The 126,377-nt window shown below is 54.8% G+C and overlaps 9 protein-coding genes across 17 annotated transcripts in view; 5 read left to right on the top strand and 4 right to left on the bottom strand.

Moving 5' to 3' along the window:
• The window catches only part of RBPJL (recombination signal binding protein for immunoglobulin kappa J region like), an 11,726-nt gene extending 10,814 nt beyond the window's left edge, over nucleotides 1-912 (top strand). The window contains 3 exon segments of the mRNA XM_050314020.1: nucleotides 1-96; nucleotides 309-412; nucleotides 556-912. The exon segment at nucleotides 1-96 is cut by the window's left edge and continues 60 nt beyond it. Of these exon segments, the coding sequence (XP_050169977.1) occupies nucleotides 1-96; nucleotides 309-412; nucleotides 556-829 (474 nt within the window). The 3' untranslated portion in view covers nucleotides 830-912.
• A 7,340-nt stretch (nucleotides 913-8,252) lies between these two features.
• On the bottom strand, nucleotides 8,253-34,877 carry SDC4 (syndecan 4). Of its 2 annotated transcripts, none has more exons than XM_050313596.1 (5): nucleotides 34,755-34,877; nucleotides 13,413-13,554; nucleotides 12,483-12,535; nucleotides 12,057-12,240; nucleotides 8,253-10,850 (listed from the first exon to the last, which is right to left on the bottom strand). In XM_050313596.1, exons 2-5 carry the CDS (start codon nucleotides 13,534-13,536, stop codon nucleotides 10,699-10,701), a joined length of 513 nt encoding a protein of 170 aa, XP_050169553.1. In that variant the 5' UTR covers nucleotides 13,537-13,554; nucleotides 34,755-34,877; the 3' UTR covers nucleotides 8,253-10,698. The 2 variants fall into 2 exon arrangements, with proteins under 2 accessions (XP_050169553.1, XP_050169552.1); XM_050313595.1 differs by lacking the exon at nucleotides 34,755-34,877 and adding an exon at nucleotides 27,207-27,355.
• Nucleotides 33,829-36,375, top strand: SYS1 (SYS1 golgi trafficking protein). The gene is made up of 3 exons (XM_050313598.1): nucleotides 33,829-34,027; nucleotides 34,690-34,757; nucleotides 35,341-36,375. Exons 1-3 carry the CDS (start codon nucleotides 33,866-33,868, stop codon nucleotides 35,579-35,581), a joined length of 471 nt encoding a protein of 156 aa, XP_050169555.1. The 5' UTR covers nucleotides 33,829-33,865; the 3' UTR covers nucleotides 35,582-36,375.
• A 3,030-nt stretch (nucleotides 36,376-39,405) lies between these two features.
• Nucleotides 39,406-43,486, bottom strand: LOC126639093 (neuritin-like). Its single transcript, XM_050313599.1, is given in 4 exon segments — nucleotides 39,406-40,417; nucleotides 42,985-43,132; nucleotides 43,445-43,468; nucleotides 43,471-43,486. Coding segments are annotated over 4 exon segments (414 nt in total). The 3' UTR covers nucleotides 39,406-40,191.
• Nucleotides 43,487-47,819: 4,333 nt separating this feature from the next.
• DBNDD2 (dysbindin domain containing 2) lies at nucleotides 47,820-54,555 on the top strand. Its single transcript, XM_050313594.1, has 4 exons — nucleotides 47,820-47,996; nucleotides 52,428-52,583; nucleotides 53,045-53,188; nucleotides 53,945-54,555. The coding sequence occupies exons 1-4, from the start codon at nucleotides 47,840-47,842 to the stop codon at nucleotides 54,151-54,153; spliced, it is 666 nt and encodes a 221-aa protein (XP_050169551.1). The 5' UTR covers nucleotides 47,820-47,839; the 3' UTR covers nucleotides 54,154-54,555.
• A 1,710-nt stretch (nucleotides 54,556-56,265) lies between these two features.
• Nucleotides 56,266-61,217, top strand: PIGT (phosphatidylinositol glycan anchor biosynthesis class T). The gene is made up of 12 exons (XM_050313587.1): nucleotides 56,266-56,455; nucleotides 56,856-57,033; nucleotides 57,524-57,651; nucleotides 58,088-58,188; nucleotides 58,319-58,405; nucleotides 58,635-58,722; nucleotides 58,809-58,906; nucleotides 59,199-59,364; nucleotides 59,466-59,666; nucleotides 60,188-60,353; nucleotides 60,471-60,554; nucleotides 60,686-61,217. The coding sequence occupies exons 1-12, from the start codon at nucleotides 56,266-56,268 to the stop codon at nucleotides 60,936-60,938; spliced, it is 1,740 nt and encodes a 579-aa protein (XP_050169544.1). The 3' UTR covers nucleotides 60,939-61,217.
• Nucleotides 61,218-63,630: 2,413 nt separating this feature from the next.
• BLCAP (BLCAP apoptosis inducing factor) lies at nucleotides 63,631-71,597 on the top strand. 4 transcript variants are annotated; one of them, XM_050313601.1, is made up of 2 exons: nucleotides 63,631-63,778; nucleotides 70,001-71,597. In XM_050313601.1, the coding sequence occupies exon 2, from the start codon at nucleotides 70,081-70,083 to the stop codon at nucleotides 70,342-70,344; it is 264 nt and encodes an 87-aa protein (XP_050169558.1). In that variant the 5' UTR covers nucleotides 63,631-63,778; nucleotides 70,001-70,080; the 3' UTR covers nucleotides 70,345-71,597. The 4 variants fall into 4 exon arrangements, with proteins under 4 accessions (XP_050169558.1, XP_050169560.1, XP_050169557.1 ...); XM_050313603.1 differs by having other exon boundaries at nucleotides 63,659-63,778; nucleotides 70,005-71,597; XM_050313600.1 differs by having other exon boundaries at nucleotides 63,731-63,778; nucleotides 67,709-71,597.
• A 6,735-nt stretch (nucleotides 71,598-78,332) lies between these two features.
• SRC (SRC proto-oncogene, non-receptor tyrosine kinase) lies at nucleotides 78,333-90,915 on the bottom strand. 3 transcript variants are annotated; one of them, XM_050313589.1, is made up of 13 exons: nucleotides 90,839-90,915; nucleotides 87,339-87,588; nucleotides 87,002-87,101; nucleotides 86,522-86,539; nucleotides 83,061-83,159; nucleotides 82,129-82,232; nucleotides 80,659-80,808; nucleotides 80,253-80,408; nucleotides 79,911-80,090; nucleotides 79,754-79,830; nucleotides 79,221-79,374; nucleotides 78,977-79,108; nucleotides 78,333-78,541 (listed from the first exon to the last, which is right to left on the bottom strand). In XM_050313589.1, exons 2-13 carry the CDS (start codon nucleotides 87,577-87,579, stop codon nucleotides 78,333-78,335), a joined length of 1,620 nt encoding a protein of 539 aa, XP_050169546.1. In that variant the 5' UTR covers nucleotides 87,580-87,588; nucleotides 90,839-90,915. The 3 variants fall into 3 exon arrangements, with proteins under 3 accessions (XP_050169546.1, XP_050169548.1, XP_050169547.1); XM_050313591.1 differs by lacking the exon at nucleotides 86,522-86,539; XM_050313590.1 differs by lacking the exon at nucleotides 90,839-90,915 and having other exon boundaries at nucleotides 87,339-89,266.
• Nucleotides 90,916-110,517: 19,602 nt separating this feature from the next.
• MANBAL (mannosidase beta like) lies at nucleotides 110,518-118,105 on the bottom strand. 3 transcript variants are annotated; one of them, XM_050313604.1, is made up of 4 exons: nucleotides 118,063-118,105; nucleotides 117,359-117,407; nucleotides 115,449-115,643; nucleotides 110,518-112,909 (listed from the first exon to the last, which is right to left on the bottom strand). In XM_050313604.1, the coding sequence occupies exons 3-4, from the start codon at nucleotides 115,596-115,598 to the stop codon at nucleotides 112,802-112,804; spliced, it is 258 nt and encodes an 85-aa protein (XP_050169561.1). In that variant the 5' UTR covers nucleotides 115,599-115,643; nucleotides 117,359-117,407; nucleotides 118,063-118,105; the 3' UTR covers nucleotides 110,518-112,801. The 3 variants fall into 3 exon arrangements, with proteins under 3 accessions (XP_050169561.1, XP_050169562.1, XP_050169563.1); XM_050313605.1 differs by lacking the exon at nucleotides 118,063-118,105 and adding an exon at nucleotides 117,733-117,864; XM_050313606.1 differs by lacking the exon at nucleotides 117,359-117,407 and having other exon boundaries at nucleotides 118,063-118,085.
• Between the last annotated feature and the right edge of the window lie 8,272 nt (nucleotides 118,106-126,377).

Raw genomic sequence — 126,377 nt, 5'->3', positions numbered from 1 at the left:
ATCATCAGCACGGAGACGGTGGAATACACCTTCAGCGAGAGCCTGGGCTGCGTCCGCCAGCCCGTCAGCCCCGTGCCCCTCATCGCTGCCCTGCAGGTGGGCACAGCTGCCCCCTCCTCTCTGTGCCACACCTGGCTCCTGCTCCTGAGCCCTTGCACCCCTGCTTGGCATCTCCTGGTTTTGGGATGCTGTGGGACTACCCAGGAACGCCGCAGCGGGGTTGGGACGCGCAGGCAGAGCATCCTGTGGGAGAAGGAGTCGGGCTCATTCCATGCACAACACACTGACACACGCTCTGCCCACCACAGCTCACGGGCGGTGGGGACGTGGCCATGCTGGAGGTGCAGGGGGAGTATTTCCATGCACACCTCAAGGTCTGGTTCGGAGATGTGGAAGCAGAGACGATGTACAGGTAACATGGCTCAGGGGCCAGGGAGCAGGCAGGGAACAGGCTCCACACTGAGCTCCAGGGTGGAGGAGAAGTGCTGGTTCGCTGCTCCTGCATGTGGACCCTCCTTGGTTAATGCACATTTTCCTCTCCTGCACTGTTCCCAGGAGCCCCAAGTCCCTCGTGTGTGTCGTCCCTGACGTCTCTGCCTTCGGCAGTGACTGGAGGTGGCTGCGATATCCCCTCACTGTCCCCCTCCTGCTGATCAGGGATGACGGCCTCATCTACTCCAGCTCCTTCACATTCACCTACACCCCGGAGCAGAGCTGCGTCCCAGGGCAGCAGGTCCTCTCAGACGTCCCCCAAGACTCAGACAAATTACTTGACAGCATCCATCAGGAGTTCACCAGGACCAACTTCCACCTCTTCATGCAGAGCTAGCAGGCTGGGCAGGCAGAGGCTTGGCCTTGCTGCTGGCCCAGGGAGGGGGAACAGCCCTGAGCCCTCTTGGGGCACCCATCCAGGGGGCTGGGGAGAGGCCCTGAGCCCTGCCAGGGTGCCCCATCCTGGACTTGGGGTGGCCCTGTCAAAGGGTCCTCCCCACTCATCAAGCATCCACCATGTTCCTGTGATTTACTGACTTGTCTCTTTGCCACAGCAGTGCCTCACCCTGCTGAGATCTCACATGGGAGCATCAATAAATCAGGCTTGAAGGACTCTTTACTGATGCAATTGCTTCTTTACTAACCTGCATGATTTACCTCCATGCTGGCACAGAGCATCACAGCTCCCTCAGTGTCCTCAGTCCATATTCAAAGGCCAGGAGGGACAGGGATAATGCACAAACACGACCTTAAGCGTTACTGATCCATACCAGGAATCCCTGCATCGCTGCTGTGCTTTCCATAATGAGGAGCTGCTTCCCAGCAGCCGAATACCCAGTACCAGATGTTTTGGGTTTTTTTATTGGAGGCCCAAATGGGGTTATTTAAGAAGGAAAAGGGAAAAAGAGAAAAAAAAAACCTGTGAAACCCAGCTCCTCCCTAGCTGGCGTGGCTCTACCGAGCTCTGTTGTTTTACACAGTTAGACACACACAGAAATGCAGTGCTGGCATCAGCAGGAAACTGCTGATCTAGATGCCATAAAAAGCAGCCAGGTTTCTTGGAGCCAGACCCAAATGTTATGCAGAGTGGGTCTTACAGCTTTATTTTAGCCTTTAGATCCCTGTGGCATCCAGAGGCCTGGAAACCCGCTGGTCTGGCAGTCCTGAGCTGAGGTTTGAAACAGCCCAACTGCCAGACCCACAGTGGTGTTCAACCCACTGACCTCAGGGCAGGGGAGGGGGGGAAGCAGAGCACCCCATGACCCACAGCACCCCAGGAGGCTCCCATGGATCATCCCTGGATGAATCACCCGGCTTACCTGCGTGTTCTGTGCGATCCAGCAGGTTTCAGATGCAGCACTGCCACGACTGCAGTCCATCCTCAGCCTCCCCGTGTGCACCCCCTGCCACCCTGTGCCTCCAGATGCTGAATTTGGGACTGCAGGGACGGGTGGCCTCACATCACCCAGCAGGGAGGTGTTCAGTGACGCCTGGAGTCTTGACCTCCTCTGTCTGCAGCCTGTGCCTGGCCCTGGCTCCCCTGGGAACACAAGAGCTTGGGTTTCCAGCGTCCTAAACCAGGGCTTCCCAAGGGACAGCAGTTCCCTAAACTCCACCAGGACATGGGGTTTCTCCTTCCCCAAAACAGGAACCTCACAGAGGGCAGACAAGGTGTTGGCAGACTGATCTCTGTGCATCTGGAGCTGCTGTGAAAAAACTCTGGGAGAACATCACAGCACATGCCAACAGCCAAGGGCTGGTGGAGGAAAGGGCTGGAGGACAGAGGAAGGGTAACCATGTGAGGATACACAGGAGTTTAAAAAAAAGAAAGTCCATGACATCCTGGCAAATGCTTGAGTATCTTATACAGGTGTGGGGGCAGCAGGGGCTTCCCCAGTGTGGCTGCTGCTTGGGCCACCTCACTCTTACTGACCCCTGCACTCACCTCCCCTGCAAATCCACCCCAGCCCTAAGGTAACTGAGGGTGAGATGCAAGAAAATACTTCAATCAACCCAAACAGAGGATCCCCCATATCTCCCCTGAAAGCATTTCCTCCCCCATTTACTGGAAGAGCTGGAGGGCTGTGAAAGGATAGGGCCAAACCTTGTGATTGCTGCCTGCATCCCACACAGGAGTGTCTGGAGCCCACGGGCTCCTGAGCCTGCTCCCCTCTCTCAGAGGCCAGGGCATAATTCACATTTTATGAATGGAAAGCACCCTCAGCTATATTTAGCAGCAGCCTGGACCCGAAGGGCAGGAGGAGCACTGCCTGTTGACTTCAAGGGCTTGGAACAAGCCTGCCTTGTTATGTTTACAGCACAGTGCTTTGCTAGAGAGGCCAAGAAAGCACCGAGCGCCTCATTCTCGAAGCCTGATGGATTAAGCAAACGGCCACGGTAATTCAAGCCACATGGGGAAAGGGGAGAGGCGGCGGCAGGAGGGGACTCGAGGGGCTCCTGCCTTCCCCCACCAGCCAAGGGCTGCCTTTAATCTGCTTTTCACAGCAGGTCCCAGGGTGGAAACGAGGAGCTTTGCAGCTCCTGCAGGAGACACTTGCCTGCCACGAGGAACATATGCTCCACGTCGCGTGGCAGAGCTGGTAGCGAGGCCGAGCTGTTTATTTGCATAATCGCTGATTAACACAAATGGCTCGGACAGGCGCCAGCCCGTTCCGTGTTCTCGCTCGCGAGTCGGCAGCGCCTGCCCCTGATGGATCCTACAACAGTCCAGCATGTGTTCAGGAAACAGGGACCATCCCCTGGCTCTGGAGAGCTGGGCTGCCTGCAGAGCCCGTCTGGCAGCTCTTGCCTGTGCTCCTGAATTGTCCATGGAGCTTTCCCCTGTCCCCAAGGCAGCCAGAAACATGGGTATACAATCAAGCATGAAAAAACCTTTGCATCCCTCCGAGGGCTGGGGATTTGGGAAAAGCATCAGATGCTTCAGGGATGCTCGGGATAACTTCCAATATGTGCAGGTGTGGTGTTGCACAAGCATCCCCAGGTGATGGTGAGGCTCGAAGGCAAAGGGGATCCCTGCTCTCAGTACCCAGGGTGTAGCTGGGGCTTCCCAGAGCCCCATCACACCAGGAGCCACTTCAGGTCCTGGCAGTGAGCGTTACCTTCAAAAACATCCAGAAGAAAATAAAAGCCTGGCTTTGCCTCCGGGACACAACATCCCAGAGGAACACTAAGCCCGTCCTGGCTCTGTTTCCCTCCCTGCCTGGGTGTCTGACACTGAGCTGCCCGTTTGGAAGAAGCTGCTGCCATCTAGTGAGCCCGGCCCGGCCCCAGCCCCAGCACACACAGCATACACAGCACAGCCTCCAATTTACAGCCCCCAGCACCAGCCCCCAGCCTGCTGAGCACTGCCACATCCATCACACCACCTGCACCCATCCTGCCCCAGTCCACGCTGCTCTGGGTAAGTGTCTGTATTCCCCAGCCCTCCAGAATGGGGGATGTGGGGATGCTGCTCTGCCCAGCAGAGGGAAAAACCTTTGTCTTGGAAAGGTTGTCCAGGACTGAAGCCCAAGGCTGGTTCCTTGCACGAACAGGGCTTGGCCAACAGGACTGAACCAAAGGGCCAATTTACTGCATCACGAGCCATGAAATGCCCCCCCTACCGAGCCCTGCCCGCAGACCCCAGTGGGGTCCCATTACCCTGAGCATCCCTCCAAGGGCACCAGCACACAGGGCTGCAGGTTTGGGCAGTGCCAGAAACGCTGTGCTGACTTGATCCTCTTTCTGACAGAGCTATAAATTACCCAGCTGGGCGTCAGGATGCAAAACTATGCTGGGGCCAAAATAAGCCAAGCTGGGTTGCTGAGGAATTACAATTACCTGCTCCAGAGGCTTCCAGTGCATCGGGAACTGCTCAGGCGTGAGGCCCCATCGGCCAGTCCTTAAAAGAAACCCAAACAGCACTAAGGACAGAGGGAGCTGGAGACACCCATGGGTGCCCCTGTCACCAGCAGTGCCAGGAGCAGGTATTATTAGCCCCTGTCCTGAGATGGGCTGTTCAGGGGCAGAGACTGCCACGCTTCTGTGCCCACAGCCCTGGGCACTCAGCCCTGCCCACACAGCCAAAAAGCCTGTGGAAAGTTAGGTTTCCTTTCTTCAGTGGGTTTTTTTCCTAAAAACAAGTCGAAAACAAGCTCATTCCTGGCAAGCTCTGGACTCCCTGCAGCTTAGGGAAGGACCAAGCCCAGGGGCCAGCAGGATCCCCTCAGGCTGCACCACTGGACCACTGCCCCAAGGCTGAACCTGGGGCTTGGTGACCAGATTAGGGCTGCAGAGTCACTACTGGACATGGCTCCCTCTGGCCAGCCCTGCACTGCAGCTCTGCTGAGGGGTCTGAGGAGGGGGGGTAGGATGGAGGGAGCTGGCAATCTGCTTTCATCCTGCTCTCAAAAAAAACACATGGATAGTTTTCTCAGAATTCACTAGGGAGGGAAAGTAGCTTTTTAAACAGCTTAAATAAACAACTGACCTTAAAAAAACCACACAGGTCTGATTTCCATGCACTGCTGCAGTAATTAGGGTGCAAACCAGGCAGGCAGCAGGCAGTGCCATGCAGTGCCATGCATGGAGTGTGCCAGCACCCTGGCTGCAAGCAACCCCTGCCCCACACCCTGTTCAATCCAGCCTGGGCTGGGACAGCTTAGGGGTGAAGCCTGAACTCTCCCACTGGTGCCCCTCACCTCTGCATCAGGCCTGGCCAGAGGCAGAAGAAAAGGCACTTCATCAAACCCTCTCCAGCATCTGGTTAAATAAACAGCAAGGCAGGATTGGTGCTGAGAGATGGGGGGAGATCTGCTCTTTGGTTTCTGCCTTGGGGGGCACACCAAGAGTGACTCTGGGAAACGAGTCTCCAGTCCAACCACGGCTCCCAGGAAAGCTAGAGGTGCACTCAGGGTTTGTCCCCACGCCCCTGCCCAGTGTCACCAGCCCCTCTGAGCTGCCTCTGTTGGGTGTGCATGGCCCCTGTCCCCTCACACCCCACCGAGAGCCCACACGAGTGTGTGCCCAGAGCCCCCGGGCCGTGCTGGGGGAGCGGGTGGGTTTGAAGGGCTCTTTGTTCCCCTGTGTAATTATACCTGAGCAGGGGAATAGAAACGTGCTGAAAACCCCTCGCTGGACCCTTCTGACAGGACCGGGGCGTTCGGCCGCACAGTGGCCCCATTGTTCCCTTCCGTGCGCTGGGAGCAGCGGAGCACCTCCTGCACCCCCTGCTTCCCCAAAATAACCACCCTGCCTTTAAAAGCCGTGTCTCTGCCCTCCAACACTGGGCAAAACACCAAGCCTCGCCCCTGCCCAGGGCTGGCAGGGCAGTGCCCGCAGGTGAGCCGGTGCCTTTGGCACTGGGAGCATCCCCGGCACCCCAAACCCTCCCACCACCACCGGGCAGAGCCATGGGGATAACCCCACCCTTGTCCATCCCTGCCCTTGCCAAACTCCACGGGGGAAAAGGGGCGAGGGGTAGAGCAGGGAAGAAGTAGAGGGAATAAAAAATGGGGGGGGGGGGAGAGGGAAAAGGAAAAGAAATGAAAAAAAAGGGGGGAAAAAATTAAAAAAAAGAAAAAAAAAAGAAGGGGGAGGGAAATGGAGGGGAAGGGGGAGAGAAAGAAAGGAAAGAAACTTCGCATCCAGCAGGATTTTCCACCGTTACTGCGATCACAATCCTGTAACCAGCAGGGACATCCCTGAACATCCCTCCCCGGTGGGAGCCGGGCAGAGCCCGGGGGTCCCCGCGCCGTGCCGGGTGTGCCCAGGAGGGGGAGGCAGACACGGGGAACGGGCCGGGAGGGAGCCGGGAAAGGGGAATGTCCGGGGGATGTCGCGTGTTCAGCTGCCCCATCCCGGGAAGTGTCCAAGGCCAGCTTGGACGGGCTCGGAGCAACCTGGGCTGGTGAAAGGTGTCCCTGCCCGTGGCAGGGAGGGTGGGAGATGACCTTTAGGGTCCCTTCCAGCTCAAAGCATCAAGTAGCCGCTTTGGTACAGGTGACAGGCTTGCCCCCCCCACACACAAAAAAAAAAAAAAAAAAACCCAAAAAAAAAAAAACCCAAAAAACCACAACCACCAGAATTTTGGACATCACGACCTGCAGCACAGCCAGCACCAAGATGGGACAGAGAATAGTGAAGTAGGAGCTGAAAGGTTGCACCCCATTTTCCAGCTACCCGATGCTCCTCCAGCCAGGGAGCATTTGGGAAGGGCAGACCTGCCCCTGGGCACTCAATCACATCAGTACCTGGGAGGGTTCCAGCTATTTTCAAGCCTGGTGATGCAGATCCTCAAGGTTTTGGTTTTAAAACCAGAGCAGCACTAAAAAGAAAAACAACTGAGCGTCACCTCTTAGGTCAGGGATGAAGACTGGGAATGCCCAAGGCATTAGTGCTTCTCAGGATACACCAGGTACAGGCAGGATGGCCAGGGAGGGCAGAGAGGCACACAGAGGGAATGGTGACAAACCCATCCCAGGAAGTGGGGCCTTGCAAGGACAGGCAGGCAGCCAGCCCTGCGCTCCAGGGATTTGCAGGCTCCCCGTCCAGATTGCTTTGCAAAAACAAGGCACTTTTACACTGGGGGCGGTTTTGGAAAGTACACGGGATTCTTGCAGCGCAGAGACGAAGCCCAGGAGAGAAAGAAAGGGGAGGAGGAAAACAAAAAAAGACGACCACAGGTTGTTCCAAGCAGCACATCCAAGAAGCTGTCACAGCCACACGAGGAACAAGAACTGGAAGATCGCAGAGTACGTCAGCGTTGCGCTGACAAACACGACTCCCACGGAGCACAGGAGGGCCCTGGGAGCACATGGCTCTGCTTTTCCTGGTACTGGATCTCAGAGGACCTTCAAGAGCACGCTGGTGACAGGGCAGGCAACAAGCACGTGCTGCTCCCTCACCCCTGAGAGAGCCTGGGTGACCCAGTCCCTATTTGTTCCCTTCATCCCCGCTAAGCCAAACCACCTGGAGCAGGAATTCCCACCAGGGAGAAGGGAATTAGATTTTCTCAATGATAATAATCCATTTAAACACAGCACTTCTGAGGAGCCTCAGCTCTGTTCCCAGTGAGCAGCCCTGCCCTCTGCACAGCCCCCCCTCTCCCACCTGCCTGGGGAGAGAGGGGTCCTGGCCCTTGAGAACACCAAGCTGGCAGAGCAGAGGGGCTGGGACCAACAGCAGTTTCCTCCACATCCTGCTTAAAAGAGCAGCTGTTTTAGTCCAAAACAGGATGAAGTCACCTGTGGACTTGCTCCCAGAGCAGCTGATCCCAGGCAAGCAGAACAGCTCTGCCCCCACCAATGAACACCTACACTGGTTAAACAGGGTTGGCTTGAAACTTGGTGGAGAAAGACCCCCAGCACATTGTCCTCCTGTCTGAGGGCACAGACACGTGCTGCTGCCACCAGAGGACAGGCACAGGCCTCTCTACCTCCCTCTGTCCCTTCTGGCTGCAAGGGGACAGCCCTCTCACAGTGCCATCACAAAACCGATCCCCAGAGCCAGGACAGACTCACCTCAGGGTTCTGGGCTGCCTCTGCTTCACTTGCTTGGAGAAGCCCGGGGACAGTGGGAGTCACTCGTGGGTCAGACGCTGGAGGCAGCTCTGGAGCTGCTGACAAAGCCCCTTTGAGCTGCAGCCACCGAGCCAGGGCCCAGAGTGCCTCCCTTCTTGGTAAACCAAGCAGTTACACAAACACGAGCTCCCGGTTATCCAGCTCCCAGAAGAAATGTCAGATCAGAAACAGTCCAAAAAGGCAGTTTTAGAAAGTACCATTTATTTGAGGGGAAAAAAAATAAAAATAAAAATCAGTAACAGTGGAAAAACCCCAAGAGCAATTACACAAGAGAATCGAAGTATCCCGAGAAGGGGACACGGCTCCTGCCTTCCTGGTAGTGCTGTCCACAGGCAGCGCAGTCCTCCCTCTCCTGCCCAACCTCCAGTGACCTCTGTGCAGCTTTGAGAGCCTCCCAGAGCCTGCAGTTTCCCCGAACACACTTGTACTGGGCCCAAGTGAGTGAGTCACCCAGAGGAGCTCTCCTCTCCCACCCATGTCCCAACACACACTTCCCTGTGTTCCCACCTCGCCCCAAGAAGGGGCTGAACTTTTTCCTGTGGCCTCTCCGGTTTTGGCCTCAAGCCTACTCTGCAAAGTCTCACTAAAGAGGTTTCAGGAGCCACGAGATTTCTGAACAGCCTTTGCAAGTGCCTGGTTTCGTGCTGCCTACCCAGGCACTCAGTTTGGGGACCCACGCTCTGATTTTTGTTTCAAACCACACCAGACTCGGAGCTGCAGGAGGACATGACTCACCCACAGCTCTGTAAGACCTTCCTGACACAGAGGCACCGGGGACACACATCACCCTGTGCTCTGGGAGCACTGGGGGGATCGGTCCAGTCCAACTCTCAGTGGATGCAGGAGCCATCCACGTACAGGGTATGCTAAGACAGACCCACGGCAGGGGCTTCAGAGCTTGCACCTCTGAAAGCTCAGTGCTCCTGGGGGGGAGATGCTGCCCAGGCAGAGCTCAGCTACCAGATCCAGCCTTCCACAAGAGGCAGGACTCGGCACAGCACCACAGGGGCCTCTGCCACGCAGCCAACCCCCAAACATTGGGTTAGGGCCTCCATACTGCAAGCTCCCCATGCCTGTTCAGAGAGCCAGCCCAGGTGGGGATCTCTGCTCTGATTCTCGAGGACCAAACCCAGCACCTCAGCAACCCCAGCCCTCTTCCAGGCACAGCCAGGACATGGTGCTGGAGCCCCAGGGCCGTGGCTGCTCCCAGCTCCCTTCCCCAGCCTCTCGTGCTTTACACACGACAGTGGACAAACAGCAGCACAAACAAGATCAAAAGCCTCTTACACACAGTAAGGCTGCTGAAGAACTAACTCCAGCCTTTTCACTGTTAACTGTATATTTCTCAGTAAAATATATAATATATAGCTCTATAGGACTGATTGTAATATATTACAGCCTAGAAATACTCTTGTCTTTTCCCTACTTCAATCATATTATGCATCCAACTTTGCATACAGAAGTTATTGCCTTGAATTTATAGTTGAAATTCACAGAATAAAGCTTAAATAGTTTTCACAGAGACTCATCATATTAGTGTTTTACATAACAAGCATAAGAGTTACCAAATGAGAAAGCAGCCATTTCAGAAACTATAAATAATTCTATTTTAAAAAAATCCTAAAAAAAAGTTATGAGAAAACCATAAATATCTTTACCCTCTACAGTAGCTGCTATAGAACTAGAAGAAACCTGTAACACACTGTAGCTAACTCTGCTTCAGTTCAGAATATGAATCATATAAAACAGCATCTCTAGACAAATGCCCGGCCAAAGGAAACACAAAGGGATTGAAAAAATAAATCTGAGGAAATTAAAAAAGTAGATTTTTTTTTTATTATTTCAAAACAATTTCTACAAACTTTATATAAACATTAGGCTATTTTCTTTAAAATTTTGTTATAAAAAAATCCTACAAGCGATCCTTTAAAAAAAAGGTAAGAGACTGAAGGCAAGGAAAGGGTGTCACCATAGCCAAACACAACTGGCTGTCCCAATTTCAAGGACTAATGACCCTTGCCTGGGGCCAACAGGAAGAGACAGAAGTCTCCTGGGGAAGACATTCCCATAGGCCCTTTATGGCATTCAGGGATTTTGAGCTCCTGTGGGGCCTTTTACTCCCTGATAAGGCAACATTATCTGTAGTGTAAGAGATTCATAAATAGTTCTCCACAAAAATGCTTCACATCAACAGCCTGCTGCAAGACATCTAGTAGCAAGATTTATAAAAAAAAAAAAAAAAAGCCATCTTCTGTAGAAGCAGCCAATCCCAGCACGGCACACTGGATGCAAACACATGGTGTTTGCTTCCATACAGTCTGGTTTGTGTTTATATACCCTCTGTAAAACCAAGCACAAAATTTGGCATCTTTATTCTTTTTACACTAGCTTGGGAAAAAAAAAAAATACACTGAGGTTTGGTTGTGTTTTTTTCAGACTCTTTGTATTTCATTGGGCCCTTGTTAGCTGAGCGGGATGGGAAGGGTCACGAAGGAAGTTTGTTGGTTTGTTTTTTTTTTCTCTCAAAGTCACTTTGAAATTCAATCCAAAAAGAGCATTTGTTCAGCACATCTCATCCGAGGGCACAGTGTTTCCATACAGTTTGTTTGTCCATTGTGATTGAGCTTTAAGCATAGAACTCGTTTGAGGGGGCTTTCTTGTAGATGGGTTTCTTCCCCAGGTCGTAACTGCCCTCGTCCTTTTTCTTCATGCGGTAGACCAAGAGGAGGATCAGGAAGATGGCAAACAGGAGGCCCACTGCTCCTCCTGCAATGAGGGCTGGGGAGGAAAAAGAGCATGGAGTAAGTCAGCTACATCTCAAAATCTGCTTCAAGAGTACCAGCCCCCAGAGTCAGTGTCCATGTGCCTGTCACCATATGTGCTGGCACTTCCAGCAGCAGCAGATGTTACTGGGAAAGGCCAGAGACTGCTTCCAATCCAACCACAGAATATTCACATGTTCCACATTAACCAGTTTGTGCTAATCTTCCAGTTTAGTCCTAGGAAGAAATGCTGACAAGAAGATATCCTCCCTGCATGGAGACAAAACTAAAAAAATCCACCAGAAAGAGCCCCACCACGACCCACAGGAAAATGGTGGAGCTCCAATCTGAATGTTTTGTTAACCCCCTGTGTGAGCACACCCTGGGGATTCTGTACTCCATTTCATCAGCAACATCCCACTACCAACACCACTCCCCTCCAAAAAAACCCCAAAACCACTGCCCCAAAAACCAATGCCACAAACCCGCTAAAAGCCACCAAGATTTCCTCTCTCCTCACACCAAGGGTGGCCACAACACTTGACTGGTTTATCCTTTGCTGTGACACCTACTCCTTGCACTAAGTCAGCTTCTTGGCTAGATGGCTTTGCAAGCCACTCTTCCAGCCTCTTCTCCCACTGGAAGGATGGCTGTGGATTGACACAATGCTTGTGTCAAAGGTTTGTATCTGGACCACCAGGCCAAGTGCCTGAAGCAGCAGTGTGCTGGAGACAGCCCTTTTCTCCTTGCTGAGGGGGAACCAGTCTCTTGGTTTTGCTCTAGACATCAGCACTGAGATTCCTACAGCTGGCCAGGTGTTCAAATCCCTTAGAGGGGTTGCTTGGCTCCTGAAGAGGCAGGACTAGGGCAGAGGTTAGAAGGAATATGCCTGTGTTTGATATGAAAGTCCATGATGTCATTGGTTTACAGCCAGAAACACCTCTTGTTGAGGCAGTATCTGGGTGCAGAGCAGCTGCCACATGACTTAAGCCAACAGTCAGCTGGCAGGCTCAAAAACAAGCTGTTTACCCCAGCAAGGCAAGCAGCAGGCTCTGCTGCTGTTTAAGGACTAGAAAGCAGAAGTCACCCTGCTACAGGTAGTCACAGAGGCAATGAAACTCGTTCCCCTTGTCAGCAGGGAGCTGCTCCCCAGAGAAACAGGGAACAGCAGGCATTTTGGTTTTCAGTATTAATGATTTATCAGGAGAAGGTGGAATATTACCTGTAAGGACTTCTGTTCTTTCAAAGATGCTGCTGTTGGCTGTGCTTGCCATGGAGATCTTGTTGGACAGGTTCTCTTCGACAGGTACAGCTTTGTCTGGAATGATTTCATTGTCCACCATTGTGTTTTTCTTCTCACCTTCTATCTTTCTCCCAGTATCTCCAGGGATATAGTTGTCAGATATCTACAGAACACAGACAAACCACACCCTTCAGTAAGCAGCACCCAGCCTACCTGCAGCTGAAACCAGGAGGGTGTGCAGGGCACACAAAGTTTGCTCAGTGCATTATGAGCACACTGTTCCTGCTCCTGCAGGTGGATTCGTGCTGAGGACACGTCTTGCAGGGGGGGAGGGTGTTCAGGAAGTTTTACAGACAGGCCAAAGGAGCCACATGTTGCCTAAAAACACACAGGGGCAATACCTACCAGAGGAGTATCCATGGTGGTCAGATATATGCCTTCTTCAGAGTCTGAGTAGTCTGCAGAGGGGGTAAAATAAAATAGAGAGGACTAAGTTTTGGTTTTATTACATGCCATTTTCCCAAAATTCACACTTCCTATAATACCAGCACCTGCAGACAAACTAGAACTCTCATCCTCTACAACTCCCTCTTATCTACTGGTCCTTTCATCATTAATGACTTCGATTGCACAAGACCATGAGATGTAACCTTGAACCCAACACCTCTTATGGGAGGGGTCTCCAGCTGGATCCACTGGCCCCTGCAGAGCAGATCTGCCATAGCTGACTAAGGTAATGCCAATGGAGGGCATTGCTCCCACAGCCCATCCCTGAAGGATCATTCACCAACCCTCCAGATCTGCCCAAACATGTCAGCCACCCACTTCAGCACTTGTTCTTTTACTTTTAGAGAACAAATGCTCACATAAAGGGACACAGAGCAACAGAAACTGGTTTGGGCAGGGAGCTTTGCATGTCACAGAGAGTTCACTTGAACACCAGTTAGTCCTTTACCTTGTTTGGCCTCAGCTGAGATATTAACTCTAAGCCTTTTAATACTGCCTCAACAATAGATTTTTTTTTTTTAGTTTCTCAGCAGTTCTTTGGAGTTCAACAGGAAAGAGATCCAGCCAGTGCAATGCCTTTTCACTTGCAGCAAGACAAGCTTGGCTACACTCCATCTGTCCTCCCCAGGTGATTCAACATCACAGCACAACCACTTTCACTGTTCTCATCTGAGTGACTACAATTCACGAGGCTCTCTCATCTCCACTTGACACTGTGGTTCCTCTGGAGCTCTGGCTGTGCACTTAGCCCATCACTCATGGGATGGTGCTGAAAGAAATTTCACAGCATCAGCTGAGGGAGATCCCTTTCCCCCCTTCCCTACTTACCTCCAGACCCAGATGACTCGTCTAAATCCAACCCATCAGCAGTTAAGTGAGGCCTGAATTCACCAATGTCTTCATCATCTGGCAAGTCCCCAGAGGCAGGGTAGTCAAGCCATCCAGCATCCATGGTCTCAGTTTCTCTGACCTGCAAAGGGGCATGGAAAAGTGTTAAATATCAGGCAACTCCTCAGAAAGACTTCACAGAAGGTTCCGAGCCTGTGCTGAGCACATCGCTTCCAACAGAAAAGCATTAAATGCTGAACTTCCTCTCCACCAAAAGCATTATCTTTATCAGCCTGAAAACAGCTGAATTCCCCTAGAATTTCTCAGAACAGAAGTGAGAGCCAGCCTGGGAGGGGAATTTCCTGAGCACTACAGATTCAAGAAGTTCACCTAAACACACAGGGTGAAAACAACACAACAGGATCTTGGTCAGGAGTTTGTAGCAAAAGCATTTGGAAAAGCAATACCTTGGAAGGACCTGCTATTCCTGGGGAAAAAGCCCAGCACCTAAAGGTCATTTTTTTTTTGCATAACACCAAAGCCTCACAACCAAGGCAATTGCTCCCTTCTTGTATTGAGAACAAACCCATTTTATCACCCAAGGCTTAAAAGCTGGTCTGTCAGTTCAGCTGAGCTGCAGAGCAATACAGTGTGACGTTCAAGAGCACTCACTATCAGTAATGACTCGCCTGAAGGAAGAGCTTCCCCTGCCTCACCTCTTAAAAAGCATGTAAACAAACAAGCCTGTAAAATATGTCCGGGATCCAAAGGCCCAAGGAGTGCAGCTACAGCACAAAAGCTGGAGAGCCTCCCAGATATCAGCTGTTTGGCCACAATGGCAATTTGCACACCAAAGCTCATTTGCACTTGGGACTTTTCAAGGAGCCACAAGCACAAACCTCCTGCCCTCACCAAGGTTATGCAACTTCCCAGAACTATTTCTCCTCACCCCACAGCCCCGGGGCCAGCCCCGGTGAGGGTACCACAGGTATGAGGCTGGGATTGCTCAACACCAGCCCACAGATTCCAGGTGCTTCCACAGCCATGAAATCATCCCTGTGGAGGGGGACTCAACCCCTTCCCCTAAGGCAAGAGCACAATGCAGACCGGTGGGTCCCACAGCCAGGGGCTAAGCTGGCAACATTCTTTCATGATGTCCTCACAGAACGCCTGGGAAGACTGGGACGTCTTTACAAAGGTTTTATCTACCCAGAGAGCATTTTTAAAACATCTCTTTACTCCAGTCCAGCACATCTGGGGGGCTTTTCTCAGTGCACAGGCTTACCATGAGCTACAGCCTGAGAGGGGTGAGGAGGATCAGAGACTGGGGACAGGTAGAGCTGGGATCAGCCCTCCTGCTCCCCTGGCCAGGTGTGGCCCATCCCACAGCCCAGCAGTGACAAGACTGATGAATTACATCCGCTATCGATCTCACAAAGCCAAGGCCAACAATCAGCCACAAGCCACGTGTCAGCTTCCTCTGCCCACAGCCCAGCCCTGATTCCAGCCCCATTCCCCTACCCCTCAGCACATTTGCACACTGGGTTTGCCACAGACAAGGCTTTGTGGCCAGGCCAAGATGTTTCTCATTTTGCACCAGGAGCAGTGGCACTAGATGTGCTTTTCCTTTGCTCACGGAGGCATTTTGGGTCTCCCCAGCGACCCCGCTGCACGATAACCAGAGAAACAGCCCAGAGGGCATGAAATGCTGAGGCCAGTTCTCCTCCCAGAACCATCTCTGCTATGCCAAGCCTGGCACTAGGTGTGGGGAAGGGGGCCGGGAGGAAGGTCAGCCTGGAAGAAATCCTCTCCCAGCCTGGAACCAGGCATTCCTAACGTTACGGATCACTCGCTCCAAGGGAAATTCATTTCAAGATATGTGAAAACCAGCCAAAGCCAGCCCTGCAGTGGAAACTGCTGCCAGCATGCAGTAGCTGTTCCCAGGGCAGCTCCTGGCCACTTCTCCCTGGCAGGAAGAGCCCAGTTCCCAATCTAGGGCACGGGGAGCAGGTTTGCTGCAGATCTGCATAACCTGGCTGCTGCACTGGGCAGACTGATGTTGGCAAAAGTGCCGTGCTGAGCCACGCCCCGGTGCCAGCTCACCCTGTACTTCACCATGAGTCATGGCCCGCAGTGTCCGAGCAAGGGCAGCTCAAGAAAAGCCGGGTTTAGTCCCCAGGGCGGCTGGACAGCCCACTGGCTGTATCAGATGAGCCCAGCCAGCAGCAGGGCAGGGGCAGACAGCCACAGCCATCAGTGCCCGCTGTGGAATGCACCAGGCCTGGCTGTCAGAACACACTACTGAAATCAGGACAGGCAGTGTTTACCAGCACAGGACATAAGGAAATTACTGACTCACAAGCATAAATAAGATTATATGGGAGCGTTCCCTGAACTCACTCTTCATCATCCTCTTGAGCAAGCATGGGAAGTTCCTGGAAGCCACAAGAGCTTCTCAAATGGTACGGGAAACTTTTCCTGTGGGCAGTGAGCCTCACGTTCCAGATTCATCTGCCAGGGAAGTCAGAGGGCTGCTGGGCACCTCCATAATTATCCTCCAGGTTTCAAGGCATGTGTTTCTAGGAAGCAGGCCCTAACTGGGAGCTGGGGCACGGGCAGCCTGGGAAGAGTTAACACTGGCGTGTGGTGCTTGAAGGGCAGGTCTGGAGCAGGCACATTCCTCACATACACACCTGTGAAAGGGCACACAGGCACTCTCACAGACTTACAAGCAGGGGCTGCAGGCTTCCCAAGCTGCCACATAAAGAGCTCCCTGGAGTTCTTTGCTTAATAAAAGCACCCCCCTCTCCAAGAGCACACAGTCCTCCCTGCAGCTCTGCTACTTGAAGGGGCACTGCAGAAGGCGGCCACACTTCCTCTGGGCTTGCGGGCTGCAGCCAAGAGGAGAGAGCTCTGAGACTGCCACAGGATGATGGTCAGCCCTTGCCAAGTCATCTCTGGCCACATTCAGCTTAACACCCTCTGCAACTGCCAGCTGGAGAAGGACACCAGCGCTGCTCAGAGTCTGCTTCCCTCCACCTGTTGTCCCAGGACTGGAGCCAGGCCAGGGACTTGCTGGGGCTGCACAGCTCCACCTCACCCTGGCAGCTGAAGTCAAGTCCTACTATTAATATGCTCCTCTCTAGGAGGGGTCTGTACGGAAATCAACCTTTCCTGCAGGAGTCTAGTTCCATTTTTCTTCCTCATGTTAAGCAGCTTTATCCCCAGTAAGCACCACAGGAGATTAAACAGTGTGCTGGGGAGCAGGAGCTCTGCCTGCCTGCCAGTGGCAATAAATAAATAAATAAATAAATAAATACATAAATAAATTGATTTCGTGCCAGACAACCAGCACGTGAGGCACGTGAACTATGAGCATCATTCCTGGAAAAGCTGGGCACAGAAATCTCATGTTTGAGCCCAAGGCAGGCTGTACTACTGGATAAAGCCAGACACTGTTTGCTTGGTGGAGGCACAAGAATCACACCCCTGGCACCCCAGGCAGCCCTGCTGTGCTCCATTCCTAGCCCACCCCTCTCTATTTCATGCTCCTGGGGCCTTCCCTTACAGCCCCGGGATACCCTTCATCTCCTCTCAAAGCAAGAGCATCTATTTATCGAGGCAGCAAGCAAAGTTCGTGTGCAATGTGTGAATTTCCCCAGCCGCTGGCAAGTTCTGGGAAATAACAAAGGCAGGCAGCTCGCCTGCCCCAGCCCACATGTCCTCACCACAGCCTTTGCAAGCCCTTTCAAAAAAACCCAAATGATGTTTTGGGGCAGAGACAAAGTTTTCCAGACGTGGAACTGGCTTTTACAGCTGGCCCTTGTCTCTGATCAAACACAGAGTGCATTAAAAGCTCCTTTGAAGGGTCACAGCCAGCAAGTTGCAGAGGGAGTCAGACCTGCAGGGACTGGGGCATCCACAGCGCCTGGAGCTCTTTATCAAGTTTATTATTTTGGCATGGAGACCCAGTGCTTGCTCCTGGTCTCCCTCCCCAGCACTGTGTACACAAATCCAGGAGTAAACAGGAGCAAGGTGAAAGTCAACCTTTCCTAGACAAAAGCACATGGAGCTGGGCCAGCCTGGGAGGTGGCAGGAGAGGGGCAGAGGCACAGACCTGTTAACTCTTTGTAGCCTGCAGGGACAGGCAGGTGCAAGCTGCTCCCAGGGCTTTTCTCAGGTGCCCTGTACTCAGGGACAGTTCCACAGATCACCTCATTCCACTTCAGCAAGCAGGGCTATACAAAATATCTTTCCCAGACCTGTCATGGACAGATGTCACCTCACACCATCACAAGGCACACCCCCATCAGCTCAACCAGCAAGGGCTCCTGGACAACACCAGCAGCTGCCTGGATGGCCCAGCCTCAGAGCCTGGTTAGTAAGAGATCTTTTGCAGAGCCTCCCCTGGGCCTTCTGCTGTCCTGCATCACGGACCAAAGAGCACAGGATCCAACAGGGCCTTCCCAGTGCGAGGATGCAAAGCTCTGTAAACCACCCAGCCCAAGGGAGGGGATTTCCATCCAGTTCTCTTCCACTGAGCTCTTGCAGGAGCTCACAAACCAGGTGGGTTTTAAGGCTCACACCAAGCGTGCAGAGGAGCAGGGGTTGGGAGTGAGCTCAGCCCCCTCAGAGCCCACCAGCCCCCCAGAAGCAGCAAGGCAGAGGAGTCTCACAAGCACTGGAAACTGGGCAGCTCAAATCTGTGTGAAACAGCCAAATAAAGTTGATCTCCACTGAGGGAGGTGTGCAGTGAAACAGGCAAAGACAGCTCTATCTTCCCATCTGAATACACATTAAAAAACGTTATTAGAAGTGACAGGTGCTTCCAGCAACAGCTCCTGTTAAACTAGTAAGGAAAGGGTCTATACATTCCCCCAAAATACCCTTCACTCCCTCCGTGCTCCAGCTCTGTTTAGGGGAAAAAATAAATATACAAAAGTCACCTTAGCCCTGAGAGCAAAGCAAATATCAATATTTTGTTCTAGGTCACATCTAACTCCTTCAAACACATCCAGCCACAGTAAAAAAGGTAAAAAAAAAAAAAAAATCCACTTCTCCCAGCTTCTTATGCCCATGCCTGGAGGTACCATTTTACCACCCGTTTCTGGTCAGTCTGTCCCACATAACTCTCAGCACATATGGCCTGCACTGGCCTTTGTGCCAAAGGACAAAAGTTAAACATCTCCCATCCAGGCACATGTTTGTATTTGGTTGCATGACAGGATCACCTGAGGCTTCCAGACATGGTTAAATACCACCTTTGCTCAACTGCTTTCCAAGCAGTCCCAGAGCAGAGCCACAGCCAGCCTTGCCCATCTCCTCTCTGACAGCCACCATCCAGCACTCCCACCCCAGAGAGCCACAAAGGTAAATCCAAGACACCCCCGAGGACTAAGGGAGAAACCAGAGACTGAAGTACTGACCACAGCACTTACTGCACACTCTTTGTGCCTCTTAGCAAAGAGGGGGGAAAAATACATTATTTTTTGAATTATGCTCAGTAACACAGACAGGCAGGGAGCAGGGTTTTGCTTAATAAGACAGAGCAGGAGCAACATGCAGGCCGGGGAACTGTCTGGCTGGTAAAAGCATCACTCGTTCAAGGTGACTTAGGAGAAGCCTGCCCAGTCCCTGTCCAACCAGGTATCCATCTCCCTGCAGGCACAGCCCACGTGCAGAGGAGAGGGCAGGTCCAGCACTCCCCCAGCCCCAGCCGGGGCCGCTCCCCCCTCGCCCCCGTTCCCGGGTGATTCTTAAGCCGTGTGGGCACAAGCGGCTCTGCCGGGGGCTCATGCGGCAGCGCAGCCGTAATCCCCGTGACAATCACGCTGTAATCCCGGGCTCTGCAGAGCCACTCGCTGTCACGGCTGCCTCCCCTGCAGCAGGGATGAATCCTCCCGGGCCCTGCTTGCTCAAAATAGGCTTCCCTGCGCTCACCAAGCTCAAGCCTCAGTTACCTTTGAGCTGCTGTGCTCTTGCTCACACACACAGCCTGCTCCCTCCAGCCCACAGCAGCATGGAGAGATTACCAAGGAATGAACTCTTGTTTAACTGCTTGTCCCTGATTATCAGCCACAGGAAAAGCCATAAAGATTGAGTCTTTTGCCAGACAGGCACATGCTGGGATCTGTTTACTGCAATGGTGGCAAAATCGCTGCTCCAAACACTCCATGCCCCGTTCCAAAGCCAGAGTGGGAAGGAGATGACTGCTTCCCATCCAGCTAGAGGAGATAAAGCTCAGCAGGCAGTTGCAGATGGCTGTGTGTCCATCACTTGCCCTGAAGTAAATAGAGATAACCGTTCAGAGGAAAAGTACAGGAGGAAAAAGCAGGAGCTCTCATGTGACTTCAGAGGAAAACAACTGCGGCAGGATTTCACGCCCCTGAAGGCTTCTCCTGGTCACAGGCAGTGATACACACCTAGTTCATAAAGAGATTATATTTTTTATGGTATTTACAAACCTAATCATAGGCAATGCATACACCTCACTGCCCTGGGCTCAGCTCAGAAGCTGGAGAAATCCCTTCAAGGTAAAAAAAGGAATTCAGTTTTTCCAGCTCACGACTGATTCCGAGTTGCCCTACTCTATAATAGAGGCTTCTACAGCATCCTTGTCTGAGGAAGGAAAAAAAGGATATAAAGGCGCCAGCAAAGCAGCTTTTCCACCAGGGATGATTTTTCACGCTAATGCTTCAGGCTTGGGACATTTCATGTATCACACTTCCCCCTGACACCAGGAAGGGGCCTGCCCTCACTGCCCTTTCCTAGAATACACCTACACCCCAATACTTCCCCGAACACGTACACAAGCAGAATTTCCACTTGGCAAGAAACGCGTGACGTGCCTTTTTGGGATCTTTATGCTCCCTCATGCCAGCGTGTTAGCAAAATTAAGCCAGGCAGACACCCAACTTCAAAGGGTGCCTTTCCTATCTGGCTCACCATGCAGCTAATCTCAGCTTGTTTGTACAGTCAAGATTCCCAACGCTGCGCCCTACAAATGCTTCCCCTCCCACGATCCATTTTAATCTAATCAGAAGAAGTAGCCCAAAGATTTAGGCTTAGCCCAGGCAGCTGAGCTCTGCCAGCAGGGTTATGCTGCTCTGTTGGCAAAGGTGCCAGCAAAGAACTGCAGCAGAGGAAGTTATCGGCACAAAAGCACTCGAGACAGCGTAGCAGCAGCACTCCACTATCAGCCATACCCGTGTGAGCATTTATACAAACAAACATTTCAACAGTAGGGATTTTCCTAGCGCTGCAGCAGCAGTGGCTGGGTTTTCAGTGCCTGGAGTTTGGGGTTGGGTTTTTCTGTTTGTTTGTTTTTTAACAAAGACGTTCCCTACTTGTGCAGAAGGTGCCTTGGCTTGGGCCCAGAAAGCAGCAGACACAGCCTGTGCTATTGGGGATAATGCAGCTGTACTTCAGGAAACCTGTCACTCCCAGGGGCACTTTTCCTCTCTCAACAGGCTCTGAACTCCCAGTAAAGCTTCCCTGTCTCTTTGAGCAGGGGGTGAGCAGCTGGCAGCAGTTTTCCAGCCCTCCCCAACCATGTCTCTGTACCCACTTTGTCACAGCCGGGAGCACAGGGACCCGGCCATTGTTTGGGTCACTCCTTCCCTGGCGCTGCGAAGCCCACGCTCGGCTGGACTAGCAAGTCTGAGTAACCAACACGCAGGACCTGCTCCTCATACTCAGCCTCAGGAAATTTGGAATTAGCGCCAAGAACAGCCCGCACATAAACAGTCTCCTGCAAGATCCTGGCTCCAGACTCTGCTCCACTGCACACTGTGGATCTGCAATAAATATTTACCTCGCTGGGGAACAGAGTCTTCCAAGCAAAAGCTCCTGACATCAGTAAGGGCTGTATTTCCATTTGGAGGAGAGTAGAAGCTTCTCTGTTTTTAAAGGGGGACATTAAAGAGGCTTCTGCCACCCTCCTAACACCACACTGGCCAGGATCTGTCCCTCCACCTCCAGGCCCCACTCTTCTCCAGGCCAGCACAGCAGCACTCCACCACAGCAGCTGCCCTCCTTCCAGCCATACTCCCCTCAGTCACCTCACCTTCTGCACAGAGATTTCTGGCTACTGTGCTGTGCAAGCCACTTCAGTGCAAGTCCGAGGCACTTTCACAGTCATTTACGCACGTTCCATCGCTTTTTATTGCTGCAGTTGGACCATAACAGCAGCTGAAGGGCAGGAGGCAGGGTGAGCCTCACAGCAAGGTAAGCAGGCCAAGGGCACATCAAGTGTGACAGCAGCACAGCTTTAGAGGAACCATGGTGGAGACACCTTTTCCCAAGGCAGAGCAACATCAGAAGAGAGAAATCCTTCCCATGGCAGGCTGTGCCGCCCCTGACACAACACAATTTGTTTAAGCAAGAAGCAGCCGTGGTTTTGCTTGACATAACACCAGCTGCTTGGGTAACAGTGCTATGGGTCTCCCAGTCTCCTTCCTGCCCCAAGGAGTGTCTCTCTGAGATTTTAATTAACTGCTTTGATTTTTAAGTTATCCCAATAATTTGTCTAACAACAGCCTCTTGGCATCTTATAAGCAGATTCTCAGCCTCAAAGGATTTAAGGATAAAACTGACAAGGGCGCATATTTCCAGCAAAAATAAGAACTTTTACAAGAAGCATACTTTTCAAGTCGGTCAGCCTTCAGAAACTGAGAGGGACACAGCTACATCTTGCATGTTTTCCCCTCCTACGCTGACATTTTCTCCAGATTCAGGATTAAGTATTTAACCCCCTCTTTTGAGGCTTTCTGCTCCTTTAGCTTGCTTTGAACACTTTCACTCACTTTTCTAACACCACTGCTTCCCTCTCTCCCATGGAGCTCTTGTTTCTGCCTGGAAATGAAGGAACCATCGAACTGCCAGAGCAAGTTACGGCTGCTCAAGACAGGGACATTTTATGATCTGCCTTTGCCAACACCAGCTCAGCTACTGGCAGCAGTCACATGTCAGAGCCCGACAGCTTTTCTGCCCACCACAACCAGATTAAACAGGAGGCAGCAGAGAAGGCGCTGGGTGCCAAGGGCAGCACAGACCGTGTGCCAAGCAGAAGCCCTGGTTCTGCCTGTCACCCCTTTCCTAACCCCATAAGAAGAGATCCACCTCTGCACTGCAGAGCCACGGAAATCTGAGTCACTGCTTTGGGTAAGGGGCCAGGCTGTTACTCAGAGGGTGACAGCGGGTGTCTAAGGGAGCTGTGATGCCAGGCAAGTGCCAGAAACCTGAGTCAGAGCATGACTGCTGTAAGTCAGGGCCGATGGCGACACAGGGTAGAGCTGGTGCTCTGACCAGCAGCATTCACTGGACAAACATTCAGGCACAAGCTTAAAGACAAAAAAAAATAAAAGCCTGAACTAACCTAGAAGTGCAGCCCTAGCAGCTCATTAATGCAGGATCTTTTACAGTCCCTTAGAGCAGTGGCTTATTACAAGTTAAACTCTTTAACTAGGCTGCCCTGTCTATTCAGAGCCACCAAGCCCAGTCTCATCACAAGAGTCTCATTCTAGTGCAAATCATTTGAATCCTTAATCTCAAGCATTTGCATTCCAGCGAGTCTCAAACAAACAGCCACACATGCTCCCCAGCAGCAGCCCGGAGGTCAGGCGTGCGCAGGGTTTGTCCCCTCGGTTCCGTAGGGTTTCAACTGCTTCAGCTTCCAGTTTGAGGCTGCAAAAGCAGCACAACCCGGCTGTTGTTACAGGGCATAAAGGAACAGGCTGTACCGAGGGAATGGGGGGAATGCAGCTGCGAGATCTAAGAGCAGGCTCAAGAGGATAAATGTTACCTCAAGAGCTAGGAAGTGTTTTGAAGGATGGATGCTCCTTTTGTCTAGCCAAAGTGATAGCTGGGGAGTTCTGTGGGATCAGAGAGCCAAGATAACTTAATCAAGTAATCTTACAAGTCAACCCAAGCAATTTACATTGCAGACCATAGAACCACAGTTATGCCACTCTTACAGGCACAGTTAGTATCACTAATTAAAAAAAAAAAATTGTCTTTAAATCTGAGAACATCCATCTGTTCATTTGAGGGAGAACAACACACACAAAATGTAACACAACCTACTGCTAACTTATAGGGGATTCAAGCAGCCAGGATATGTCTAACAGAGCATTTGCCAGCACCAGGAGTCAGAGGGAAAGAGCAGAAGCTGTGCTGAAGTCCACACGCTGAGCAGCCAGCCAAGCCAGTGTCCCTCCTCTCCATCGTCACCTGGAAAGTCAAGTTGGCAGCTTCCAGCTTGCAGTGGAAGTGGGACAGTATGACACCACAGGAAAACCATGGCACGTTCACATTAAGCTCCATTTGAGAGCAGCAAATGGCCTCCCCACCCCAACCATTCAAGCAGCTCAAGGCAATAGTAATGCCATTAACAGAGGCTTGGAGGGGAAGGGAAAAGCAAAAACACATAAGAAAAACCTTTTCCCTGTTGCTGGACTGGATACAGGCCTTTGCAAGACCTCAAAGTGCCAAAGCCTTGGGAGACAGCAACAGGAGAGGCAGGAAAGAGAGCAATTGCGTTGGCTAACAACAGCCTTAACTCCCCAGAGCAAATGAACCTCTGGTATCTGAAAAGTACCAAGTTCAGCCCCGATGTGCCTCTTGCGTAAGCTGTTCGGAAAACTCTGAACCACAGGAAAGTGCTCTCCAGCATGGGAGCTGGCAGCACTTGGGGCAGATGAGAACTGGGCAGCAGCTCCCTTTCCCTAACTGTGCCCCAAGCACTGCAGGGGTGACTATTCCCACCCCTGGGAACCTCCACATCGAGTGTGGAGAGGGCTCTGAGCCACGGAGGGGCCACCCAGCCCTGAACTTCCACCCCATGAACTGTGCCTGCAGTTTGACAAGGTACAAGGTGCTGGAGAGGTTATTTCTTCCTACATGTTACAGGCATTTCAACCCAACAGACATCTCTAGGTTTGTCTACCAGAAGTCCTGGGCTCCTTGCCCTTCGGGGCTAAGGAACATTCCCTTAAACACCCTATATAAACATCCTGTTTCAAGAGGGCTGAAGCAAAGCAGGGTTTTGCTCTACATGTGAGCTTGCCAAGTCCAGGTAAAAAATAAAGTAAAACGTGCAGATAGCAATGTCTTGATTTGATTGGGAGGGACAGATGAGAAACTGGGCAAAGAGCAGAAAGAACAGGCCTCGGGGATCAATGGCAGCAGGACAAGCCAAACCGGTTTTAACATTAATAATGCTGCACTACTTTCCAAACACAGCTATCATCAACAAGACACCAGCTTTGCCAATCAGGAGGCCTCCGAGCATGATTGCTTTAAACCAGCAAACAGAGCCCACTAACAGCACAAAGCCTCCCCCTTCCCCCTAGAGCAATCCTCTGCCAGCAGTTTCTGGGTTGGATTTGTGCTCATCTGTACTGCTGGGGACCCACAAACATGATGTGGTGCTGCACAGAGACTTTTTCTGCGTAGTTCAAGGCACAGAGGTGAAACAAAAGGTGTGCAGCCCACTAGCACTGCTACAGCCCTGCTGAGCTCAGGGCACTCGGCCCTTTTGCAGCCCAAACTGAGCAGAGCCCAATCCTGCAGCAGAGGGAATACCCCTTGCTTTCCTCCCGTGCTGCCAGGGGCACTTTCAGATGCTGAAAGCACAGGGAGAGCTCAGCAATGCTACTCTGCTCAAGTAGGCAGACCTCAAGTCCTGTGTCAGCTCCACTGATCCCACGTCTTGGCTGCACTGGTGGCTTTCTGTCCATCACCCCTAAAGCATCTTCTGCAGGAACCCCATCCTTGCCCAGCAGAGGGGAGCCCTCTGCCCACACAACCTTTGCCTTCCAAGGCACTCAGCCAGAGAGGGCCGGGACCACCTGGGGACATGAGGCACCAGCTCCAGGCTCCCCCCCACCCCACAGGGAAGAGGGGGATGTTCTCACCCAAAGCTGCGGGGCTGTCGTAACACAACCCACCCACCCGCAGCCGGAGCACAGACGTCACACTCCAGCACTTCAGTAATATTCCCCACCCTCTTACACATCCCAGGATTGCTTCACACGGAGAAATCCCATTTACACCAGAAAGCCACGCAAGGGGAAAGGAGCCAAGGCATTTCTGTTTGTACAGGCTTGGGGAAATATTCAAGCACCGAATCACTCTCAAAATCCACACTCTTACATAAGCACAAGAAATACAATCCCGGTCTTGTTAAGAAACAGCTACCTGTCTTCACCCTTCCCGCACAGAAAAACCAAGAGCCACATGCTGTGCAGCCCTGCACGTTTTGGCGGTGCTATTAAAAAAAATAATATGGGAGGAGTGCCAGCAGAACTCTCCCAAACTGTGTGTCATCCTCGTCTCCTCCCCGGCAGCCTGTAACCCAAACAATTTGTTTGGATAAGGCTTTGTAGTAGGCCAGTGTTACTTCTCAAGCACACACTCCATCTTAGGTAGCCTAAAAGATACAGACAAAATACTCCGTACAAGTTCTATATAAGGATTTACAGAAGGCATCTGTGCAAAATTTGTTGTCTTTGCAGAAATCCGATGCTTGCAGACCAGTCCAGTCCCCAGGGACACCAAGTTGCATTTTCTACCAAACATGGTCAGTGCAACGTCCAGATGCTGTCTGCCCCAAAGGTTTGCCCTACTAGTTTGGGCCAGTTCCCAAACGACCGGTTCACGTGCTTAATAGCAGGGATAAAGACACCAGATTAGAGTAAAGTGGATTTGGGCTGGTTGGTTTTAGCAGAGTAGCTGGCAATTACTGTAGATGCTCTCTATAGCAGTTTCCTACTCTACAGTCAGCAACCCCTAACCCTGTGCCCCTATTACAAAGCAGCACAGTCTGCCCACCCAGTTCAGATCTGCCCACCCAGCCTTCAGTCCAAAGCAAACCAATGTGGATGATGAAATCAAGTTTTAAGGATCCGCGATCTCCTGCAGTTACCTTAATCTCAGCAGCTCTTTTCAGACCAGCAGAGGAATCTGCCCTGATTGCACTATCAGCAAGACGGACACACACAAAAACAAACAAACAGCGGGGAAGCCAGAATCGCAAAATCTCTGCTTCGCCACGAAGACCCCACACGTGCCGACCTGAAGCATCCAAAAGATTCTTAAACCCTCCATGGCAATGCATCATTTTTCATTCCCATGCGAAAGTCGAGGAAGGTTTGATACACACTGAAAAACCCCAGGCACCGGCACAACCAAACTCAGGTAAGGCTGGAACGCCTATCCAGGTGCTGCTGTAACACACCACACACCTCCAAGCCGCCACATAGTCACAGTAAAAGAGGGATTAAAGCACTGAAGTCCACGACCGGCAGTTGGAGATCAAAGCTGCAATGGAGCTCAGTTCGTTTCCACCAGGTATCCCAGTAACGCTCCCAACCCCACCAGCCCTGAGCACCGGGGAGCACACGGGGAGAACGGGATACGTGAGGAGCGGCACAGCCGCGGGGGCAGCGGGGCACCGGCCGGGACACAGGCGGGACACAGGCGGGCACCGGCCGGGACGCAGGCGGGCACCGGCCGGACGGCGCTGCTCTGGCATCGGACGGAAGAGGCAGCGTGCGAGCCAGGAGAACCGGGGGAGGAACGGGAACTTGCCCTGTGGCCGGCCACCCATCCCGCCTCCCCTCCCGCGGAGCAGGACGAGCGGCGGGACAGACCCCCGGGGGGACAGCGGTGACACCGCTCTCAGGCTGCTGGCGAGCGGGGCCTGAGACCCGCGGGTCCCCCACCCGCCGGCACCGGGAGCCCTCCCCGGCGGGGCAGCCCCCTCCCTTCCCTGCCGTCTCCCTCGGGACTCACCGACTCGGCGGCCGCGGCTCGCAGGAGGAGGCCGAGCAGCAGCAGCGCGGCGCGGAGCGGGACACGGGGCAGCGGCATGGCCGGGCAGGGCTGTACCGGGAGGGACCGAGGTCTGCAGCGACAGATCCGAGCGGAGCGGGCTCTGACCGCCTCCCGCCGCCGCCGCAGCCCTTATAGGGCCGGCACAGCCCCCGCGGGGGCGGAGCGGCGCTGCCCCCGCCCCGCCGGGAATGCCCGCGGCCCCCGCCCCGCACCGGCCCCGCACCCGCAGGGACACGGGGACCGCACCGGCACCGGGGCTGGCACCGGCACGGGGACACGGGGACACCGCCGGGCTGACGGCCGAAGCATCGCGGGGGGACACGGCGGAACCTGGCTCCGTCTGTGCGGGTGGGCATGGTTGGGACCGGCGGCGACAGTCACTGAGCTATGGGGAAAGGGGGGAAGGAGAAAGGGAGGGGGGGTGGAGAAAGGAAAAGGTTAGGAAGGGAAAGGGGGAAAATGAAAAGGAGAAGAGGGGGAAGAAGGGGAAAAGGGGGGAGAAAGGGGCCGGGAGAAAAGGAAAGAGGAAAAAGAATGGGGGAGTGAATGAAAAGGAGGGGGAAAGAGAAAGGGGTGGGGAAGTGAAAAGGGGTGAAAAGGGAAAGGGAAAGAGCGGGGTGGGGGGGAGGGAGTGGGCACGCAGCATCCGCTTTCGCAGCATTCCACAAGTGACAGTCCCACATTTACAGAAAGGCGAGAGCGAGTCCCCGCGCCTGGCAGCGCGTCACCGCTGCGGTTATCGCCGCTGTTACATCACTCGGGGCTCGTCGGAGGTGGAACATGAAACCGACCCATCTGCCTTCTCTGTAAGCAGGCAAGAGCAAAAAACCCACACTGATAAACGGGGGAGAGGGGGAAACCCAACAACACAGTTTAATTATTTATGTTTCTCTTCTCACATTAATAACTTTGCCTGACCATGAGAATTTGCTTGGAAGCATCTGTCACAGTCCCTTAACCCGAGGGGTACCTGAAATCTCCCACCAGCACGGCCTCCGTGTCAGTCCCTCACTCACACTGCAGTCACATCAGTTAGAACTTAGGCTTTAGTCTGCAGAGTATAAAGTCATTTTCTGGACAGGAAAGCAACTCATAGACTACAAAGTATATGTGTCATGATCCCACCTGCCAGGTATGGACACCACCTCCACTAGATCTGGTTCTCAGCCCACTCCAGCACTACAAAGTTATCCTGAAAGAACTTGTAGCCTTCCCCCGTCCCACCTTAAAGCAAAAAGATACCTAAAGTGAAGCAGCCTTCCCAACTGCCTGTTCCTTTGGGAATAAACAGGTACAGAGGGTGTGAGCTGAGGTCAAGATGTCCTCAGTGTTTGTTAGGACTGTGCCTGCACACACGAGCACTGACAGGAGGATCTGGCAGCGCTGTGCTGAGCTGGCTGGGGAGCTGGTTGGCATCATATAAAGTGACAAAGAGCTGCTCGGGGCTTAAAAAAATAAGATCTGAAGACAGCACAGGTGCAGGTAAGGGTAGGAAGCAGCACAGAGCAGACTGTGGGGGATTCTGCTGTAGCACATGACCCTCTGTGCTCAGGACAGCCGTGTATCACTAACCCCCTGTTAACCTCAGCACCCAAGGCCGGGAGGGAGGGATCTGCACTGTGGGCTGGGTTATTATCCTTCCTTATTACCCTCACTTCGTCACACAGAGGAGCTGATGAAAGTCACTCCTGGTGTGGTCAGGGAGCCCAGCTCCAGTGAACCTCCAGCTCTGGACACCCAGCTGAGGTGGGCAGCAGGAGTGGAGACGGAGAAGATCACACATGTTGAATGTGCAAAGACTGGTCCATACCATGACAACATCTGCCAGACAGGAGACAGCCTCGGCGGCACAAGGTGGCCAGAAGCACTCCATGGCCCCTAACCCTCTAAATGCCACCTCTATTTGTGTGCACATGGCCATGACCTCTGTACATGTCCTTCCAGGTAAAGCAGCCACCACAAAGATGCTTTCAAAGCCAGCTTTCTGTATTGTGGCCACAACCCCTGCTCACTCGCCTGTTAACTTCCTCTCCAAACAAGCACATTACCCTGAACTGCTCCTGGTTGTCATTCCCCTCAACACACACCCACTCCACCAAAAATTTCCCCTGCATGGCACAGTATTTTCCCTCCTGGGGAAGTCCTGCTTTGACAGAATGGAGAGGAGTCAGTCTGCCTGGCCCAGGGACCACACACATTGTCCATCCAAGTCACACCTGCATGCACAGTCCCTCAAGCAAACTGATCCTGGACTCCTGAAAACAGAAAAGAAAATTAAAACTTGACCCTAATGTACTTTCCAACCTTGAGAACAAATGTATGTAACTTTACCAATGGCAGTTTCAAAGTGCATTGTGTAGATCCGCCTCCCTTCCTCACGCACACGGAAACGTTCTGTGACTGTACCTCAAGAGACTCAGAGGAAATGCAGTCACTAAAATCATAATATGGTTCTGTAAACCCATGGCCATAGAACAGCTTCCTTCAGTTTGCCCTTCAAATGTTCAGTCTCAAAATGCCGACATTCTCCTGCCTGGAATAACACAGAAAATCCCTGGGTATATCCAATTCACGGAGAGCAACAGGACACATGGGCCCAGCAAGCAAAAAGGCACCACTAAAATGTCATTTCCTGAAATGACTAACTACTAAACTACAAGGGAGAGAAGCAGAAGAAAAATAAAATGCATGTTGAGAAACACATTTGTTCTGGGCAATGAATTTTAACGTTCAAGGTGTGTCAGTTCCCGTCTTCTTTTAAAAATTACGGTTGGCAGAGAAATAACACAGGCTGGCCACCATTGTTCCTAACCCCGTGCTCAATGTGAAGGGTTACCTAACTCTCATTTAGAAAATAAAAAATAAACAGCTGTCAGTCACCAACACAATGCAAACATGCTGGAAGTGGAAGGGAGTGTTGGAATATGCCACATTTGGAGGGTGAGGGGAATCACATTTCTACATGACACTTTAAGAAATGTCTAGATAGTCTTGAGAAGGCCACACATGGGGCCCTTTAGACAATTCTAGATGATAAATGCTACTGCAGTAGCCAGGAACAGAGATTCTCCAGCCAAGCTCAGCACAGCTCCTACAGGCAGATTTTAAACCACGCTCGGGGCAGGGCTCTTGAGCACAAAGAAACCTTAAGAAGAGTTTTGAAAAAAATCTCAACTCCCAAAGCCCGTTCTGTACTCTTTGGAAAAACACACCTGCACACCACATGGGTGGAGGAAGAGGAGTGACTGAACACTCTCATCCCGCACTTTGAGGCACTTAATGCCATCTTATTCTGGAAATGTGTGCTCTTAGCCTTACTGTCCCTTTGGCAAAGGTCACCTTAGCACAAGTCCTACCCGCCTGGCAAGAGGGAAACAACCCCAGCAGGGATCATTCAGACAGCACCACCCTTTGTACACCAGCTAGTAAAGTATGGATCACCTAAATAAACAGCTTCCTTTTTTAGGCAATGATTCCTGAGGAGGAAAAACAATACCCTCCTAGACAGCTATTTCTCACTGAAAGAATTCCTGGCTAAATAGGGCATTCTTTTTCCACACTCCTGATAAAGAAGTGACCACAATAGTTGCATGTGATCCGGGTACACCCTCTGGTCATCTGCTCTGTCCTGGGCACATTGCCACTTCTCCTTCCCCTGCTGCTCTTCACAACACGCAGGTGTCACGCACGAAACAGTCACTGCTTAAAAAAGGATGTTCTAACCAGGAGCCGAGCAAGCAGCACCCTAGAAATCATGATCTCAGTGCTTCCTTTTCCCCTTTAACACATGTTCTCTTCGCAGCTGTCTCCGACTTTTGTTTGAACTAAAGAGGAAGAAAAGGAAAACTGAGAATGCCCCAGTACAGTTTACTTCCCAGGTCCACTTTAAACCTTCTTCCACAGAGCAGGGCTGTGGGGCAAGGCTCCTCATGGGAAGAACACCCTCTTTTCCAGGAGAAGGACGTGGTTCCCTAAGCTGGAGCAGCCTGGAGAGGAGGGACAGCTGAATCAGGAGCACAGACAGACACGACCATGCCCTCGCAAGTGTCAACCAGGAAACAAATTCACAAACGGGGCTGCAGCCGAGTCTCGGCACAGATGTCTTTGTGCCACAGCACTTCACCACATCATAGGGGTACCCTCTGCCAGCCCAGGGCAGGAAGGAGCCTCAAATCTCACCTCAAGCTCAGCTGCTGCTGTGCCCATGCAATGCCTTCAGTTACAGGCCAGCAGCCAACCAGGGAGGAGCCTCAAATTCAGAAGGCATTCAAGTCAACCCCTCCTTAAAACACCAGCTCACATCTTGTGATCCCAGGGACCTCTGGATCAATCAGTTATTTGCCTGTGGAAAGACACACAGCAATTAATACCAACAGTCCTCCCTCACTCTAGGTTGGAGTTTTACTCAGCCGTGACTAAACAACCAAAATTTCTGCTGGCACGGGAAAGTCAGTCCTATAAGGGACTATAAAAGAAAGAGCTGAGTGAGAATTAATATCTAAGGGATGGCTTGCACATCTATGACAGCCAAGCCCAGCAGATTTCAGGAAAAGAAACCAATTTTTTACTTAGAATTAACAGAGGAAGTGTCAAGTGTCACAATTTATGCTCAGCAATGTGCTGTCAGCAGACAGCCCTGACAGGGCTGGGATTTTCCTGTGTTCATTTCTGCACAGGCTGAGCTGGAGCTCCTGCAAAGATAAATTCTCCGAAGGCCCGAGTCCACCACGCACTGCCTCTGCCTTGCACAATCCTTTCCAGGAGCAGGTCCGGGAACGAGGAACAAAATGTGTCAAACCTGCCTCGGCACAGTGAAATTCCCAGCGTGAGGAAAGGAAAACATGCAGCAAAGCTGCTTAGGGAACTTCCCATATGAGGCATGGAAAAAAAGTCATGAGAGACTGTCAGAGATCATAATCTGAGTTCCCATAGCCAGCATATTCCACACCCACGACTGATGTGGGCCTATCGCCTCCCATAGAAGCTGGAATCCCCTTTGGTCCTCCTCCTCTCTTTTCCAGGTGACAATGGCTCTTGTGGCAACTCCCCCATCCACCGAAACACCCCGGGGGTGCCTCCTCTCCTTTTTCCAGCAAAGATCTTCAAAATGTTCCACTATCCCAAGCAGCCTTGGGGACTTTGCTATTCCGACAGTGACAATTCTCATACCTGAAGCCAAGCAAGCAGGATGTCTCCCTGAGGCCGCCAAAATGAGCTCCAGCAGCCATGAGCTGACCACAGAAGGGGTATGGCAGAGCATGAGGGATTCTGGCACCTGGCTATTTCATGAGGCTAAAGAGAACAAACCACAGTGCACCAGAAGAAACCTCCCAAAAGAAGCCAAGCCCTGCACACAACCCAGCCCTGTAATGGAAAGGTGCTGCCAGGGCACACCAGGAATCAAAACAACATCCTGGTGCCCAGTGGCCTAAAGCTCAAAAATGAGCACAGCTGGGCAGCAGCTGCCAAACAGCCTCAGTGCCTACAGGAACTGCCCTCCAGATGAAAGGAAACATCCCTGGACAACAATTTCTTCTATGTTTGGTATTTGTGTCTTTTTAGCAAGGGCTGCTCTGCCAAGTTATGGAACGCACTGACACTAGCGCAGATGGGCAGGGAGCGGGGTCTGGGGAAACCTTATCTCCAAAATGCTCCACTGTCCCACACAGCCTTGGGGATTTTACTATTCAGACAGTGACAATTCTCATATCTAAAGCCAAGCAAGCAGGACAGCTCACTGAGGCTACCAAAACAAGGCCCAGCAGCCAAGGGCTGATCACAGAAGGGGTATGGCAGGGCATCAGGGACTGTTTAGCAAGGGCTGGCCAGCCAGGTTACTGAATACAGTGGCTCAGGGCAGAGGGCAGGGCTGGGGATGCCCAGGGCAGGCGGATGCCAGAGAGCCGGTGTTGGTCAGAGGGCACAGAGCACACAGGCACCACCCACGGCTGACAAACCTCTCCGTGTCACAAACCAAACAGTGCTGGGGCTCTCGGGGTCCCCTCCCTGCCACGGCCACCTGGGCAGTGCTCGAGGGGGCAGGGCGATGCCCCAGCCCCCACTGACCCCAGCGCTCACAAACACAGAAACACACAATATTCTGAACTGATCATCCAACAAGGATCATCCAAGTCCAGCTCCTGGCCCTGCACAGACACCCCAACAATCCCACCATGTGCCTGAGAGCGTTGTCCGAACACTCCTGGAGCTCTGGCAGCCCTGGGGCCGTGCCCACTGCCCTCCGGGGAGCCTGTTCGGTGCCCGAGCACCCTTCTGGGGGAAGAACCTTTTTCTGGTATCAAAACTTCCCTGGCACGACTCGGAGCAGCGATCAGCGATCAGCGCCTGCCCCTGCGCTGCCCCGCCTGAGGGTGTCGGAGACCACGGCCTGCTCTCCTCCAGGCCGAACAGGCCAAGCGCCCTCAGCCGCCGCTCGCGTGGCTCATTGTAACAACCCTTTAGGTACAAGCAGCCCTTCAGAAAACATCAAACCCCTCGGCGAAGGCGCAAAGGAGCCCCGCTTGCCCCGAGCTCGGGGGGCTGAGGGGCCGGCTCCGGGTCCTCCCCCGCGCCAGGGGGCGCTGCGGCGCGGCGCGGGGGCGCGCGGCGGGCCGGCCATGGCGGCTCAGTTCCGCAGCTACGTGTGGGACCCCGCGCTGATCGTGGCGCAGATGGTGCTGCTGCAGGCGGGCTACTACGGCTCGCTCGGGCTATGGCTCGCCCTCCTCGGCACCCTGGGCAGCACCGGGCCCTCCCTCCAGCAGGTCTTCAGCGACGAGGTGAGGGCGCGCCCCGGGAAGCCGCCGTGGGCACACAGGCCTCTGGGGCGGAGAGGGGGAGGCTGTGCCGGGGAGGTCGGAGCCCGCTCCCGGTGCGGGCATTCCCGGTGTTAGGGAGAGCCCCCCGCCCAGGGAGCACCCCGGTGTGAGGGCAGAGGTCCCCCAGCCCCGTGTAGCTGCCCCCCCAGCACACAGACCCGCTGTCTGTGTAGGTGCCCCCAGAGCAGAGCCCTCCCTTTGAACAGGGGGTGCGCCGAGGTGGAGGCGGCACCTCGATGTGCAGATGGTACCCTGGGTTAGAGACAGTACCCCCATAGAGACAGACACCCTGTATGGGTTGGTACCCCTGTGTAGAGACAGCACCTGGCTGTATAGGGGATACCCCCTTATAGAGACAAACAGCCTGTGTAGGTACCCCAGTGTAAAGACACCTGCCTTTATAGGTAACCCCAGTTTGAACACACCCCACCCACCCAAAGAGGTTCCTCTCAGCATAGAACCAGACCTTTCCCTTTCCCGTAGGTACCCCCAGACAGACAGAGCTGCCCAGGCTCCTGGTGTAGTTCCTGATCCGTGTGGGGCCGTGCTGATGTGGCTGGGCCACGGGAGCAGATTTTGGGCTGCGATTTGTGCCGCGGGTTCCTACTAATAGTCCCATGTAGATTTTAGGCTTCTCAACCCCGCCGGGGAGGCTCTCCATGATGGCTTTCATCCTCAATGCACTCACCTGGTAAGTCTGCAGCCAGCTGGAGCACCTGCGTCTTGTCCTTCCTTAACATTGAACCATAAGAGAATCCAGTGTGATGTCCCGCCTCTCTCAAAGCATCTCCCAAAATCCCTGTGCCTGGTTGAGCATGTCTGCTGAGGGCAGTTGGGAACTGCTGACTCCGGGCTTTCTAGAACCTGGAAAAGTCATTTCACTTCACTGCCTCGATTTCCCAGCTGGGAATGAGATTTGCTTCTGTGAGAGATTTTGCTGAAAGTTAGAATTAATGGGTCTCAGCAAACACCGATCTGTAAAGATTTATGAATTTTGCCACTGCACAGAGATTACTGGGGGAGGTAGTTTAAAAATTCCCGCCTGTTCTTTGCACTAAAATCTCCTTTCCCTGCCATCGTGTAATTAAAAAGCTGTAAGAATGTAAAAGTCCTGCTGCAGTGGCCAGGAGAGAGGTCAAAACCAACCTACCCTTATACCATTTGAAGAAGTTTTAAAACCGCTAAATAACCAGCCCCGCTGACAGCTCTTGCTGCACCCCCTTTTTCCACGGCCCAGCTCATCCCACCCCCCCCTCTTGCCTTCGCTCCTGCAGCGCCCTGGCCTTGCTGTACTTCATCCGCCGCGGGAAGCAGTGCCTGGATTTCACGGTCACCGTCCACTTCTTCCACCTGCTGGGCTGCTGGGCGTACAACTCGCGCGTGCCGTCGACGCTGACGTGGTGGCTGGTGCAGGCGGTGTGCACGGCGCTGATGGCGGCCATCGGGGAGTACCTGTGCATGCGGATAGAGCTGCGCGAGATCCCCCTCAGCTCCGCGCCCAAGGCCAGCGTGTAGGCTCGCCCCGGCGCTGCGTCACGCCGTTGTCTCCGGCACGGGTGCGTCGGATACGCCTCAGAATCATCCCCTGAAGAAGCACAGCGGGTCTGTTGAGACTTTTGTTACTCATTTTTTCGGACCTCGGTGACTGCATGAGCGCGAGCATCTCCTCCGGCATCGGCTGGCGGCGGGGGAGGAGCAGATGTTTATTTTGTTAACACGAAGCATTAACGTGACTGTATGGAGAGTGTGCCCTTGAACTCTTCGCTCAAGAGACTGTTAAACAAAGCCAGGTAGCAAAGCTTGGAGCGTGAGGAGCATTTGGAATTTAACGATGTGGGAGTGCCCCGTTTGGGGAACACAGCGGTCAGCTCTTCTTGCGGGAGCTGGCACGATGAGCCGTGGGACTGGGAGCCGCTGCTTGCAGTCTGTGACTGATTTGGGCCTTGGTTGGGGAAGGAGTCAAGGAAGTGAATGGATGGGGAAAAGGAAAATACTTGTACTTACCTGAATCACCAGCTGAGACACTAAATAACCTATAAGTTAGATGGGTTTGTTTGCTGTTTCCATGTTTGATACACAGAGGTGACAGACGGCAGTTTGCTGAAGAAACCTTTTGTAATAATAAAAACATTATGTTGCTGTGAGTGTGTTATGGCTCTCCTGGGAAGCTGAGCACTTCAAGGAGTACCATGAGTGTCTGTATCATGGCAACAGAAGGAGGCAGCCAGAGAACGCCTGGCTGGGAGATGCCCACTGTCTGGGGCACATAACATTTCCTACAATAAACATTGCATACCTCTGCTCTGAAAGGAAGGCATCAGTGAGTGCTGTTTGGGAAGTCAGCTGGCATAATCCCACTTCAGGAGGAGTGCCAGCAGTCCAGGGTCTCTCCATGTTCAACCTGAGGCTGGAGGTGTCCTGGAGCCACCTGCTGCTCTTCCCACTTATCTGGGTGTTCCTGCCAGGCTTCAAAATTCCAGCAGCAGATCTGCTTTGGTAGAGGTGATAAGAGATAAGAGACTGCTGTTATTTCTCAAAATAACAGGATGTGCCTTTATTTAGAGACACCTCAAATAAACTTCACCAGGCAGTGACACCCCCTTACTGCTGAGGGGCCAGGGCTGGGTGGTTCCTGCAGGTCCCACAGCCCAAGCAAGGAGACCCTGCCTGGATTCTGCTGAGGGATGACCAGTTTGTGCAATCCCAAACAAGGACCAAGCCAGGTCTAAAGACAGATTTTTGTCCTGTGCAGCATCTTGCTGCAGTAACTCCCTTTGTACATTAATATTTGTAAATGTTAACTTGCATAAGTTATTTGCTAATTCAACTTGTTGAAAAGTGGTGGGATGATGTGAAGATACAGAAGTTGATAAACTCCTTAAAGCTTCTCTTTTGGCTTTTGTTCCTGGGTAACTGAGCTGTATTTCAATCCCTGCTCTTACACTCAGACACTGTAAATTGAGGCAGGATAACATCCTGTGCTTTACATACTCGGCAGGGCTGCCTCAGAGGAGGATTTCTGTCTAAACAAATGTAACCAGCACTTTTTATATTCTGGGACCTCACCAGGAGCCCTTCCTGGCCAAACCCCCTGTAAGCAGAGTTTCAAACAGCAGCAAGTCTTTCAAAGGGAAGAGTTCACACAAGTGTTTTTCTGGGCAGGAGCCAGCCTGGAGGGCCACCCCGAGGTCACTTCCTAGGGCTGCCCCTGCAGCAAGACAGTCCACCCCTTCTCAAAATCTGCCCAGTTCTCATATACAGGGATACTTGCCTTTCTCCCCGTCACCTCAGCATGGATATAAACTGGTCTCCAGTAGGTGCCAGTATCTCCCTCGGAAAGGAGGAGCAGGAGCGTGCCTGTGGTTGGGATCAGAGCGGAGCAGAGGGCAGTTGTGCCTCGGGGTGACAAGCACTGGCGTGTCCTTAGTCATCTTTTAAGACTCCCTCAGGGTCATTTTGTCCTCTCCTGCATTTTGTTGCTATTCTTGAGAAAGAACATCCCAGTCCTGCAGGAACAGGGAAAGTTTGCAGGTTTACCTCAAGGCTTAACACCACACCAAAGCAGGGTGTGAGCTGTGTGTTCTTCGGGGCTGGTCTTAGGGCAAGTGGGAGCTAAAGACTAATTACAGAGAACGTGAGACCGAGGAGGGAAAGGCACATTCTTCCAGCTGATCCCAGAGTTGCTGTGAGCCCACATTAACAGAGCTGCTACCTTTGATCCCCTGCAAGAACAGAGATGAAGACTTTGGACCGAGGAACACTTACCCTTTCTTTTTGAATGCACAAGATATGCTGTAACTGCTTCAGCAGCCTCCCTGGGTACTTTGCATCTGGAGAGACTCAGGGCAAGGCCAGGAGAAGAATCCTTGACAAATGTGGATTTCACACTGAGGCTGCAGGACATCCCATGAGCTGCACTGCATCAGCAGGAACTGTGCTGTAGGGTCAGAAATGCTCTCTGACTGCCCAGGGGGACTGCATCTGGGTATTACCTTTCTTTAAAGGAATTCTACTGTAATTGTCCTACTCATAGAGGAAGTTCTGCTAAAAATGAAATATTGATTGAGGAAACTCATCACTCCCATACTGTGAGACCTAATTTTCTCTCACATGCTTTCAGTCAGATTTAGAAGCACCTTTGGCTTTAAAAAAAAAAATCTGCTGCTCCATACCAGAACAGTGACAGATGGTCTTTGTTCCTTAATGAATCTTTGGGTTTTTTTATGTGCAGTAGTTGAGGGATTTGCTTCCAGGGAAGATATGTCCCAACACCTGCTCTTCTCAAAGACAGTGGCAGTGTCAGCCAGCCATTTGCATCCGTGGTTTTGCAAAAAGAAGACTTGGAGATCTGAGAATTTTACCTTCCCTTTCCTCAAAGCTGTTTTAGAGCAGAAAGTTTTTACAGAGAGGAACTCCAGAATCAAAGAGAAGGTAAGGGTTGTGGGATACTGGGGGGCTGTGCTTATTTGTTTTCCTAAAGGCATTAAACAGCTGTTTTAAACAAAGAACAAGTATTTGGATCCAAAATACTCCAGCCTTGGTATTGTGTGACTCTCACCTGCTCCAGCTTTCCCCAGCTACAAGCCACAGGCAGGAAAAGAGATAACAGGGCAGGGGGAACAGGATCAAACAACAAACACTGCTGTTGGAGTGGAAGAAGAATTAAAGAATGAAGCATCTGAGCGGTTCACTCCAGGTTTTGCCACGCTCTGGTTTCCCCATCTCCACTGCTCACCCCAAGGCTTTGTGCCCCAGATGCTCAGTACTGAGTACGTAAGTAACAACTCTCTTGTCTGCAGAAAGTCAAGTTGCAGTGTGTCTGAACACCAGCTGCTTCCCCCTGACTTATTTCTTGAAATTTGCCTCAATTTATTTGTTCCCTCCTGCTGCTGCAGGAGCAGAGTGTTGGTGGTAGTGAAGGTAAGAGGAAGAACATGTGAATGCCAAAGGAGAGTGGGATGACCCAGCACCAGTGTTGGCAAAAAGATCCTTCGCTGGAGAAGCTTGCCCACCACCTGGAATGCATCCAGTGGGGTCTGTGTGGCTGGCAGGGCCCAGGGTCCCTGTCACATTGTAGAGCACATCCCCTACTTGTCACAGCTCCCAGGGCCCTGAGCAGCCAGGAGGGCACAGAGCTCCAGCAGCATCCTTAAAACACACACTGCCTTGGACTGCCCAAGAATATTGTGTTTCTCTAATATAGAAATCACTGGCAAACACCCCTCTGTTCCAAATATTTCCAGGCTTGTACTGAAGCTGCAAAACTAACAACATTCTGAGCTGCAAAAGAAGAAATTGTGCTGTTGAGCAAAAGCCAGGACAAACAACTTCTACCATGCTGTAGGCTCTACAACACACTTTAATACTCTGGAATTACACACTTCCACCCACAGAGCTGCTTACAGGTACCTTGGGGAAAGCTTCAAAGCAGGAGTTGCTATAAATCCCTTTTGTCCTGCTATCTTGACACTCTCCTTCCCTCAAAATGTATTTACCCTCTATGTCCTTAGAAAAGGGATTTACACATAACACAGGAGTTGCTCAGGAATCCAGATGTGTGCAAGGCAAGTCATGCAGCTGTGATTATTCTTCAGCAGGGGTTTCACCATGTCCTTAAAGCAAAAGGGCCAGTGCAGGGCAGAAAATCTCCCTTCTGCCTGTGACAGGACAGACACCACCCCTTGCACCTCAGTGGTCAAAATGCCCATCTTGTTTTCAGTGCCCAAATCCAAAGCCTGGAGAGTTGATCTGGTGGAAATAGTCAGCAAAGTAAACAGGTTTCCTTCCAGTAGCCATAGAAGAGTGGAAAGAGTCCAACATTTGCCATTTTTCCAGAATTTATCCCTTTTCCCTAAGTCCTCTGCCCCATATCTATAAGCTCCCAAATTCTCCAGACAGCCAGATCTGTGTCTTGAAGCAGAAATGGACAGGCATTATTCCAAATTACAGACAAACAGGAACACCCAGGAGATTCTGCCAAGCTCTCCCATGTCCCACAGGTGCAGGATGGAGCTGAGTGTCTCTGAGCTCCACACAGGACATTCCTCAGGTTTGGAAAAACCATCAGAAAGATGCCACGGCACAAACTGCCACTGCCTTTGTTGGGATACTCACAGAGCTGCGGTTTATAAGTTCACCCAAGTGACGATGAGGGGGATACTGAGGATGGAAACGTTGGGAACGTGGGTCCAGGCAGAGCTTTGGGCCATGCTGGGGCTGCAGAGGTCGAACAAGCTGCCTTGAAACCTGTTTTTTCGGGACTCCCTTCTCAGCATCTCCCAGACGGCTGCCGCTTCCTTCTGGCATTCCCAGAGCGCTGCCAGGGCACAGGTGTGGAATTCATCCCAGTACCTGCAGCCAGGGGAGACACCACACTGTCAGTCCCTTTGCATTCCCCCAGTGCTGGATGCCAGGCAGAGCCTCTCTGCCCTGATCCTGCCCTCTGAGCAGCGACAACCCTTGTGTTTTGTGCGAGTTGCCCAGACTATTCATCCCCTCCATCATCTGCCAGATCATCTTGGCTAAAAGTCCAGACCTCAAAACACTGAAATTATTTAATCATCTTTTTTCCCCGTCTCTGGAAGTCAATAAAATTCATTATTTTCCATCAACAAATGTTTCCCTTCAGCACCAAGCACCCTGAGTATCTCACACAGGCTGCAAACAAAGGCCCAGCACATCTCATTCATTACTTTCTCCAAGTGGAGTCAAGGGCAAACAGGAGCACAAAGCATAGAGAAGGACAACAGCTCCCACAGAGCATTGCAGCATTAACTGAGGTATGGGCAGGGGCAGGAGGAGTTATTCACTGTGTTCTCATTAGAATCATCTCCATTTATCTGCTGGGTAGATTTATCTGTGTGAGTAGATGTTCAGTGTACAGAGGCTTTTGGGAGGAAAACGCAGGAAAAAAAACAAGACAGGCAAAGGTAACCCATGGTCCTGCAGGATAAACTGGGAGCTGCTCACTGAAGACCCCTTTGCCTGCCTCTCCTGTGGACAGCAACTTGGATTTTATTTTCTCTTCCAGACTGCCTGGAGGACAGGAGCAATTGCTCTGTCACCTTCCCCATGTGTGCCAGGCACACGTGCCACCCCTGGGGAAGGGGCTGCAGCCCAGCTGCATGGCGGGGACCCTGCACTCTGGAAGGGCCCAGCTCGGTGGTGTGTGGGGGCCCTTTGCTGCAGGTGACACCCTGTGCACACAGGCAAACACCAGCACTCTGCTTGTCCTCCCGGGGCTCACGTCAGAACACCAGCTGTGGGAGAGTTCATTAAACCGAGTCACTGTGGCAGAATAAACGTCCCCAGATAATGAGAAAACCTGGTGCCAACCCAGGCAAACTCTGGCCCTCCTGAGCTGCAGCAGCAGAAGGCAGCTCTGCCAGGTGAGAGTTAAACCCGGCCCATGTCTTCAGGCAAATAAGGTTGGAGGGAGGTGAAGGGGGATGGCAGCTCCTGCCTGGATCTGCTTTCAGCCGGGATGGCAATTCCCAGTGCTTCACCCTTCACAGCCCCCATCTGCTCAGGCAGAGTGTTGGCAAGTGAGTTGCTGCTCTAGGGCAGCACCACACACAGAGCTGAGACACCACCAGCTCCTGGTTCTGTGTCCATCCCTCACCCACGCTCCTGGAGAGGGGACCACAGCACCAGGAATGCAAACAGCAGTGGATAAGACTGAGGGTCAAAGGCAAATAATTTGGAAATACCTCACAGGAAGCAGGGACATCATCAGCTTGCTCCCCCAGGCACAGCAAGCCTGGCTAGCAGAGCATTGGGACCAGAAGAAGAAGCATGTCCCTGAAGGTGCAGAGCAAGGAAGATGCCAGGACCTGTTCTGCAGTGGTTTGTACCCCAGAGCTGTCAGAAAACCTCAATTTGCACATTTCACACGAGCTTCAGCAAAGGAATTGCTCCTCCAGCAGTCGGGGCAGCACGGGCTGGGCTGCCTGCTCAGGTGTGTTATCATACAGAGAAGGCTCATTTAACAAAACCAAACAAAGTATCAGTTGCTGTCCAAACCAGAGCAGGTTCCATTTCAACCCAGCCTTAGGCACATCCCAGAGACACTGTTCATCCTGAGCCGGGCTGTCCCCTGGGGAAGGGGGAGTACAGAGCAGGTCACAGCCCATAGGTGGTTTCCAGCAGCTCGGAAAACCTGACCCCAGGGCACTCAGTCCTCTGCCTTGCCCTGCCAGGTTTCCACTGCCCCCAAGCATGTGGGTTTCCCTTCACTGCTGTCTGCATTTCCTTGTAACACCTATTCACTCCCCACAGCTCCTGCTGGGGACACAGGGCTGCCTCCATCTCTGCAAACACTTCCACCTTGCTGCTTCTTTCCCCAAACCTGCCCATTGCAACCCCTCATTACCCAGCTCTTCGTCAGTTCTGCTCAAATTAATGTCCTCCCAACACCATCATCTCAGGGCATCGCTACCAACTCGGGAAAACCAGGGCTGGGCAAATCCAAGCCTGAAGAAGGAAGGGGCTGGGCAGGGAAGGACAAGGCTGGCCGTGGGCAAGGGGCAGGGTGCTCTTGGCAGCGCTGGGCCCTGGGGCAGAGCAGATATCAGCAGATACCACTGCTGATAGCCGGGGTCCAGGGGAGACTTTCCTGGGGTGCAGAGCGGGTCAGGGCCCACCAGCCCTGCTCCTCCCAGCTGCAGGCGTGCACAGGCTGGCAGGACAAGCTCTAGGGGCTGGAGATCTTTGACCAGGGAGACAGACTCTGGTGGAAGACAAACAGGAGATGGATGGATGGACAGACAAAGGAGGGGAGCTCACCAGGTCTGTCTGAAACCAGAGTGAGGTGTAGAACACATGTGCATGTGCAGGCACGACGGGACCGGGAGGGCTGGAGGAGAAAACTTCACACAAGGGCAATACCAAAAGCCACGCTGGCCGTGCACTGCACTCACCTGCAGACTCGGGGCAGCCCCTGCAGCTCGATGCCCTCCTCCTCCTCGTAGGTGGCCATGCTGTCCCCCAGCTTGAGGACGCAGTCCGAGAGGCCCCGGTAAGCGTCGGCGCAGACGGGTCCCGCTGCCAGCAGCCCGGCCAGGTGCCCTGCCGGCAGCGGGGGCGAAGTGAGCCCCGGCACCTCCAGGGATGGAGCCCACCTCCGCCCCGGGCTGTCCCGGCCCCTTCCCGGCGGACGGCCCCGAGCCCCCGCCGCCCCTCTCCCCAGCCCGGCGCTGCCGGCGTTTGCCGAGAGCCCGGGGACACGGGGCGACCCCGCCCAGCCCACCCGCGATGCACGCCCGGCACCGGCACCCCCGGCCCGGGACCGGCACGGGACGGAGGGAGAGAAGGAGGAAGGAAAGGAAGGGACCCCTCATCGCATCGCCCCCCGCCCGGACGGCCCAGACACCCCCTCACCCAGGGCGAGGAGCAGCACGGCCGGCCCCTCCGCTGCCCCATCCCGCCGGCTCTGCCCGTGCTCGGGCTCCAGCCCCGCTGCCGGTACCGCTGCCCGCACCCCCGGGGCCGGCAGCGCTCCCCTCCCTCCCGCCTCCGCGGGGAGGGCGCCCGGCTCCGGTCGCCGCTAATAAGCGGCTTCGGCCGCGGCTAATTAGGGAGGAGGCTGGGCCGAGGCTAACGAGCGCTCGGGGGCACCCCCGAGTCCTGCATCCCGCAGCCCCGGCATCCCGCACCCCTGCCCCTCCCAGCATCGCATCCCCCGGCACTCTCTGCAGCACCCACGGCTCCCACACCCTGCACCCCCTCCAGGCCCTGCACCCATGGGGCCCATGGCACCCCGGCACCAGCACCCCAACACCAAACCCCCCGGCCCCTCCCCACCACAGCCTGCACTGCCCACTCCACGTGTGCCCTGAGTGGGGGCCATGGGCCAGTGCCCGCTGCCAGCAGCAGCAACCCGGGCAGGGCAAGGATCCCTCACTGGGCCTGGGGCTCTGGACTGGCACAGGTTAATGCAACACAGGGTGGAAGCAAAGCCCAGAGAGCTTGGACATTCAAAGCCTTCAACATCAGCCCCTCCAGCTCCAAAACCTTCTGTCCAGATCCTGCCTCCAGCAATTCCCAAGGCTGTCATGGCCTTCAGGGCATCAGCTGGGATTTTGCATCCCTGTGGTCTGATCCCAGCTCTCACTCCAGGAGTTCCTTTTGCTCCCACAGGAAGGGAAGCAGGAGCTTTCCTGCCTGCTTTGGGGGCAGCACTGCAGAGGCTGGTGACCCACCCTGGAGCTGCTCCATGGGGCACCTGGGCCAGGCCATGGGTCCATCCCCACCTCAGCTTGGAGATCCCTGTACTCCAGCAAGCACAGGCTCCAAAGCACACGCTGGGAATGGGGACACAGCATCCATGTCACTCTGGCAATTATTTCTTTACAGACGAGCGCCACGTGCCCTGTCTCCATCAGTCTTGGAAGACAAGCAAGTGGCACAGTTATTTCAATCAGGCTATTGATGCCCATTCCATGTGCCACCAGCCTGGGATATGCAGGGATGTGTCTGGCCCAGAGGTGCCACTGCATCCCTACAGCACCTGCAGCTCCCAAAAGGCTGCAGGGACAGGCCAGCCCCAGGGGCACTTCCCCCCAGTGCCAGACACGCCTAATGCTCTTGGCAGTCCCCAACACAAGCCACCATCCTCTGCACTACCAGCTCCTGTTACCCAAAGCAATTCCAGAGCCCTGCAAATGTTCCTGCAGAGCAGAACTGGCCAGCCCTGAGAGGCTCCTGGGTTCCAGAGGGCTGAATCTGTACCTGACTTCTTCAACAAAGGCGGTCAGAGGCTGGGGAGGGCTGGAACAGCTCTGCCACCGATGTTCTGCAAGGCCTTTGTCACCTCTGTTGATGCAGGAGGATTAAAAAAAAGCTGCCTGGCCCAGTGAAGTTTGTGGATTTATTGGGGGCAAACACATCACAGCTGAGCACGGCTTCCAGCATGGCTGGGAAGGAGCCAGCCTGCCCAAACTATGGGGCAAGAGGGTGACAGTGCAGGGCAAGGGGGCCTGATGCAGGACCTCCCCTCACTCTGTGCAGGTGTCTGCCCAAGTGCTCCAGGAATGCCTCTCCTTCACTGGGGCTGGGTGTTCTGCTGCCTGCACACCCCTCCCAGCTCTACCAGCTCCTGTGCCAGCAGCAGGCAAGGGCTGGGGCCCCAGGATGTGGGGACACAACATCCCAGGGCTTGGCAGGAGCTTCCCCCAGCAGGGGACCGTTAGCACTGGGCCTGGGATGGTTCCCCTGGGACAGGGCATGGCCAAGGAGCCAGCTGGCTCCTGGCACAGGGCGGTGCTGTGAACCCCATCCAGGCTCCCCCCACCTCTCCTCGCTTGCAGAGATGCTCCATTTCTCAGCAGCCACATTCCTTCGAGGGTGTTCTTGGCTCTTCTGTCTCCCCACCATCCCAGGCTGAAATCACCCCTTTTAAGGGAGCCACGGGACCACGAGTTGCTGGAGCCTTGCCTGCTGCAGGCTGCTTCCCTGAGATGTATCTCCTCGTTTACTGGGAAAGCAGCCTTGCCTTGCCTTCCCTCTTGCTTTTCTCTTGACTCCACAATTTCCTAATGGAGTCAAGCTGCAGCTCACTCCCAGCCCCATCCACGCACGCCTCCTGAAGAATAAGATCTATTTTCACCAGCAAATGATTCACCTGCGCTTGGAACTGGTTTGCCTTCCCCTTAGCAGCCAATTTCTCCTCACCCCACAACTCCCTGACTCACCTCCCAAACCTCTAATAGACAGGAAAAACCTGAGTGGGAAGGTCAGGAGGAACAAGCCCCTTACATTTTCTGCCGATGACAGGTGCCCTTGGATGCTGTGTCCCCTGGGGATGTGGGCACGAGCTGGGCTCTGTGGAGAGAAGAGGTGTCATTCTGACCCGGCCTGGTGACCCAGGGACCTGGGCACTTGCAGCTGGGGCCAGGGTTGACACAAGACAGTGCTGTGAGCCTGCACTGGAGGCACAGGGGAGGCAGGGATGCTGCAGCAGCTGAGACAGACCCTGCAGGTATCTGCCAAGGCTTATTCTTAGGGCTCCCTACCAGAAGTGGAGACTCTCCACTGACTCCAGAGTCACCTCTGTCCCCTCTCACCTTTTGGCCGGGGGCAGGCATGCTTTGCTACGAGGAAAAAAAAATCATGATGTGGAGCTGGCTTGCCTGCAAGGGTTTAATTGGAATAAAATGTGTGCCCCGCTGAGCGGCACGGCTTGTGCTGAAGAGCCAGGATGAGTCAGGCCCCGTGCAGATGATATCACTGCTTTTCCAAAGCCCTCCCAGCAAGGCAGGACGGAGGGGCCACAGCAGTGAGGGGCCTAGGAATGTGTCCCTCTGCACGGGCAGCAGCCTCGTGTGCTGTCCCTGCAGCGGGGATTGGGGATGCAGTGAGCCCGAGGGAACTCGGGGTGCTCCGGAAACTCTGTGTGCACAAACAGCCCCCACGCCTCGCAGCAGTAACCGGGGCCAATCGACACAGACGTGTCACATAGCAGAGACCTGAGCTAATCCCCCGGCCCTGCCTGCTACCTCCCTGCTGGCAGGGCAGGGCAGGGCAGGGCAGGGGGCAGCAGGGACGGTGGCAAACCCGGAGGCCACAGGGAGTTGTGAGCCAGCCAGCGCTGGCAGGTACCCAGCAGAGATTTGCTGCTGCAGCTCCTCAGAGACCATAAACCCCCACTCTTGCTACACCAGCCTGGTCCCCCACAGTGCTGGCATCCCACGCTGTGGAGAAAACCATCAGGCAGATCTGAGGGTGCTTACAGATAGGGATCAACATTTAGGTGGACAAACCCACCCTGTGAGCTGAAGGCAGCAATGACAGGCAAGTGCACAGGGTGCAGGCTCCGGGTCCCCAGCACAAAGCCGGGTTTTGGCAGCAGGAGGTCCCAGGGGGCATAGAAGGGGACAGCAAAGCAACAGTAGCCAAAATAGAGCCGGGACACAAACAATACCGAGTTATCTTTTGTTATGCAGACAGTGAGAGGAACACACTCAGAACGGGACAGGCGGGACACGCCACAGACATTGGAAACTCCCTTCCAGCCAGAGCAAAAGGGCACAGTGGATGCCCCCCCGTCCCGGCTTGGCAGTGACCGGGCAGTGGGCAGAGCTGGCGCTGGGCACGGCGAGGCACTGACTCACCCTGCTGAGACACAGGAAGGCGGCGGGCGGCCAAGTCCGCTCCTCTGCCAAGGAGCAGCCCTGATGTGCAGGGCTGAACGTGGGAGAAAACACCTCGGAGTGGGGTCTGCTGGGGATGAGCGTCTCACAAGGCCAGGAGTGAGCTGGGCAGGGAGCCCCTGACCCATCCGTGCAGTGTGCTGTCCTCTCTCCCGCGTCAATGCGTGAGTTGGGCATTTAGAGAAGAAAAGTAAAGAAAAGCAGAGGAAAAGCAAGCGTGAATGGTAACTGTGCTCCCTACCCAGAGAGACCCTGCCTCCCCCCCGCCTTCCCCCTACCAACCTCCTGCCACGCGTGGCACAGCCCCTGCCGGACCGTGGCACCTGCAGCCCGACCCTGCGGGTACCGAGCTCTGCCCGGGGCGGCTGTGAAGGGGGGCCCGGCTGCAGCGACCCTCCCTGGGGGCCAGGGACCCTGCGTGGGGACTCTCCGCGCGTCCCGGCGAACGCGGAGACCCTCCGTGAGGAGCGGGTACCGCGCACGGGGCCCCCTGCTCTCCACGGGGGCCAGGGAGCGCGGACGGGGCCCCTGTGATCCTAGACGGGAACGGGAGACCCCCTGCCCGCCGCAGGACTCCCGGGGGGCTCCGGCAGCGTCCGGGAGGAGCGGCCGCGATGCCGCGGTGATGGGCGCGCCGGTCCCGCCCCGCGCAGCGCCGAGCACCGCCCCGCAGCGCGGCTTGGGCGAGGGGGGGCCCGCCCGAGCCCCGTCCCCGGCACGGCCCGGGCGCAGCAGCCGCATGTCGGGGCCCGGGGCGCAGAGCCGCAGCCGGCGGCTGCCCGGTAAGTGCCGGCCGCGGGCAGGGCTCGGCGGGATGGGAGCGGGGCTCCAAACCGGGCGGGCAGGGCTCGGGTGCCACATCCCTTCCACCCCCCCCGCAGCTCCCACCTGAGGCCCCTGGCAAAGCCGCTGTGCCCCCCCGGCCGTCCCCGCAGCCGCCGGCACGGCCGCCCAGAGCCGGCGCTGCACCAACCTGCTGCCCGGGCGGCTTTGACCGGGGGCTGCTGCGCGGGGAGCGCCGTGCCCGGGACGGGGATGCTCGGGGGGATTTGGGGGGCACCTTCCTGGGAAGGGGCTAAACTCAGGGACCTGTTGCGGAGTGGCATCGGCACCCCTCGGAGTGCCGGGGGCTCCCGGCAGGAGCGGGTCCTCCCGCACCCGCGGGGCCGAGGGTATGAGGATGCTGAGCAGGGCAAAGCCATCAGCGAGCGGCGGGCCGAGCGGCAGCCGGGGGACCGGGGCTGGCTGGGGGCAGCCAGCCAGGGACGGTGCCCGGGTCATGCCCACCGTGCCTCGGGCACCGCGCTGCCCGCCTGGCTGCCCCGTCCTCACGCTTCTCTCGCATGAAAGGAAGCAGCGCCCCGCAAATAGCAGGGTCTTATGACACAGCCTCTGCCGGGGAAGGAGCTCCGGGCGGCAGGGAGGGATATTTTTAGTGCTGAGACGCAGGGGATTTGGAGATCGCTCGGAGGAGTGCAGGCGATGAAACCGCGGCACACACAGGGGTTACGAGGTGCCATGTCCTCCCTCTTTTCCCGGCAAGCAGCTCAGCCAAAACCACTGCCTCCCTCGCACTCGCCTGGTGCATTTCCTCTCACCAGGGCTACGGTTATTTTTTGCTGTGCTGCAACACGAGGTCAGACGTGCCGATGGAGAACCGTGCAGGGAATTAACGCTCAGGCAGCCAGCGCGTCCAGAATCCCATCTCTGCAGGGGCTGACCCCGAGTGATTCTCTGGGGCATTCCCAGCTCTCCACACCAGCCACTTCTCCCAAGGCTGAAGGAGCTGAAAGCCCTTGGGAATTACCCTTGTCCCACAGGGGTTGTGCTGGGGCAGGGTGACAGGGAAAGGCCATCTCTGCAGTCTCCCAGAGGATGCTGTGGCAGCTGAGGAGCTGCATCCTCCCCCAGCCATCTCCTCACAGCCCTGCACGTAGGGATCAGGAGGGCAAGGCGCACAGTGGCAAGCTGGGCAGCAGTGGGACATTCTGGGCTTCTCTGGAGGAGCAGAGTCAGAGGTCTGAGCACCAGGAAAGCTCAAGGAGAAGGGCAAAAGCCAGCCTACTCCAGCTCCTTGATTCAGCAGGGAACTGGCCCGTGCTTGGAGCAACCCACTACTTAAACTCTGCTCACCTCCCCAGCACCCGCTGTCCCTTTCTCAGCCCAGATTATTTTTCAGGACCTTTAAATCCTTTGAAATCTCTGCAAGGTATTGCAGAGCTGTGGCCTCAGGAAAAGGCCCTCCCCATTCTCTCTTGGCCTTGTGCCAAGTAACAAGCTTTCTCCCACCCCAAATGTAGCCCTCCTATCGACCAGCACAGAGTGGGGATCCCGGGGGCCAAGGAGGAATGAAAAGTGCGTCCACTCCCAGTGGAAACACAGCTGGTGCTCCCCACACCCTCCAGCCCTGTCTGACCCTTGCCCTGTGCTAACTGCACCTTGGAGTTGCTCCTCTCCCAACCCACTCCGGCGAGGGTGTGGATGGGAGAGCTTGCAGAGCTTTGCTTCTCAGCCAGCCCTCCCACAGCTTTCCCCACCACGGCGTAGCCACGAGCCCACACCGCACGAGGGGTGGCCCTGGCAGGGCAGAGGGGCCCGTGGGGCCGCTGTCCTCGGAGCAGGTGAGAAGGAAATCCCTGCCTGCTCCTCCTGGTGGGGATCCTGCCCTGCCCATCCAAACTCTGCAGCAGTGTTTGGCCCCGGTTCCTCTCCAAGCTGCACTGGCTAACGAGCCGTGAGAGCCGGAAGGATCTGAAGGCAGCGGGCGCTCGGTGCCCGCGCTGGGCGGTTCAGCCAGCGGGGCAGAGCCTGGCTCTGAATGCTGATCAGCCTCCAGCCCCTCGTAATAACCATCTCAATAGCAATAAAAGCCAGGCCACCAGCAGGTACCGACAGATCCCCCACGGTGCACAGGGGCCGCATTGTGTGTGCGAACGTGTCCCGCGGTGGGAACATGCCAGGCGGATGAGACAATCCCGGGGCTGGTGACCGGCCGTCACATGGGCAAGGGCCGCGGCAGGGAATGCCGTGCTCCTTTATTTCCCCGGCGAGGGCTGCTGAGAGGCAGCCACACTGGCAGGGCTGTTCACTCCCCCTGGGCCCGGAAGAGCCCCGGGAGGGGGGAAGGCTCCATCCCCGGCTCTCACCGCGGTCACGGGTCAGGCAGGGCCAAGCACAGCCCCAGCTGCTGCCTCCCGCTGCCGGCCTTCCTTACATAATGGGATCTCAGTGCTCGTGCCCAACTCCCCGGCGACAGCTCGAAAACAAGTTCATAAACAGGTCCTGCTAATTTCTCCCTCCAGAGAAACGCTGGCGCCCACAGGAATGCTGCCTCCAGCCGCCTGTCCTCGCTCTCCCCAAGCACCTTTGCTCTGAGTATCGGTCACGTGCTGGGGAGACATGGGTAGCGAGAACATCAACAGCACACACTTAATGGCACCTGGGACAGCACCTGATAGCATTTTGGTTTTTGCACTGCAGGGGGATTTAGAGACTCCTACTTACCTCACGCTGGGCTCCCTTTGGCAAGGTGTCCCAAGGAGAGCTGGTCTGTCATCCCTGAATCCGGGAGCCAGCACAGCCTCTGCCCTGAGCCCAGCCTCCCTAGGGCTCTCCTCAGTGTGCTGAACTGTGGCAGTTTGCCATGGATTCAGCACGGCTGGGCTTGGGCACACAGCTCTTGTCCCCGGCTCCACTCTGCTCTGCAGATGGCACAGGGCAGCTGGAGGTTTTTGCTGTGCCCCAGTGGCACAGGGCTGCTGCTGCCCAGTGAGGCAGCTTTCCTGCCAGGAAAGCTTCCCTGGCACCACGGCTCTCACCCTGAGTCCTGCACAGCACACCGAGCCTCAGCACCGGTGCTTGGGTCAGACATACCAAGGCAGAGATCCCTGCAGGCAGCCAGGAGTGCTGCCCCAGGCAGCACAGGAAGACGCTGAGCAGCCAGAAGAGGACCAGAGCCTCTTCCAGAAAGCGGGTGGTGACTGGCACTGAGTCATGGTGCATCCCCACGCTGTGCTGCCAGCACAGCCCAGCCCACCGGGGCAGCCACCTGCAGATGATGGGGACTCACGGAATGGAGTGCAGAGAAACCCTGGAAGGGCTCTCAGGAAGATGTGACATTGATCTCCAGGACATCTCACCAGGCTAGCTATCTCTCTCCCATTTGGGTCCTGTGCTGCTCCATGCTGCTGATGGCCATCCCCCCTGCTGTCCTTGCCCCTGCTCCTGCCAGACAGGGTGGGGATGCTGCTCCCCAGCCTGGGGGAGCAGAGGGTTTGGGCCGTGCTCAGGCAGAGCAGAGCATGTTTGTTTGGTTTCCTTGGTTACTGCACTGCCTGCTCCAGTAATCACATTTTCCTTGTGCCGGCTGGGCCAAGAGCAGTAGACAAGAAATATGGAATGGTTGAGGTCAAACACCAGCCTGGGAACAGCTGGAGCCACCAGCCACAGCCCCTCTGTGCCACTTGGGTCCTTGCTGTCGTGGGTACCCAACCCAAAAGGGAGTTATCAGGCTCAGGGATGAGCAACCAGCTCCTTCAGCAACAGCCCCAGGGCTCCCACCAGTCCCTCCAGTGAGCCAGGGACACAGACACCGGCGGTGAACTGTGTGAGGAATTACAGGAATGAAAATGTTTGTGCAGGCAGAAGCCAAGCTGGCTGTGAGCAGGGCTGTGAGCGGGAGGCTGCGAGCGTGGGTGCAGCTGTATTTATAGTGACGCTGGGGGTGTGCACGGGCAGGGGTGACAGGGTTGCGAGCGGCTTTTGTTCCTTATGCATCCCTCAGCCCAGAAATCCCGGAGCACTTACGCCAGTTCCCGTCCCCTGGAGCTCCCCTGCTCGTTAGCATTCACAGACAGCCCTCGCTTTGGCAGCGGGGAAACCGAAACCTGGACGTGCGCAAACCGCGGCTGATCTCACCCCAGCACCCCTTCCCCCGGTAATTCCCTGCAGCAGTCATGAGCGTGTGAGCTCCCCGTTCCTGGCTGCCTGGCACCTCAGGAGCAGGATCTGAGTGAGGCTCCAGCACAGCAAGTGCTGGTGACGCTGCCATGCCAGTGTGTAACATCTACCCATGGTGACTAAATCAGTGTGCGCTGGTAAAGCAGAGCAGGGGGGGCTCAGCAGCCCCAGCACAGCCACACGGTGTGAGCTGGCACAGGCAGAAGGGCTCAGACAGCCCTGCCTGGCCTGACTCTCCTCACCTTCCTCCCCAGCCGACATGGAGCAGGCGCAGCGGAGCCTGGACGCGGAGCAGATGCAGCAGCAGCAGCTCAAACTGCGGGACCGGCAGAAGTTCTTTGAGGAGGTTTTCCAGCATGACGTGGATTTCTTCTTCCCCATGTCCCACCTGCAGATAGAGCATAGGAGGCGTAAGTGCTGCGGGCAGCAGCAGGGGCTGGGGTGTCTCAGGGGACACAGGGGTTACAGATGGGTGGGCCATCCCCAGTGTAAAGGCAGTGGGGACACACGTCCTGCACCGAGACGGGACCACACAGGCTGTGTGTGGGTGTGCTGTGCATTACTCACACCACTTCACAGAAGGCACTTGCACATGGGTACCCAGGCTGGCGCCCTGTAGAGTCACTGGCTTCAGGCAGGCTCCTCCAGGCAGCATTTGGAGCAGGGACAAGGACTGCAGTGAGACAGCAGGGGCTTCCAGAGGGATGTTTTAAGGCAACATGATTTTCCTGGGGGTCCCTTACCAGCAAGCAGAATTCAGTTCCCTGTGGCAAGGCTGGTCTCCCTGCTCAGGGTCCTGCCTGCACAGTGCTGATGGTGCCCTTTGCCTCGCACTAGCACCCACCTTTTCACTGGTCTCTGTCCCTTGCAGCTCCCTTAGGCAGCATTTCTTCCATGGAGGTGAATGTGGACATGCTGGAGCAGATGGACATGATGGACCTGTCAGACCAGGACACAGTGGATGTGTTTCTGGGCTGTGGGACAGAGGAGAGTGGCATTGTTGGATCCCTGCCAGGTATGTGCAGTCCTGAGGCTTTTGTGGGCCAGGCTGGAAGCCCTTCCTGCCCCCAGTGCCCACACTGGCTGGTTCCTCAGCCCTGGCCACCCTGCAGGCAGATCCACACCCACCCACAGGCAGACACTTGGTGCTGGGGTCTGTGAGGTTGGAGGGATCTCACCCTGGGCTGCTCCACATCAGTATCCAGCTCCACAGCCCAGACATACAGACCCCTGTAAATACCTCGTGCTGCAGAAGACAGGAGAGCCCAGGCATCTCCCTCGTCTGGGGGTCAAATTCCCTTCTCCTGCAGCACCTCTGGAGCAGCCAGTGTCTAGTGACGAGTCCCCAGGTCCCCACTGTGCTGCAGAGCTCATCGTGCTGAGCGGGAGGGCTGCAGGACCCCCACACCTCCCAGCCAGACCCCAGGAGAGCAGGGAGAGCCCAGGGTGGCCGGACCTTCCTCCACACACACACTGGAGTGAGGTCAGGCCAGACACCTCCTGTCCTGCTGCAGCAACAGCCTCGCACAGCACGCTCTGAGCTGCGCTCCCTGCCATGGACACAGCTCCACTGCCAAACCAGGGAAGGAATGTGCAGCAACTGCCCGAGCCAGGCCGGGCGTGTGGGGTGGGGAACGGCCACAGCGGCCGCATGGGAGCAGCCAGGAATGCCGAGGAGTAAGACACGAGCCTTGGAGGGGCTGGCCATGAAGTCTAGGGAGCAATAAACTTCCAGAAGGCTTTTTATTTCTCACACTGCTCTCTCCCCCAGGGGCAGATGCCAGCCAGTGCCCAGAGGAGATCACCCTGCAAGTGCCCACCGCAGCCGAGAGCAAGTCTCGCATTTCCTCCACGTCCTCGGCCTCCACGGACCTGAACAGCCTGGACACCAGCGAGGAGGGGGCCGAGACCCCCGTGGTGCAGTCGGATGAGGAGGACCTGCAGGAGGACAGTTCCAAAGAGCAGGTGGCAAGAAGCTAGCAGGCAGCTGTGCCTGGCTCCCAGCCTCCTCCGTATGGACTTGCCAGCCCAGAGGAAGGAAAGCTGCTGGTGCTCAGCAAACCCCTTCCTGGACTGCTGCCCTGCCAGAGGGGAGAGATGGTTTTTCCCCTCCTCTCCCTCCACGGGTTCTCCTGGCAGACAAAAGGAGAAGGAAAGGGGTATTGTAAGCTCCCAAACTTAACTCTTCAGGCTTTGCTGCTAACACTCCTTGCTTCAGCCCCCTCAAAAACGCTGAGCATCCCACAGCCCCACCATTCCCACAAAGCCATCCCTTGGGACCCCAGTTCCCCCTGTTCTACTGACAAAGGTTGTGCCCAGACAAGCACTTAACAACAGAGGAATAACACTGCACCCAGAGAAATAACACTGATCTAACCAACAGTGGGTGTGTGTGTCTTTGGGAGAGGACAGCGCTGGGTGAGGGTTCGGAGGCGATTGAGGGGGGAGAGCAGAGCAAAGCCAGCGTGCCAAGGGTGCCACCCAGGAGCAAACAAAACCTCCTGTTGCACAGCCCAGGGATGGTTCCTGAGCAGACAGCACAGACCCTGGCACAGAAGGGCTGTAAGTGCAGCAGGTGACCCTGCTGAGCTACCTGGGCTGTGCTCCAAGAGGGAGGGAGCCAGCACAGACACAGCCTGAGCAGGCTGGGGGGCAGTGACCTGGAACCAGGAGCACACTGGGATCTCCCACACAGGTGGGATGAGTGGAGAGCAGCAGCACACACAGCACAGACACTGCTGCTGCCCCAGCACAGCGGCCCAGAGGAGAGACAGAAGAACATCAATATGAAGCCACTTTGCAGCTTGGACCCTGCAGGCCAGGCCAAGAGGGGTTGGGAACAAAGCTGGCACTGCCACTGTCAGTGGCTGCAGCCCAGGAAAGGGCTGTCCCTGCTCCAGCTGCGTCAGCACAGCCGTGGTCACCGGGAAAGGAGCCTGGGAGATCAGCAACAGGAGCTGGGGAATGCTCCTCATCCTGCTGCTTCCCAGGGGGTGTGCAGACACCCCTGCACTCTGTCAGCCAGCCCTCCTGACACAGCTGCAGTGCCTCCTGTCCATATGGCAGCACCAACATCTGCATGTGCTGCCCTCAGCTGTTTCTGAGATGGGAAACTGACTGAGAAGAGAACAAGGGCCAGGCCTCAGGGCTTCTCAGGCCCTGGCACAGGGACTTCCCAAAGCAGGCACAGGGTAATTAATAGCTCTGGCTTACCTTCCAAAATGCATCTAAACCTTTATTACTTACCAGTATCTTGTTTCAAGGAGTTGCTCAGTTTGAAAAAAAAGAAAGAAAGAAAAAAAACCCAACAAGCAACATTGTGTAAAGAAATCTGACTTTTTCTTTTTTCTTCTGGGCATGCAACCTTTTTGGTTTCATGTGATGCCCCTAATAAGCAAGAGGGGAAAAAAATGCTATAAAATAAGCAAGAGAGGAAAATAAAGAGCTATAAAGGAACTCCTTATCCTTTACAAACACTGTCAGTTGGATTTGATTCCAAGTTAATGTTGCATGAAGACCTTAGATCTGAGCAAGTAAGTGGGTAATTGAACAGGGGTAGCACCTGGTAAGTGACAACCCCACGTTGTCACAATTTTTACGCTTATTTCCTACCGGAGCAAACCATCACTTCACTCCTCTCAAATCATCCCGGGGAACGGCCAGCCAGAGGGGGGGTCGGTGTGAGCTCCACGGGATGTCAGTGCCTGGCTGTGGCTGCCCCTTGCCTCCCCCGGCTGGCAGGGGTGCTCCCCTGGCTCTGCACCCGCAGCCAGGCGCTGACCCCGGAGAGGAGCCGAACCCGAGCAGGGGAGCCGGGACAGGCACAACCCCGCAGGGAACCCCCAGGGAGGGAGCCCCGGGAGCCCCCGCACCGCCCCAGCCAGCAGAGAGGGACCCGCTGCTCCTCGTGGTCCCCTCCGTGCAGCAGCTCCGCAGCGGGGCCCCGGCCGCGGCCCAGAGGCCCGGAGAAGGGAAGGCAGGGAGGGAGGAAGGATGGAAGTAAGGAGGGATGGCTGGGTGATCTCCATGCCCACGGCCCCGGAAGCGGCGCCATTGAGGGGCGGAAGCGGAAGCGGCGCGGGCGGGCCCGGGATGGCGGCGGTGCCGCTGCTGGTGCTGCTGCTGCTGGCGGTGTGTGCCGGCCCCGGGCGGGCGGGCGCGGCGCGGGAGCGGCGGGACGCGCTGCGGGAGGAGCTGCTGCTGAGCCCGCTGCCCACCGGGGACGTGGCCGCCACCTTCCAGTTCCGCACGCGCTGGGACGCGGACCTGCAGCGGGGCGCAGGTAGGGCGGGCCGCGCCGGGGCGGACCGGGCCGCTATTGGCTGGCCCGGGGGGCGGACCGGGCTGTTATTGGCTGGCGCCGGGGGCGGACCGGGCCGCTATTGGCTGTGGCGCGGCGGGGACACCGCGGTGTGACGGAATGCACTGAGATGTGACGTCAGAGGGATGAGTGACGTCAGAGGCGAGCAGGGTAGGGCAGCGCAGGGCTGCGGTGACGTCACACCCGCAGGGTCTCGGGGTGGGGGTGCGAGCGGGGTGCGTGTGATGGTGAAGGCAGGGGCAGTGTCGGGGGGGATGAGGTCATGCTGGGCCAGGCCCTGGGGTGACGTCAGGGGCAGGGATGGGGGTGAGGCGGGCAGGGATGGGGGGGAGGCGGGCAGGGACTAACGGGTTCCACACAGTCTCTCACTACAGGCTGTTCCCGAAGGCGCTGGGGCGGTTGGTGGCGGCGCTGGGCGTGCGGGAGCTGCACCTCGCCCTCACCCAGGGCTTCTGGCGCACGCGGTTCTGGGGGCAGCCCCCCCTGCAGGCACCCGCCGGCGCCGAGCTCTGGGTCTGGTTCCAGCCCACGGTCACCGAGTAGGTACCCTGGCCATGGATGTGTCCCCCTGGTCCCTCCATGGCCGCTGATCCCAGGAGCTGTGGCTCATCTCTCAGGAGGCAACTGCCGTGTGTGAATTGATCTCCTGGGTGGAAAATGTCTGCTGGAATAAAGGGCCTGGAATGCCAGGAGTAGCTCTAAAAAAAAGCAGAACATATCCCCACTCAGTACACAGGGCAGGATGTGGTGCTGAGGGCACAAAAGTAATTCCCGTGTGGGCTCTGTGATGACAAACCCCTCACTGCACTAATAGGATGGACCTCTCATCCATGACTCACTTCCTTTCACTCCCATCCAGTACCTGTCACCATCTCCCTTAGCACTCAGCCCCTGTTCAAGCTGCAGCAGCTCTGTGGGGCCTCACAGAGCTCTCTCTTCCCTTCCTGTTTACTGAATGTTACTGACTTAATGTTTGTTGTTCCAAGGATTTGAGTTGCTCAGCAATCTCTGGTATCTGTTCTCACACAGTGTTGACAAAGCCTGGAAAGAACTGAGCAACATCCTCTCGGGAATATTCTGTGCTTCTCTCAACTTCATTGACTCGACCAACACAGTTACTCCAACAGCATCCTTCAAACCCCTGGGCCTGGCCAATGGTGAGCCCTGCTCTGCCCTCTCGCTTCAGTTCTGCCCGGTGCCACTGCCAGCATTCTGGGGCAGGTCCTGCAGTGACTGGGTCTGGGTACAACACGGTCTGTTAACCTCCTTCTCCTGGAAGTGTTTCCTCTCCCTACAAACAGGGCTTGCATTGGAACAGAGGAAACCCACAAGCAGTTCATGGCAGATGCTCCCAGGCCCTTGTCTGTCTCTCTGAAAAATTTTATGAAACAGTGATAACTACAAGATTAAAGGCACTCATGAAAAAAAAAAAATCTGCTAGGATACACCCTTACTGTTCCCAAATCACTCTGAACAGAGAGGGAGGTGTTCCAGATGGAGCTCACGGCATTTGGGGCACGTTGAGAGGGTGGTGGGTGTGGGGTGGAACAGCCTGTGGCAGTGCCAGGCTGGTGACCCTGCAGTCCCTCCCAGGGACAGACCACCACCTGCTGCGATACGCCGTGCTGCCCCGGGAAGTCGTCTGCACTGAGAACCTCACGCCTTGGAAGAAGCTGCTCCCCTGTGGCTCAAAGGTAACAGCAAGCCCTGCTGCCTCCCTGGGTCACTCCCAGTGGAACATGCAGTGGGAAGTCCCAGCTGGGCCTTCCTCCCGTGGGGGCAGAGGGCAGGGCAGGGGCTGAGTCCCTCCTTTGCTCCCTGCAGGCCGGGCTCGCTGTGCTACTGAAGGCCGAGCGCTTGTTCCACAGCAGCTACCACTCACAGGCAGTGCACATCCGCCCCATCTGCAGGGTAAGCTCCGGGCTCAGCTCCCTCCCTGAACATCCCAGCAGAAAATCCCCACTGGAAGGTGACTCACCGGTTTGCCCAGCTCTGCTGCTGTGGGTTCACTGTGTCTAACACAGCTGTCCTGCTGCTCTGCTCTCATCCCAGTGGTGGTCCTGCTGGAGTTCCAGCTCCGTCCTGGTGTTCTGCCCCTGCAGAAGGTGTGATCAGAGCCACTTGTCTCTTTGTTTTTCAGGATGCCTCCTGCCTGGCTGTGTCCTGGGAGCTCAGACAGACCCTCACTGTGGTCTTTGATGTCTTTTCCAGTGGTCAAGGAAAGAAAGGTAAGCCTGGGAGTTGTGCACTGTGGTGCTGGAGTGCCCCCAACCTGCAGCACTTCACTGCCTGACACGGACTTTGCTTCCCACAGACTGGTCCCTCTTCAAGATGTTCTCCCGCACACTGACTGACGCCTGTCCTCTGGCATCGCAGAGCAAAGTCTATGTTGACATCTCCCCCAAGAACAAGGTAAGCTCACGGATCAGAGAGCGCTCCCTGCTCCCTCATGTGGCCCTGAAACATCCCCACCCCCTGCACGGCCCAGCCCCCGGGAGCCCTGCTGGTCTAACCATGGGAGGTGGTTCCCTTGCCCTGCCCAGGGCAGTGGGGATGAGGGGGATGAGCCTGCTGGTGTTGGTGAGAGACTGAGCTGCCACCTCAGGTGGGTGGGAAAGCTCGGGGCCAGCTGGAGGGGCTTTGCCCAGCACTGCCAGTTACTTCAAGAGGCACTTTTCCTTTCATGGCCCATTTGCTTTCTCAGGAAAAGGAGCTGCTGGAAGTGACCCCCCCTCCGACATCCGTACACGAAGCTGTTGTCCAAGGAGACAAGAAAACCTACGCTGTCTATGACCTGCTGAGCCCCTCGCTCTTCAACACATCCCGCAGCCTCAACGTGCAGCTCAAGTGGAAGCGGCCCCAAGACAGCTGTGAGTGAGCAGAACTTCACTCCATCTGCACCTCTGGCCAGGGCTCCAGGCCTAAAACTCCCCTGGCCCGGCCCCCACTGCTGTCCCTGTGTGCCCCGCAGCGGAGATGCCCATCCCCGTGCTCCATGCCCAGCGGTACGTGGGTGGCTACGGCCTGCAGACCGGCGAGATCTGCACCCTCATCTACAACACCCACCCCTACCGGGCCTTCCCCGTCATCCTGCTGGAGACTGTGCCCTGGTACCTGCGGCTCTACGTGCACACCCTCACTATCATCACCAAGGGCAAGGAGAACAAGCCAAGTAAGTGAACCCTCCTGGGAGCACGTGCCACCCGATTTCCTTGGCACGAGCAGCTCATTCCAGAGAGGGTTTAGCCACTCCCTTGGGCCCCAGTGATCACTGTGAAATAAAACATCTTAGGATGTTTTCCTACCCGTGAGTTCAGTGCTCACAGCAGATGAGACTATTAAGTCTGTTTTATAAGAGGCACAAGAATGTTGTTTCATAATCCAACAAAGGTCTAAACCAAACTGAATTAATTTTTATAGAACAGGAGGCTCAATTGAAAGCTGATGACTCGAGTTTTATTTTGCATTTGTAACTTTTCTTATGAACACCTGACTTTTATGGGTCATCAGCTCTAAAGACCAGCTGGATTTAGCTTTAACCCATGCTTTTTGCTATGGGTACATCTTCCCTTGCCCAGCAAACCTCTCTCAGGACAGTGGAAGCAGGAGCCCCCACCCCACGGGAGATGCCCTGGCAATGTGAGATTGTGCAAGGTCCCCCTGGTGCCACTGACAGCATCTCTTTGGGGTCAGGTTACATCCACTACCAGCCAGCCCAGGACCGGAGGCGGCCTCACCTCTTGGAAATGCTGATCCAGCTGCCAGCCAACTCCGTCACCAAGATCACAATCCAGTTTGAGAGGGCCTTGCTGAAGTGGACAGAGTACCCACCTGACCCTAATCATGGCTTTTATGTCAGGTAGTGACATTCCTCAGCTCCTCAGTCCCCCCTGGGCCTCGTGCAGGACTTGCTGCCCAGGTCTCTGGGGCTGTCTTGGCTGGCAGGACTGACACTGGCATGTTTTTGTCTCCTCAGTTCATCCGTGCTCAGTGCCCTGGTGCCCAGTGTGATTGCCATGAAGGACGTGGATGTGGAGCAGAGCCCTCTCTTCACCTCGCTGTGCGTGTGCCTGTGCTGGGGAGGGGGGCTGTACTGCAGCCTGGGGGCTGTGGCCACTGTCACCCCTCTGGTGAGCACAGAGCAGTGGTCCTTTGCAGGCTGACACTGCCCTTCCTGCTTCCACTCCCCAGGTTTCCTTCCGCCGATGGCTCCAGCTATTTCGTGCGCCTGTACACGGAGCCGCTGCTGGTGAACCTGCCGACCCCAGACTTCAGCATGCCCTACAACGTCATCTGCCTCACCTGCACCGTGGTGGCCGTGTGCTACGGCTCCTTCTACAACCTGCTGACCAGAACGTTCCACGTGGAGGAGCCGAGCCGGGGCGGGCTGGCCAAGCGGCTGGCCAACGTCATCCGCAAGCTCAGGGGGGTGCCCCTGCTCTGAGAGCAACCAGGGCAGCCAGCACTGGCTGTGGGGGTCCCTGGGAGCACAGCACCAGTGCCACTTGTCCTGGCTGGAAGCATCCTGCTCCGTTTTGCTGCCTGGATCTCTCTGGGATCCAACGAGGTGAGAGGGCGCGTCCATCCTGAAGATGGAAAATGGCTCTAAGCCCATTGACTACTGAACTGCACTGCTATGGGATTGGGAAAGGTACAAGACTTCTGTTTGGGAGAGGTGTAACGTGCTGGGAATGATGCTGGAAGTAAACTTGAGTGTTTTGTACATTTGTGCTGCTCCTGGTTGGTTTTACTCTCTCAGCCCCACAGGCAGAGTTGACCCTCTAAGACTGAGCTGCCAGGTCTCTACCACACTGACTGGGTGAGCTGGGAAGAGGTGCAGGCATGACCAGGGGAAGGGGTTTGATCTCCTGCAAAGAGAAGGATTCATCTGCTCTGACACCTCCCCTTCCACAGCTGCTGTGTTTCACAGCTCCCTCCTGTCACACTTGGCCACATTTGAGCCAATGTGTAAAGTTAATTGCTGGCCACAGTGTGTGTCTGTCCCCTCAGCCACGGCAAGGATTTATTTTCTTTCTCAGGACCTTCTATTTGCAACATTTTGAAACCACTCCACCTGCTTCCCCCTTTGCTGCAGCACAAGATCCTCCTCAGTGTAATTTCTGCATGCCTGCCCAGGGGCTCCCCTGCACCCACAGTGTCCCCAAAGCTTTGGGAGCCTCAGCTCAGCAGACCCCAAGTGCTGAGCTGTGGCCAGCCCTGGGCTGGGAATGCAGGAACACCAGCACTGCTCTGCTCTGCAGTTATTTTCACAAAATACAAATTACCACCTTCTGGTTCACACAGAGCAGTGGGAGGAGGCTGGTGGTGCTGCTTGGCCTCTGACAGTCTTGTTTTCAGGGATCAGAACAGAAACTGCTCACAAGCAGCTCAACAAAGCACAGGGAAGCCACTAGAAGAAATATTCCCAGAACCAAAGCAGAACACAGCCAGAGGTCCTTTAGAAGCTTCCACTTTGAACAGAAAAACCATAAAAACCCCCTTGCTTCCTGTCCTGCACTGAACAATCTGTTCCCACTGGCCTGGGATTACCTTTCCTTCCCTGCCAGAGATGCCCTTTCCTCTGCAGCTCCTTACAGATCCACTCCACTGGATGGCTCCACGCAGCCTGCAGAGTTGCTGAAATACATGAGTTTTGGGCGATCCCTCTCTGTTCCTGCTTGCTCAAAAGGATGCCACGGGGCTGGGAGCTCAGGCTGCTTCCAGCCACAGCTCTGCCAACCAGGCTTCAAGTGCACAGCAGAATTTCTTCATGGAAAGCTGCAACCACAACCAAACAAAACCTCAGCGAGCACGCAGCTCCCACAGCAGGGCAGGGGGAAGCAGCCAGGAGGGTCCACATGGCAGTTCACAAAGGGATTTGGAGACCTCACATTGTTTCAGGTCGGGTCCAGTATAAACCCTGCAGAGTGCAACCAGCAGCATGTGGTGGAGCAGCTGGGAGCAGCCCAGCTCCGGGGTGTGGGCTGCCTGCTGCAGGTGTAAGTTGGGATCCAGAAAGGGTCCTGAGTGCCAGGCTCATGGACTGCCGTGGGAATCATCAGCCAAAGGCTTTAGGGCCATTCCCACGCAGTGCCATAAAGCAGGAATTTAAACACCCCATAAAGAGGTCAGCCCAGAATAATGGCAGAGCAGGGGGAAACTGGATCCTCACCTGCTGGGCCATCGGGGGAACAGGTCTTATCACACCCATCAAATGCACGGGCCAGCCAAGCGCAAAACCCTGCGGGAAATGGTGGCTCTGCAAACGTGGCTGGCTGAGTTTTAAATGGCTGTGAAAATGCCAAGCTTAAAATCTTAGTCTTTTTTTGTTGGTTTTTTTTTTTTTTCCCCCTGGACTATTTTGTTCCTTTCCCTACATGGCCGACTTGGGTTGCTCAGTACAGGAGCTGGAGCTCCCAGAGGGCAGGGCTGTGAGGATGGATGTGATGGATGGGATGATGAAGGGACTGGGGCATCTCTCTTGTGAGGAAAAGCTGAGGGAGCTGGGGCTGTTCAGCCTGGAGGAGCGATGACTGAGAGGGGACCTCATCTGTGCGCAGCTGCAGGGAGGGTGTCCAGAGGATGGAGCCAGGCATTCCTGGACCCACCAGGACCATCCAGTCCAACTCCTGGCCTTGCACAGACACCCCAACAATCCCACACTGTCCCTCAGAGCATTGTCCAAACCCTCCTGGAGCTCTGTCAGCCTTGGGGTCGTGACCACTGCCCTGGGGAGCCTGTTCAGTGCCAACCACCCTCTGGGGCAAGAACCTTTTTCTGAGATCGAACTTAAACCTGCCCTGACACAGCTCCGGGCCATTCCCTGGGGTCGTGCGACCGATCCCCACAGAGCAGATCCGTGCCGGCCCCCCGAGAGTGCTGCCGAGCCGAGCGGACCAAGCGCCCTCCGCCGCCCTTCGCATGGCTCGCTGCAAGCCCCGATCGCACAAAAACCCTTTCAGAAGAGAAAAAAAACCCCACACAGGCACCCCCAGAGCAAGGAAAGAAGAAACCCCCCCACAGGCAGCCCGGGCAGCGCCGCCCGCCTGACCCCGCGCAGCCGCAGTGCCGCTCGGCCCGCGCAGGCGCACCCGGCCCGGCCCCGCCGCGCGGGGCTCCCGGACCCGCCCGAGGCTCCGCTCGGTGCGCTCCGAGCGCTCCCCCCGCTCCCCCGGCAGCGGCTCCGGACACAGCCGGCCGGGCCGCGTCCCCGGCCCTCGGGCGGCCTCTCCCTCCCTGCTCGGGCGGCCCCGGGATGGCGGCGTGAGGCGGCGGCTCCGCGCCGTGAGTACGGGCCGGGGGGGCGGGCAGGACCGCGCCGTGAGGACGGGCCGGGGGTAGGGGGGCAGATTCCCGGCCGCGGGGGGCGGAGGAGGCTCCACCGGCCGCGGGGTTGTTGCCGGCGCGGACAGCACGGCCGTGCCCGCGCCCTCCCCGCTGTCCTCCGCCCGCGGGCGGTTACGGCTCCGGGCTCTCGTTAGCGCAGGGCCCGTCCCTGCCCAGGGCACACAGCGCTCGGACGGCGGGGGCAGCGGCTGGGCTGGGGTGGTCCTGGCGGGTCCCTGCTAACGCAGGATGTCCCGCGATGTTCTTTGGGCACAGCGCTGCAGACCCCGCACAGTTTCAGGGCGGGCTTAGAGCCTGTTCTGTCATGCGAACACTGCTCATGACATCCCGAACGTGCAAGCGCAAGAGAAGAGGGGAAAAACAAGCTCTTAAATGCAGTCCCACAGCACACGGAACTCTGCCATATTTCCCTGTATTGAAACTACAATTTACAAATTTACAAATTACAATGGATCTTGCACATTCTGTCATAGTTCAGTAACTTTTGTCTTTCCAGCCTATATGTGATAACCTCTCATAACCCCTTGCCCAGACTGCATTTTTTGCCTCCCTACCTGAGACACAGAAAACTGGCCTTTATCGGACGAAATTCAGACCTCTGAAGCCTTTTGAAGGCACGAAAGTTAGAGAAGGGATCCAAATGGAAACTTTTTTTTTTAAGGGAAATAGGCCTGGAATTCCTCGCTTCTGGATGTTAAACAAGGGCAAAAGGCAGGAATGAGGACCGTGACAATTAATAAATTAGTACAAATGAAACTAGCAGTAATTCAGATGACAGCTATAAATGTTGACATCCCACCACAGAGCTGGCTGACTTAAGCTTCTGCTTCTGTGATGCCTGATGAATTCCAGGCTCATTCCTAGTTCTCTTAAAAACAAGTAGTCTTAGTTTGGATCTCTTCTCTACCTTTTATAGAGAGAAACACACATCACACTGCTGCCTTCCTGCTCACAGGTAGAGGCTTATTCACCCTGGTGCTGTGAAAGCACTGCAGTCCAGATGGAATGGGCATTGCCTCTGGACACAGGCTCATCCACCCCCCTGGGTAACAGCCTTTGGAGGGCAGCTATGGAAGTGATGGAAAGAGTGGCTCAGCAGAGACCCTCACTTTTCACAGTGTGAGTTGCTTTGGCTTGCCCCTAGCTTGAGAAATCAAAGCACTCTGTAAGCCCGAGGCTTGGTTAGTCAAGGCTCTGTTGCTCTTTTGGAAACTGCTTGCAGTTATATTGCACCATTTCTGAGTCTGCATCAAGTGTTCAAGGAAGGCATGAACTTATCCAAGACCGGGGTAAGGCCTTTGCCAAAAATCTTAGACTCACTCTTTCCAGCTGAGTCATACCAGCAGATAAAGCTTTAAATAAAAATTGGAAAAATAGCGGCAAGGCTAAAAAAAGCCCTGAAGAAGAAGTTAATCCCTGATACTGCAAATAGGTCTGAAGGTTCGAACAGTCGTGGTTCTTGGGTGTACGACAGGGGGTTGGCATCTGGGACGCTGCTCTGCTGTTACTTTTCTTAGCTGAACTCCTCAGACCTGTCACTTGATAGCTCTTCACCTCTCTCTTGGTCCTGGTCCTCTGGGAGTTGTGTATTTTTTAGTGGCTGTTTTGGGTGCTCTGTGGTGCTTGAGTTGGGTTTGAACAGCACTGCCCACACACATCAGTTGGTGGCTGTGACAGGGGTTTGGGTTGAAACAGTTTTAAGAGACCTGTGCTACAGGTGAGCCTCATAGGTAAGAAACAGGGCAGGTACCTGAGGCTTACACTAAAGTTTATGTGCACTGTATAACCTGGCAGATCTTTATCCAACCAATGTATCTTTCCATTCCCAAGCAGAAACTTCAGCTTTTGGGAAAGGGGGAATGGCACCAGCACACCCCAATAAAAAGGTTACCTCAGTGTTCTATTGCAAACCTGTCAGCTGCCAGCCTGGGTGACTCTGTGGCATCTGCTGGGGAGGTTCCATGCAGACAGTACTGGCTTAAAGGCTGCCTTAGTAAGGTCTGAACAAGGCTTTCCTTTGAAGTGCTTAGAGAAAGCCAGCTGATTATTCTCCCCTGTCAGGCTAAATAGACTGTTAAGGAACTAAAACGTTCTTGAGAAAGGTACAGACTTGGTATTGGCATAGTGACGTGTGAAACCCGTGGTGTAGGAACACCTCTCGGCATCCTAACTGGTGAGTTAGCTTGTACAGTGTGGAAGAGCGGCTCTCCCGCCCCTCAGGTGGGTTTATCCATCTGAGATGGAACGTGCCTGATCGATTTGAAGGCAGTACAGACTTGCACTGTGCTACTCACTCTGCACAAACTGAAGGTTTGTGTCTGGCTGGGACAGGTGTGCCGCTGCCCTCTCACTGCAATTCCAAAGTCCTCCCTGCAAGCACACGCCAGTAGGACCAGCTGGTTTTGAGCAGTCTTGGGAAGGAAGATGACAGGAGGAAGGGCTGGGAACGCGATGGAAGCCAGTTAATAAGCGTGGGGGAAAGTATTGGTGTCTGACTAGTAGCGAGGTGCACGGGGAACCTCCCCAGGCTGCTCCTCTGCCTGCAGGAACTGGCAGGGAAGAGGCTCCGGCAGCACGTGCAGATCAGACGGAGCCGATGGCTGTGGGAAGAGCAGTGGGAGCATCACCAGCTCTGCTGCCGAGGGGTCTGACGGGAGGTCAAGTGGCTCCAAGAGCTGTGGAGGGCGAGAGGAGGCAGAGGTGGTGCTGGGGCGGTGGAAAGGAGCCCTCAGGTAAACATGAGTGGGCACCAAGTCAGATGATTTGAGGAGGAGGAGAGGCTTGAGGACAGCAGGACACGGGGCTGGCTGAGGAGGGAGGTGAGTCAGGCACGGGAGAACAAGAGCAACTGGTTGAGGAAAAGCAGGATGCAGTTGTGAAACCAGTGCTGTTGGGTGACAGGTGATTATTTGCTCTGGGACGGGGTAATCTTTGGCTTAGATCGTGAGGAGGGGACAAAGACAATAAGGCAGGAATCTTTCATGTGCAAGTTTCACCTTGCTTGAGAATCCAGGCAAAACTGAATATCTCTGTGGCTTCCAGAAGGATTTGCCTGTCCTGGGCACCAGGGAGAGAGTTCCCTGCTCAGTAAAGAGTTGATAACCAGAGACACTGTTTCTCTTTGATCAATAGTACGGAAAGAAAACTCAAGTCTCATTGGCAGCTGTACAAAGGAATCTCTAGTGAAGAGCACGTATCTTACTAGTGGCAAGTCCCTTGAGGGAGACAGAGCTACAGAAGTTTCCAACAGTGGGTAATTTATCTAGGATCAGCTGTGGGATACAGCAAAGGGTCCTCAGCCTTTAACTGGTGGATAGCAAAGGGGCATGTGAAAATACAAGCAAACTGACTACAGATACAAAGAGCAACTGTTCAAATATCTGCACTTGTCAGAAATCCAGGAGGTTTCCAGGTTGAAGGGCACTGGCATTGAAACTTCACAGTAAAAATAACCCCTATTAAATGGTTCTTTATTCTGCAGAGTGGCTGCGTTTATTGCTACAAGCAACTAGCTGTTGCAGGAAACACTAATATTTAAAAATGGATAACTCGTTCTGAGATGGCTTTGTGTTTGTAAGAAATGCTTAGGTAAAGCTTAGATGCTTAAAATCAACTTACTGTTCAGAGTGTTACTGTGAACAGCATTGTAGGAGCAAGGACACCAGACCTGAAATGAATTATAATTATTTTCAGACTGTGGTCAGTTGTAAAGTTTGGGGGCTACAGGCTCAGTAGTGACACATGACCCTTTTTAAGCTGAGAGATCTATGCCATTAGTTCTAAAAGATTCTAGAGCTTCTTTCCAGCTTTGTGCTACTCTGACAGAAACATTGTCTTAGGGGTTTTTTACCCATTTCTTTGCTCTAGAGACAGGAAGCCCAAAGCAATTGCCTGGAGGCACTGGAAACTAGAGCTTCAAGAAGAGGTGACACAGACTGCCACAGAAGTCCAGCTGATGGAACTTAAACCTGGATCTAGCAAAAACGTGACGTGGTGTTTATGCAGTGATTTTTAGTGCTCAGTATTTGGAGAACTTGGGAGGAAAAGATTGCAAGAAACTTCAGGGAGGGAACATTTCAGGAGGATTAAGGTGGCTGCAGATCAATGATTTGGTACAACTTTGTTGCATTCAGTGCAATCTGAACTAAAAAGTTGGGTGGTGGGGTTTAATTACCTTCACATTCAAATATTTGTTGTTAAATCTTTTCTGTCTATTCTTCCCCCTGGAAAAAAAGTTCTCCAATACTTGTGCAGTGTGTTTACTCCAGAAACATCTGAGCAATTCACAAAGGCCATGTTTTGGTATGAAACAAGTAATTGCTATTCCCAGCTTATAGATGGGCAACAAGGCTTGGGACTAGACTTGCCCTTAAAGATCCAAGTGAATGACCTGCATAAAACAGGACTAACATGGGGAGCTTTATTCCTGTGATTGGCTTTATCCCTAGTGCAGTGTAAAATAACCCTTTGGTTCCTGAGCTGCAGTTTGGTTTTACTACCTGAATTTGGGCTGCCCTTTCTCTACTGGAGAACACTCTCCTGCAGGAGCAGCAGCACAACCCACCTCTCCCAATAATCTGTTTGTGCTGCTGGGGATGTTGGCCTGTATTCTCTTAGTGCCATTAAAATAAAATAATTCCTGCTGCTCAGCACACGGCGATGGCAGAGTCCTTCCTGCTGCTGACAGCAGAGCCCAGTCTGACCTCAGTGTTCTTCTGGAAGAGAACCATGTGTGGTTTTCTCTTGGCTTTTCTGTGCAATCCCTCATTCTCCCTCCCTCTGCCAGGAAATCCCTTCTCCTGCCAACAGGAGCCAGTGGAATGTGCTGTTTGTTTACCTTCTCACTCCTTCATCCTACTAACCTTCCCACCCCCAAGCTGTAATCCTGACAGGCTGGGCTCAGCCCTTCATCCTTCTGACAGAGCAGTGCCCCACTGAGTATTTGCAGATAAAGGGATTGCTGCCAGGAGCCGTGCTGACCACACTCTCCTTGTGGGGGTGAGCCACGCCATCCTGCAAGGCTGTCCTCTTGCCTTTCTGTGCCCTGGCTGGCAGCTGCTTCCTGCAGTGTTGCTGCCTGTCATCATAAAGAGCTATAGGACAGCAGGGAAGAACATGCTTCCCAGGCTCTTCCCTTTTCCAGCATTCCCAGGCATGGTTTTTCCCCTTTTTGGGGCAATAAGGTAGAAGTACCCTCTTCTCATGGGTTTACTGCACAAACTGAAGGGTAACTTCCAGTTAGTCCCTCCCAACCATCTGTAATTCTTGAAGATGCTTGTGCTGCTTCAGAAGCAAAAACAAATCCACACTCCTAGTGTAGGGTAGGTGGTTGCTAAAGGAAGGAGCAGGTTTTCTGGACTCATAGTGTGCTGCCATCCCTGCTTAGGAAAGCCCTTAAAGCTCAGTTTTTCCACAGGGTTTTATAATAATCCAAGTGAGGAAATCCTGTGTTTACAGCACTTATGGAAATTGCCATTTTGAGCCTCTCCCCCCTTTGATCTGTTCACATACTTTGTCTTATCTGACTTTAGCTGTTTGGCAAGGATTATAGATCCTTAGGCATGGACTGTCCTCCCCTTTGTTTTGAAGCCTGGACTCTACCAGGGCTTTCCTGGGTGGCTACATCTGGAGTGCTGTGCTGTCCTGCTGGAAGACTTTATTGTCTGTGCCTGGGAGGAAGCAGTTTGTGTGCTGAACAATTCCTAGACATTCCTACACTAGTGCTTCCTTAGCATTTCTGTGGCACCCAGTACTTTAGCCCTCAGTTGCCTTTGTTTTTCCTCTCGCTCAGGTCTGGGGATGGCCGTGGATAAAAACGTGTAGGAAGGCTGTGGCAGCTTCTTTGCCTTTCATTTCCCCTTCTCCCTTTCTGTTCCTGCCCTGTGCTAAAAGGGTCTCACCATTGTTAGTCTGGGTAAAAGCCTCAGAAACAGAGCACACAGGATACACTTCTACACCAGCAGTAGCTAATCCTGCCCCCAGCTGAGTGGTTCAGAAAGCAGGAAACTTTCCACCAGCTCCAAGACACACCAGAATTTAGTACTGGGAGGTCAAACATCAGCCTATGATGCTTGGGAGTAAATGAAGCTGTATAAGAATGTCAGTTGATTTTTTTTTGCTGTATTTCTCTGACAGTCTGACATTTTGCCCTCCCTACAGACAGGCTGCCTGCTGGAGGAGTTGCTGGAGACTGTTCTGGAGCATATCCTGCTGCTGCCACGAGACCCCAGCCAGCCACAATGTACTGCCTGCAGTGGTTGCTCCCTGTCCTGCTCATACCCAAGCCCCTCAACCCGGCCTTGTGGTTCAGTCACTCAATGTTCATGGGATTCTACCTGCTCAGTTTTCTCCTGGAACGGAAACCTTGCACGATTTGTGCCTTGGTCTTCCTGGCAGCTCTATTCCTCATCTGCTACAGTTGCTGGGGGAACTGCTTCTTGTATCACTGCACAGGATCCCAGTTGCCGGAGTCAGCTCACGATCCCAGCATAGTGGGCACCTAGAAAACCACAACCTTCCAGTCTGCTGAGGGCTCTTGTGTGGCTTTTAAATAGGGGGTGGGGCTGGGGAGGAGGGGGGTGTTAGGTCTGGGACTGGAGTAAGGACAGCCTGTTTCCTGTAACTGTGCGTGGACTAGAGTGGCAAATTCCTCCCACTCTGCCTGTGAAATCCGACTCGTTTACTGTGTGAACTCTGGCAGCACCACCTGCTTTTTTAGAAGCAGAAGTCTTTTTTTCCTTCCCGTATCACCGGGAACAGACACCAGCCCTCCCAACGAGAACTGCTGAAGGCCTGAGCCACCTGCCCTGCCCAGCTGGTGGCACTGGTGGAGCTGTGTGTCCCTGGTCTGCATTAGGTGGTCTAACTCGGGGCTCTCAGCCCTCTGATCCTGCTCGAGCAGCTACAAGGTTCTCTTTGTGGGGAGCCACCTTCCCACCTTGCCGATCCAGGGCAAATGTGACAGCTCACAGATGTGCTTGGCCAAAAGCTGCTGAGGCCAGAGGCAGTTGAGCCACCTCCTCCTGCTCAGCCTGCCAAAGAGATGTGTGCACTGCCCAAGTGCTTTCTGAACTCCAAATGCTCCGAGATGATCCCAGCCTGAAAGCCTCAGTTATGCTGCTGCTTTTATAAAGCTCACAGGCAGCAGAGACTCTCTCTTCCCCTCCTCCTAGATGTCCAGGGTTTACCAAGGTATTGACTGTTGGGATGAAGAACTGGTGTGCTGCAAGACACGGGGTTTTAGAAGCCAATGTGAACTTCACCCTACAAAACCTGTGCTAGCCCAGAAGGCTGGGTGTGGGCAGGGCAGGAGAGGGTCCCGAGGTGGAGGCATGGCTTGAAGCACTAAGTGCTGCAGCCATTTTCAGTGATAGTGTTTTGGGGCTAGAGGTGACAGAAGGTGCTGGTGCTACTGACTGGAGAAGTGCTGAGGCTGGAAAGACACCTGGTATCCCCAGCTTCCCTGGCAGAAGGATGTCAAGCAGCCAAAGTGGTGGTGGGTCAGGCCCAAAGCCTGGGGCAGAGGTTGGTTTGTGAGAAGCCTTAGAGGTTGACACAAAACACTTGTCTCTAAACTTTAAAGGTTTCCCTCCCCTTTGCCCTGTGTTTGTCCTTCCTTCAATCTGCTGGAGAGCAGCAGAAGTGGCTGTTGCTGTCCTGAGGCAGTTCAAGCTATGAGGTTGTGAAACTTCCAGAGTATTGTTTGTTCATTGCACAGCTGTTCAAAATGTTTAATAAAGCTTTATAAACTTTGGTCTATGGCCTCCTGCCCAGCATGATGTGTTGGCTGCTCACTGTGGATGCCTTAGCCCAGCAATCATGTGTTTCTGCATTGTTCTGTTCCCAGCACAGTAACCCTGGAGCTGAGTCTCCAGCAAGAGGCAGAGCCTGTTTGCCCTGTAGCTCCCAGTACCGATTCTTCTCCCTGACTGGTTAACCTGACCATGGGCAGAGGGGGAACCAGACTGGCAAATCCTAAACAGGCTCATCTCACAGTCAGAAGCACCTCCTGCGTATCTCTGCACTTACGTGACAGATTCCCCCTTCTCTTCCTGCTTATGAAATAAAACCCCAGAGCTGTGCCCTGGAAGCCACTAATCCCTGGTGCCGACAGTGAAAGTGTCTGCCGGGTAAGCCCATCCCACGACCCCACGTAACCCCAGCTGTCCCCCTGCTCAGGACACAGACCTGCCTGCAGCCCAGCTGAGCTCTGTGCTGGGAGCCCTCCCCAGCCTGGGCTGTGCAGCTGGGGGGGAAGGACCGTCAGATCCAGCAGCACCCGAGAGTGGCACAGGCTGTGGGAGCTGCTGGAGCTGAAACCGCCTTGCTCTACCCTTGCCCTGAAGCCCAGGTCCAAGTTGGAAAGAGTTCAGGGCATATTTTAGTGTTTACATGATTAAAAAAAGCGTGTGCCACATCAGAAATAGATGTGACAGCTCTGTCACCTGTCAGGCCGAGGGAAATCCCAGTAGCTGTCACATCAGCATAAATAAATGGAGAGGGGAGGGCACTCACTGCAGGCCATGGCACAACTCCTGCCTGTTCTCTGAGTGGCTTTTAAGTTTCAGTGTACTTAAGCTAATGCAGTCAGTTCTGTCAAGAGTCCTTTTTTGTTGCTCACTAGCCAAGTTGCACTTCACAGCAATTTAAATAAATCCTAGCCATGAAGCCAGACAGCCCTTTGGATGAGAGCAAGCCCTGGCTTTCTTTGTACACGGGGTTCAAGACAAGGTGCAGCTGCAGGCCTTCCCTTCCCTTCCGTGAGACCCAGCTCAGAGCAAAAAGCACTTCAAAAGAGGGAGAGCTCTCGGTAGACTGATGGGGTTAGAACCCTCCCACCTCAAATGCAGAGAAGGAGCACTCTTTGATGTGCACAGAGCCCTCCACAGCACACTCTCTTACCCTCTTCAGGGCCCTGAAATACCATCTTCATTTTAAAGATAGAAAATTAAAGCAACTTCGTCATGGTCAGACAGAAAGCCTCGGGCAGAGTGAGGAACCCAACCAGGTCTCACATCCCATGCTAATGCCTGGCTTGTCCTCTATAAAGAGATTGAAAAACCAGCCTGTGACTGCAGAACAGGTCAGACCCGATGGCTTCAGAACAGCATCATCACAGCCTCCCTGCCCGTGCACCGCAGATTGGGCTGAGCAGACACAGCCTGTGCTCCCGGCCAGGCGTGTGCTGGCTGCACCCAGGGACGCTCGAGGGTTTGGCCCTGGCCTCGAGCAGTTCCTGTGCCAGCAGAGCAGTGGGGTGGCTCTGTCCCTGGGTGTGTGAGGGGGCTGCACCGGTGGGCAGCTACACCAGGGACTCAAAGCACTGAGATTTCGAACACAACACTGTGCTGTGCCAGGCCCCACTGAGCCTGGACACTGCCCGTGGTGTCACTTGACACTTTGGCACAGAGTGAGTCTCATCACCTTGCTGAATTACAGTGTCCATCTGCCTGATGCTCCCTAGATACAGGGAGCAGGAGCCTTAAGCTGTTTCTTTGTCTTTCCATATGAAGGAGAGATCATTTTCTTTTCTAGGTCACATAACAGATCAGCGACACAGCAGGGTCAGTAAAGGGAAAAAAACAAATACAAAAAAAAAAAAGCCCAGTCTCCAATCCCTAGTAACAGAGATGCAGCTTGCCTCAGGCTGTCCTTGGACTCAGTGCAGCTTTGAGGTGCAGGGATTTCTCACACTCCTCCTCAACACTTCTCAGGGAGAGACAGCATCCCCAGGATGAGCAGCTGGGATACCACAAGGCTTCCCATGGTGTGGCTCCTTGAACCTGAGAGCCAACCCTTCAATGAACACCACCCCACTCCTGCCCCAGGAGACCTTCTGCTGGGTCTGGGCTGTGGGAGAAACCCCAGACCCTCAGCACAACTCAGGCTTTGCAGTTCAGGGCTGCTGCCATGTACTCAAAAGCATCTATCTTTTGGGAGCCAGGACTTGATGTTCTGGGGTAGAGCTACCACTGAGCTTTGGGGAAGTCAAGGGGATGTTCATGTCAACATCCTCACCATTTTAGAACCCCCTGCCAGCACAAACCATCCAACACAGGAGCCCCAGCTCCTCACCAGAGCTGCTGCAGGGGCAGCCACAGCCCAACCCTAGCACCCAAAGCATCTTCCAGGGCCCAACAGGAGCACGGAGCAAACAGCAAGATTAAGTCCATTAAGGGAGGCATGTGGTGTAATCCCCGGGCACATCTGCCTGGCTCAGCCCAGGGACGCCTGGGAGGGGCTCCCGTTGGTCCAAGCAGATGCTGGCAGTGATTCCTGTCACAGCTCCAGGCTCAGACAGCCTCTGCCCCTCCAGGCTAAGGTCATCCCCTCCCCCCATTTCACAGGGCAGACCCCTACAGGACTTGGGAGTCAAGAGGGGTTTCACAAGGGGATGAGTCCATGGTAAAACAGCCCCTGAGCATGGCCAGGGCGGGCTACAGGCACTGCTGACTGCCCTAATGCTCCTCAGATGCCTCAGCTGCCATTGCGGATGAGGAACAGACAGGGAGCAAAGGGGATGGACAGGAGGGAGCGAAGGGTGCCACAGACAGGGCTTGGAAGTACTGAATGCAGCCCCCTCATACCCCCTGCACAGACCACTGCAGCCCCCTGCACTGCCCAGGGCTTGGGCTGGACCACAGCACCCTGGCCTTCTCCAGAACCCCTCCCTCCTCCTCTGTGTGCCCTCCCATGGCCACCCCAACCCAAACAGCGACACCAAAGGTGAAAATCCAAGGACTGAAAGAGCCACAGCCTCAGCTTCCCTCCTGTGGCAACTTCACCAGCCCACCCACTGCAGGAGGACCAAGGGACCGGCACCATCACTTAATTCTTTTAGAGACAACCAAAACATAAAGCATTTAACATTTAAGGTGGTAAGAATGAGTCACTTACCAGTCCAGGATGGAGGGAGCAGCCAGAGCAGGGACTTGAGGCACTAAAGCCACCACAGAACACGTGGATGATAAAGACAGTGGTGAAGGAGGACCATCAGCCATCCTACTCCCAAACATTATATATCAATTACTTAACCACCGAGTGAGGGATCCCAATCAGCACCCACTAATCACCCAGAGAGAGCAGGCCTGCTTCTTGTGATGGCTGATGAAGCAGATTCTGCTGATGGGGCACTGTCCCTGTCCTGTCCCCTCCAGCTCAGCCTCTGGGGGCTGAGCAGGATCCTTCCCACTGGCACTGCAGATGCTCCAGGATCCAGCAGCTCCTCTATCAGAGGTGATAAGGAGCTCACAAGGCCCCTCACACATGAGCTACACTTTTGTTTTGTGAGGTCTGTTTGTATTTAATTATCAAATTGCAAAGTATTTACATCAACGTTAAGAGTTTCAAAGCATCTCCACCCCCCCCACCACCCACAAAGCTGGACCATTTCAGGTTTTTTTCCCCAAAGTTTTATTATTATCCAAAAAAAAAAAAAAAAGAAAAAGACCCAAACAAACAAAAAAAAGCTAAATATTTTACTTAGACACCAAAAAAGGCAGGTGAGGGGAGCTGGGGAGAGACACAGATCCACATGTTCTCTGCATAGTAGGTTGGAGATCTTACAAAAGACTGTGTAAAAAAATTATAACAGCAGAGGAGAATGACTGGTAGGATTTGATGGGGCCCAGGAAGCCAAAAAGCATCCTCAGGTGGGGACTCCCCTCTGGAGTTTATTGGCTTAAAAAATAAACTGCCAGCCAAGACTGGGCATGGAGGGGAGGCTCTGAATCCCCGGGGCCTCCGGGCCGTGCTGGCTGCGGTGCTGAGTCCGGAGATGCTGAGTCCCACCAGAACTCCTGCACAGAACCACGATGGACACGCGGACACGAGGACACAGCCCTGTGTAGGAGGGTCCTCTGGCACTGCCTTACTGTCTTCTGCCCTGAAATGTCCCCAGCACGTCTCCTCTGGCAGAGCTTCCCCAAATCCATGGGAATTAAGCCAGCCCAGGGAATTACCATGGAGCCCGAGGCTGGAGCTGCCGGGTGAGGCCATTCCCGACCCCTGCGCCCACACCAGACCCTGCACGTGCCACACACCTGAGCTCGTGTGCCTGCCTTCTCTCTCCCCAGCTCCCACACCAAATCAGGCTTCCACACCTTACAGTTATCAGAGGTTCCTTCCAGGGATGGGGATTTTGTGGAATTCAGAGCTGTGGCACAGGTCAGCCCCTCAGAAGGGCTGCCAAGGGACACATGGTAGCCACCCGTCCCAAAGGGCTGCAAACATGGGAAGACCCAGAACATCAAGGTTTGGGGAGACCCTACCCAAACACAGAAATGCAGGCACAGCAAACCTGTAAGGAAGGGAGGGGGAAGAAAAGGCTCCAACTTTCACAATGATTTAAAAACAAATCCGATAATCCAGTTGCTGTTCTTCAAGCCAGCAGGATCTCTCCGTACAGCTGAAGAGCCTGGTCAAGCTGATTTTGAAGGTTTTACTCACTAAAAAAGGAGCCACCAACCAACCAACCAACCAGCCAAGTCCTTGGTTCATAAATAAATGTGCAGGGAGCTGTGGGAGTGAACAGGAAGCAGTGTTGTGCCCGAACCCTGCTCTGGTGGAGATTTGGGTTAGGGCTTTTGGCCACCCCTTGCCCACACTGGGCTCCCACCCAGCTTTCCTGGGACACTGGTACCATGGCAGGGACTGGTGAGAGGCAGGTTGGGTCTGTGAGGAGGCTGTGCTGGAGGGAAACCCCATCCCACAAGTGATGGGGAGGCACAGAAAGCCCCCTGCCCGAGGACTGAGAGGTGAGTGAAGCCACTGGCTCCCCTCTCTAGGTCCTTTCCCCCAGGACTCCTGCCCTGCAGCACTCCCCAAGCCCCCATCCCACCGTGGCCCAGGAGAGCATCTGAACCCCCAGGTCTTTCGGAGTGAGTGGGGCTGGTACCCGAGCAGTGAGGGGGAGAAGCTTTGTGAACCACCACAGTGAAGGGTTTCCAGCTGGATACAGCCACAGGAGGGGGAAAACCACCACATGCACTGAAATCTGGGTCTGGGAGGGTGTGGGGACCACTCGAGGGGTATGTACAAGCAGGTGCTGGGTGGAAGAGGGCGGGGACTGGGATTTGCCACGCCGAGCCTGGGAATCAGCCCCACGGGATGTGTGTGGGGCAAAGCTGGGCAGGGACAGCCACCCACCTCCAAAACACGACTGAGGACTCTGGGAGCAAGCAGGGGGCAGATGAGGATGCAGATGTGGCACAGGGCTTCCCGGGATTCTTCTCTGGGATGGTGGCATGTGGCTTGGGATGCTGCGTGGGGGCTGCAGCCTGGCAGCTGAGACATGAGGGGTGGAGGGAAGCCAGCTAAAAACGTACCAGGTCAACAAAAGCATCTGTGAAAGACGAGTATTTCCCCCCAAACACTCCCAACACCCTGAACGGCTACAAGGGCCATGCACCCAAGCCCCACAGTGGCACTGGATTAGGTGGCAGGGCCAGCCCAAGGGACTCTGCTGGTGGGACAGCTGGTGGCAGAACCAGGGGTGGAGGCTGAGGGGCACTTCACCAGGAGGTGGCTGGAAGACCTGGAGTGTGTGGTGGGAGAAAACATATCAGGGCAGCAGGGCTGGCTGCAGGCAGGGCCAGGGCTCTGCCAGCATCCCCTGTGCCATCCCAGGAGAGCAGAGACGTGTCCCCTAGGGGAACAGACACAGCTGGAAGATGTGATTGTGTGCCCAGGTGCTCCTGTGGGACCATGTCCATCACCAGAGCCAGGAGCAGTCACATTTCATGGTCCCAGAACCCGCTAGCCATTGAGGTCATGGCAAGGCCAGAGGCACCACCACAGTTCTGCTGCCATCCCAGGCTGGCACCACCACCCAGTGCATCACCCCCTTTGAACCAGGCAGGGATTGTGCCATCATGACACTGAGCTTAGCTCAGCTGGTGAGAGCATGGAGCTAATAACACCAAGGTCGTGGCATTGATCTCTGTGTGGGCCATTCACTTAAGAGCTGGACTCCATGATCCCTGTGGGTCCCTTCCAGCTCAGCATTCTGTGATTCTGATTCTGTGGTGAAATGTCTCTGCCAGCATCTCAGGAGAGCTGGAGCCATGGGGAGGACAGTGGAGAGGGTGAAGAGGCAGGGACATTTGTGCTGATTTAGAAAGGGGGTGCAGGAGACTGGGGCCACGTGTCTGAGGTGGAGTGATGCTGTCCCCCAGTCCCTCCAGGCTCACCCCAGAGCTGTAGGGGGGAAAAGTCTCCCAGAAGCCAAGTCTCTTGGCAGGAGATGCTCTGCTGGCCCTCCCAAGCCAGCTCCGCCGGCGCCCACAGGCTCCTCTCGCAGCTTCGTTCCGCACGGGCCACAAGTCTCAATGAGCAATGGGGGCACCCAGCACTTCCCCTGGCTGCATCTGCAGATAATGCCCCGTCCTGCTCCAGGGCTGCTCCACAGAAACAGCCCCTCGGTGGGGAGGCCAGCCCTCGGTGCCCTGCGGCGAGGACGGCAGCGTCCCTGGTGCCAGGAGGAACTCCGGGTCTATAGGTTCTCGCCGGGCTGGTACTGGGGCTCTGTCGAGGTGAAGTAGTCCTCCAGGAAAGCCTGCAGGTACTCGAAGGTGGGTCGCTCCTCCGGGTCCTTCCGCCAGCACTGGCACATGAGGTCGTGCAGGGACTCTGGGCACTCGGGTGGGCAGGGCATGCGGTACCCTCGCTCCACCTGATCCAGCACCTCCCGGTTCACCATCCCTGTGTGCCAGAGGAGACACAGCACTGATCACAGCCGGGCCAGGTCCTGCACCGAGCCTGTCCCGGGGGACACACCAAGGGTGCTGTGCTGGGACACGCCACAGGGGCAACCCCAGTGACACAGGGAGAGAGAGAGATCCCCCCAGCCCAAGGGCACTTGACCCTGCCAGCCTGTCACCTTGCTCGGGGCTAGAGCGGGGCAGGGTGGCTGGGACCTTGCATCCTGGCCAATCTCTGCTCACCCCAGTGGGGAGGATCCAACCTGGGAAGGGGCAGCTCAGCCCCAAACGGCAGGAGAAACTTTGCATCCCTTTGTTACTCCCCAAGGATGGCTCTGAGGGCCACGGAGTACCAGGAGTAAGCTCTGGGCATGGGCAGCTGGCACTGGGCACTGCAGTAGTGATGGGGCTTCTGCTGGTGGGTGCCAGCCCTCACCTGGGTACGGCACTCTGCCCTTGGTGGTCAGCTCGGTCAAGAGGATGCCAAAGGACCAGACGTCTGACTTGATGGTAAACCTTCCATACAGAGCTGCTTCAGGGGCCGTCCACTTGATGGGGAACTTTGCACCTGGATGGAGAGGGAGTCAGAGCCACGTGTCGGCTGCAGACACGACACACACCTCTGGGGACCAGGACACTGCTCTGGTGCCACCTGCCCGGGCACCTCGACGGGCACGCACCTTGCCGAGCGGTGTACTCGTTGTCCTCGATGAGCCGTGCCAAGCCGAAGTCGGCCACTTTGCACACCAGGTTCTCCCCCACGAGGATGTTGGCTGCCCGCAGGTCCCGGTGCACGTAGTTCATCCTCTCCACGTAGGCCATGCCGGATGCGATCTGTGGGACCAGCACACGGGGCATCAAGGCTGACAGGGTGACACGAGGGTCCCTGGGGACTGCCCGGCACCACCGAGGGGAACAGCTCTGCAGTGGCTCCCAGCCGGGGTGTGGGGACAACCAGCTGCTCAAACAACCCCATGCAGACATGGGTTTGCTGGCCAGGGAGAGCCAGTGGCAACAGGAATGGGCAAAACAATGGTCCCACACTGTAACCCAGCTCCAGGCTGAGACCCAGTGGGGGCCACAGCACCCACCCAAGCCAGGCTGCACAGTACCCACTGCCTGACCAGTGACAGCCACAACAGCCCAGTGAGGGGCTCAGGCAGCCAGTGCCCTTGGAGGGGCATGCAGGACACCTGGGGATGCATAAACCCACCTGAGCCGCCATATCCACGAGCTGGGGCAGCCGCAGGTACTTGCCCATCTCACCCTTCAGGAAGTCCAGGAGGCTCCCTGCAAGGAAGACCATGGTCAGAGCAATGTGGAGGAGTAGAGCCCCTCGGCTGCACCCTCAGTGTCCCTCCTGTGCTCACCCTTGCTCATGTACTCGGTGACAATGTAAATGGGCTCCTCTGAAACCACAGCGTAGAGCTGAACCAGCTTCTCGTGCCGGAGCTTCTTCATGACCTGGGCTTCCTGCAGGAAGGCCTCTGGGGACATGGTGCCAGGCTTCAGTGTCTTGATGGCCACCCGGGTGGTGCCATTCCAGGTCCCTGTGGCATAGCACACGTGGCTCAGGACACACGTATGGGACAGGGGGCCGTGCCCCTCACCTGCTCTCCCACCCCACTGCAGGCTCTGGGCACCTGCAGATGGCTGGGGACAGGATGCAGGTGGTGACACGGAGGGGACAGCAGGGAGGGAATGCTCCTTACCCATCCACACCTCTCCGAAGCAGCCCTGTCCCAGCTTGACCTCCAGCCGCAGCGATTCCCGGGGGATTTCCCAGGCGTCCTTGGCAAGGCCTTGGGTCTGGGGCTTGGATGTGGGGCAGACGTTGGTGAGACGGTGGCACAAACCATCAGCATGTTCTAGCACAGGAGGGGACAACAGCAAGGTGACACTTGGGCTTTTAGGCACGTGATGTCTTTACCCCACATCCCCTCAAACACCTTGGCAACCAGGACCCCAACCCTGCGCCCTAAAACCCGGGCAGCTTTTCACCAGGGGCCCACACAAGTGCTTTGGGGTTCCCCAGCCCTGCGCCCCGCCCTGCAGCGAGGGCAGGCACAGCACCCCGGGAGCTGCCAGACCCCAAGGGGACCCCACAAGGCTACCCACTGGAGTAGTAGGCCACCAGCTGCTGCAGGCTGTTGAACTGGGTGCGGGAGGTGATGTAGAAGCCGCCGCTGTCCAGCTTGCGGATCTTGTAGTGCTTCACGTTGAGGCCCTTGGCGTTGTCGAAGTCGGAGACAGAGAGGCAGTAGGCACCTGTGGGCAGGACCCAGAGGCTGGGGCAGATGTGCCACAGACAGGCACTCCCCACAGGGTCCCACCGAGGGTGGGTGTGGAGGAGGCAGGACAGGGCAGGCAGGCTCCCTGTTTCACCCAGAGGATGGGGAGCAGCTCCTGGATGCACCAGTTGGCACCTGGTGCCAGGGAGGGATGGCACGTTCCCCTGGCTACAGCCACAACATGCAATCACAACCCTCAGCTGCCCCCTGCTTGCACAGCAGCTCTGCCAAGCCTTGCCACCAGCCATGCTATGGGATGTGCTAACCAGGGGCATCGTCCCCCAGCCCCCCCTGACCTGCCAGGTCCTTCTCTCCAGCAGGAGATAGGATCAGATGGGAGGCTGGCTGAGGGGAGCTCCTGACCCACCACCCCAACATCTCGGCATCTCAGAGGGGAGCCAAGGGGCTGGTGGGCCCAATTCCCTCCTCCACAAATAACCCTTTGGGATCTTGGCTCTGCTCTGCCCACACAAGAACAACACAGGCTGCTGGGGCCACAGAGAGCAGAGATGAAGATTTGTGCTGCTGCTTCAATGAGCTGCTTCCCCCAGAATAAAATAACCAGTGGTAAGTTCAAGGCATACAAACAGAGAGGCACATCAAGGGGCTTTTCCCAAAGGTGCATTTGGAGCCAAACTAAACCACATTTTCAGGTAAGAAACAGCATCCTCAGGCAGTCAAACCTCAAAGATCACAACTCACACTTTTGGGAGATATAAAACAAGCACAAAGAGTCATCAGACTTGAAAGAAGGATTAAAGTTCATCACTCCCTCAGCCTGTCTGCCCAGGAAGCACATGTTCAAGACTTTGCCACTACAGAGGGACCAGGGAAAACAAAAAAAACCATCTACCTGGGGGTAAAAAAAAAAAAAAACAGGAAAAAAGAGCATCCTGCCAGGTGGTCCTGCTGGAGATGGAGAGGTCCCAGCTCCCACCCTGCCACGAGGCAGGCAGTGGTGGGACAGAAGTGGCCACATCCCCCCAGCCCATGGGCTCAGGGGTGTAATGGTGTGTTCAGCAGAGTCACTGGGGATGTGATGGGTGCAGCAGCACTGGCTCCCTGGGGATCAGCACTGGCAGGGGAGATCCCAGGAGGCTGCCCATGCTGAGGGGCATCGCTCAGCAACCCCAAACATCATCTCCTGTCTATGTGGTACGACCCTTTCCTCCTTCTCCCTCCCCCTGTGCCTAAGCTGGGGAACTTGGATCCCACAGAGTGACCGAGGGGACTCAAGGTACCCCCACACCCTTTAAAGAGGGTCTCTCTGAGGCCAGCCTCCCCCAGACCCTCTCACCTTTCGTGGTCTCGCTCTCCCGGACCAGGAAGGTCCCTCGGGGGTTTTCGGGGTTGAGCAGCAGCCGCTCGGACTCCCGGCGAGTGATCTTCCCAAAATACCACCTGCAGGAGCAAGGCAGCAGCTCAGCACCTGGCACCTGCCCACCCCTCCACTGCCTGCCCAGGGGCCTCAGCCCCAGCCTCCACACCGCAGCTTTTGGAGATCAGGGCCTGCATCTCTGGGCTTGGGTGCCTCAGGGTGCACCCTGTCCCCAGACAGCCCCGGCATCGCCCAAGGAGCAACCGTGCTCCACAGGCCATGGAACGCCTTCACTCCAAGAGCCTTCCCAAATGGGATCTCTGAAACTCCCCTGCCATGGGGCTTGGAACCCTCCTGCCATACCTTCTACTAGGCCAGGTTGTTCCAAGCCCCATCCAATCTGGCCATGAAAAATTCCAGGGATGGGGCAGCCACAGCTTCTGTGGGCAACCTGTGCCAGGGCCTCACCACCTCACGAGTGAAGAATTTCTTCCTAACATCTAAACTAAATCTCTCTTCTTTTAGCTTAAAACCATTCCCCCTCTCACAGGCCCCTCTGCCCATGGAAAAAGTCACTCTCTTTCTTTTTTAGGAGCCCTCTTTAAGTCCTGGAAGGGTGCAATGGAGCCTTCTCATCTCCAGGCTCTCCATAAAAGCCAGACCAGAAGCATCCACAGCCCACTGTGCCACTGCTCACCCCTCCACCACCAAGCACGCTGCACCACTGCACCTGTGGGCCTTAAAGGAAGGCTGGAAAACATTTACGGGGTTTGCACACTCAAAGGGGAAAACAGCAAAGAGGAAAACCCAGAGGGCTTGGAGGCTTCCCCAGGAGCGTGGCAGGGGCAGGGGGAACCCTCGGGGTGGGTTTGCTATCGCTCTCTTTAAACTGTCTAAAAGACGGCAATTACTCTTCAGCCTGGATGGAGTCTGAGGGCGCGACATAGTTACTGGGGATGTAGCCCGTCTGTCCTGTAGTGAGGGAATGAGCCAGCCACCAGTCACCTTCCCTGCAAGAGAACCAAAACACACTCAGTGTGAAGCCAGGAGCCCCCCCCGCCGGCCCCTCGCCCACCCACAGGCACGGGGGAGGACGAGCCAGCGCCGAGCCCTGCTGGGAAGGGGTACAGCCCTGCAGCCCCAGCCCCACAGCCCTGCAGCCCCCAGCCCCACAGCCAGACCCCAATCAGGGCTCCTGCTGCCAGCCCCTGCCCATGGCTCTGTCTGGGTGAGCTCCTGTTAGTGGGGCCACCCATTTGCACATGGCATGAACTTTAAACTTCAACTGGGCAGGGTAGTCCGGGAGCCAGAACACCTTCAGAGCCACCTGAACGGGAACGGGGTCTGGCTGGAGGTTGTGAGGCACGGGGGTCCCAGCAGCAGGACAGTGGGGAGCAGCAGGCGAGGGGAGGGAGGGGAAACAGGGAGAAGCAACAGAAGGATGGCAGCGCTTAACAAAGGCACCAGGAAAACCCAAGAGAGTTAGTTAAATACACACTGCAGGAAAGCACAGGAAGGCGGTGGGGTTTGGGCAGCGGGGAGCCCTGCCCAGCAGCGATGCCCAGCCTGGGTGCAGTGGGATCTGTCCAGCCTGGGTGCCCTGCTCACAGCCCCAGGACGGGCACCCCACATGGCTGCAGCCCTGACCGTGAGCTTCGTGTAGCCCCAGCAAGGGCAGGTTCTGCCTGCACAACCATGAGTGTGACTCCCTGTCCCCAAAATCCGGGGGCTTAACCACCATTCATCCCTCCAGCCCCAGGATCAGCGGCCCCAGGCACATCCTCGGGAGCTGGAGGGCACGGGAGTCTCCTCCCCACTCTGCCCTCCTGCCCACCAGCTCCTGCTCCAGACAGGGCTGCAGAGGACAATAAATAGAGAGGAACAAGAGGACGGCAGGAGGCGGCTTCCCCTTCCTGCAGACAGCAGGGCTCTTCCTCCCACCACCTGCATCTTCTTGCCCATCAAAGACGGAGTCACCAAACTCATCCTGATCACAAGGGAGACGAGGCTACGGGAAAGCTGCAGATCCGTGGGAACAGCCCCGTAAGGATGCAGGAACTTGGCAGGACAACCTCCACAAACACGTTACAGAAAAACACCAATAACCTCAGTCACCACTGCAAGGCTCATCAGACCACATCCAGACCCATCCCTGACCCTGCAGATGTGGAAACTCCATCCTCACTCCAGACACACCAGCAGCTTGTGCTTTCCCCAGCTAAACTGCTTCGAAGTGGCCAGGAGAGCCCAGACACGGCCCCCAGCTCCCCACAGCGGTGTCAGTGGGGCAGGGGACAGCAGGGACCTTCCAGGCCTCTCCTGCCACCCCCAGAGCTGGGCTCTGCCCCTGGGCTAGCCTTGCAGCAGCCCTGGATGGCACCTGAGCCTCTCCCAGCCCCAGCACAGCACATGGCAGGCAGCTGGGGCTCCCCATCCGGGGCTGCTGCCCCAGTCACCTTTACTGAGGGGCTCTCAAACGGACCAAAAGCTGGTTGGGCTCTTTCCCACAGGACCAGAGTAAACATCTGCTTGAAAAATGCCCAGCTTTTGACTTGTGGCTTTATTCCAGCTTGGGCTGCAAGGCTGCAAGCTGGGAATTCAGCAAAAACAAGCTATTCCAAAAATATCTCAGTGGGGAAAAAAATAATAATAATCATCATCATCAAAACAAAGCATTTCAACAATTCCCTGCACAATCTTACCCAAAATATCCCACCACATCCCTGCTGGCTGCCAGCTGGCTGGGAGGAGACCTCCTCCCACTGGAAATGGGACCATGAGGGCCTTTCTGCACTGGGGGGGGATTGGTAGGCTGACCTGGAGCAGGGATCTGAGTGATGTGGAAGCTTCTCCTCCCAACCCTGTGCAACCCTGGTGAAGTCAGAGCAGCCAAAACCTGCCACCACCCTGCAAAGCCACCATGGTCGTGGGCTCCTGCTGTGCCCAGGACCTGCCAGCCCCTCCCAGACTGACTCTCCCCACAGCTGAATGCCCTGCCAGGGAGCCGAGAGGAAGGGGACATCACACACCCGCCTGCTGCTGTCCCCAAAGCCTGGCAGCCTGAGCTGTTCCCAGACTGTCCAAGCATCTCTGGGAACCCAATGAGAAGAGTGATTCACCCCCTGAGCACTGCACAAACTGCCCAGCTTCCTCCACTGCCTCTCTCCCTGTGGACATCCCACCCACACAGACACTGGGAAGGTCAGCAGTACATCCTGCACCCTCCACCAAAGGGCTGTGTCACCAAACAAAGCCCTTTTGCCCCCCAGGATGCTGCAGAGCCCAGCACAGCTTGACCCTTCCCTCTGACCAAGCCTTTGACAAATAGCAGCAGATAAAAAAAGTGTGGAAATCTCAGAAGGGATAGGAGGTGTGAGGAAAAAACCCACATATATGGGCCTGATCTGGACCTCCGTGGGCAGAGCTCACTTTGCAACAGCCCAAACCAGAACTCAAGCTCAGGGCTCTTACACTGCTGAGGCTGAAAGCAAGAAGCACCAAACCCCCCAAATTCAGGCTTTTCCTGCAGCACTGAAGCCCTGGACTTCGTGGATGAAACAAATCACCGTTAATAAACAGCACTGGAACAATGAGAACAAGGATCAGATTGAAAACATGTTTGTGCAACACTGCCCGAGCATTGCAGGAGAAATCTGACTCCTGGGGTGCTCCCTCGTCTTTCCACCCTTTGACTTTGCAAAGCTGTTTCGGGTGCCCAGGTTGGAAGGCAGCAGTGGAGGGGAAGGGGAGCTGCAGACCCTGGGGACCCTGTGATAGCTCCATGGCTGGGGACACTGGCTCTGCCAGCCAGGCTCCAGACCATGTGTGCCACATGTCAGGACACAGACCACACATGGATTTAATAATACAGGATCATGTTTAGGAGCATCTTCCAGCTGGCCATGCTGCCCTGCTCTATGCAGCATGGGATGTGTGTGCTGTGGTGACCAGGACGGGGAGCAAGCCAGGGGGTCAGACCCCTAAGGAAGTGCTTGAGTCCCCAGAGTCGCTCATGAAAAAATAAAAGTATAATTAAAAAATTTTAAAAAAAAAGAAAGCAAAAAAAGGCCAGGAGGAAGTGGAGAGCCAGCTAGAAAGGAACTGCAGAGGGGAGCCAGGCACAGACAAAGAAAGGGACCAGGTTCATTGCTCCCAGGTGCAGACACAGCTCTGGATAGAACAGTTCCCCAGTATGGGAAATGACTCCCCACTCTGTCCCAGTCACTCAAGAACAAACCCAACTGACCAAAAAACCATTGGGAAACCATCTCCTCCCAGCCCTGTTCCAACCAACCTGCTCTAGCATGGGCAGCAGATGGGTTTTGATCATTGAGATCATTAACAAGTAACAGTAATAATGTGCCATACACACCTGACATCCACTTTCCTCCTAAATGACAGCATGGAGGGAGAGAAAGAAGAGTCAAGAGAGAAGGTGAGACCAGAGACAGCTTGCAAGCACAGGGGAAAGCACCCGTGAAGTTGAGGAATGTGTCCAGGCAAACGAGAGGGAGCTGAGCACGGATGGGGACAGGGGACCGGTGGGGACATGGCCCTGTGCTGGAGGGCACAGACTGGCCAGCAAGCTGAGGAGGCAGCTTGGTGATGAGGCTGCCAGGCCACAGTGACCAGCAGCAGGGCTGGGAGGACAAGGAATCAGGCAAATGATCGCTTCTAGCATCAGCGTCCTTGGACAAGTCACTGTGTCCGTGCACATTTTGGTGCCTCTCTCTCAGCCCCCATCCCTGGGAGAGCTGGCCCTGCTGGGCTGGGATGGGGGCTCTGCAGGAGGGACAGAGATGGCAGCTCACCACATGGGCTTGGCTGCAGGGACAGGGACAGGGACACTCACGTGTTGTTGACAATCTGCAGGCGCTCTCCTTTCTTGAAGGACAAGTCCGTTTCAGTCCGGGACTCGTAGTCATAGAGGGCCACGAAGGTGGTGACTCCACCTGCGACACAGAGCTCTCAGGAGGGGCACAGCCACGGCTGCTGCTGCACAACAGCACTGGCTGCCCCTCACCAGGGACCCTCCTCTCCCACCGTCCTCCCACGGGCCAACAACACAGATCTGCGTCTCCCCCAGCACAGAGCCCCTCAAAAGCAGAAGACCCCAAGAAGCCGGACCCAAGCCCACAAAGACCCAAGTGAGACCCTGCCCACCCTGCCGAGCCCCAGCCCACACCAACCAGCCAGCGCCCCGGCACGCTGCGGAGAGGTGACCGTGTCAGAGCTGTTGAAGCCTCCAAAGAGCTTGGACTCGGCAGCCACGGTGCCGAAGCAGCGGCTGGGGGTGCGGTGGGCGTCGGGGGCCGCCGCCTTGCTGGGCGTCTGCGAGGCCGGGTACCCCCCGTGGTGGGTGTTGTCGGTGGGCTCCAGGCTGCGCCGGCGCTGGCTCGGGTCTTTGGGCTTGCTCTTGCTGCTCCCCATGGTCCCGGGCTGGAGGAGACACACACACCTCTGTGATTATCGGTACAATTATTGCTGTTACAAATATTAAGCAGGAGTTGCTCCCCAGGGCCTGGGTGACAGATGCCTGCCCACCAGGAAACGAAACAACCTCTGGAGTCTGTTCAAGCGTCAGCTGCCGGGAGGTCTGGCCATCCTGCCCTTGCCCTGGGATAGCCTCACCCCTCCATGGCTCTGAGCCACCTCCTGCGTGGCCACAGCAGCCAGTGCCACACCAGGAGTGGAGCTGCCAGGACATGCTCTGGGAGCAGTGGAAGCACGCTTAGCCCTGGGAATGTGGAGCGAGGATGCTGGGCATGGAGCCTGGACCTGTGGTCGGGAGTGCAGCAGCTCCAGAGCCAGGCACCCACTGTGGGATGTAGCTCAGTCCCACCCAGACACGTTTCCTCCTGCATGAGAGTTTGTACCAGGGCATGGACAGGAGAAAACAAGACACAGACAAATGCCCACGTGCTCGGCTTACTGTGACAGCAGAAATTTGGAGAACCCACAGCTGCATCACTGCTGGCCCAGGATGGGGATTTAATTGCTGAACATGTACCTTTGAAGTCCAAAACATGCAGCAAACAGGATAAAAGCCTAAATCAGGAGCAGTTTCAGGCAGTTTGCAGCTAAGGACCAAGGGATCTCGGCTTTATATATAGTCAAATAGTTTATATATAGCCTTCCTTTCCACTCAAGATCACACTCTATAAATACCTTCAAGGTAATGATATAAATGAAGGAAGGGAATTATTTGCAGTCTCCAAAGATGGCAGGATACCCAGCAGTGTCCTGAAGCTATGGAAGGAAATATTTAGGCTATATCATGCATGGCAGGAGGGAAAAGGGAGGTGGAGACAACCAGGGAGGAGACTATCTCTGATAAGAACACAGAAGCAGGGAAGCAGTAGAGGAGGCAGCCACTGCCTGCGGGGTGTGGACCTGGACACAGCCACCAGTGAGGCTTTGCCAGGGGTTTTTCTAGCCCAGCTTTGGAGAGAATTCGGGCCAGGCCCCCACAAGCAGGGTCAGAGCCATGGGCAGCCCCTGCAGCCTGCACAGCCCCAGAGTCAGTGGGGCAGAACCCCTGGCACCTGCCATGGGGAAGCTTAGGGGTGCCAGGCACAAGCTCTGCTCCCCTCCCAGCTCCCCTCCCCACAGAGAGTGCTTTGCCTGATGCTTGGGGCTTATTTCTCAGAAGACACAACTTCCATCCACTCTTTTCCAGCTCCCACATTGTACAAGCAAAGTACACAAGCAGTGTCCTGGTGTGACCCGTGCTGGCAGGATCAAACCCTGCCAGGGTCTGGGAACTGGAACAAACTGATTTTTTAGGAATTGGAATAAACTGCTAGGTATGACTCCAGCAGCCACTCCAGTGGGGAGAAGAGCTGTCCTTCCTCCTATGGATGTAGGCAACAAGGAAGGGCCAATGCCTCTATCTGCCGTGGGACCCAGCCCATGTCTGTCTGTCCTGGGCTTTGGGGTTCTCGAAGCAAAGAAAGGTCAAATATAATATAATATAAATATAAGCTTTGCACTGGCAAACTGTCCCTGCAGCAATCCAGAGGCAGATCCTGCAGCCAAGGAGGAGGGCGTCTGTCCCATAAATAAATGCCATTTAAAAGCCTGGTGCAGAGGATACTAAAGCAGAACTGCAGGGGAAAGCAGGACCTCAGAAGCAATGAGAAGAAGCCCTCAGCACCCCATCCCCAGCAAGCCCCCTCTCACCTCTGCCCAGAGCTCTGGCACCCGCTGGCGCTCCCGGGATGGCAGCAGCACTGCAGGGAGGAAAGTGGGGGCACGGCAGGGCTGTGACCGTGTGGCTTGTGACTGCCCACGCGACCCTGAGCAAGGGCAGAGCTGCTCAGAGTTTCCCCTGGAAACAGCACTTCCCCAGGCAGGAAAACTCCCTGGCCGGGGCAGCAGGTTGAGCAGCACTTCGGGGACACTGAGCACATCCAGCCTGGGTCAGCAGAGGATTTATCAACGTGCTGAGAAAATCGGAGTATAAAATGCTCAATATGCCCACAGAGTAGCCAGGACCAGAGCACAGAGATGGGAGAGTTTATACCCCAGGCACTTCCCCAAAGCAGGAGAGTCCTTGCCTTCACACCCGTGAGCCTGTGGGCACAGGATGTGCATCTTCCAGGCATGTCCTGCACCATCCCCACGCTGAGTCCCAGGTAACTCAGCCCACAGGACCACATGGCTTTAGCCCTGTTGCTCTCCACCTGTCCCCAGGGAGGAGAGGGGTCCTGGGAAATACCCTGTGACCCCAACATCCCCCTTGGCAGCCAGGGAGGAAAGGGTGCACATTCCCCTGGGAGAATGCAGGGTTGTGCAAGAGCCTGGCAAAGGAGTGATTAATGACAGCAGGAATGTGCTGTGCACTCAGGTCCTGGGAGGCACCAGGGAGAGACCCCCCTGCCTCCAGCAGAGCCACTGATGAACCCCCCCAGAGTCAAAGGGCAGAGAAGGAAGGGGATGAACCCACCACCCAACGTGGCAGCTCCCAGCACGCCCCAGCAGCACCACTGGGAGCTGTGGGACAGCACTACAGCAGCCAGACTGCAGAAAATACCCATCGCCAGCAGCTGTGCTGTGTTTATGTCTAATAAATTTATGTCTAATAAATACAGCATTTCTACGTGCAGCAGGCTGCAGGGATGCTCAGCACCAGCAGCATCCAGCCAGGGCAGTCTGTCCAATGCCCAGTGGGATATTTCCCTGCTCCCATGCTTTGCACAGCCGACAGTGCTGGGATGGGGGGCTCAGCATCCCTCCCCACCCCGGCCAGTGCCTCGGTTTCCAGCAGGGCTTCCCTACTCCCCCTCCCAAGGCTGGTGTGGCAGGCTGGAGCACGGCCAGCATTCCCGTGCTCGCTCTGACTGATGCGAGGCGGCGGACGAGGCAGCTTTCCTGCGGCGGGGATTAGCACCCCGGGCACGTCGCAGCCTGCAGGAACTCCCTGCTTTCCGCTCCGGGGGTCAGCGCCAGCAGCACATCGTGAACCACCACCGTGATGAGTTGCGAGGCCTCAGCTGTGCCCCCCGGGCCGGCCACGCCTCGGCGAACACCGAGGCAAGGCTCAGCCTTTGGTACCCGCACCCAGCCCAACCGGAGATGCTCGAGTGCCAAATCGGCTGTGGCAGCGCACCCAGAGCCCCAGATCCGAGCCCCCCCGGCAGGTAAAGCAGCCTGGTTCCCCCTCCCCGGGCCACCGGAGATGCCTTACCAGCGCGTTGGGCTACAGCCTCGCCGCGGGGTGGGGAGGTGCCGCCGGCGAACTCAGCTCAGCTCCCGCCGCAGCCTGCGAGACAAGAGAACGTCAGCGCCCGAGCAGCACCCGCGTCCCGGCCCTGCCCTCTGCCCCCACGCCACGGTCCGGTGCCCAGGACTGCCGCTGCCCTCCTCCTCCTCCTCCTCCTCCTCCGCCGCCTCCTCGCCACCCCTCCAGCGCGGGGCCGGCAGCTCACACCGCCCGCTCTGATCCCTCATGTGTGAAGAGGGGACGATTCTCTGCTCCACTTCGTCAAACCCACCGGGGACGGCAGAGGAGGCGGCTGCAGCCGCCCCGGGCGATGTCCCAGGATGGGAGAGGAGCGCGGACACCCCCAGCCCACCGAGTGTTTTTTTCGGGAGAGAAACAAAGCCAGTTCCTCCAGACACACCAGCATTTTCAGCCCTGCTGCTCCATCTCTGGACAGCCGGGACCTGCGGCGGGGAGGGTCGGCTACCAACTGGGGACCTTGTCCCCTGGCATGTCACCTTCTCCACTCCCAAAAGCACAGACAGATGCTACCGTATGAACCATGCACAAGGTCTGGGAGGCAACTTGTGCTGTTGAAGCCCTGACTCAGCCAAAAAAAAAATGACATTTTAGCTAAATTTTTCTAAAAGGGCAGTTTTCTGTCACAAAATCGTGCGATGGTGGGACACTTCTCAGCAGCAGTGGCTTGGGGCAGAGCTTCAAGTGGAAAGCAGACCAGAGCATGGCCCCACAGTCAGGGCTGCCCTTCACCTGGCTCTGCCACCCCTTCCCATCCCCCAGATCCTGCAGGAACTGCCCCTACTCCCTCCTATCCTACCAAAAGCAAAGTCTCTCTCCAACCAGCCCTGCCCACCCAGGGATGGGTAGAGGCTTCAGCTGCCCCCAAAGGGCTCCTGTTCCTGCAGGGAGGGGATTTAGCACCCACAGCTTCACAGGCCAAGCATCATCCCAACAGGCTCCTGTCCCAGCTGGAGCCCAGGTTTCACACCTCATCCAATGGGAACATCCCAGTGGCTGCCATGCAGGGGCCATGCCCCACCGCAGGTTTGTTTTGATGGCCTCCCCTTCCCGCTGCTAATAAGTTTTGTCACTATTTTTAGTGCATTTGATTAGGATAATGAGCGGGAGCTGACTGACAGCTCTTAAAGACGTTGAATGGTTTGTAATTTGTACTTGACGAATACTCGCTGGCGATGATTGCACAGCGGGATGGAGGGGGAAAGCTGCAGCCCCAACTCCAGGCTGCAGCACATACAAATAAGGCTGTGCCAGCACACACGTGGTGCTCGTGTCCCCAGCACCCAGGCACGCTGTGACACGGGCTCCCAGGCACACACACGGCCAAAAAAGCCACGAGGGAAACCCAAATAGGCCTGAGCTTGGGGCCAGCCACACATCAGGGGGTGAGGGGCCAGGTCCTGTGACAGGGAAGTGAGAGGTCCCCATGTGGGTGGATTCACTTGCAACCTCACACTGCCAGGCCTGGGTGTTTGGTGGCTGAAAGTGGCTGCTGTGGTAGCAGCCTGGCACATCTGGCACATCTGGCACATCTGGCACAGCCCAGCATAGTCCTGCTGCTCTCTTGGCAGAGGTGCTGCCATCCTCACCAGCATATCACTGGCACAGCCATGGCCAGGCTCAGGCAACCAGCCAGCGCTGCCATCCCCACCTATCCGTGAGCTGCTGGCTCTGCATTCAGGGTCTTCCTGGCCCCCCAACCCTCCCCAGCTGGAGGGGAGGATGCCAGGGCTGAGCCCAGCCACCCACCCTGCCCGGGGCAGAGGCTGCAGCAAGGAGAGGCCAACCCCACCCTCCCCTCTCCAAAAGCAATTAAAAATGAGGCACACTTGGCTGCACAACTCAGCTCGGATCAGATCACGGCACGCGAGATGGTGGCGTCCCCATCCTCGCCCGCCGGCGCTGGGAACGCTGCCCGGACTGCCCAGCATCCCCACACCTCTGACACCCAGGGTCAATCCCCCAAAAATCAACTGGCAAGTTGGGTGGCAGGAAAGGCCCCATGCTCTGCCCTACCTCCCTGTGGCAGAGATGCTCTCGCAAAGGCAGCATTGAGGAGATCCAGTCGCCCTCCCGCTGCTTTCCACAGCTCCCGGATCGCTCAAGGATACAAGGCCGTGGTGCGGGCAGGCTGACAGCGGGCTGGCAGCGAGGGGAAGCGATCTTATCGTCCTTGCAAAGACACTAACAAAAGACACTGATTGGGAGCAGACAAAACACAGCAGAGGCAGAAACCTTGGGAAATGCCGCGACAGGCCGGGCCCAATACCAGACACCAAGCCTTGGGGAGGGAGACATCTCTGGCGAAACAGGCTCTGTCCTTGGGGCTGCTCTGGGGCCGGGTGGGTGCTGAGAGGCACTGCTGGCAGGAGGGATGGGGGGTGATGAGGGAGAGCTGGGCGAGGGGCTGGGGGCAGCAGCACCCACCCGCTGATGGAGGGAGTTGAGCTGAGCCGTGTCCTCGGCTCACAGAGCCCCGGCGAGATTAATCACGGCAACTGTCTCACACCAGACTGAAAAATGAAGCGTGCGGGACGGCGGGCGAGACAAAGCAGCCTGGCGGCACCCAGCCCATGGCAGCAGGCACTGGGGACAGGGAGAGGCGGAGAGCGGCGATCCCAAACCCATCTGACCCCTCGCTCCCCCTTGCACACAGCCAACCCCACCCCAGCAGCACCGGGGTCCAGCTGGGGCAGATCCGTGCAGGACAAATGGAAACCACATACGAGGTGTGTCATTTACACCAGAGGTCCTACTTGGGGGTGCTTTGCTGTCCCCTGTGTCCCCCTGCATGGGTGGCACAGTGACAGGTGACAGCAGTGCTGCCCCTGCCATTGTGGCCTCCAGACAGCGGGGTCAGTGCCAAGGGTGATGAATCACCACGGCTTGGTCAGTGCTGCTACAACCACATCGAGATGGTCCTTTAACCATCTTCAGGTGGCCCCCCATCGCCCTCCCCGCATCACCCCCTACTCCCTCCCCACATTTCGGTAGGAGACGCAGCTCTGGACAAGCTCGCACAGCAGTTTCCCCCTCGCTCCCAGGGGATGCTCCTGGGTTTGCCCTTTCCCACGGCAGCAGCACGGCCTGGGGCCAGCGAGCAGCAGCACAGCCCCCAGTGCTTTGGGGTGCCCCAGCTCAGCCCACCATCCCTCCCCTCTGTCACCCAAGTACAGCCCATCACCACGTCCCCCGTGGAAAAAGTGATTCCTGTCCCCTGTCCCATGCCACCAGGCTTTGCTCGGTACAAGAAGGGGAACACAAGCACATCTCTGCCAGGCAGGGACCAGCCCTATTACAAGTTCCACGTGGTGTGAAAAGTGGGAGCTGCTCCCCCAGCCCTGCAAAGTGAGGTGTGATGCTGCAGACCCTGTGCAGCTGAGGCAGTGAGGGCATGTCTGGGCTGTGCCTTCAGCCCTTCCCCACAAGGACACTGGTTTCTCACTTGCACTGATTCCTAAAACAGGAGGAACGATGCAGAGATGCCTCCTTCATCTCGGCCCCAGTTTGGGGACAAGCCACAGGCAGGTTCCCTCAGTGCCTGTCTGGGACCTCCACTTTGCTCAGCTCACCGTATGTCAAAGGCACCTGAGCTAAGGCACCTCTGCCCTCCCCAGGTCCCCCCCACTGATGGAGAGCTCTCCCAGCTGAAGGAGTGGCTGCAGGAGCAGCACAGCTGCTGTGCAGGGGCCCAGCTACACACTCCCCACAGATATAAGTCCCAGCCCCTCCTACCTGACCCTGTCAACTCCCGTTAAATTTAAAACCATCTTAATTAAAGCTCCACAGCCCAAGCAAGCAGAGGCCAGTTTGTCGCAAAAGGGGAAAGGATAATTAGATCAACCATCCGAATTCACTCCCCCCAAGCACGGGGGAGAGTCACAGTCAGGAGTGGTGCAGAATGCCTCCGAAAAGACATGTCAAAACAGGGAGTTTAAAAGACCAAAACAAACCCCCAAGAAGCACAGAAGCATGCTCAGGATGTTCCTCTGGCCCAGAAACTGGGAAACTCCAACCGTGAACACGGAGAGCATGCAGGGAGCTCGAGCTCTCCCCACCATCACCCCGAGGGTAATCCAGGACAGGAACAGGGTCCAGAGTGGTGGAAGGATCTCTGGCAGGAGCTGCTCGAAGCTGGCTGGGTGCTGTGCAGCCCGATGGCACTGGTGCTGCTCCGTGTCAGAGCAGGGATGCCTACCACTGCCTCCCAGCCTGACTCAGCTGTGCTTCCAGCATTCCCACCAGGACACCAGCCAAAGCCAGGAATTGCCCAACCAGCTCCAGCAAATGCTTTCCAAGGCACACAAAGCCTCTGGCCTGCATTAACCTGAAGCTGGCTTCTCCTAGGCAGGTGATGAGGGCACCGCTCTCCTCCTGCCAAATCCAGGAGAGGAAACTGCAAGGAAATGCTTCCAAGGGCAGGAGTGCCTGTGGGGCTGCTAAGAGCCAATGCTGGGCAGGGAAACACTGGGGTGGCACTAGGAGCTGGAGCTCTTGGCCACCAGGACTGCCTGGAGCCACAGGGCAATGCTTCCCCACAAGAGCCCTCTGGCTCAGCACCCCCCAAAATGTACCCTTTTAACACCAACCCCTGGGCATGCTGGCACCCATGAGTTCCCAACATCTGCCACCTGATTCTCCAGCTTCCCATGGCCCATCACATCGACGCTGCTCCCATCCTTCTCCAGGCAGAGCACCAGGGAGAGGGACTGGCCCCGCAGGAAGGGGGTGATGGAGATTTGATGACACAAGCCGGCCTCTTGAGGAGGAGGGAGGATTTCTGTTCCCCATTTCTGCAGTGCCTCTCCCAGCACAGCCAGCCTCAGGCTCCAGGAAATGGAGTCTGCTTCTGCTTTCTGGAAGGGAACATCAGCCCCGGGTGCTCTCGGGGGATGGCTGAGGCAGCACCCAGCTCTGGGGAAGGGGCAGAAGGCTGAGGTGACTCACAGGTGGCTCAGATCTGGCCACAACGGTGATGCCACCTGCATGAGCTGCGGCTCCGGGGCTGCCGCTCCCATTCCAACCCCGCAGCGCAGGCAGGCGGCAAATCTCCAGGGCAGGGGGAGGAAGGGGGCAAGGAACGCAGGAAGCAAAAAAGCTCCAGATCTGAGCAAGTTTCAACCATCCCTGGCCACGCTGGCGTCACTGCTAAAACATTTCCACCTTCAGAGAAACCAGCCCAGCCAGTCCAGCCAGGAGAGGAGCTCCCAGCGCTCCACCAGCCCACTGGGGCCAGAGCCGCAGCCCCACCGGCCCTGCAGAGGGGTCCTGTGGGACCCCCATGGTGGGAAACCTCCCAGCAGCCCTCCTGACGTGGAACAGGAACTGAAACACTCACTGGGAAAAAGGGAAAATGCAGGGAGGGTACTGTGGGTACGTGCACCCTCAACACAAACCATGGGGCTGGGCATCACCCTGCTCCCAGCAAGAGCCACAGGGACTTGGCAGGACACATGCTGGGGTTCCCTGCAGTGGGAGGGGTCGAAGGAGAAGCCAAGCAGAGCCCAAGGCTCCTCTGTCACCGATTTCCAACACTCTCACTTTGCAGACCCCTGAACAGTTCCAAACAAATAAGCAGGATCCTGCGCAGCAAATTCATGCTGATGATCAGATTATTTTTCCGGGTTTTTCTGGGACTCTGGGGCATCTGCCCGACACAAGCCATGTGCTCCAGGGAACTGTGGGGCCACCAGCCCTAACACACACACGCTGCAATGTGGCTGCACGAGCAGAGCTGGTTGCACACACAATTCCTGCTTTCACCTGTGCGGGCAAGGATGGGGCCGGGAGCACCTCCCACAGCAGCAGGCACAGCCTGGCACTGTGGCTCTGGTCTCAGCACACCGACACACAGGGAGCCTGGACATCATCGGTGACAGAGCCCTCAGAGATGCTGGTCCCCACAGCCACTCCCATCTGCACCACCAAAACAAAGCATCGCTCAGGATGCGTCAGACGAAGCAACCAGGGAGGGTCTTAAGGGGCAAACAGAGATCAGCCAGCCCTGGAAACCATTTGCAAGCCCAGAAAGCTGTGATAGATTCCCCAGCTGCTCCTGGGGTGAGCGGGATGCTCAGCAGCTCTGCCGGAGAGGATCCAGCTGGGAGGTGCAGCCCCAGACGGTGCTCACTATCAACAGCCTGAGCAGATGAAAAACAAAGAAAAACGCTGAGCTGGTGTCTTTTATCCCTGTCACTCGTGGAGCAGGGAGCCAGGCTCTGCACACCTCCAGCCCTGCAGCGCTTGCTGCACCCATGGTGGGCAGCAGGGACAGGCTGCCAGTGAGGTGGATGTGACCAGCAGCGTGGGACCAGCTGTATGGAGACCCTACACCCTCCCATGGCATCTCTCCAACCCTCACTAGTGCTGCAGGGACAGGATGAAGGGATGCAGGAACAAAGGGAGGAAGGGCATCTCCTCTGCTTTCCATCACCTGTGGCTCACGGTGCCTTCAGCACAGCCCTCCTTGTCCCCAAAGCACCGAGAAGGGCTCAGGTGTGTGTACACACACATGCACACACATCCACACTGCTGTGCACCTGTGCAGGCAGCTGCTCTCCTTGCCTGGCCCCAGCCACACACACCGATCCCATCACCCTGAGCCTTCCCACCCCACACACTCCCAAACTCAGCTGTCCGTGATGCTGGAGCAGGGAACTCACCCTCCTCACAGTGACTTGTGCAGCTACATCTGCACCCTTCCTGGTCCCACAGAATCCTCCCTGCCCAGTGCAGCAGGCTGCTCCCTGGCAGCTCCCCCTCAGCTGTGCCAAGGATTCCCAATTCCTTTCCCGGCACACCAGTACTTCCTCAATGGGCTGGGGAAGGAAAGGGTCCAAATGAGCAGGGAGTGAATTTTTGTGTAGTTTTTTTTGCAGAAGTCAGCAAGCACATGCTTCCACCCAGGAAAATCCAAAGCCCAGCAGCGCCCAACCCCACTGCCACCAGCACTGGCTGCAGCTGCAGCCGCAGCTGAGGATGAGGAAGGTGGCTGTGCTTCATGAAGATCAGATTCTGTTTGCCCTGCCTAAGGGAGGGCTTTGTCTGTGGTGTGTAGGGTAGGGCAGTGCAGCTGGGGCTGGGAGAGGGGGAAACTGAGACACACACTTGGTGTAAAACCTCACCAACCTCTGACAGCAGCTTCTCGAGTGCTCCCGGGGGAAACTGAGGCACACAGGGCTCCTTGCGGGGTGGCGAAGCAAGCACTGCACCTCCACCCCCAAATTCCTGCTAAAGGGTGCCCCTAGGTGAGACATTTTTGGGCTCGATTTAGCACTGACCTGACCCTGTCATGCTGTCCCCAAACCGGTGCATGGCATGGGAAGGGGGACACATCACTCAGGACTTGTTAACCTTGCTCGTGGTGGAGGGGGAAATGCAGCAGTGGGCTTTTACCCTCGTGGTTTTTGGTAGCCAAGGTTGCCAAACATGGTGGGGGAAAGGATGGGAGCAGCCACTCCAGGTGGAGGCTATTTTCACAGCATACAGTCAGGTTTTCTTCCATCTACCCATCCACCCATCCAGCCATCCAGCCAGTCCCAACACAGCAGGCTTGAGGCCAGCCGAAACCTCACAGTCACAGGAGTGAGACCACAACAGGTCAAGCATGGGCAGGGACCAGGAAACTGGGGACTGGGAAACTCAGGGCCAGCCTCCAAGACTTGCAGTGTGGGGAAGGAAGCACACAACAGCCCGAGTCACAAGTGTCCCCACACCACATGCTGGCAGTGGTGCTGATCCACCAAAGCCGCTCACCCTTCACTGCAGACCCCAAAGCCAGCCTGTGCCCTCCTGGCATGGGGCCCACAGCTGCAAGGGGAGGGCAGGCTCACCACCCACGAGCCTGATTTCTTATATTTTTGCCTTCAATGCCTGGGTAGTTCTGTTCCCCAAATTCCTCCAGACGAGCCCACCAACCCCACGGATACCTCAGATGCTGCATTTCCACTGAGACCACCCAGGATCAAGGGCTGAATTAAAATCAATGGCCTGTCGATGCCCCCCTGCTCCCCAGCCCTGCCCAGCCCTCCCCAGCCCCTCCCTGTTCTGCAGGAGGGCAGCCAGCAGATCCATAGCCCCGAGCGAAGTCAGCGCAAGACGCAGATTTGCAGGTCCCGGTTCCTGGCCCAGGTTCAAACCACACTCGCTCCTGAAATCTGTTCCAGGGCTGTCTTTTCCGAGCGCGTGTGCACAGGCATGTGCACGGCAACCCCGGCTCCCAGCGTGCCAGTGCCCAGGTCACTGTGCCAGCCTGGGGCTGAGCTGGGCCTGGGTGCCCCCGAGCACAGACCTCAGCCCTTCCCCACGGAGCCACGCTCAGACAATCCATAATATCATTTTTTCCCTCCTAAGCACAGGAGAGGCGGCACTGGAACTGGATGGCACGGGGGGTTGGAGCTAGATAAGAGTTAAGATCCCTTCCACCCAAACCACTCCACGGTTCTATGATACACTGGACTATCTCCCGGCTTGCTGCCCGTTTAAAAGATGAGGAACCAAAGGCTTTAGAACAGCCCCGTGACACACGGCATGTTTTTTGCTGATGGGTGGAAACTTGGGCAAGACACGAGCCCCAGGGAGCTGGTCTGCACCACCCACAGCTACAGGCGGTCGGGAAGAGAGGTTTGCACTGGAAACAGCAACAACCCGCGCTGCAGCCCTAGGAACAGCTCTACACCGATGGCTATTTCCATCCACAGGTCCGAGCTGCTCTCCAGCCATGGGATGAAAGGCTTCTCTCCCAGGGAGCAGCGTGGGGATGTGCCACTGTCTGACAAGGCCGTTTCCGACGGGATGCACGCTGGACACAACCCCAGGCGGGCTCTGGGGTGAGATGTGGAGCGCTGCGGAAGTGAGCTCAGATGGGAAATTGTTCCAAGAGATAAAGAAACAAGTTGGAAACCGAGCTGCAAAATAGACAGTACAGGAAACAATAGCACTTCAGATAGGCTCTCCAGTTTCCCTCAGCCATGCCAGAGTCCAGCACTTTGTCCCAGTGATGCTCATGGGTTCCCCCCTTAGACAAGCTGGGAGGAGGCACAGGCTCTTTGCTCACTTCTGCCTCTTCTCTTTCAAGATCTTACAGGCATTTGCTGATTATTTAAATGAGAGGTTACGGACCAAGTCCTTCAGGTCTCATTAGATAAGAGTTTAGCTCTGTGATGAGCTCAAAGGTCAGGCAGAATCCCAGCAGCAGGGAGAGGCAGACAGGATTTTGGAGGCATGGGAGCCCCATGGTCCATCCCCTCCTTGCCTTGGTGAGTCCAGTAAAATGATGCTGCTTTGCAGGAGCTGCCCATGCTGCTAAAGGCCATCCCCGCCTCGGGATCACTGATGTCCCCTCTGTGCTACCAAGGCAGCAAAGGACCCTCCTGCCTCCCCATCAGATGGTCACCTCAGCGCTCTCCTCCTCTCGTCCCCCAGCTCCCACTCAGGGGCTGGGATGGCCCTTTCTGCCTCCCCGCAGAACCTCCATGATTTTCCATCACTCTGGCACAAAGTCATTAAAGGGCAGAGCTATCATTAGGGCATCTCCATCACACAGGGAGCACTGCAAGGCCACTAACGATCGAGACAGGGAACATCGGACTTCCCTTCGCTGCTGCTGCTGCGCAGCCCATAAATAACCCTGTCTCAGGCTGTTTTGGCAAAGCCAGGAGGTGTTTGGAGGAGCCTCCTGCCCTGCTGCTCCCAGGTCAAAGCTTGGATGTGAGAATTGACCCTCGATCTCCCAAGCAAAGGCGTCCTTCCCTGACAACCAGGCACGACTGGCTAATGATTACAGAGGCACAGCTCCCCAGGGAGCCAGCACATGAGTCTCAGAGACACAGAATGCCAAGGTTTTGCTGTGCCTGGATTTGGAGCCAGCCAAAGCAGCACAGAACAGCTGGCTTAGCACAGGGCAGCCAGGATCAGCCTCTCTGGCTGCAAAGGTGTCAGGGGCAGCCCCACAGTGGAAATAACAAAAAGGGATATTGCTTTAAAGTGTTAGATTGCTGATGTCTCCCTGCACAACCCCATCCTCCTGCCTTTCCAGACAGCCTTGCCAGCCCCCCACGACTGTCTGACCAACACCTGCTGCACGGGGGGCCTGGGCATGTGCTAAGCCACTGGGTTCTGAGGGGGTCTCCAAGCCTGGCAGGGATGAACAGGTTTCCAACATCAGTGGCTGGGCCTTGAGAAGGTTTGTCATGATTCAGTCACTGCTGGCAGTGGGTATCTCCTCAGCTGAGAGGAGAGCAACAAAGCCCCCAGCTCCCTCCTGCCATACAGCTCCTCCTCCGGGAGCACCAGTCGGGCAGCAGGAAGAAAAATCAAGTCTTTTGTTGCCACCTTCCCTCAGCTTAGTTTCACAGAGTGCTGCTGGGTACCTGCTGTCCTGTCCCCATCCCTGCTCACCCCAGGAACCCCCTGGGCTCTGCACCCTCCACTGTCCCCAGTTCCTAATGCCACAGGGTGGTGGGACCCCCCAGCTGCACAGAGCAGCCACATCATGTCCTTTCCTTTGCATCCCTTCTGGGCAGCCAGGAGGATGGGCCACGGCACACACAGGGCAGCACAACCTGCTCCCTGCCACCTACAACCTTTAGTGCTGCCCAGGGTCTTTGGGACTGGGCCTGGGACCAGGACCACAGTCACCTCCTGGCCCCAAGTCCAGGGATGAGCCCTGGCACAACACAGCAGCCTCTGGGGTGAGGAAGGACCAGGGAAGAGGCCAGCAGAACGCAGGGAGATGCAACAGATCCCCACTCAGTCCAGCAGGTCTCACAGGAGGCTGTGCAGCTCCCTGAGACGATGCTCAGCACCAGACAGGACCACGCCAGGGTCAGCACCTCAAGGTGCCACCCTCCTACCACCGCTGTCCCCAGTGCACACAGCCCTGTGCAGTGGCCCCATCCCTGCAGGATGCCCCCCGTGTCTGTCCCAAGTGGCACCAGAAAGCAGCACAGCCTGTCCAGCAGTGAGCAGTGGGGTTCAGGGCAAAAGCCACGACACTCCTCCAGGGCAGTGGGGGCTGTGACAGGGACAGAGGGGACACGGCAGTGCCACTGCTTGCAGCCACACATGGGGGTTGGACCGCCCAGCCTGCGATGGAGGAACGTCCCAGCTGAATAAAGTCTTAAATCAGACAAGCTGGGGCTGTGCAGCCCCCCAGTAGGGTGAGCCAGCCGGGCACAGCCAGGGGCACAGCCAGGGGCACGAGGGGCACGGCTCGCCAGGCCCACCAGGGCTGGACACTGGCCCCAGAATCACCGGTGAGCAAACACGACAAGGGAAGCAGATCACGAGACATCAAAGCAGGGGGGCGATGAATATTTCATGTCCTGGCCTACATACAGCCCGGCTGTCCCCGCCCTGCGCTCCCGGGGGTCCCCCACAGCCCCTGAGCACAACAAAGGGGAGTTGCAGGCAGGCGGGGCCGCCCCGCCGGACCCCCCGCGTCCCCAGCTCTGCCCCGCCAGGCAGTGACATCCCCAGCCAGACCCACGGCTGACCCACCAGACCATGTGCATCCCGCTGGACCCACAGCCGCCCCACCGACACCCCGAGCCAGACCGCGAGCATCCTTGTGGGGACCCGCCGCCAGCTCTCCGGGCTGCGGGCATCTCCAGACCCACAGCTGCCCCACGGCAGCCTGGGCACCCTCGGCTGGACCCACCGCCTCCTTGCCAAACTGGCGGCATCCCCGGTCGGACCCACAACCAGCTGGCGCGTATCGCGGGCATCCCCCCGCCGCCCCGCCGGACCCCTCCGCGGGCATCCCACTGCGGGCATCTCCCCCCGGTCCCCACTGCGGGCATCCCCCGCCGGACCCCACGGCCGAACCCCCGGCACCCCCCGCCCGACCGTGGGATCCCCTGCTCGCCCCACAGCGGGACAGCCTCTGCCGCCCCCTCCCGCCGCTCACCTCGCTGCCGTCTCGCTCCGCGGAACGCCCCCGCCGCTCGCCTCCAGCGCTCGGCCCCGGCTTTGTCTCCGCGCCGGGGGCGCGGCCGCCGCCCCCCGCCGCGCCGCGCTGGGTGCCCGCACCGCCCCGCACCGGGCCGGGCTCGGGGCTCGGCGCTCAGGGCTGCGCCGCCGGCAGCAGCATCGCGCAGCGGCCCCGGCGCGCTGGTGCCTCGCCCGCCCCGCTCACCCCTTCTGCGGGGCGGGGAGAACCGCGGGGAGGGGAAAATAAAAAAAAAAAAAAAAAGAGTAATATGGCAGCAAACCGGAAACGGTGGATGGGGGAAAAAGGCAGCAGCCCCTCCCCTCCCCTCCGTGTTTTTTTTGTTTTTTTTTTTAAGGGAGAAGGCTCCGGGCAGCCGGGCTCCGCGGGGCGCGCACGGGCCAAGGAAGGGGCCGCCCCCGCCGCCGGCTCCGCCGGCGCGTCCCGGCCCGCGGCGGGGGAACCGCCTGGTCGCGCCGGGGACACGCGTGGGAGCGGCGGCCGCGGTCCCCTGCTCCCCTCACCTCGCGGCTGAGGGGGCTCCCAGCCCAGCCCAGCGCTGCTCGCCCGGCCGGGCTGTCTTGGTGTGTTACCTGGAAGCCAGAGCTGGTAACAGAAAAGTGGTTTTCGGGAGGCTGAAACCCAGCTGGTTTGGGGTTCGCTTTATTAAGCAGTTCTAACACATGGCGAGTAGCAGGGGAAATGTTTTGCGAGTTTCTGTACCTCCCCATCCCCAGGAGGGACAGCTCGCCTTTCCCAGGGGGCTGCAACCCCCGTTCCCCCTTCTCCGAAGTCAGAAGGAGGCAAAACTTCATCGTTGAGGAAAAGCAGACAAAGATAAACCACGTCCTGGGCCTCCCTGGGAAGCCGGGGGACTGTGGGGCTCTTCGGACGCAGCGTGGGCACACAGTGCTATCCGTGCTCCGCTGGGGTCTCTGCCCCGGTTTTGGGTTAATAGCCCCCCCGCTCTCCCCCGCAGCCGGTGCCGCCTCTGAATCGAGGCAGCGTGGAGCTGTGGGTATTCCCGGGGCTCCCGCTCCTCGGCTGGCAGCATCATCCTGAGCAGGGCTGGGAGAGGTGCCTGTCCCCTGAGTGCTGCCTGGGCAGGTGGGCTCACGGGGACGGTTCCCGCCGTCCCTCCCCTTGTTCCTCAGCATCTTGCCCTTCCAGCGCTAGGAGGAGGTGGGACATGCCCGGCTTTCCCCAGGCAGGGAGCAGTGCCGGGCTGCACACGCGGCTCGGGGCTCAGCCGGGTGTCCCGACGCCTGCACCCAGCCCGTCGGGGCTGCCCGACCAGCTCGGCGGCGCTGGCAGCCCTCCCACCTCTCCCACCGGCGATCCACTAAGGAGTTCCCTGTCACGTTATCCTCCAGGAAGAGATGGGGTGAAGCAGTCCGCTCCTTAAACCCCCATTTGGCTGGTTTATGTGGCACGCTCGGCTGCTGACCAGCTCCAGTGACCCGGGGGCTGTATTTCCACATCCAGCACCTCCTCCGCCATCCCTGCCCACCCCTCCGACCAACCCTGCAGCCACTCCGCGGAGCTTCCCGAAACCCCCGTTACTCTGAGCAAGATCTGACGCTTCAGAAACAATTTGGGAAGTTAACAAGCTTTAGAGAACCGTGTGGTGGAGTTTTTCTTTCTGTTTCCCACTCCTCCCTGCCTCCCCCCACTCCGCCCCCCGCCTCTTCCTTTTGAGTTATTAAAAAAATATTTCCCATGACACTGGCGAAGGCCAGCGAATCCATGAGTCACCAGGAACAAGGAGTCATGCACGCGCCGATCCATCTCCCGTGGCCAGCACATCGCGAGGGGCCCTTCCCTGGGAGGAGCCGCCGCTGATAAGGTCCCTGCAGCCGGGCAGGGCCGACGCTTTTCCCTCGCAGGGCCAGGCAAGGCCGGCCGGGTCCCCCGCACACCCTGGGATGTGGCTGGGGAGGGGCCAGCCCCGCTTGCTCCTTGCCGGAGCATCCAACCGCAGCCCGGTTTGTACCGAGGCTTTTTGGGGCTGTTAATTCTCAGCCCACCCCCTCTTATCTGTCTGGTGTGGGGATGTGTAGGGAGGGATTCCTCAGCCTCATGTCCGATGTGGGATGGAGGAATGAACTGGGCAGTGCTGGGCAGTCCCAGGTGCTGCTCTGCTCCCACACGGACACACCACAGGGAAAAGAGGGGGCACGCCAATGCCTGGGGAACCCCACACCTTGTGCCTGCTGTGCTGCACAGGGACACAGGGACACTCCCCTTCCCTCCCTGTCCCAGGGTGCCCGGAGCTCTGCCAGCGGGGAGAGCACTGCAGGGGAGCAGGGACCTGGCCCCAGCCCCGGGGTGAGCTGGTGAGGATGACTCAGCCTCTACTGGATCCAGACCCAAATCTAAGATGCAATTATGACTTATAAATATTTGTATTTTGTTTTTCTCTTTTGCAATCAACTCCTTTTCTCCAGGCTGTCCTGCAGTCGGAGTTTCCATCTCCGGCGGTGCTGGCCCCTGGCTGGAAGGCAAACACCAAGTCCAGGACAGAATCCCTTCTTCTAAGAAGATGCCAATGTGCAAATCTAAAATCACAAACAGACACTCTCTAAACCCAGACTCTTATCTTCTGGGCTCGGATTCAGGAATGTGCCCTCACAGGACTGACACTAAACATGCAGTGCTGGTGATAATGCGATTTAGGACCATTTAAGCGACTCAGCACACCTCAACCTCCACCTTCCCTGGCTCAGCCAGGAGATCCTGAGCCTGATGGACACCCCCAGCCTGCCTCACTCCAAGTGTTTGTCTTTAAACAGTCTAATGCACAATTACTGTTTTTGAAACCCAACCAGAGATTTCAGTCTCTTGTCCGAAACTTATTTTCTTGATATGATTCTTTCACTTTTAAATAGCACCAGTGAAACCTGCCCTGGGGAGAGGAAGGGGGTTACAGAAGATGAAAACCAGGGACTTTCAACTTGGAAAAAGGTAGCACCGAGTGTTTCGGTGGCTTGGTTATTACAGGACGTTTTGAAATGATATTTTAAAAAGAAACGAAGACATGCTCAGGTATTTCCATGTCTTCTTGCTGACCTTTACGCAAGTTTCATCAGGAACAAGAAGAATGAGAGTTACTGTGGGCAGACTCTGTCATGCTCATGAGTAAGTACATACATGGCTCCTTCCCCCTCCAGGTGTGCAGATCTGACTGCTCCGTGGGGCTCCTGAAATCCTCCTGCGAGGTGAGAGGGTGCTTGTTGGGTCCAGCATTTGATCCGAGGCCCGACCTCTCCAAAGTGACTGTGGATTTACAACAAAACATCTATTCATCTCCAGCCAGATTTATTTTTAAGCATCCCCTTGGCACGCGTGAATAAGTTTTGTCTACTGGATTCTGTTCCTGAGGCTGCACTTTGTTCACTGCAAACTCCAAATATAGCTGCAGGAATTATTACTATTAATAATATAATGGTTGTGTTTGAGATGCTGGACAGACAGAGAGGCAACCACGGCTCTTGCCCTGAGATTTTACGATCGTTGAGCTTTACAGCCCTGTAAATAGTGAGCGTGTGATGGGAGATGATCAGCACCACCAGCCCTGACAGGGAAGCTGCAGTTACAAGCTCAGGAGCTGATTCACTAAGGGGGACTGACCATAATAACCCCTGCAGTACGAGCCATTTGGCAATATTTCATGGTAGAAATGTTAATTCTGGCTATTCTCTCCCACACTGAGCATCAGAGTTACAGGAGCTGAGCAGTGATGGGCAGTGTATCAGAGGCTGTAGGATAAAAAGGGGTGGCTGAGAAGTCAGCAGGAGGACTCAGGACCTCAGTGTCCCTCAGTGTGGTGACAATCTGCTGTGCAAAAGGGGCCCTTAAACCCAGCCAGGAAGTGTCACTGCAAAATTTCCCGGGGGAAAGGACTGTGGGGAAACCACTGACTCGGTGACATGCAAATATTTAATAAGGAGGCACAGAGTTCAACAGCTGTGGGCTGAAATTATCTGCATGTTCAATAAAGGCTCAACATTTCCTGTCAGGTTTCTGACTGATAAAATATGTTTCTATACAGTCTGAATTAGGTATCCTCAAATAGCTCATCTGGGCAAAAATCTGACACTTTCTGTTTCTTGCCTCAGCAGAAAAGCCACACACACGATGTTAGCATCTCCCAGCATGGAAATTCTGCTTTTTGGACAGCCTAAGTATCAAAATCACAGTTCAGAAAAGCCCGTGGAAACTCATCCAGATGAGATTTATAGCCCTGGTTGCAGCTTGGTTTGGTGGCAGAGCAGGGGGGGATGGCTGGCCAGGGCAGAGCTCTGGTAGCCACATGCAGGCGACCCTGCCCCGGGGCTGGGACGGTCCCTCCCTGCCAGCACCCGCTGCTCCCTGGCTCGCCCGCAGCCTGAGCAAGCGGAGCTGGAGCAGACACGAGGGTGTTTCCCCTTAATCATCCAGTCCTGGTCCTTTGAGCAAGGGATGGGCTGAGGAGGCCAAAGTCTGAGTCTGAAAGACTCAAACCATACGATGGTGGGATCTGTGCTCAGTTTAAAGCGAGTTGAATGGGGGAGATTTGGAGCAGAAATGGTTGCAGCTTCTCCCCTGGGATTCCCTTCACCACAGAGGCCTGACACTGGGGGACATCTGCTTCAGCCACCAAAGGAGCCACTGCAGCATCACAAGTAGCTTCTCCGTGGGGACCAGAGCCACGAGGACCCTCTCAAACACCAGAGGTGCAGTCCAGCCCTTCGGCTACAGCGTGGGCACTGCGGCACATGGGCAAGAGCTGCCCTCGGGGAGCCAGAGGGATGTGACAAGGAAGACAAAGATGTCCAGGGTGCAGGTTTCACCAAAAAGGAATGCTGTGTAAGTAGGACCTCCAGTAGAGCACAGTGCTAGGGACAGAGCTCCTTGCCTGGAGCTGGAGACAGGAAGAAGTGAGAGCCCTTCAGCCCCTCCACCCACAGCATCGCCCATCTGGGAGCCGAGCTCTTCACGTGCAACAAGTGACATCAGCCAGGCAACAGATGTTTTTAAAAAGCAGAGCGATGTGGCCCAAAGCAGGTTTACCTTGTACCCAGCAGCCAGAAAGGCTGGGATGAAGCCTTGGAGGAACCTGTGCCAGCCCCTCTGCTCCAACCACCCCCTCCGCGTCGCTGCGATCCGCGGTGGGACCGCAGCGTCCCAGGGCACGGCTGCTCCCGCCTCCTCCAGGCAGGGTGCGAGGGGCATCAAAGCCACACTGGGCCTTCTGGGCACTAAATGAAAGCAGGGAGGCTGGGAGGAGGGAAGTGAGCATTGCGAGAGGTCTGGGATTGCACAAGACAGATGTGTGCGTGCTGGCGGGAGCAGGACGTGGACGGTGGTGAGGAGCTCGCACAGCACCAGAGCACTCACTCACCACGAGCTGGGGAGCGTGGTGCTGATGGGCTTGGCTCCTTGGGGCTCAGGGGCGGGCAGATGTGCATGGCACAGCCCCCTGGCAGGGAACTGTCCTGCCCCAGCAGTTACAGCTGCTGCCTGAAAAATCCTCGCGGAAGGTTCCAAGGGGACACCCTTCTCCATCCTGGATGCTCCTGCACTTGTTCCTTCTTCCCATCAGTCCGTGTAACAGCAGGTTATACCCACTGTCACTGGCAGGTAAAATCGGGATACAAGGACAGAGTAACTGCAGTGGACATGAGGCTGCAGGGTGGAAGAACACGAGGGGTCATGAGAGTGACTTATGGTGACAGAAGAGTCACAAATTGGGAAGAATCAACACGAAAGGGAAAATCAGCTGAATTTCAAGGGAGAAGCAGGAAGCCAAGTTCATTGCCCCACAGTTGCCAGCCCCAAGCAAGAGTCATTTTGAGCAGCTACTGCACACAGGCCCAGGTACCGAGAGTCAGAAAACACCCCCAACAAACGACTGCTCACAAACTACCAGAGGAGAGGAGTCGGACCTTGGACCTGCAGCGAGCACCAGCTGGAGAAAGAATGCAAACACTGATTACAGCCCATATCTGTGGCCAGAGAGAAAGGGAATGCTCCCCAAACAAATCATCCCTTCTGGCTGCATGAGGAAGAGAAGGAGGGTCAGATCCCTTCCCAGTGTCACAGCCAGCAATCAAGTTAATCATCAAACACGCCACCGTGCTCAGTACTCCAGCACTCTCCATTCATCATCCCATTTTCTCACTGCAGTCAATCTCTCATGCCTCATGAGATTAATAAACAAACAACTAAATCAATACAGCCATCTCAATCCCTGCAGGCCACAGGCTCTGAACAACACAACTTCTGCCTGAAAGAAGTATCAGTGTGGAAGAGAGGCTCCCAAGAGAATTCCAGCACCCCAGCTCTCAGCTGTCCAAAGAGGAACATAAACACACAGGGGAATGGTTCCCCTGTGTGCCCTGGGAAACAGAGATATTGAGCAGGTTCTCCCCTCCTATGGTTTCCTTATCATCTCCTCAAGCATCATCAGATTGCTTGACTCTCCCTAAATCCAGGCACCAAAGGAGTATTTTCATTCTTCATGACAGGCTGGGAAATAATCTGAGCTTATTGACTCGACAAGGGGGCTGCTCTGCAAACATCAATGCCCTGATGGGGCTGATGGCCTCAGGCTCCTCAGTCCTGCAGGCAGGGAACCTCACCAGAATCTCTCTGGAGCAGAGAGAACGTGTATGAGAATGAAACTAAATTAGGTCTGAACAAGATTAACAGGGATTTAATTGAACTATGTGAACTGGAACTCCAGTCACGAGCTGCTTATTAGCCCGTCTCAAGGGATTGTGCTGCTGGCACTGGAGGAGCACAAGGATGCATTGTGAGCAGGTGTGAGGGACACGATGGCCCTCGAGGGGAGCGTGGCCAGAGAGGCTGAGCTGCCCCACTGTGACCAGAAATGAAGCAAGGAACCCTCACCTCCCAGAGCTGAGGCTTGGCCTGCTGAGGGACAGGAGCTCCTGACACACACTGGCAGGGGAAGGCCAGCTCCTGGCTCTGGGTGGCAGAGCAAGGTGGGGCTCTGCTGGCAGGTACCTGGAGACAGACCTTTGAAAACCTCCCCTTCAATAAAATTGACTTAATGAGGTCTTCAGCTCCCTTTGGGATGTTAATTACAGAACAGCCCGGGGAAAAGTGCTGGGGAATTAAAGGAGTCACCACACTAGTCCTTCTCTCTGTTTTGGTTTTCTGGTGAGAGAACCAACAGACATTCACCAGAGCTTGGCTACCACCCCGGGCTCACTGCAGCCAGGAGCCCCCAGACAGCTCCACGCTCCAGCCACGGCAACCTGAGCTCCAGCCACACACCCATGGGCTCCCGAAAATCCCTATTAACAGCCTCCTGAATCCCACCTAATCCCCTGCTTGCACTGTTAACAAACGATGCCTTTATTCTGGCTACCTCCATGAGGGCTCCCAGAGCCAAAATCACTCTTGAGAGGCCAACTGATGTGGTCCCTGCACCGTCTCCTCCTCCCTGCCAGGAAGGTGAAGCCGTACTGGGAGAGAGTTCACTGCTTCCAAGTCAAACACAGATACAGATGCACACATGCCTGACAGTATTAACTAACCAATTTCTCAGAGATTAAAGGATCTGAAAGGATTTCCCTTAATGGATCATTTTAATGAATAGGTTATTTATGTCCCTGTGTTCCTACAGTCTGGGAGTTCTGGCAGCTTTCACAGTGAAATGTGAGGGAAGACAACTTTAAAAACAGACTTCTTTTTAAACAGAGATTCTGATTACATTTATTACACACTTCAAGAGAAACTAAAATACATGGGATATTGGTAATCTCTACATACTCTAAGTGAAGGAAACAAGCACATCCAAATAGGTATAAAGCTGTTAGGAACAGACTCTTCCCCCCAACACAAACCCCAACATCCATGATTTCTACTGAGCAATGAGTGAGCCAGCCTGCAAATAGCTGGATGTAGACACTGATGTAGTAGCTGCTGTTTCAGGTAACAGCCACACAGTGCCCACTGCTAACTGGTTTTGAGCTGTGGAAGTGCTTCTGTATTTTGGATAAGGTGTGTGCAGCTCTTTCAATGATTCTATTAAAGCATTAACCCTCTGCTTTAGGTAACCTGCAGAAAGCTGGAGTTTAGATAAAACCATCCTCATGTATTAAAATGGAAGGGGGGATCTGCAGTACCTACCCAGGGCAGTAGCAATGATTTTCTTCCTCCTGCAGATCAGAGACAGAGCACAGGTCTGTCATGGAAACTCACAGCAAACACTGTTCTTTGTTATTTGCGTGGGAAATTTTTGTAATATTTCTTTGTACTGAGAACTCAAAGCAACTTTAGAGTGCTTGTGTCTCCTATGCTTTGTTCTGTCCTCTTGGTATTGCCTTCATGTAGCTCAAGGAAAAAAAATGCAGAATTTAAAGCAGAACTCTGAGCTGGTGCAACTTGGTGTCAGCATTCTGGTCAAGAGTAGCAGAGCCTGAAGCAGGGAAGCAGTGAGGGGTCAGAATCTGGGATCTGTCTGTCCCCCCACCAAAAGCAAGAGTGAGCAAAGAATGATCAGAAAGCATCATCAACCCTGATGGTTTCTGTAAGTGTGTTGTTCAGCTCCTGTTCCAGAACACACATCTGGGCTCACAAGGCATCTGTGACTCGAGGATGGGAGTCTGCATATGCAAAAAGGATTGCAGACTCGCAGCCCTGCCAGCGAGAACCCTTCCTTCAAAGCCGCTCTGAACCCTGGGTGCGCCTCAGAGAGCAGGTTCTCCTCCCATTGACTCACTCCTGATCAAACAGACCAAGATGTGAGCTGGCATCAGGAAGCTCGAGCTGCCCCACGGACACTCCGTGGCTGCGCCACCCCCAGCTCCTTCCAGCCCTGTCTCGCCGTATTCAAATCTGAGACCAGATTGTCCCTGGGCCTGGAGAGCCAGAGCCCGAAGGAACAGTGCCTGTTTCACCACACAGCCATGCTACACAGCCAGCTTGCCACCCTGGATCCTAAACCACCACACCTCCCCAGGCTGAGAGCCTGTTTACCCTCAGGAAGAATTCAGCCAGAGGAGATGGAGCAGACTGGAGCAGGGCAGGCTGGGAGGGAGTTTGCAAATGCGAGGAACCCCAGCTGTGTTGACACAGGGCCCATGGTGAGGGCTCAGCCAGCTGGCAGGAGGGTTTATCCACAGCACAGCGAGTGCACCACCAGGGCAGCATCCCCAGACTCCCACCTCAGCAGCTCTTTCCCAAAACGCAGTACCTGGTCTTCCTAAGTTTCCAAGAACAAACCCACTAGCACAGGCGTTAAATTCTGCACCTTCCAGAATCCAATTGTTCCCTGATTCTTGTAGTCATCACAATGCCCACCACAGCCTCAGTTCCCTGAAATGTCCCTGCTTTCAAAGGTGGGAACAGAAGGGAAGAGTGCATGGGTGGGGAGTAAGACAGAGGTAGCGACGCTGGGGAAATGAAAGCTTTCATCTCCAGGAGTCTGGAATCCGGGGAGTTATTACCTAAAGAATTAAGGAATATGACAAAGGCATTATGATTAAGCCATAAAATGCAGCTATGTATTTCAGACTAGATGACGACAGAGATGAATACAAAACTGTGTAGTGTGGTGTCCTTGATCCATTTGATCCCTCTGGCTTCAAAAAACACAACACAAACTGGTATCCAAAGCAGCAAACCCATGCTCCACCTTCCACAGGGACTTTGTTACAAATCCCAGCCAGCATGGAGGGGCCTCTCTACCCATGAGGACTGACAGAAGTCACTGTAATGGTGACTGACACATTAATCATGTCAAATAAAGGACTGGATATGTGAAGTTCTCTTTGCTTGCAAGAAATCTACAGCAGAATCCCTCCCCTTCCATTCTTGTAAGTTCCTTCTCCCTTGTCCCTGAAAGGTAAAACATGGCAATGCCAGAAAACCATTTAACAGAGTTAGTTAGTTGCCTTTGATGTTGTCTCTGAGGAAGCATGATTACAAGTGATTATTTGGTCTTTTGAGGCTCATCAGTCATGCCTTTATCGTTTCTTTTTGGTTTCCTTCTTGGGTTTCTTGCTTATCTGTGGAGCAGTTGCCTTTGGCTTCTTCACTGTCTCTGAATTCTTAGGCTCAAAACTGTCCGAGTCCTACAAGAATCAATTAAGAAACAGTCAGTAACTTTTGTTTTTACCTTTGCTGACAGCTTGCTTTGGGGATTTGAGTATCAGCCAGAGGAAACAAGTGCTGGGTATCTCTGTTGGAACACATTGATATCAAACTGAGGACACATTTAATGAGCCTTGAGCAGCACCATCTCTGCTCCTTCTGCATGTGCTTTTTGATGAGTGTGAGTTTGTGCACAGAAAAAGCTCGTTACCAGAGATGCCATTAAAAGCTTAAGTGTCTCAAACAGCCTTTGGAGAAGAAAAACAAACCCAACTTTGAAGGCAAGAAGAAAATCAACACTAAAAGAAAACTATTTGAATTAGGAAAAGATAATATATCATCATCAGGTTGCATGGAAACATTCAGCAGGTATTTCTGCCAAACATTAATCATTATCATGTGCAAGACAAGAAAATATTCCCTGAAACAGCAGTATGAATATAAAGTTCAGAGCCTTTAAACCAAGCCTAAAATCCACGAGGGAGGGAACTGCAGGCAAATCTTTCTTCACCTGGACTAACAAAATGCTTAGATATGTTGCTTGCTTCCTTCAGGGAAGATGAGAGATAATATTGCAGCCATGGGAAATAAAGTCTAGTTATCTTGTGAAAACACGAGGGAACAGCGCCAGTCTCCTCTGAGAAAGCACACACATGCAGATTGCCTCCTTTCATTAAATGCATTTGAGTATAAATATTGCCTTAGCATCTCGGTTTCTCTCAGCCTGAGTGTGCCAACTGGAAAAGGACACGCAAAAAATGGCTGAGCGAGACGTGCTGGTTTCAGGCTCCCGAGCCAGCGCTGCAGATAATGGAGGGGGAGGCAGCATCCGACGGGATCCTTTTAATCAAAGAGCTTGGTTCAAACATCTCTCAAGTTCCTGGGCTATTACAGCTCACATCTGGGTGGCTCTCCGAGGAAGGAGACACTTGGCTGGCTCTCCAAAGGCTGGGAAGGGCGCACGGGGAGCCGGCAGGCCCGGAGAGATGGAGCAACACGCGCTCGGTGCTCCGAGATGCAGCTGCTGCCATAAAGGGAACGCTGCTGCCTTCTAATGTCCAAACCACGGCAGGCTTCAGAGCCTGGGGCCTCCAAGACAGAGGAGCTCCTCCGTATCCCACCCACACTCAAGCATCATTCCCAGGATCTGGAGGGGTAGCCCCTGGTTTTAATGGCCTTAGAACCAGTCCTGTGGATAGCAGATCAGGAGGACAGTACCCATATGGAGAAAATATGAAGTGGAACGTGCAAACATCAAGGCATGCTTGAAAAAGTCAGCAGTAAAAGCTCCTCGAGTTTTACTGTTTTAACTGGGACTTTCCCACTGCAAACCAAGGCTCTCGCTCTTCTCAGCTTTCAAAAATGGGGTTAATTGGTGTTTCTCAAAAATTTAATGGGGAAACCACGGACTCTGACAGACAGACACTGGTGGCTGCAGGCTAACAGTGCAAAGGTTGGACTCAATAACTTTGGAGGTCTTTTCCAACCTTAATGATTCTAAGATTCTAAGACTTGCAATGCCACTGCACTGTGTGTAGCTACCACCAGTTCATCTCCCTGCCAGGAGCTGCAGCTCCTGCAGCAGGAGGAGCAGGAGGGAGTGTGACCCATGCCAGGACAGTGTCACATCACACCTGCAGCCAAAGGTGAAGAAGTTGGGTCATGAACCACATCCTTCACACTGTACCTCACCCTCGGGCATTCCCTTGCCCAGATAGGCTGAAAATTTCCATGATTCCTCTGCACAGGAGGGAGCAGATGTGGCAATAAAGATAAGCTGAAAACACAACTTCCCATGCTGAGTTGTCACTGAAAATGCATCACATGCCTTTAGACAAAATGTGCACCAAAGCAACAGACTCGCAGCCTGACCACCACTGAAATACCTGTGCCCAGCACTCAGCACTGCCAAGCACACAGAGGTTTTCATCAGCAAAGCAGGATGCAGGACATCCCTTAGACTAGAGAAACCAGAAGTGTGCAGCTCACCTCAGCCTTCCACCTCCTGTGCTCACTGCACCAAAGGGCCCTCTGGCACTGCCCAGGCTGTCAGGACTGAGAACTGCCTCCCTCACACTAGGATATACTACAAACCTCACCTGCATCTTGCTTCCAAAAATCACACACAGTCCAGCACCCAGAGCCACTTCCTGAAAGGCAGACCCTGCCTGGCAATTAATGAGGCAAATCAGTAGCAGGATGACAATACTGGGTTGGGACAAAGCCTTCCCATGCAGCCAGGAAGAGCATGTACATTTACCACCCTGCCAATGCTTCAGGTGTTTTTTTCCACTGATATTCAGAGAGAACCTGGCTCAGGTATTTGTTCCTGGCTTTCCTATCTGGTGGTCAATCAAAAGACAAAAGCTGGAGGGGGAAAGCTTGAGGGAAGGAAAGAGAGTGAACAATGAAACTGTCACCAATCCCAGGGGCAGACCGCTGTGCCTCCATTAGCTGCTCAACATTCCCTCCCATCCTGTTTTCCCTGAGTCTATATCAATATTAAAGAGCACTGCTTACTGTCTTGTGGGACTTTGGCACCGGCAGGATGATGGCTAGCACGCAGATCAGCTGGAAAATGGCTCCAAAGAAGAGTCCATAGCGCAGCACGTTCTCCATGAACGTGGGCTCGGGGATTTCAGGAGGGGAGAAATCCAACTCTGCAGCCATTGTGAGTGCACCCTTCTCCTCTACTGCTCTCCAGAAGACTGGATACTGCAAAGGGGAAAAAACAGAGCAGTTGTTTGCATCAGGCTTTCTGCTACTCACTTTCCATTATCCCAAAATGACAGAGTCCCTCATGCAGGTGTTTTGAAGATACTCTCGATCTACAGAACCAATAGCAAAGAGGAAAATGAAAGCTGCATTTAATTTGGATGTTTGTCTTTTATCACCTGGCTACTAAAATAGTCCTCAAATGCTGGTATTAGTCCATGTGCAGGTGAAGGGCAGACAAACAAGATAGTAACAATATTTATTAAGCAATAAGCTTAATAAGCAAAAACATACTCCTCCCTGAAGTCAATCACGCACGCAAGGTGATCATTAACAATTTTCACTTACACTGCCTGTGGGATCACTGCCTTGTTTGAGATGCTGTACAAACCCAGCTACTCAAATAAACCACAGAAGCAGAGCTGATGAAGACAGAGGAATGAGTTATGTGTATAAATTTGAGCGTGGCTGTAGTGGCTGGTTACACAAAGCCCCACATACCTTGCAACAGTCACACAGGTAGTTTGTGGCAGAGTTAAATATCGAACTCCTGGGTCCCAAGTTTCTCAGCCTCAAGACCATCCTTTCTTTCTCCCTTTATCTTTTGCTAATGGAGCTGTCAATTCATTCCATGAATGACTGACGGCTTTCTACAAAAGGGAGAGCTCTCCTGCCAGAACTGCTGGAGTAGGCCACAGGAAGTCCCCACAGGGAAATCCAATTAGTGTGAGATGCCATCACACTCAGCTGTGATCACTGCCCTCCTGGGTCCTCCTGACCTGTGTGATCCCAGTGTGCCCTCCCTGGGTCAGCACTGCTCACTGATACACTGCACTCCTCTGTACCACTAAAGCTCGGCTGAGGGATTTGCTCCACACGTGCTCCAGCTGAGTCTGCCTCCTAGAAATTATGTCCAGAGCAGGCTCTGCATTTCTCAGGCTGGGAGGAGGTTGCTACGATCTGCAGGTGTGACCCACTCCAGAAAGAGAGTCAGTTTAAGAGTTTAATCAGAGTAAAGTTACAGTTGATAAATTTGAGACTCAATCAACAACTCAGTGCCATTGCATAAGAGGCAAATATCACCTGAGGACACACTAAAAGGAGTGGTATATAAATTACAAGAAATAATTATTTTGTTTTAATTCATTTGAAGTACGGAATCAAGACAGGAAGACATTCCCAGTTGCACAGACTGGCAGCCACTGGAATAGAAAGACTGTGGAGTCCCTGCTACTGGTGATTCACTAGAGCAGCTCAGATAAGCACTGGCCTGGGATGGGGTGTGGGGACATGAAATCCTGCATTTCAACCAGGAAATAAGAATAGGTGACCTCTCACGATCCCTTCCAGGTCTGTACTTCAGTGAAAGAAAATGTTTCAAACTCTGACTAAAACTCAGCCAGCAAGGGCTGTGTGGGACCTGCACATGAAAGCAGAACACGCTGCCAGTCCCAACACAGGCCCAAAGGCTGCACAACGGCGTGAACAGACACTTCAGTCCATGTGGCTCATCCCCAGCTGCTTCTACCTTTTAAGACACCCCCTCCCCCAGTCTGCAAGGCAGCAGCTCCTGAGCAAGAAACAGAATCACTGGAAACTTCAGCCCTGAGCTGCATTTATCTCATCCTCGTTTATCAGGATATCTTTTGCAAACACAATTCCTGCTCATCCCCGTCCTCAAACACAGCAGGAAGGGATGTTGCTTCATTTCTCACCTGGAGTTTTCTCAGGACAAATGCTTGCTGATAATCCTGACTCACACACCTGAACCACAACACACAGAGATAAACCAGAAAAGGATATCGATACGGTGACAACAAAAATTCCCCATCCTCATCTTCTGCAAGTCTCCCCTCCTTTCCCCTTTCCTCCCTCACCTCCCTTGAGGGAATTAGTAATTCTCTGACAAACCCCAGGTGACATGACCAGCATCCAGGGCTCTCACACAGGCTGGCAGCAGCTGCCACCCCCATTTTAAGCAGCACCCCATGAAACACTCTCAGAGAAGACCTGATCTCCTGTTCCACCTGGTCACAGCAGAGCACCCCACACTGTTCTCCTGCCATCACTGGAGCTGAACTAACATTACCAAAATTCCACATGCAGGGAGGCTGAACTCCCCAAAATGGGCAGGCCAGGGCTGATCCCTGGGTGCTGGGGCTGTCGGGCCGTGCCTGGGGGCTGCGGGAGATGCAGCTGAGCATCCCCAGAGCGGGGACACCCCGGGCTGCTCCTCCTCCTCCTCCTCCTCCTCCTGCCAGGGACCAGCTCCCCGCGGTGCCCCCGGCCGGACCGGCGATGCCCCCCGGGGTCTCCACCCCCTCCCCGGGGCCGGGGCGATGCCGAGGCACCGCCAGCCCCTCCCGGGAGCGCCGGGACCCGCCGGGACCCGCCGGCCGCCCCTCCCGGCCCCGCTCACCGCCCGCTCCGCCGGCCCGGCCCGCACCGCCCCGGAACTGCTCCCGCCCGCTGGAAGTGCTTCCCGCCCCGGCCCTGGCAACCAGCCCTGGCAACCGTCCCTAGCGACCACCCCTAGCGACCATCCCTAGCGACCATCCCTAGCGACCATCCCTAGCGACCACTCCTAGCGAGGGCTCCAGCGACAGCCCCAGCAGCCACCCCCGGTGGTCCGAGGGTGCCGCGGGGTCCGGAGAGCACCGAGCCCGCCGGGTCACAGGACCAGCTGGGCTGGAAAACCGGACTGCTTTTCCTCTGGGATCACCGAGTCCAACCCATGGCCCAGCAGCACCACCCTGTCAATCAGACCACAGCGCCACATCCAGCCCTTCCCAAAACACCTCCAGGGACGGTGGCTCCGCCATCCCGGTGTCTGATCCCGCTTTCTGTGAAGGAATTCTGCCTGAGGTCCAACCCAAATCTCCCCTGGCTCCTTTACACCTCAGGGTTAATGTATTCCCCCCCTAAATCCATGTGAGTGTTTTAATCCTGCCATCAATAACGTGGCCTTTCAGTCCTGGCGGGTTTCTCCACAAGGTTTTCATCTGCTCCCTTGATGGCTCTGGCAGCAACAATTAAGATGTGCTTCTGGCTTTACTCTTGCCAGGGATTTTATTTATTTTTAATGCCCTGTCCAGTATCCAGCTCTGAACTGGAGATGCCTTGATAAGATGACCTGCAAAGGGAAAAATGGCTTGGGCTCTGTCTTCTTGTTTGTGGTGTTTAAAGAATCTGATTTGTTTTGCCTTTTTTCCAACCCTAAACTATCAGATGTGCCAGGCTGGTTTTGCTGCAGAGCTTTATTACCAGAGAGCCTAAATACCTGAGTGAAAATCTAATCAGTTATTTATCTACTGAGGGAATAAAATATGGCATTTGTAATAAAAGGATTTTCAAAGCTGTTACCAAGCATTTGAATTAAATGGGTATTATTGAAAAAATTTCAAAGGTTTTCAGCACTTGGATCAGAGATGTTTCATGTTTTTTAGTGCAGAAGACTTTACAGACAACTGGAAGATGCACGTGGCTGTGAGTGGCAGAGGCCAGAGACACTTAGACACAGAAACTCTTCTGGAATAAAAATACTAAACCAAAAAAATAAAATAAAATTAAATTAAAAAAAAATTACTTTTGAATAGCTCTTTCCCTGCTCCTAGTGAGTGGCTGTAGAGGCTAAGAGATAACCCCCGAGCTCAGGAAAGCAGCTGAAATTCTGCCCTTTCAGCTTCCAAACACTATTTGGGATGGAAAAACGCTGCAGAGGGAGAAGTAATTCTTGAAAAGGTCAGGAGGGATCCTATCAGCATGGATTAAAGACAGATTAAATTCTTCCCAATACTGCCAGTACACTGAATGGGGTGGTGCTGCTGTCCACACACACCTTCTCACAGTGTGTGAGATCTTCTCTGAGTCTCACAGTTCAAAGTTTGCAGGCAAAGGGGAAAATACACCGATGGATGGAAACCAGTGCTGTACACTTGACTGCTTTTCTCCCCAGCAGAAACAGCACTACTCACTCCAGGGAGAAACAGGCAGGTGAAATGTGAGCTTTGATGCAGCTCCTTCCTCCCTCTGTGCCCCTCTGTCCTGTTCCCCAGGCCAGCAAAGCCTGCACAGCCAGGTCAGGAGTGCCCCGGCCCTGGAGCCACAAGCAGGTGGTGCCATCAGCCCACTGTGTCTCCGTGCCTTCCAACAGCACCACACTGACCCACTCCTTGCACCTGACTGGGACATTATACAAAAGGAAACTACTTATGAAAAAAAAAAGGGAAGATTTTTCCAAAGCCTTTGAGATTTGAGTGGGTTTCAAATGTAAAGCTGATTCAACAAGTGGGCATGGCGATTTTGTCAGCGCTCAGTTCTAAGCGGAGACAGAGCTCAGGCAAGAAGTCTTTCTCCAAACCCAAATAATCCTTGGCTTTGTGGTCCTTTCTATGTTTCTTCTTTGGTTTGCATTGCAGTATTTCCTTTGCATTGCATTGCAGTGAGGCTTCTTTATGACCACTCACTGTACGTGTGCCAGATCCTTGTGCACCAAGGTCTCATCATCCTCAGGATGCACATTAGGATTCAGCCAGGACAAAAATTACTAACAATGGCTTTCATTTTTCAGCCCTTACTGGAAACACAATCTTCTTCATTCCCTCTCCATAGAACACATTTTACTTTCTTGGTGCCAGGAACATCTCACTTCAATTCTGTTTTTTATCAGAAGCTTTTCGAGGGGTTGAAGCTGCCTCTCCCTGTTCATTGATTCTGGCTGTAACGTGCTGTGCAGCCTTCTAGTGAAGGCTCCTTTCCAAACTGAAATGGGAGTGGCAAGACCAAAGACAAGCTCCCTAATTACTGAGATTCAATGCTGGCATCTCAGACTGTCTGTCTGCTGGGGTTGGAAGAGGAAGGAGATGGTATTTAGAGAGGCAGAAATTCAGGAATTAGTAATTCTCAAGCCTACAACTGAGGGTAAGGTGCTGATGCCTGGCTGAAACTCTTGGCAGTTCACCTGGGCGATGCTGAAATGCTCCAGCAGCTCTGCTGGGAAATAAACAGAGCCAGACAGGTACAGGCTCTATAAATGGATCCCACCTGCAGAGCCCATCGGGCCTCCTGACAGATGCACATCTCACTGCCATTTGCTCTATTGTACAGTCTCAGGGATAGTTCATGTTTGAAGATTAAATAGGCTTTTCAAGCAGGCTTTTAACACCATGAGACAGTCCTTTCCAACAGCACTTCTTGCACATTTTGAATTTCTGATTTATTTTGTCTGTTTTTAATCTGATCCCTTGCTTCAGACTCATTCGCAGAGTGCAAACTGTGCTCTCATCCAGAGGGACTCCTTCCTTGAGATTATTTTGATAAATGTTTGTACTTGGCTTCCTACCAGTTTGAATTCCTAAAGGGAAAATTCTCCCCAGGAAATCTATTGATGTTCAAAGGATGGAGTCTGAAGGATCTGAAGATCCAAATCTTAGCACTTTATCCTTCCAAGGATGAGAAACCAAGATTTTCTAATGGCAAGTCTCACCACACCTGCTGGGTACAAGTTTGGGGTTTTCCTTAGAAGGAACTGGCCACAAAGGCTAAATCTTGTCTTTCTTATCTCATTTTTGTTTGCTTGCCTTCACACAATGACTGTGTTCTTGCAAAGAACTTAGGAATAAAAGTAATGAAAGTTACTGTACACAGCAGTAATGGACAATGTAATTAAATGACTGACGATCAACTTACTTGTTATGTGCCTTAGTTTTGCCACTTGGGATAAGATATTTGAACTAAAATGGGTCCCATCCTACCTCTGTGATGGCAAATCCAGGCAAAAAACCATAACTTTTAGTCTTAGGCAGTTCTGTTTAATTTACCACGATGGCATTTGCAATAAGTTAGGCAACACCACATCTCTCAAGTGAAAGAAAACGAAGGGAAACAGCTGTGTGGGGCTCTCTCAGGAGTCCTGGAGCCTGGGGAACCTGGGGACAAACAGCTGCCATCTGTGCCATTTTGGAAGAGTGCAGAACAGCTTTTGAGTGCTGAGAATGTGGGATATTTTTTGCCATTTGATGAGTTAATTCTGACTGTCATTAGTTCCAAGCTCACAAGGTGAGCAGGACCTTTTCACATGCTGCTCAGCTTATCTGAGGCTCTGTGTTGTGCACCTGGAGTAGACAGGGGCGATTTTTTAAAGCGTGGCATGGAAACGGGGGGAGGTAAAGCTGAGAGGAAATCAATACCTGGGAAATTGCTTCAGGATCCTAACTCTGTCCTTTGTCAGTGAAGGATTGGCACTGAAATAAAAGCAACTGGCATGTGCCTCACCCAAGGACCCAGGGAGGGTAGGTCTGCTTGGATGTGACTCTGCAATCCAGCTGTTCCAGCTGCAGTAGATGCCTGTGGCAGCTCTTACCTGGCTGTGGATTCCATCAAGCTTGCACTGGTGTAGGCTCAGGTTTAGAGGGCAAAAAGAGTCACCCACTGCACACTGCTAATGTGATCTGTGGGAGGAGATGAGTGTTAAATACCTCTGGTTGGGGAGCCAGTGGATGCTGACAGAGCCTGGAGGGCTTTTAGAAATTTCTGCTGCCTCCCGCAATGAATCTGAAGTCATAAAGAGAGCTTGGTGTTGTGAGTCTTGCTGTGTCCAGCTGTGCATGACCTGAACCCAACCCAGGCAGCATGAGGAAACCCCTGGGATGATGGAGCTTTATACAGCCTTCTCTGAAAGCAGCTTGCTTGAGATATGAACGTGGATCACAGCCCTCCTAATCCAAGCTGGGCAGCAGGCAGCTATAAACAAGTCAGTTATGGACTCATTCTCCTTGATCTGAGAGGTGCTGCCTGGTACTGTACAGCAGCTCTGTGTAAGGCATGGGACCAGGTGGATGGAGAATTAGCTCAAAACCACACTGTAGGATAATACCTTGAAATAGCTCTCGACTGGTTTAACAGCACGGTCTGATTCGTCTGTTCAGCCAGTGCAGCACCAAGACAGTGGAAGAAAAAGAAGTCATGCTGAAAAATTAGTGCAACCGGCCTCACACACGAGAGAACACGAACAGATTGTTTCTGAAAAGCAAACAAAATCCCTTTCCAGTTTGCAGAGAGCATGCAGCTGTGTGCACCAGGACAGGGATTTTGGGAAACCTGCTCTGTGCAACCCAGAAATCCCCTTCTCCAGTGCCCACCAGTGGATGACACAGATGATATACTTGCCTGATTTGCACAGCAGATCCTCTCCCCATGAACAGCCTGGCACCGTTTCCTTTCACAGCTGGAGGAAGGCAGTAGTTCTTGCTTTTCTTCATGCTGTTGTTCTGTTTCTGGATTCCACTGGACAGGCCCAGGTCAGATGCTCAAATCTGGGGCCAGCTCAAGCTCCTGCTTTGGTCTGCTCAATCTTTTTTTGTGATTTCTCTGGCCTGATCCTGATTAGATACCAAGGGGAATGTGAGCCTTTGGAGTGCTCAAGAGCAGGGGGGAGCCCAAGGGCGTTGGTGCACATGTGTCCAGGTACAGAGTGACTGTTGTTTAACACCAGAGTAACTCAGTGTCCTGAGCTCACTCCAGCCTTTCCAGGTGTGGGGTTACTCTTACAGGGAGCCCACACCTTGGAAGAGGGATGTTGCTTCACTAAGCAGCAAGCCATAATCACAGTGCTGATTTCTCACCTCAGCAAGGAGCAGGGGGGCAGTGGTAGAGAGTTAGACCAGCACTGGATGCTTCTGACCCCCTGCACACACAGGCACCCACGTGCACACCAGATGCTCGTCCTTCCTGCAATCCCTCTCTGCCCCCAGCAGCTGGGATGGGCTCTGGTGCAAGGTGAAGGCAGTGGGCAGCAGGCAGGTATGAGTCATCTCACCTGCTGAAACTTCTTCCCAGCCTCGAGTCACGCAAGCCCTGAGACGAGGAGGGTCTGGGTCCCCACATCAATTCTGGGTGTTGTAAAGTCAGCCTGAAAAATCTGGCAGGTGGAGCTCACGCTGACACCTCGTTTTTAGCTCCTCTGAACCGTCCTGGTCTTCTTGGCAGCAAGGCTCTGTGTTCTTTTTAATGGGGCTTTCACAACCCCTGTTCCAGGACTGAAAACAGCTGCCAGAGCACGCAGCACCCCAGGGAAGACCCTTGCCTTTTTCCAGAGCACATGAACGGAGCAGGGCTCTGCGGCTGCTCCGTGTGCTTGATGTGAAGCTGTGATGTTTGCGAGGGACTGGAGCATGAACTGCCCCGCTAATGCAGGTGTGAGTAACAAAGGAGAAGGAGGGAAAGGCTGATAATCAAAGAAAAATGGAACAGCAAAAAAGATAAACCCTCCTGCTCATGTAGTGTGAGAAAGCATTAATGGTTAACCCACTCACTGTAGAGTAGAAGGAAAAAACTGCAATTGCAAAGGGAAAGAGAAGTTTACCTTTCAAAGTGTATTTTTCATTCACTTTGCCAGATTATTGCTGTTTTATTTGCTCTTCACTCTTTGAGGGATAAAGAGAAAGTGTGCAAATGACCCTCGATTACAGGCACAACCCTCTCCCTGCACACACACACAAAAAGAGGATGCTAAACACAGCCCTTGAAATTCAGGAGGATAATTGATGCTCTGACGCGTGGAAGCCCACAGGACTCCTGAGGGAGCACAGGTATAAAAAGCAGAGATGCACCTCTCTGGCAGCCAGAGGACAGCTGGGGGGAGATCTGAGAGTGCCCTCCCTGCTCAGCACAGTGTGGGGGGCACAGAGCCAGCAGCTCACAGAGGCAGCTCCAGAGGAGAAGTTGTGTTTGCAACAGGGGAAGGAACACCTGGGCAGGAGCTGAGCTAGGAAGTGCCTGTCGTCTACAGGAACGGTAAGTGGGAGTCTCTCTCTCTGTGTTTAACAAGATAATGCCTATTCAGAAGTTGGAGATAATTAAATGGTACTGAAATGCAATCAAAGCTGGCACCAGGAATTAGCTTTGCCATGCACAACAGCCTTTGTACCATACCAAGTTTTGTACCAAGATATTTTTGTACCAAGTCATAGAAAGAAACAGTAAATGAACTGCAGGATAAATGCAAATCAACAGAATTATACTATAGATGAGCTTTGTAAAAACATGTTAGACATTTACCAGCTGTAGCACAGTTTTTCTCTTTTGCTATACGGATGTGAGTCCCTTTTACCCTGGCAAATGAACGGTGTTTTACTCACCCAGCAATGAAACTGTGTTTGAGCCACAGCCCAGTGTGAGGAGAAACACCACGGTGTGTTACAGGTAACGTGAAGCCAAACAACGAGGCAGAGGGAGGTACTGGAAAGGATTTCTGCTTTTCTTCTGCAGCATTTCAGAGTATAAAAGACTCAGCTTTCTAAAACAGCAGGCATGGCAAAAGCTTCATTTCATCTACATAGGGGTATTTTTAAGATAGCTCAGGCTAAGGCTTCAGGAGTGGTAAGAGATCCCCATCTCTCCAACACCGCTGTCACAAACTGCTGTTCCCGCTGCACAGGATGGAATGAAGCTATTATGCTTCATCTGCTGGAATGGTGCTAAGAGCTCTTCATCTTAAGGGGAATTCATTTATTAATCATTTTTTCACATGCTGCCAGAATGGAAAGTGAGCTGTCCCTCACCTCAAGAGAATTTGGCAGGTGACAATGTTTTGCAGAGCTGTCAAGCTGCCTCCATGCAGGGTGACACTTCAATTCCCCAGCTTCTCCTCTGAAACAGCAGACACTTCTGGGAAGGGGTGTAGGACTTCCATTTCAGATTTATTCCCGAGTGAAAAAGGGAGACAGACAGACCCAAAAAGCTGAATGAGAAGCAGGCTGTAGCTAAGGGAGAGAAGGCAAAGCAAGACAGGGGAAGAAGGACAAAGTCAGAAACAAACAAACAAAATTGCTAAGAAACTATTAATAGAGAAAGAAAAAAAAATACCTCAAAGGTTCAAAAAGTGATTCTGGAGAAAACCCCAACATTCAAAGAAGGGAAACCAGAGACAGAAAGAAAGTGCTAATCAGGGCTGTATGTTAGGAAGAGCATTTGGGCGAGGTTTGCATTTACACTGGCACTTAACTTCTCAGCTCAAATAGTAGCTTCCCTGGTACTGATTAAATCTCCTGGTTGGCACTTTCTATAGATGCTGGTGCCACAGCCTCCTGGTACCCCCTGACAGATGCTTTAGATCATTTCCTCTATCTGGAAAGATCTGACTTGGGATTTGCCTTGAAGATACTCAGGGAGAGGCACAGAAAAGGCATGCTTTTTCAAGTTCAAATGAAAAAGGAAAAAAAAAAAAGGAAGCAGTAAATTTGCTCTAAAGGCAGAAGCCCTGTGAGTCTCTCAAAATCCCTTTTTTTCCTTCTTTTAAGCATTCCTTGGCTCTCTGAGGGGCCCAAGTGATTCTGTAATAGACCAGGAGTAGGAGATGCCACCACGAGCACAGGAAGCTCTGCAGGAGTCAGGAGCTACTGTGCTGCTCCCAGGGGAACTGATGGGGAAGCCGTGGGTCCCTCCCTGGGAGCACGAGCGGCTGGAAACAGACTGGGCTGAGAATGAGTTTGTGATAAGAAACCTCATTTCTCAGTGCAACACCTTCTCCCATGTCTGTGCATGGACATCTGACACTGCCACTATTTCCATTATTAACTTCCACAGTGTCGAGATTGGACCCACTTGCAAGTCCTTAATGAGTCTCCCCCGGCCTCTGTTGATCTGCTCTGTCTGAGCAGTAAAGCAGAGCTCACTGCTGATGTTCTCCAGCAGAAAGGGCCCCCCCCATCAGTAAAACCCACTGCTCTGAAAGTT

Source organism: Myiozetetes cayanensis, unplaced genomic scaffold, assembly GCF_022539395.1.
Source record: "Myiozetetes cayanensis isolate MyiCay16 unplaced genomic scaffold, myiCay2020 scf19, whole genome shotgun sequence".
Taxonomy (NCBI): domain Eukaryota; kingdom Metazoa; phylum Chordata; class Aves; order Passeriformes; family Tyrannidae; genus Myiozetetes; species Myiozetetes cayanensis.
The sequence above is the reverse complement of the archived record's forward strand: the minus strand, read 5'-3'. Positions and strand labels throughout refer to the sequence as shown.

What these genes read in the sequence shown, in the direction of transcription:
- SRC (XM_050313589.1), bottom strand. Translation starts at nt 87,579, where the DNA reads ATGGGGAGCAGCAAGAGCAAGCCCAAAGACCCGAGCCAGCGCCGGCGC. An exon ending in CTTCGGAGAGGTGTGGATGG is followed by an intron (nt 80,091 to 80,252) that starts GTAAGGAGCATT and finishes GCTATGCCACAG; the next exon opens with GGACCTGGAATGGCACCACC. An exon ending in CGAGTACACCGCTCGGCAAG is followed by an intron (nt 79,109 to 79,220) that starts GTGCGTGCCCGT and finishes CTCTCCATCCAG; the next exon opens with GTGCAAAGTTCCCCATCAAG.
- BLCAP (XM_050313601.1), top strand. Translation starts at nt 70,081, where the DNA reads ATGTACTGCCTGCAGTGGTTGCTCCCTGTCCTGCTCATACCCAAGCCC.
- PIGT (XM_050313587.1), top strand. Translation starts at nt 56,266, where the DNA reads ATGGCGGCGGTGCCGCTGCTGGTGCTGCTGCTGCTGGCGGTGTGTGCC. An exon ending in ACCCCTGGGCCTGGCCAATG is followed by an intron (nt 57,652 to 58,087) that starts GTGAGCCCTGCT and finishes AGTCCCTCCCAG; the next exon opens with GGACAGACCACCACCTGCTG. An exon ending in GGGCAAGGAGAACAAGCCAA is followed by an intron (nt 59,667 to 60,187) that starts GTAAGTGAACCC and finishes CTTTGGGGTCAG; the next exon opens with GTTACATCCACTACCAGCCA.
- DBNDD2 (XM_050313594.1), top strand. Translation starts at nt 47,840, where the DNA reads ATGGGCGCGCCGGTCCCGCCCCGCGCAGCGCCGAGCACCGCCCCGCAG. An exon ending in GCAGATAGAGCATAGGAGGC is followed by an intron (nt 52,584 to 53,044) that starts GTAAGTGCTGCG and finishes TGTCCCTTGCAG; the next exon opens with CTCCCTTAGGCAGCATTTCT. An exon ending in CATTGTTGGATCCCTGCCAG is followed by an intron (nt 53,189 to 53,944) that starts GTATGTGCAGTC and finishes TCTCTCCCCCAG; the next exon opens with GGGCAGATGCCAGCCAGTGC.
- SDC4 (XM_050313595.1), bottom strand. Translation starts at nt 27,284, where the DNA reads ATGCCGCTGCCCCGTGTCCCGCTCCGCGCCGCGCTGCTGCTGCTCGGC. An exon ending in CGAGTCATCTGGGTCTGGAG is followed by an intron (nt 12,536 to 13,412) that starts GTAAGTAGGGAA and finishes CCCCCTCTGCAG; the next exon opens with ACTACTCAGACTCTGAAGAA. An exon ending in AAGAACAGAAGTCCTTACAG is followed by an intron (nt 10,851 to 12,056) that starts GTAATATTCCAC and finishes TTTCCTCCCCAG; the next exon opens with CCCTCATTGCAGGAGGAGCA.
- SYS1 (XM_050313598.1), top strand. Translation starts at nt 33,866, where the DNA reads ATGGCGGCTCAGTTCCGCAGCTACGTGTGGGACCCCGCGCTGATCGTG. An exon ending in AGCAGGTCTTCAGCGACGAG is followed by an intron (nt 34,028 to 34,689) that starts GTGAGGGCGCGC and finishes AGTCCCATGTAG; the next exon opens with ATTTTAGGCTTCTCAACCCC. An exon ending in ATCCTCAATGCACTCACCTG is followed by an intron (nt 34,758 to 35,340) that starts GTAAGTCTGCAG and finishes TCGCTCCTGCAG; the next exon opens with CGCCCTGGCCTTGCTGTACT.
- MANBAL (XM_050313604.1), bottom strand. Translation starts at nt 115,598, where the DNA reads ATGGCTGCAGAGTTGGATTTCTCCCCTCCTGAAATCCCCGAGCCCACG. An exon ending in TGCCAAAGTCCCACAAGACA is followed by an intron (nt 112,910 to 115,448) that starts GTAAGCAGTGCT and finishes TGATTCTTGTAG; the next exon opens with GACTCGGACAGTTTTGAGCC.